This window comes from Paramisgurnus dabryanus, chromosome 13 (assembly GCF_030506205.2).
Source record: "Paramisgurnus dabryanus chromosome 13, PD_genome_1.1, whole genome shotgun sequence".
Lineage (NCBI taxonomy): Eukaryota > Metazoa > Chordata > Actinopteri > Cypriniformes > Cobitidae > Paramisgurnus > Paramisgurnus dabryanus.
Genome location: NC_133349.1, coordinates 33595539 through 33739717, shown reverse-complemented (window position 1 = coordinate 33739717; position 144179 = coordinate 33595539). Strand labels below are relative to the sequence as shown.

The 144179-nt window shown below is 38.9% G+C and overlaps 2 protein-coding genes and 1 long non-coding RNA gene across 4 annotated transcripts; 2 read left to right on the top strand and 1 right to left on the bottom strand.

The window, feature by feature from the left end:
* Positions 1 to 22554: 22554 nt before the first annotated feature.
* Positions 22555 to 23451, top strand: LOC135728352 (uncharacterized). 2 transcript variants are annotated; one of them, XR_012334752.1, is made up of 4 exons: positions 22555 to 22785; positions 22884 to 23017; positions 23100 to 23200; positions 23311 to 23451. It is a non-coding gene; the product is annotated as an uncharacterized lncRNA (long non-coding RNA). The 2 variants fall into 2 exon arrangements; XR_012334751.1 differs by having other exon boundaries at positions 22555 to 23017.
* Positions 23452 to 80114: 56663 nt separating this feature from the next.
* Positions 80115 to 104345, bottom strand: cyb5r4 (cytochrome b5 reductase 4). The gene is made up of 16 exons (XM_065246365.2): positions 103938 to 104345; positions 99607 to 99760; positions 98811 to 98911; positions 98637 to 98721; positions 98380 to 98415; positions 98228 to 98300; positions 97963 to 98020; positions 94427 to 94520; positions 93681 to 93713; positions 90172 to 90294; positions 88538 to 88678; positions 88298 to 88447; positions 82962 to 83112; positions 82616 to 82702; positions 80836 to 80997; positions 80115 to 80715 (listed from the first exon to the last, which is right to left on the bottom strand). The coding sequence occupies exons 1-16, from the start codon at positions 104013 to 104015 to the stop codon at positions 80661 to 80663; spliced, it is 1581 nt and encodes a 526-aa protein (XP_065102437.2). The 5' UTR covers positions 104016 to 104345; the 3' UTR covers positions 80115 to 80660.
* Positions 104346 to 105242: 897 nt separating this feature from the next.
* On the top strand, positions 105243 to 133411 carry hace1 (HECT domain and ankyrin repeat containing E3 ubiquitin protein ligase 1). The gene is made up of 24 exons (XM_065246364.2): positions 105243 to 105496; positions 106258 to 106312; positions 106780 to 106869; positions 107857 to 107961; positions 108077 to 108152; positions 109641 to 109772; positions 112516 to 112598; positions 115918 to 116014; positions 116095 to 116196; positions 116286 to 116392; positions 116488 to 116638; positions 117667 to 117965; positions 118478 to 118546; positions 119149 to 119236; positions 123472 to 123583; positions 123670 to 123767; positions 124374 to 124461; positions 124687 to 124836; positions 125014 to 125210; positions 125839 to 125970; positions 130087 to 130185; positions 130467 to 130537; positions 131791 to 131904; positions 132120 to 133411. The coding sequence occupies exons 1-24, from the start codon at positions 105409 to 105411 to the stop codon at positions 132220 to 132222; spliced, it is 2706 nt and encodes a 901-aa protein (XP_065102436.1). The 5' UTR covers positions 105243 to 105408; the 3' UTR covers positions 132223 to 133411.
* The last annotated feature ends 10768 nt before the right edge of the window (positions 133412 to 144179 follow it).

The following is a 144179-nucleotide window of genomic DNA, read 5'->3' as shown; positions in this document are numbered from 1 at the left end:
ATCAGTAAGTTCGTCAAGGGAGTCACAAGCTGCACTGAATATGTCCCAATTTGTGCAATCGAAACACCCTTGAAGCGTTTCAATGGCATCTAGGAACCAGGATCTGACAGATTTGGATATTTTCTTAACGGATTTAAGCTTTTGTCTATACTTCGGAATCAGGAGCAACACAGCATTGTCAGACCTCCCCAGTGGAGCCTTTGGGAATGCCCGGTAAGCATCTGAATCAGAGATATAGCAGTGATCCAGTGTTTTGTTATCTCTGCTATGGCAAGTGACTTGTTGCTTGTAGTTTGGCAGTTCAGTTGACAGATTTGTGTGGTTAAAATCACCTAACACAATGACAGACGTATCAGGGTTGGAGTTTTCAACAGATGAGATGTGATGGGAGAGATCGCTAATGGCTGTGTTAGCGTTAGCTTGTGGTGGAATGTACACACCTATTAGTATAATTGAGGCAAATTCTCTCGAGAGGTAAAATGGTCTGCATTTCAAACTGATGAATTCAAGATCGGGAGAGCAGTGCCAATGAAGGATTGTTGAATTGTTACACAAGCGCTGATTTACCATGAGAGAAATACCCCCTCCTTTAGATTTGAGGGATAGTTTGACTGACCTGTCGGCTCTGAAGATAGTGAAGCCAGGTGGGGTTACCGCCTCATAAGGAACTGATTGATCCAGCCATGTCTCTGTAAAGCAGAAGGCCGAGCAGTCACTGTAATTCCTGTCCGTTTGTGTTAAAAGCAGAAGTTCATCCATTTTATTTTTAAGGGATTGCACATTTGATAAGATCAGTGCCGGTAGAGGAGGCCGAAAGGGCCAGCTCCTGAACCTGGAGACCACTCCAGTTCTCCGTCTTTTTGTGCTAGATGTATTTCCCCATGGTGGCGATCCAGTATTGTTTACATCCAGTATATCCTCTGGAATGTTGGCAAATATTTTCAAATTGTCAGATGTAATGCTCCTGATATGTATGAATGAATGTTTGTTTATTCGGTTACTAAACAAAATATATATACAGAAAATTCATTACATACAAACAAAAATAGTAACTGAACAGGTGTAGGCTGAAGCCGCGGCTTATTGCGCCTACCCTATTTACAAAACAACATCTACCCATCAAGATTAAACATAAACAATACCTGCATAAACATATACGTACATACACACATACATACATACACATACATATACACATACATACATATACATATACATACATATACATATATATATACATATATATATATATATATACATATACATATATATACATACATACATACATACAGATATTCATATACATACACATACATTACTTGCATTGTTTTATTTTATGCACAGCAATTAAACAATTTTCTTAAGTATTCATATATTTATCAAAAATTAAAATTTTAAATTGTTTTTTTAAATAATGAATGGAATTGCTCCTCTTAAGTTTATCGGTGAGACCATTCCACAAATTGACCCCTTTTACCGAAATAGTATTTCTTTTAAGATTTGTTCTGACCATTTGTTTTTTAAACATGTTCTCTCCTCTTAGGTTATATTTCAGGTCCCTATTTTCAAACAAACATAGTATATTTTCAGGCACTACTTTCCTATTAACTTTGAACATAAAGACAACAGTATTCAGACTAACTAGATCGGGAAATTTCATTGCTTTAAATTTGCAGAATATTGAGTTTGTCGGTTCATTATACGGTGAGTGATTGACTATCCTTATGGCTTTTTTTGTAAAGTAAAAATTGGATCTGTGTTTGTGATGTAAGCATGCCCCCATATTTCAACACAGTAAGACAAATATGGAACAAAAAGAGAACAATACAGCATATACAAAGAAGACGTATTTAGAAGATACTTGGTTTTATGTAATATAGCAATTGTTTTGGACAATTTTGATTGAACATGAGCGATGTGTGGTTTCCAGGATAATTTATAATCTAATATTATTCCAAGAAATTTGTTTTCATTCACCCTTTCTAGTGCCACATCATCGATCTTTAAGCTCATGCTAGTTTCAATTTGTCGATTACCAAATATAATATACTTAGTTTTACTTGGATTAAAAAATAATTTATTTCGGTCAAACCATTCCTTGATTCTGGATAGTTCACTAGTCACATCACTAATTATTTGGTGAAGATTATCCCCAGATACATACAGTGTTGTGTCATCTGCGAATAGAACACATTTTAGCAAGTCGGATACCTTACAGATGTCATTAATATAAAGAATAAACAACTTAGGACCAAGTAAAGAACCCTGGGGCACACCACAAGTTACTTTACGCATTTCTGATTGATGCTCATTAAAATATACATACTGGTGTCTGTTGTCAAGATAGCTTTTTAACCATGAATAGGCACGGCCTCTAAAACCATATTGTTCTAATTTATTCATTAATAGTTTGTGATCTATGGCAGGGGATTTCAAACTTTTTGTGTGTGTGGACCACTATTTGTAATTAAGAATTTTCGCGGACCACCTCATAATACTTATTATAAAATATGTCTACACAAAGTCCTGAATTAATCTGCACATCTAAATAGTCTTACTAGCACTAAAACTATAACTGCTCATCACATCAGTACAACAGATTTCTTAACCTTATATCATAATTATTTATATACATATTCTTAGTGTTGGGAAAGTTCACTTTCTACATGAACTAGTTTAGTTCACAGTTCACAAATTTTAAAATGAACTAGTTCAGTTCATAGTTCATATTTGAAAATGTTAAACTAGGTCACAGTTCCAAAAAAGAACTATCTTATAGTTATTTTTTCCCATATTATTTTTTTAAATGATTGCCATTATAGCCCATATAGAACCACCACAGACAGCAATTATTTGATCAGTTTTAACACTGAAGCTAAATGCGTCAGATTTCATCTTCATGTCCAACTTTAAATCCTTATCCAACCAGGGTTTACATTAGCATTGACTGTCTTTTAATTTTTGTATTTGCTTACACATACCTTGAAAGGCTAGCTGGGTGGGGCTCGCACCCCGGGCAAGAAGCGCTGCGAGGCATTGCGTGTATGACAACTCAGGTATTGCACATCACACGTGCACATTAAATAGCGTGAGCTTAGTCAAAGTCTATTTTAAGATCCGGAATATGGGGTTAGCAGCCTATGTTAATCGTTAACGATTTAGGACAAATATGATGTTATTTAATGTTAAACTATTTGAGTTGCGCGGCAGGAATTTCAGCAGCGTCTGTGTTGTTGTGATGACACATGCAGGGTGTGACTGGTGAACAACGAGTGATGGCGGTGTTGCCAGATTGCGTGTTTTTTCCGCTACACATTAATGCCTGTCTACAGTGTGGTTTTAGTCGGGTTTTCGCCTGGAAGAATATACAAATCTGGCACCCTATTGAACGACGTTAAACTGAGAGAGCGTGCCGTTCACAGGCACCAGAATGAATGAGTTCACAGTAACGTTTATTAGGCAGCAGTACACGTTCGCCCAAAATATGAACGAGTTTGTATAATATACATATTCTTATTTTGCCTTTTCACGGACCACCTGCAGTACCCTCACGGACCACTAGTGGTCCGCGGACCACAGTTTGGGAATCGCCGATCTATGGTATCGAAAGCTTTTTTGAGGTCGACAAAAACACCCAAAGTAAAATACTTTTTATCTAATGCAGATGCTATATGATCAACTAATTTAATTACTGCCATTGAAGTCGATCGACCGCTCCTGAATCCATATTGATCATCACTTAATATCTTGCATTTTTCTATGAAACTATCAAGCCTCTTCAAAAAAAAATTTTCCAGTATTTTTGAAAATTGAGATAATAATGAAATTGGTCTATAATTTGAATATAAATGACTATCACCACTCTTATAAATTGGAATAATTTTTGCCGTTTTCATCTGATCTGGAAACACACCAGAATAAAAGGACAAATTGAAAGTATAAGTCAAGGGTTCTAATATTGAATGTATTATATTTTTAACTAGTTTCATATCAATATCTGTCCAATCAGTTGACCTTTTATTTTTGAAACCATTCACAATCTCCAGTATTTCATTTTTGGTAATGTCAGACACATACATAGAGGAAGAGTTCCTGATATTATATTCAAAACTCTTTATGTTTTTACTTTTTGTATCAGTAATTCCTTTTGCCAGATTGAAACCAACATTAACAAAATAATCGTTAAATTCATTTGCTATCTCCTTTGGATTTCTTATAGGTACTTCATTATCATTTATAAAATAACTTGGACACTCTCGTTTGTTATTTGTTTTTTTAATAATTTTGTTTAGTACTTTCCAAGTTCCTTGCATACTTTGCTTTTGCTGTTCTAAGAGTGTGTCAAAATATTGCTTTTTACTATTTCGGATAATGCTTACCAATTTATTTTTATATTTTTTATATTTTTTTTCTGACTCAATAGTCCTATTTTTCACAAATTTTGCATATAGCATGTTCTTCTTTTTGGATGCTTTTTCAATGCCTTTGGTTATCCATGGCTTTTTTGCTGAATTATTTTCTTGGTTTTGGGTCATCTTCATGGGGCAGTTGATATTATACAGTTCAATAAATCTATTCAGGAAAGTATCATATGCCACATTTACGTCACTTTCTACATAAACATCACGCCAATCTTGATTACTAAGTTCCTTTTGGAATTCATCAATATTTTTTGGTGTACAACTTCTTACAAATTTATTAATGGTCTGGGATTCGTTTTTTCGTATGAAATAATTTGGAAATATTGCAAACACTGGCAAATGATCACTAACATCCCACATAAACAAGCCCCCAACAACTTTTCCCTCAAATCTGTTGGTAAAAATATGGTCTATTAGTGTTGCTGTTTCTGTTGTAATTCTACTTGGCTTATCAATGAGTGGACATAAATGATTACTGTACATTATATTTATAAACTCAGAAGTACCTTTAAAGACACGTTGATTAAGTGTGTCAATGTTGAAGTCTCCACACAAAATTTGTACTTTATCAGTAGTCATGTTGTTAAGCAAATCTGCTATTTTTTCATTAAATATTGACAAACTTGTTCCTGGCGGTCTATACACACAGCTAATAATTATATTTCTAAGGTGTTCAACTTCAATTTCCACTGTTACACAATCCAGAACATTGTCTATGCTATATGAAACATTTTTTACAATTTTACTTCTTAATGATTGATCTGTATACAAAGCAACTCCTCCGCCCTTTTTGTTATTCCTTTTGGTGGTATACAGCTCATATCCCTCAAGACCCACATCCTCCACTTTGCCATCATCAAGCCAAGTCTCTGATATAGCTATTATAGTAAATTTTTTAAGGGACTTTAGAAATTCTTTGATAGCCGAGTAATTTTTGCATATACTTCTGCTATTGAAATGTATAACGGACAGAGCATTATGCATTTCCACACTCTTATTAAATTCTTGTTCTGTGTAATAATTACAATTTATATCAAGATTGCTATAGTAATGCATATCCGGATCAATTTCATTGTCAAATCATACCTCTTAAATTCATCCCAGTCAGATATATCGTCAATGGTTATATTCCCCAATTTCTTAACATGTTCATCCATAACAATAAAAAGTCCTGCTTACGTGATCCATCACTTATAGCTGTCCATTTCTTGCAGTTTTCTTATTATAATTGGCCTGTTTTGATCCTCTCCATTTGGTCTGATGTACACCTTCCCATTCCTTGTCCATGTTGCTTGAATTTTGTCTTGCTTCCTAAGTATACGGCTAGCTTTTGCTATTTCTGCATTTTTCTTTGTTAAATGCTCGTTTATGTAGACTCCGGTACCTTTTAACTTTCTGGTCTGTCGCAATAGCGCTATCTTGTGCTTTTGTGACACAAACTGTACAACTATAGATGGCTTCTCTTTACGATTCTTGTTTGGGATTGCATACAGATGTGGCCTTTAAAAACGCGCGTTTTCTCCCGCGGCATTCGCCAAATCGTCTCGCGGAGTCACGCAGAATTCTGCAAGTCTTTTCGGGGGGGCTACTTTCCCTTTTCCCTTAATGTGTTTCGCTTCACAGAAAATCCACCAGGTGGCGCATAAAAAACTACATTTTTATATGCGTTGTCATTGCGGTTGTTTCCAGAAGTTAATAAGGGCATTGCTGAATATTTAATATTTCTATTAAAACAGCAAAGTGACGTCAACCCCTTCTTGCCAGCATAACAGCGCATACATATATTAAGATGACTGTACGTGCAATGGGCATTTATACTAAGTGCAACAAAGAATTTAGTGTGAGCCTAATACACTTAACTCTATTTACAATGAATATCTTAATTATTTGTTTTGTCGAATTTTGACACCGTTTCATTGTTTGTTCATAATATTAATAATTATGTCCGTTTTTCTAAAAGTATTAATATTTTAAAGAGATTCATGTGGTATAAAAATACATGTTTTAAAGTTAAAAATGTTGTAAAAATATATTAGTATTATTGTTCTTAATATATTAAGAACAATAATATGACACATGTATATTGCGCTAAAATGCTATATGGAAAGAGGAATTATTCTCAACCACCACCAATAAAGTTTAAAAAATATTCTTTAAAAACGGCGTTTAAACCCATGCAGAGCGAACAAGAAAACATGGGCCTATGCTTACATACTGTACAGTGGGCATATGATATCTTTATTTAGTTTTACATATTTAAAACTTTAATAATACCTTTCTTGCGCATATAGGCAGTCAGTGTTATGATTTTTTTTAATCCTTTCAGCCGTTATTCATAACAAAAAAAATATTTTTCAGTGGCTTTGTAAATATATTACTAAAATAATGGATTAAAGTAACTTTATAAAATCTCTTAATGTCACTTATGTATTTTTTAGTTGGTCAAAACAAAATAAATGGCTAGAAATAGAACAGACATTTTAATTAAAAATGTACATATATTATAGGCGTATATTATAGGTCCTTCCAGATATCTTATCTCAGACGTTCGCAGTCAACACTTTTAAAACTTTTTTATATAAAATCTAATTTATAAATTAAAAAACAAAGTTTTAAGTTAAGACAATAATAAATATGTTTATTTTTATTGAAAGAAAAACGTAGAAAATGTTATTATGGGTATAGTTGATGCAAATAAAGTGTGCAGTATACAAAAAATGCAAACAAATTATTTCTAAAAGTGGCAAGATTTTAAAAAGATAAAGGTGGTATAAAGAAAGACATGAGAAAAGTAGAGGTATGCAAAAGAGCACAGTTATTGTTAATTAAAGCGCTTTTATTCACCTTTGTTTGAATTGACAAGCATTTTATTCGCCACTTTCAACACATTTTGTGATTCATTTACTGATTTATTACAGAAAATTGTTGTCAGAAGCAAAGCTATTGTACAAAGCATCTTTATATGTATGTTTTAAAGTTAAAAATGTTGTAAAAAATATATTAGTATTCTTTTATTTAAGAATAACAATATGATACATTTATATTGCGCTAAAATGCAATATACATTATTCTGCAATATAAATTATTCTCAACCACCACCAATAAAGTTTAAACATTATTCTTTAGAAAAAAAACGGCGTTTAAACCCGTGTTGCGTGGAGCGAACAAGAAAACATATGCTTACATGCTTATTCGGCATATGATATCTTTTTTATTTAGTTTTACAGTTTTAAAAGTGGCAAAAAAGTTCTTAAAATCTAATGAATACTGGTTTTGTAAAATGTATATAACTGCAGATACGTGCGTGGGATCCGGGCAGGTATCATTTTCCTCCAGACCTTGACGCATGGTCGCGGGAAGGCGAGAAATATATTTTTTTTAAGTTAAAATATTTTGCACAATTGATATATTACTTATGAATATTTTAGGAAATTATTTTTGACACACGTAGGTTATTACGTGTATTTTGGATTTTAATTTCATTACTGTGCCTATCCGTGGCCTCATCCGAGCGCACTTTCTCCGCCTTGCATCTTTTGAAGACATTGGTATGCAGCACCATGACCCAGAAAAGACTCACACACCTTTCCCTGATGCATGCCCACACAGAAATACTGAACTCCCTGGACATTCGTCCTCTAGCTCATGAGAGTCTTTGGAATCTCTATTATACAACCGGCGCAATTCGCGAGGCAAGTTCTTTTCTGCTCGAGTAAAGAGCGCGTTGATAATATGCGTATTAACGGAATGACATCGCGGGTTTGTTTATTACATGGATGCGCAGCAGCACAAAAACGCTTTTTAATATGAAAAATTAAAGGATTAAAATGTAACAGATTATTATTGAGTCTCTTGGACATAAATGATGACCAATTATGAGACGTTAGAAGGCGCAAAGAGCTGCTTCATCTGTAGCTAAGTAAATAAATGCTTTGCTTTAAACAAATGCATCTACTTTTAAATGTTTTTTTTTTTAAATGCTACCCAACGGATTTATTGTATATAATGACTCTGCACCTGTAGATATGGTGAGATGAGAAAACATTTTAAGTAATGCTTTTAAAAAAAACATTTCGCTGTCCAAGTGCTGAAATGGCTCTCCACACGTTTGTAAATTCTTTATCTTTTGTTTGTAACAAATAAAGTATTTTTACAGTACAAACCTTATAAAGCCTATTCTAAAAATGTAATTATACACCATGTTTTTCTTTATAAAAGTATACAATATCAGAACTAAACCCATTATTATTTTTGTTCAAATTATGAATTATTTATATGTTTAAAAAAGACAGTAATAGTACTATTTAGTAAAAAAAGATCTATATAAAAATATACTAGGTATGTTAATGTGAGAATATTTTACATCTGTTAATCGACGTGTGATCTTAACTTAAAAACGAAAGTAAAATATGTTCGTCCGCATGGACATTGAAAACTGTGAAGTTTAATTAATATTATATGTTGTTATAATATTATATGTTGTATGTAAATTGTAACGAAAGTAATTCCCCCTGGGATAAGTATTTTTGCTTCTGGTTAATAGCGCATATTCATCTGAGAACTGATGATGTCTGTGTGTTTCAGACCCTGGCTGTGTGCCCTGAAGTGTATATGACAATAAAGTAGTAAATCTCAATGTATTTATTTTTAAAATGTATTTTAAATAGGCCTATAGGCTCATAGGTTTTTTGGTTAAAAAAATTCACAGCACCCCCTGTTCAAAATGACTTCCAGCGGCCCTGCCTTGACGCTTTGTGTGTTCGACTTTAAATGGTGCGGCGCTGACTGGTCGGCGTATGACATCAGAGTACCGCGAGAGCAAAGGTAAAGTCGGACCATTTGTAACATTTCGACTTGCTCTCGCGGTACTTTGATGTCTTCGTTGCCGAACTGTCTGCGCAGCGCCACATAGAAACGCCCTTTGACTCTTTAAGGCAAAGTACCAGCAACATGAGAAGTGGTGGCACGCAAAAGAAAGTGAAGGTACGCAGTACGCTAAAATATAAAGCGTCTGTACTGCGAGCACTGGTATAATTATTTACATCGTGTGTTGCTCTTTCACCATTGTGCACCCGCGCACTCGCTCTGTAGTTTGTAGCTCGCGCTCCGGCTTCGATAAACAATGCCCGTTTCTCAATACCAAGTAGGGGAGAGTGGGGCAAAGTGAGCCAGTGGGTAAGTTGACCCACCCCCTTTATCTAGGCAACCATACAGATTTGTAGCCGTGTGACCACAAATACAGGTAGCAACCATAATTTATATTTGGCTATGTTAAAGAGAAGGACAAATTAAAGAGTTATGATTAAAGTATGATTTTTTTTAACAAAAATATTTTTATCCTATCAAAGTAAAATTTATACATACCAGGTATAAAGGCTGTTATGTTAAAGTAGATTTATCCAGGTCTAAATATTCATACCATAAATATTGGTGATAGGCTAATGTATAAAACCATGTGAATGATTTAGCTAAAGATTAGCCTGAATTACTAAGCTAGGCAGTTTCCCAAAACGGTGGCTGTGGGGCAAAGTGAACCAGATGGGGTAAACTGAACCAGGGGTTCAACCCCACCATGAGGCACTGTAACCATTGAACATGTTTCATAACAAAAAAAAATTCTGTGTAGTTTCGCACAACTGATTTGTTCATTTTTAAACATTTTAGAAAACATATCATGCTAAGACATTACAATATTAATTAATTTTTATGCATTTGGCGTTTTGCAGGTCCACACTGAAAAAACAAACATAACACTCAGAAACGTCCATTGACAATCTCCAAACAATAAGTTGTTCCTCAAAATCTGTATTTTCATCTGATACAGACTCAAACATGAGTGGATGACATCAGAGTACCGCGAGGGCGATTTAAAACCAACCTCCTCCGCTTTATTTCTCGCGGTACTCTGATGTCATCTGCTTGTTGGTTCTTGTGGCGCTGCGTAAAGTTGACCACACCTAAAAAATGTACTGCTAAACTCGACAGAAATGCTCTGTATACCAGCACCTCCTTTATTAATTGTATAGCAGGAAAAGTTCTATTTTACTTCTCAGCTTGATAAATAGCTTACAAGGTTTGGTGTGTGAGCGTGTGAACTGACAGAAATGCGTCTGTCTCATGGTGAATGCGTGGGACTTGATCGAGAGCCTAGGTTATATCAACATATGTCAAATTAAGTTACCTGATATCCACTTAATTTTATAAGTTATAAACATTCATTTAAAATAACATACAGCGTATGTATTAGGCCTATTTGCTTAAATTGCATTTTAACAAAGAAACTGCAAGGGTTGAAATTAAAACCCAACACGCTGGTGAAAACTGGATAAACCGGTTTTCTTTTGATTCCCTGATGATGAGGTGATTGATTAGCATTGGGGGTTGGCAAAGAATTGGCAGACCTAGGGGTGGGTGGTTTTTAATTTCTTGACTCTGTGTCACTGGTAGCTGCTAAAACAAGCAGCTAAACCATGTACAATTAATTACATTTTGGAATTAACTTCCTTCATGTCTTTTTATTTATACACTGTAAAAAATATTTTCTGAATTTTTAAGTAGTTAGCATTAAATATGTTTACAAACAATTGGTTTACAAACTCTGGGATGTTTGTGATTATCATCATTCAGAAAAGTGGTGCTTGTGTTTAGACTTGTGTTTTACGTGATTAAATCATGAAGATTACATTAGTTTCTTTTCAGTGTAGAACAGTTTGTAATCAAAATGCAAAAATATAGTATATTTATAAACATCGCTGAAACAAAGAGTGAATTAAAATTAAAAAAGTAATAAAGTTAAAGCTGCTGATAATTTTGTTTATATTTACTAGCCTATTCTGAGTGAAAAATGTTTAGATTTTGTTAAGTAGCCTAAATCCTACTCCAATTTATTTCAGTGTAGGTTTCTCATTTTTATCAGCTTTCTTTTGCTTTTCAAAGGGCCGTCTACCTTTGCTACAGCCAGTGCTTTAATGTGGGCCGGTAGGCGCCAGTACTCAGTACCGCCACTTCCAAATATAGCTCTTGCGTACCACCACCTCTCCCTGCGCCCAGAACGTACTTCTAGCGTACCAGAACGCTCATTTGCACATCTGTTTAAATCAGAGGCTTAATTTAATCCTTTGGCTGCGCTGCCGCTTTTCAAAGCGCCCTTCACAATGCAAGCTACCTAAAGCCGAAAGTATACTAGGGACGTCCGCGTAATTCCTCCCACCGAGAGCAGAGACTACATTACCCATACACCTTTGAGTTTTACAAGTTAAAAGCGCATGCGTAGCTTTTGCTGCTGTCAATAGGCTTGTTCGACTTCATGCGGCGCCCCGAAAATCGACAGCCGGAAGACGTCACAGTATCGCGAGAGCGAGGCGAAATATGATTTCTTGAATCATTCTCGCGGTACTCTGACGTCATCCGGCTGTCGGTTCTTGCGGCGCCGCATGAAGTCGAACAAGCATAGTGTTAACAACTTGGTTTGGAGAGGTGTGTGAAACGCGCAACCAGTGGCGGCGTTTCAAGAAAACCTAGGGTATGGCAAAAATTCTTCGTACAAGAAGGCCATTTAAATAACGAATCTATGAAACCATGTTATCCATACGTGTACATACTCCACCAACCTGTATAAAATCATATTATAATTGGACGGATGTACACTTACTGACAACAATACGGAAGTATTTGCAATACAAATGAAAAACAAAAATAGAAATCATGGTTGTTTAAAATGCTTTTCAAATGTTGTCATTCTTAACTAAGTGCAACTCCAGCAACAGATAAACTTAAACAAGATAATATCAAAACATACTGTATCCCTTCACAAATCTTGTCATGACAGCCGCCAATAAACACTTATAAAAACACAATAAAGACTTTTAATGATGTGATAGAGCACACGTAGTTAACCCAGCCAGCTAACCAAAGACTAAAACACTAAATAAAACTCTTAGTAAAACAGGGCTAAATGCAAAAACAAGTCTTACCTTTTGTCGTCGTGCAGTTTTTATTCCACAAGTCGCCATATTCAAAAACGCGCGCAAATAATTAATACACTTCGACTGGGCTACAATTTCCCAGTGTAAGAGAACATGTTTATTTATCCACAGAGAACAAAACATATTACGTTTGGAATAATGTATGCAATATGCATTGCGCGAGTGTGGGGGAGAACCATGAGTCTGTTTGAATGTTAAAACAAAAAAAAGGAGTTTACTTGCGAAAATAAAGATTATAACAACAGCGGTCATCATGAAACCTCCTGCACAATTCAAGCTGCGCTGCAAGAATGACAGGCTGATGACATCAAAGTACCGCGAGGGTGAGGTGAGAAATCATGGGAAGAGTTTGCTTTCAAACCGCTCTCGCGGCACGTTGATGTCATCCACATGTCGGTTCCTGTATTATAGCATGAAGTCGAGCACACGCGTAAATTATCCATATTAGTGATTTACCAATGTTCAGATATGTTCTACTGAAAATATTTAATATTATTTTTAATGAGCTTCATTATAGCCTGTTGATTTCTGGTGTTTTGTCTGACTGCTAGGGTATGGCAACTGCCATACCCTGCCATACGCAAACGCCGCCCCTGCGCGCAACCATAGCTGCTCTGTTAAAATGAAAATACAATGAATACTTAATATGCCCTCCTGGTTTTAGACTCTGAGGAGTAAAAGACCAAGGTCAGAATCAAAGGACTCTCGCTGGCTGACATCCCACCAAGCCAGAATGATATCGCTGCAGGTACCCTTTTGTAGGTACGTGACAATCTCTGCTGTCGCGGCTGTCAGCTTGGTTCCCCTCGACGCAACTTCGGATTTCCTCAGACGATGTGCAGTGTAAAAACATTATTGAAATTGTATTAGACATACTTGCTAAACTACAAGTGAACGAAATTTCAATGAATTTGAACGACGCGCACAGGAGTTTTATCACCCGCAAAATGGAAAACAATGGGACAATATAAAGTGATGATTTTCGAGTTTCAAATGGCCAATATTTTGTTATTCTTGAACCCATAGACATGGTCTTGGTGTCCAGAGAGTATCTTTGCCCGACAGCGACAATATGTTATTAAAAAATAAATTACATCATTATGGATAAATGAGTGCTTGCAGAATATATGTATTTGAGAATGCTTATCAGTACTTTTTTGTTTCTTTAACTTTAAAGATGAATATTCTCCTTTAGAGATGGGCAATTTTCAGCAATAGCACATTATATTCAACATTTTGAGCTCATAAAAAAGATTTTTCGCTTATTTAAATGATTTTATGTTTTTATGCACGTTTAGTTTTGGTGCAATTTCATCAAAAGCTTATAATTAGGAAATACACACAACACGCTTAACGTATATTTTCTATATGTTAAAAATGTTGTAAAAATTGCGTATTCTTATATAATAAGAATAACAATATGATACATTTATATTGCGCTCAAAATGATTTAGAAATGGAAAAAGGAATTCTTCTCAACTGAGTGCTTGCAGAATATATTTGAGAATGCTTATCAGTACTTTTTTGTTTCTTCAACTTTAAAGATGAATATTCTCCTTTAGAGATGGGCAATTTTCAGCAATAGCACATTATATTCAACATTTTGAGCTCATAAAAAAGATTTTTCGCTTATTTAAATTACTTTTTTATGTTTTTATGCACGTTTAGTTTTGGTGCAATTTCCTCAAAAGCTTGTAATTAGGAAATACACACAACATGCTTAACGTATATTTTCCATATGTTAAAAATGTTGTAAAAATTGCGTATTCTTATATAATAAGAATAACAATATGATATATTTATATTGCGCTCAAAATTATTTAGAAATGGAAAAAGGAATTCTTCTCAACTACCACCAATAAAGTTTTAAAATTCTTCTTTAGAAAAACGGCATTTAAACCCACGTGCACCGAACAAGAAAACGTATGCTTACATACAGTCCGTGTATGATATATTTTTTATTTAGTTTTACATATTTTTATTTATATGCATTTACTAATAGTCTACCGTAAGGTCATAATGTACACACTGTTAAAAATGATTCAGTGGCTTTGTAAATATCTCTAAAATAAATGATTAAAGTAACTTAATAAAATCTCTTAATGCAGTTATGCGATTTTTTTAGTTGGAAAATAAATTACTTAAAATAGAACAGATATTTTGTTTAAAATGTACATATATTATTTGATGTATACGCCTTAATAATATAAGTATTACATTTACAGATTATTTTAGTCAATATATTTAAAAAGGTCAGAGTAATATATTTAAGTTTTTTAAACTGTAATAATTGCATATTTCAAATTATTATTATTTCTATTTGACATCAAAAATGTGTAAGTTTTACGCCTAACTTGAAGTATGATTTACTTATATTTTTACATTGATATTATTTGAGTAAATGTAGGCAAAAAATAAATTAATAATAAGTAGAAAAAATGTCAATTTTAAACAATCACATAGCCAACGGTTTTTAATCAGCAACAAAGAAACTGCACATTTTGCCGATGACAAACACCTCAGAAACTCCTCCAATTTATGAATATTTACACTCACAATATGATTTTATTTCCTTAGTACAAAAGTATAACATATTATACAAATTCTCAGTGAAATGTATTAAACACCATTGCTACTTTTTATCGTGTTTCATACCATGTAAAGGGAAACATGATAATATAAAAAGTAGCCTACTGTTCAGTAATGCAGAAAAGCGCAACAGAACCATGTTAAAGCTATTAAAACGTTCAGATGCAAAAATGAACTAAATGTAAAATTAGATAAACTAGTTAATGATATTGCGTAAATGCGCTCGGTCTCTTCAAAGGTCTTCGCGAATTATTTTGTTATAAGACTCGATTATCATACATCACGTCGCTTCTACTGTAAGTACACGGAAAAAATAAGACAAATGATGCGCGTTTGAGTCGGATTTTTATGAAGAATATGTGACTGTTTATGTAACTGGCAAAAGAAAACTTCGCCAACAAAATGTTTGCCAAAAAGCATGCATTTGTATGACATCAAAGTCTATCGCCTAAACATTGATAATCCGTGTCATGTTACTTCAATATCATACAGTATACGCTAAGCATGAAGTCGAGCACACACATTGTCGTCAGTATGGCCTACATGAAACACGCCTGCCCTCTACAGGTTTTTATATTTCCTGCGTCCCCCACCGAACTCCCCTTCTGCGGGATCTCGCAGAATTTCGGAAGTCTCCGCGGCATTCTGCTCTCAGAAACGCGCATTTTTAAAGGCCACATCTGTAGCAGCTAGAGATAATACTATCATCTAGATCGATATGTTTGGTGCTTAAGTACAACAAAACCTGTTGTTCCAATGACTGCAATTCTGCTGGGGGAGCATCCTCACTTTCATTTACTCCAGCTGCCGCTCTAGCATAGCTGCGGTGCTTTGTCTCTAGTCCGGTGATGATGACATCTTTTCTCCAAGTTTGTTGTTCCAATACGTCAATCCTCTGTTCAAGTTCGTCAATCTTTTTGTCTCTCAGATTTACTATTTCTCTTAGATTACGTATCTCCTCCATAAGGGCCAGGATGCTTTGTTGTTGAGTAGCAACTTTGCTGATCTCATCTGCCATAAACTTTAAGGATGCTTTTATTTCTTCCATCTCGGCTGCTTTTCTTGTTGCCATTGACTTTTTGTGCACAGATATGTTCTCAAAGATCCAAATATCTGGGTAGATTTGTTAAATTGCTGAGATCACAGTCACAATGTGCATAGTAGGCCCGTAGGCCTATGGGCCTTTACTTAACTTACAATTAAAGTCCCAATATCCAACTGTTCTTCAAAAATAGTCCACAATATCAAACACCGTGCGTCACTTTGTTAACTCTGGTGCATTATTTCCAGTGGACTATGCAAAATCCTGGTGATTCAAGTTGGATTGATGCTGTTCCCACTCACCCACACAGTGTGACTCTCAGTATGATTATTTTATTTCAATACTGTATATGAATTAGATTTTTTTCTGGTCCTTTTGTGTCTTGTTTGTGCCTCTGTTAACATAGATCAGGGATGGGCAACTTTCATAATCCAACTAATAATGTAACAACTCCTCACGACTATATGATATGATACATAATGTTTTCCTTACATATAACACAGACAAAAGTGCAAAACATAATATCAGAGCAGGTACCGGGGCGAGCCTCCCGGCAGCCACCTTGGATCCCACAATTACATTGTGCTGTTAACTGTATTACATTACTGTTACCTGAACTACTTTACATTGTGCTGTTAACTGAAATATATTACTTGTGTTAACTGAATTACATTAGTGTTACCTGGATTTCTTTAAATTGTGCCATTAACTGAATAACATTAGTGTTACCTGGCTTTCTTTACGTTGTGCCGCAAGATGAATCGCATTAATGTAACCTGGATTTCTTTACGTTGTGTCGTTAACTAAATTACGATAGTGTTACCTGGATTACTTTACATTGTGCTGTTAACTGAATTACATAACTGTTACCTTAACTACTTTACATTGTGTTGTTAACTGAATTACATTTGTGTTACCTTGATTACTTTACATTGTGCTGTTAACTGAATTACATTAGTGTTATTCGGTTTACAACAATTTACACTGTGTTGTAAACCGAATAACATTATTGTTAACTGAATTTCTTTACATTGTGCAGTTAACTGAATTACATTTGTGTTACCTTGGTTACTTTACATTGTGTTGTTAAATGAATTACATTTGTGTTACCTCAATTTCTTTACATTGTGCTGTTAACTGAATGTGGCGGAAAACAAAACTTGAAGTACATTAGCATCTATAAGGACAGTCTTCGTGCTTTCAATGTAGAACTAGGCACAGCTAGACAGACCTTTTTTTCAAACATTATAAACAACAACATCAACAACACTCGCACTCTCTTTGAAACTGTAGAGAGACTAACAAACCCCCCAAATCAAGTTCCTAGTGAAATGCTCTCTGACAACAAATGCAATGAGTTTGCTAAGTTTTTCTCTGAGAAGATCAGTAATATCAGAATGGCGATCAATACGGCCTCAAATTGTACTGTGGTCAGTCAGATATCATTGCAACAACCTCAGAAATTAGTCATTCTCTCAAAATTGGACATAATTGATATAAAAACCTTGGAAGAAACAGTACAACTTCTTAAAGCGTCAACTTGCAGCCTTGACACGCTCCCCACATCTTTTCTCAAAAAGGTACTTAACTGTTTAGAAACTGACCTCTTAAAAATAGTAAATACCTCTTTGATCACAGGCACTTTTCCAGAGTCATTAAAAACAGCAGTTGTTAACCCTCTCCTAAAAAAGAGTAACCTAGACAAAACCATACTTAGCAACTACAGACCAATCTCAAATCTTCCGTTTATAAGCAAGATCATTGAAAAGGTTGTTTTCAATCAGCTGAACAAATTCTTAAACTCAATTGGCTATTTGGACAATTTTCAATCTGGTTTCCGTCAGCATCACAGCACAGAGACAGTGCTCATAAAGATAATAAATGATATTCGCTTAAACTCTGATTAAGGTAAAATATCAGTGCTGGTGCTACTAGATCTTAGTGCTGCCTTTGACACAGTAGATCACACCATACTCATACATAGACTGGAAAACTGGGTAGGGCTCTCTGGGATGGTCCTCAAATGGTTTAAATCATACCTAAAAGGGAGAGGTTACTATGTGAACATGGGTAACCATAAATCTGAGTGGACATCCATGACATGTGGAGTCCCACAGGGTTCAATTCTTGCAACGCTTCTGTTTAATTTGTATATGCTCCCACTTGGTCATATAATGAAAAAGAACCAAATTGCTTACCACAGCTATGCAGATGACACCCAGATATACTTAGCCCTGTCACCCAATGACTACAGCCCCATTGACTCTCTATGTAAATGCATTGATGAAATTAACTGTTGGATGCGTCAAAACTTCCTCCAGTTAAACAAAGACAAAACTGAAGTCATTGTATTTGGAAATAAAGATGAAACTCTCAAGGTTAATACTAACCTTGACTCTAGGGGCCTAAAGACACAAAATAAAGTCAGAAATCTTGGTGTAATTTTAGAGTCTGACCTCAATTTCAGTAGTCACGTGAAAGCGATAAGCAAATCAGCTTACTATCATCTCAGAAATATTGCCAGAATTAGTTGTTTTGTCTCAAGACAGGACTTAGAGAAACTTGTTCATGCTTTCATCACAAGCAGGGTGGATTACTGCAATGGACTCCTTACTGGGATCCCCAAAAAGACCATTAGACAGCTGCAGCTCATACAGAACGCTGCTGCCAGAATTCTGACCAGAACCAAAAAATCTGAGCACATCACTCCAGTCCTCAGGTCCTTACACTGGCTTCCTGTCACATTTAGAATAGATTTTAAAGTATTGTGTCTCGTTTATAAATCATTTCATGGCTTAGGACCCAAATACATGACAGATGTGCTAACTGAATATAAACCTAAAAGATTACTCAGATCATTAGGATCCGGTCAGTTAGAAATACCAAGGGTTCACTCAAAACAAGGTGCGTCAGCATTTAGTTATTATGCCACCTCTAGCTGGAATCAGCTTCCAGAAGAGATCAGATGTGCTTCAACAGTAAACACTTTTAAATCTAGATTAAAAACACATCTGTTTAACTCTGCATTTACTGAATGAGCACTGTGCTGCTTCACACTGACTGCACTTTGGAATGGGGGCTCTGTCATTGTTTTCTCATCCTCGTGTTGTTCTGGACCTGTGTGGGTTTCTTTTTTTTTCTGGTGGGCATGGGGGAGGATATTTTGGGAGGTGGTGGTGGGCGCGCAGCGGTGGGTGGCCGTGGGCTTCCATGGTAGGAATAAAAAAATATGGTTTTCTTACCATCATTTAAAGTGCCCATCTTATGACTGCTTTTCCACAAGTTATATAGGTGTATGAGTTCCATAAAGCATGTTTCAAAAGTTGTTTGCTCGAAATAGCTTGTAGGAAAAGATTGTTACCCATCTCTAGTAGCCTCTGTTTCAGGGCAGTTCAGATTGTGCCGTTTTGAGCTAGTCTTACATATTTATGAGCTGCTGCTCCTTTGATCACGCCCCACTACTAACGTCATGTGCCCGTGCGCATGCTCAGTGGTATCGTGAGCAGTACAGACCATACTGTGTTATTATTTTATATATTATTATTATTAACGGTTTATGTTGCCAACAGACAAATCATGCAGAAAAGTATCACTAATACTGTAAGTACACTACAGGAGAAGAAACTCATGACACACAATGATTCCAGAGTAAATTGTGATGTTACGTTAGCAGTCACAACAATAAACTAGTTTTCCCTGGACAATGCTAACATATTCCCATTATAAAACATTTTCAAGTGCATTATTTTCGCAAATTACAGAAATTAAGACCCGGCGGGGGATGTATACTGCTTGTGGACCGCGTGCTAATTGCTAGAAGCTAGCGGGAGGTCCGGACCGTAAAGTTATAAGAGGCTCGGGGGTTAGCCTCGTCAGAAAAGCCGGGGCGGTAAGGCCCGGTCTCGGTGTGTCAAACTCATCATGACACACAAAATTCCAGCGTAAATTGTGATGTAGCAGTCTGAACAATACACTCGTTTTCCCTGGACCATACTAACATATTCCCGTTATAAACATTTTCAAACGTATTATTTTCGCAAATTACAGAAATTAAGACCTGGCGGGGGATGTATACTGCTTGTGGACCGCGTGCTAACTGCTAGAAGCTAGCGGGAGGTCCGGACCGACCGTGTATATATCTATGCGGACCGTAAAGTTATTAAGAGGCTCGCCTCGTCAGAAAAGCCAGGGCGTACGGTCTCGGTTGGTTTGGCAAAAAGCTTTTAGCTCTAGCATCATAAATGTAGTATTTTGTGACAGAAGATGACAACATGCAAAATATAACGTGACTTCTTACCTTTTGTGATGAAACAACGCGATCGCGAATCGAATCCAAACTGAATGTGACGAAACTTTTTGTTACGTCACAACGGAGCTGAGTTGGAACTCCCGCAATCTGAGACTCAAGGCAGAGGACATTCAGAAACCTGTATCTCACTCAAAACAGCATGGATGGATTTTTTTCCAAGTTTGTATGCGTGTGGGAGCATCAGAGACACAAATGAACACCCCAAAACCCAGAAAAAGTGAGTTTTTCATAATACGGGCACTTTAACACTTATCATTTATCCAAATACTTACAAAATATTTTTTTTCCTACTATGGAGGTCTATGATTGCTTGCTGCTGTGTGTTTGCCATCATTTCTCGGGGTATCTTCTTTGTCTTCGTCGGAGGGGGGGGGTGTGTGCGGGTTTGGAGCAGCGTGGGGATGGGTGGATGGTGGCAGGGTTTTTCATTCTGAAGTGAATTATCTTAACTCAAGTCACTTTTACTCCTGTTTTATTCTTTTTAACATTTTAAACTGTTTTTATTAAAATCACATTTATCTTCTTTAATTGTTATTTTAAATTCTCATATATCTTTGTTTTTATTGTGATTTTATCGTGTATTTCTTATTTTTACATTTTCTTTTTTATATATTGTTTCTCATTTCTGTGTAAAGCACTTTGAATTACCTCTGTGCAGGGGCGGCGTTTGCGTATGGCAGGGTATGGCAGTTGCCATACCCTAGCATTCAGACAAAACACCAGAAATCAACAGTCTATAATGATGCTCATTAAAGATAATTTGAAATATTTTCAGTAGAACATATCTGAACATTGGTACATCACTAATATGGATAATTTACTATAAATTTGCTATAATACAGGGACCAACATGCGGATGACATCAACGTGCCGCGAGAGCGGTTTGAAAGAAAACTCTTCCGATGATTTCTCGCCTCACCCTCGCGGTACTTTGATGTCATCAGCCTGTCGTTCTTGCAGCGCAGCTCAAAGACCTTGCAGGAGGTTTCATGACCGCTGTTGTTATAATCTTTATTTTCGCAAGTAAACTCCTTTTTTGTTTTAAGATTCAAACAGACTCACGGTTCTCCCCCACACTCGCGCTATGCATATTGCATACATTATTCCAGAAGTAATATGATTTGTTCTCTGTGGATAAATAAACATGTTCTCTTACACTGGGAAATTGTAGCGCAGTCGAAGTGAATTGTATTAATTATTTGCGCGCGTTTTTGAATATGGCGACTTGTGGAATAAAAACTGCACGACGACAAAAGGTAAGACTTGTTTTTGCATTTAGCCCTGTTTTACTAAGAGTTTTATTTAGTGTTTTAATTAGTTGGTTGGCTGGCTGGGTTAACTACATGCTCTATCACATCATTAAAAGTCTTTATTGTGTATTTATAAGTGTTTATTGGCGGCTGTCATGACAAGATTTGTGAAGGGATGCTACAGTATGTTTTGATATTATCTTGTTTTAGTTTATCTGTTGCTGGAGTTGCACTTAGTTAAAGAGCACCTATTATGGGATACACGTTTTTAAACATCCTTTTGTGTGTAAGTGTGCATTAGTACATGCTAACGATATTCAAAAAGTACATACCTCAAAGAAAACGATGACGCGAGTTATCGTCTCTAACATTCGAGGACTACAAAAAACACTCGGATTGTAGGCAACAGTTTACTTCCTGGGATTAGTGACGTAGATAAGACCAACATTATCATAGTTCAGCCCTCTCTGCTTTGCTTGGGTACGCCCTCAAAGACGGGGGTGGGGAGCGCTGAGTCAGGAGAGAGCTAAAATGGCGGAGGTTGTGAGTCCCTGCTTTGACTCTGTTTGCAAACTCTTGTACTTTTACTGTACTTTACGTAACCGGTAACCGGAGATTAACATAATGTGCGTAGAGCTAAGCTTGCAAGCTAATTGTTTTGTGTTGTAATACTGTATTTCATAAACAACGTACCATATTTACACACGTGTATGTTGAATTATGCAGACTATCGTTTTTTTTATCGATGTTGGTTTAGACATGTTTACAAACTTGCTAAGTTGCTAAGCTAAATACAAATACAAATGCCAGCTAAACTGTTACCAGTAAAATTTGTTCTCATGATCAAACTCAAGAAACTCTAAGTACAGATGATTTGTTTAAAGTTATATGTATTTTACTGTTGTATTTACTTGAAGCTTTCTTAGATTTTGAAACGAAGTTAACACGTAATGTGTGTTGCTAATGTTGGGCCATGTAATATGTAATACATTAACGTTTTAATGAATAGTCTAACGAGTTATAGTCGTTGTACTCTATTGTTATAATATGTATTTTTGACTGAATACATGTTTGTTTTATTTGTCTATATCCTAGATTCGCAGCTGGACACATCCTTCTACACTGTATGCAAACATGCAACATCATAACACACAGTACAAGGAGTCAGACTGGCATATGAGGAGCAAAGGTGTGTAACACATATGATGTATTTAGCTAGTGAAACCACTACCAGTCTTAGATGTATAACTGATGATGACAAAGTTTTTTTTCTCTGCATAATAATAGGAACCCAGGCAGTAGCATCGTTTCACAATGTTTCCATCACCATCATCAGTGGATGCCTTTGCCGTCCGTAGCCTGAGATTTCAGATTTGCAGCAAAATTTTTTTGATTTTCTCATTTATTGGAATGCTGTGCAGGTATTTAAGTATTTTAGTAACTGTGTTAAATAAAGTAGTATTTACTTTTACAATAAATTTATGCTTGCTTATATTTTTACAGGTTGTACCTTGCAGCCATCCATTACAATGTCACCAAGCCGTAACAAAAGCAGGAGAGGGAAAGTACAAGGCTATGTTCCCAAAACACACAAGTGACATACCGTAAGCAGTAATGTTTTATTTCAAATACATTCATAATTAAAAACGTAATGTATGAAGCAGGGAAATAAATGATCAAAACAAAAGATTTGTTGACTGCAATATTTCTACAGTTATGTGGATGATGTGATCAGGCTTGTGTTTGATGAGGTATTTGAAGATAAGCTGAAGGAAACCCCGATTCCAATGGACCTGGCATCACAGTTTGAGAGACCTTCAAAGGAGGACGTGATTGCATGCCATCTTCAGTGCAGGGGTCGTCGAAAGCCAAAATTGTGACCGATCTGATCAGGAAGCTCCAAGCGTATCTGGAGAACAACACACGACAGGATGATAACCTTATAGTGTCGTCTTAAATAGCACCAGCTGACAAAGCTTTGATATGCCATTTATCTGAATAGATAGCTGTAAGAAATGAATTGAACAATTTTTGAAACAAGAGCACAATATGGTTACTAAAGTATGTTTATTTATATATTGTTTAACATTTAAATATATATTTGTAATAAATAAAAAAAACTTTTGACTGACTTTTATATTTTCTTTAAAGTAACATCTTTTGTTCTTTTGGGTACTTTGTTACTATAATGATACTTTAGTGTTATTGGTTTAAAAATGTAATAAAACTTACTCTAGTCCTGCACCTCAAAGGCTTATAGTCGGTACAATAAATGTTCTGTGTGTAGGGATTTAGACAATTTGTGCAAAACCTGGATGATGAATCACGCAGGTAAGAGGCCCTGGAACCTGTTACATTCTCCTTAAAACCTAATAAGTAAACATAGCACTTTCAAGTAAGCAGTCTTTCATAAAAAAGTTTACCATAGTGAAATAATGTAGAACATTCATTTCAATTAATACTTTCTTTGTGCTACATTTGGTGTTTCCATATAGTTTGCACAGTAATATAGTATGTAACAGTCTTTTATAATAAAGTTTACTATAGTAAAATAATGTTAATAAGTGAAATAGTTTTATAATCATTTCAAAAAATACTTTCTATGTGCTACATTTGGTGTTTCCATATAGTTTGCACAGCAATATAGTATGTAAGCAGGCTTTTATAATAAAGTTTACTATAGTAAAATAATGTTAACAAATGAAATAGTTTTATAATCATTTCAAAAAATACTTTCTATGTGCTACATTTGGTGTTTCCATATAGTTTGCACAGCAATATAGTATGTAAGCAGGCTTTTATAATAAAGTTTACTATAGTAAAATAATGTTAATAAGTGAAATAGTTTTATAATCATTTCAACAAATACTTTCTTTGTGCTACATTTGGTGTTTCCATATAGTTTGCAAAGTAATGTAGTACATTATAATTACCTTTTGGATGTCTTTGCAAGACATTTTCGTCTTCGTTTAGCATTCTGGCAGAGCTAAGGACACCTAAAAAAGTTAAATCCAATCGCGTTCATTGACGGAGATCGTTTATATCGTAACGGCCGTCTGAACTCTCTGGATCGAGCTTGAAGTGGTAAGGCAGTACAGACACCATCGTTTATAGAGAAATATAACGCTTGTTTACGTTGCCTGTGACTCTCAGTCAGAACCGGAAAACCCACGCGTAGTCAGGGGCGTAACCTTTCAAACACACGCCGAACCCAGTTGACCAATAACAGTTGAGTAGTCATCTGACCAATCCGAATACACTAGACATTTTGGGAGGCGGAGACAGGAACTAAATCCGAGCGTTTTCCAGACATGCAGAAATCGGTGAGGTATGTAAGCAATTTATAAGACTCACAGTGCATTAGTTCAAGTTTTAATAACATGTATGTACTATGGGATATTACAATAACGTGCTAACGTGCTAATTTATTAGCATAATTGGTGCTCTTTAAGAATGTTAACATTTGAAAAGCATTTTAAACAACCATGATTTCTATTTTTGTTTTTCATTTGCATTGCTTCCGTATTGTTGTCAGCAAGTGTACATCCGTGCAATCATAGTATGATTTTGTACAGGTTGGTGGAGTATGAACACATATAGATGTGGTTTCATAGATTCGTTATTTGAATGGCCTTCTTGTACGAAGAATTTTTGCCATACCCTAGGGGTGTTTTCACATATACACTGTTTAGGTCGACCCAAATGACGTGTCGCTCCGAGTACGGTGCGTTTGGGTCAGTGTGAACACAACAGCCGCACTCGGGTGCGCACCGCTCCGAGACCGCTCTAAACAGGTGGTCTCGGAGCGGCTGTTGCCGAACTCTGGGGCGACCCACCTGTGGTGTGAACACTGCTGGACCTCGGGCCGAACCAAATACAGGAAGTTCTCCACATGTTTGAGCCACTGGGCTTTCGTTGTGACGTGAGCCGGGTGTTATATTGTGGGTTAACAACAAACAAGCCAATCCTGGTCCGTTGCATAGAGATTCCCTGTCTCCTTTACGTTTGAGCTGATGATTTTATAAATGCATAGCTGTCCTCCACACACAAATAGTGACATTACGGGCTTTTAGCAAACGGCTCCGTGAGAAAGGCTTTAATAGAACAGCTACGCAATTTCGCGTTAAAGCAAAGAAACTTCGCAAAGACGTGCATCGTTTATCTCCACATCTTGATAGCTGCGCTCTCCCTGTCAAGCTGGTTGTCGTGGAAACGTGGGGGTGGTCATGAGACGGTAAGAGCTGTCAGAGACCAATGACAGCGCTGACCGTTGTCACATGGTGTACGGTGCGGCATTTCGAATAAAGTAAAAAATATATATATGTGAACACGGACCGCACTAACTGAAAAATGATACAATGTATTTTGGTGCGCTCCGAGGCCGCACCACGGTGCGCACCAACATATGTGAAAACAACCTAGGTTTTCGTGAAACGCTGCCACTGCGTCTGTGTATGAAATGTGCTATACAAATAAACTTGCCTTGCCTTGCCTTGCCTACCTGAATTACTTTATGTGGTGCTGTTAACTGAATCACATTTGTGTTACCTCGATTACTTTACATTGTGCTGTTAAGTGAATAACATTACTGTTACCTGAATTTCTTTACATTGTGGTGTTAACTGAATGACATTATTGTTAACTGAATTACTTTACATTGAGCCGTTAACTGAATTACATTACTGTTACCTGAATTTCTTTACATTGTGCCGTTAACTGAATGACATTAGTGTTAACTGAATTACTTTACATTGAGCCGTTAACTGAATTACATTACTGTTACCTGAATTTCTTTACATTGTGCCGTTAACTGAATTACTAGCCTGGTTAGCCAGACCTACATCAAGATGTAAGGTCTGGCAACTCTTCACACAAACGGCTCAATGCAAGGGGCGGGATATAAGGTTGTCCCTCAAAATGCCTCTGCACGCAATAGGATAGCGCTATCACCAGTGAAGCTAATTGGTATATCAAACTTTTACCGTAACTAGTCGGCAAAACTCCAAACACATCTTTCTTGCTTAAAAAGGACTTCAGTAGGGTTATTTGCTCTTCTCTCAAAGAAAAACATAAGTCTAAGTCCTCCAGAGTCGCGGCCAAAGCCGCTTCAAAAGAAAGCTGTTCGCCAGCAGCAGCAGCAGCAATTCTTTGTTTTCAAGTAGGAACCGTTGCAGCTCTGTCGTCATCATGTTAAGCCCGCCCCACAGACGCTACACACGATGTGATTGGCCTGACCAAATTTTGGTTTTTGGAGCTGTTAAGTGTATTGTGAGTGCCTAGACTAAACCCTGGCAGCAAATATATTTTGCGGCCGCTAGGGTGCGTCTAGATTTCTAGGCTACTGAATTACATTACTGGTACCTGAATCACTTTACATTGTGCTGTGAACTGAATTACTTTACATTGTGCCGTTAACTGAATTACATTACTGTTACCTGAATTTCTTTACATTGTGCCGTTAACTGAATTACATTTGTTTTACCTCAATTACTTTACATTGTGCTGTTAACTGAATTACATTTGTGTTACCTTGATTACTTTAGATTGTGCTGTTACCTGAATTACTTTATGTGGTGCTGTTAACTGAATCACATTTGTGTTACCTCGATTACTTTACATTGTGCTGTTAACTGAATTACATTTGTGTTACCTCGATTACTTTACATTGTGCTGTTAACTGAATAACATTACTGTTACCTGAATTTCTTTACATTGTGGTGTTAACTGAATGACATTAGTGTTAACTGAATTACTTTACATTGAGCCGTTAACTGAATTACATTACTGTTACCTGAATTTCTTTACATTGTGCCGTTAACTGAATTACTGTTACCTGAATTACTTTACATTTTGCTGTTAACTGAATTACTTTACGTTGTGCTGTTAACTGAATTACATTACTGTTACCTGAATTTCTTTACATTGTGCCGTTACATTACATTACATTACTGGTACCTGAATCACTTTACATTGTGCTGTGAACTGTATTACATTACTGGTACCTGAATCACTTTACATTGTGCTGTGAACTGAATTACTTTACATTGTGCCGTTAACTGAATTACATTACTGTTACCTGAATTTCTTTACATTGTGCCGTTAACTGAATTACATTTGTTTTACCTCAATTACTTTACATTGTGCTGTTAACTGAATTACATTTGTGTTACCTCTATTAAGCCCTCTTCGGACAGGATTAGTTTTACAGGGGTAAATGGCGTAATGTAATTTTACCACAGGACGTCTGTAATATTAATGGACAATTCGCACGGTATTAGAAATCTCAGTAAAACATTCAAAAGTGGGAGGAGTAACCTCTCGTTGTCACGTGCACATTACCTTGCTTCCTGATATCAGATGTGCAAACAACATGACACAGACAGGGAAAACGTGAAACACTGTGTTTAATTTCAGTTTGGGGAGAACGTCAGTTTCAGAAACAGTTCAGTGCCTCAGTAAATGTGACTTTTTTTTAAAGTTTGTGTTGTGTCATTCAGGAACTGACTTGCCACTGACTTATTTTTCCGCCTAAAACGCATGTAAATGCTTCTTTAAGCTTTAAAAGAAACCCGCAAATGAAAAGGAAATGACGCAATTTACGTGTATATTTACAGCTGGTCTATTCGCACTGGATTAGTATTACCTGAGGTAATTTCTCCGGGCCTTTTTACAGAAGGTAAAAGTCGCCGTTATCTTTACTGACATGGTCCATACTGATAACTGATGTGGCAGTACGAGTTAAACCTGTAATTACTTTGCATTCTTTTGGCCAATCGCTGTTCCTGGCTTCCTCCATAAATACACGTCGTAGTCCTTCGGACTGCTCTCTTGCTCACTGGTTAAGGAAGTGTGTCATACTTCCGGGTCACTCGCTTCGTGTTGTTTTGCTGCTGCACAACAGGTAGGGTAGCGGCTCTGCTGTCTCTGTGTATCTCGCTGTTACCAGCTATCATTATATTTAACGGATGTTACTGAAGGCTACCTGTACTGTTTGTACCCTTTGAGCTGCCTTCTCCTGGGTGATGCAAAACGATGCCTGGTCGGTATGTAGGCACTTGGTGCCAGCTTTATTTATGGATGAATTGGGGTTAATAATTTTTTTTGTTATAAATAACAGAGACCGGGCTGGTTCAACTGGAGACTGACTTCAGCTGCAGAGCATTCATTCACTAGCTGCTGTTTTGCCTGGATTATTGTTTGTTTAACGTGCATTCATGAATGTTATAATAACGCTAGCTGTTCTATTCAATGGTTGTACGTCTGTCCTGAATGACTGGTTGTGTAAACGTGCATCCTTTGACCATTTTACTAGCCACTTTATCCGATTGCTGTACATTTATTTTGGATTATCGTGCGTGCTGTGAACATTTTATTAACCACTTTATGTGACTGCCGCAAGCTCGCCCTGGATTGCTGCTTGTGCACACGTGTGCTTTGAACATTATACTAGCCCCTTAATTTAGTTGGATGCTCGCCCTGTGTTGCTGTGTGTGTGTGCACGTGCGTGCTGAGAACACTATACTAGTCACTTTATTCATTCACTGCAAGCCTGCCGTGGACTGTTGCTTATGTACATGCATGCTTTGAACATTATACTAATTATCTCATTTAATTGCTAAATGCCCGCTTTGGATTGCTGGGTGTGACGTGCATGTTTTTGCTGTCATCTCAGCTATTCTATTTGAGTACTGCACGCCATTTTGATTGCTGCTGTTTAGCGATGAACGTATTTTGAACATTGTGATGAACGTATTTTGAACACTGTGTCAGCAACCTTACGGCTTTCCAGCCTCTACGGCCATTGGTCCATTTGTGGCCATACGTCTGCATAGCAAGCTCCCTGTTTTATGTGGGCTAGTATTTTAACTGTCTGTATGCAGCTGAAGGGGTTTGCTTCCTGTTATAATTTGGTTGGTTAAGTGTTTTGTTTGTTTTGTTTCCCGTTTGTTAAAAGCTGTCTTTATTGTTCGTATTTTGTTTCTTTTCTTTTGTGACAGTACAAATTAATTTAGTAAGTAAAGTGTATTTGTATTTTTGTTTTTTTCTTTATTACTTTTTTTTTTTTTTTTGATTTATTATATTTAAATTATTATTTTTTTTGTTTAGTGATACATTTATGTGTGTTATTCTGTTTTTATGTGCACTGCCTTTGTGGAGCCATTGTTGGCCCTGGCAGTTTACCGCATATTTTGTAGGCAAACTCGATTCCTTTTAAGGATCCGGGTTATTGCGAGTCACTCACTAAAGTGATCCGGGTTGTGTGAGTCACTTGAGTCAGTATTGCTAAATTGCCAAGGAAACTCAGTACAGACCCGCTTGTAACCGGCTGATCCACGCGACTCGAGATTCTCAGAGCCGGAAACATTGCAGACAAAAGCCTTTCACTTCTGAAATAACATGCTTATAGGTTTTAAGTTTGGTGTGTATGGTCGACCATTTAAAAAAGAAGCCTAATAACAATAGCATGATAATATAGAGAAAATATAGAAAAAAAGCTGTCTGAGCCGGAGACTGAGAGACAGTTCGCGCAGATCAGCCGGTTACGGATCAGCCAGTTACGAGTTGAGAGACTCTCGAGTCAGAGCAGATTCGCATGTCTCTCGAGTCCGCATTGTTTCTGGCTCTGAGCGAGAATTTCGGGTCAGTTAGCGGCTCGCGCGGATCCGCAGGTCTCTCGAGTTTGCAATGTTTCCAGCTCTGAGTGAGAATCTCGGGTCAGTTCTCGTGCAGATCAGCCGGTTACGAGTGGATCTTGAAATCACGTGACCAATGACAAACGAAGCTTCACTTTCTGCTTAGTCACGTGCGCGCTTCGCTTTGCGTGTCAGAAGGTTTGAACCCTAGAGGTTTTTTAAGAGTTAATTGCCTTATTCACATTTTTGTCCCACATAATACTGTATATATAGTATCGTATTGACTTATACTTGTGTGCGCGTCTGTTATTACGCCTGCGAACATTATTCTGTACAATACAGTATTGAATCATATGTATATTAACTCCTACTAGAATTTATTGCCACACTTCAATCAGCAAATACATTTATTATATTGACCATTCACAGACATGTTGTCTAAGCTTTATTTGTACACATTATATTAATATTCATCTGAATTTCATCAGCTTGTTGCTTCATTGACGGAGCTTTTTCCAGAAGCAACTGCTGTATGTTTTATTAACCAAAAGATGGCGCTGTTTTCGACACCCTCGTTGAGGCTTCGAATCATGGTTCGAAACAGTAAGAGAAGTATCGGTGCTTCATTCGAAGCTTCATTTCCCCATCACTACGTGGCGCTGTTTATGGTTTTACATTGAATTGTAGTAGGACTCAACTGATCCGGGTTAATGACACTAGAGACTCGCGACTCATGAGTTAATTTAAAGATCCGGGTTAAAGATCCGAGTGAGTCACGACTCGAACAGGTCTAATATTTTGTGATTAACTGAACTTTAGTTAGCTTTCTGTAAATTATATTGAGTTTTTGCCTATTGATTCAACCCCTTGTGTGTTTGTTTTTGTTTCAGTTGCTGATAGCTAAAGGTGGTGGTATTGGTGTCCCAGGTGGTGGTGGCCCTTGCCTGCCTGCCGTGGCAATTACCCCGTTTTCTCCATATTCACTGTTCTGTTTTGCTGTGTGTGTGTGTGTGTTCACGTGGGTGATTTTCTTTTTTTTTGGATTTCCCTAAGCCTTCGTGTCTCCTTTTTCCTCCACCCGGTAAGCCTCAGCACCCATTATAATTTGTCCCCTTCCCAAGTATGAATGTGTTTTAAATTGTGTTTCGTAATTGAAATAAAGTGTTGTCTTTTTCTTAAATTGAACTTTGTCTCTGGCCGAATTGTACATGTACCTGGGTGTCCTTATGTGTATCTAGAATATCAAAATTAGAAACTAACTCCAAGTATTCCCTGGGTGTAAGTCCCAGGGTGGCGTAGTCAGTGTTTTGGGGGTAGCTTCTCTTTAAAACTACCCCCCCACCTCTTTGTAACGCCACACTGACATGGAGCATTCGGACAGGACTAAAATCACTGAGAAGCTTTGATAAAAATTGCTTTACCCCACCTCCCTATGTAAAACTAATCCCGTCCGAATAATACTTTACATTGAGTTGTTAACACTCTGGGGTCGACGGCGGCGCAAACTCTTTATTTTTCAATCACTCCGCAAAGAGACTTAGATAACTCTGCTGATTTTGGACATACAGATATGATTTATACATCATTTAAAACGTTAAAGTGTCTAGTTTTTTTTCTGTCCACCCTCAATAAAAACAAATGTTGTGCTTTTCGCAAAATTAAGAAAATAAACATGATGCGCGTTTTGTTCTCTCTCCCTCAGTGAAGTCCTTTCAGAAACACGTCAGAAAAATTAACTGTAACTTAACGAATACTTGTCATAGAAACAAAAGATACATGTCTACACAATGCTTGGAATGTCTGTTTTTGAAAGATGTAAGTGAAATCGAAAACAAATATTGTAATTCGTTGTTAACTGTATTAGAAGAGGGAGATGTACTGTCTTTCTCCTGTTACTTCATTATCTATAATGAGCCACGCCCCGCTCCATTGAAGAGAAGAGCAGAGATCATCCATATTCATTAGTCAACCCCACAGTCAATGGACACTCCGTCTCTGCAGCCATTCAGTGATGTGTTGAGTTTTAATCTGAGTGCTGGAAACATGACATCTACTTGTTTGACGCGCTTTGTGGTATTCTTATAAAAGAAACGATTGTAAACATTACATCTACTTGTTTACTCTCGCCTGTAAATAAAAGTTATCTCCAGATGCTAATGTTTTCTTTGTGCTTCCGTCAGACGCGATCAACGGCCAAACGCACATACAAACACACAATAAGTAAGTTTATTTAACGCAGGATCATTCATGGAAAGGCATTTCTTTTGTGTTGCTTTCACAAACAAACACATAACAATAATGGCGTCATCTTACTGCCTAAAGGCTCATTATGCAGCTCATTATGCAAGTGTATTGTTCTTCAGCTGTCAATCACAAATTATTCAAGAGCTTCCAGCCTCCTTGCATATTGCCTTCCTAACCAAAAAGTGACTTTGAAATTGTAAATCAATATATTTTTTTATGTGAATGTGTAAGCAGAATGATTTTCACATCATTTTAAAGAAAAAACTCCAGACTACTAGATCCTTTTTTGAAAAGTCTTGGGAAAACATGTTTAGTATGGGTTTTGTGGACTTATATCAGTCACTTAAAAAAAAATATTTTTCAAAAACCACACATAAACATTTTTCTCTCAAAAATACAAACATGTACATACATGTTAATCATATAAAATAGTAGCCCAGTTTGTGCTGAATGCAGTGTTATAAGACATTTGCCATTATTGTGTTTTTAAGCAACTGAAAAAAGCAAAAATGTCAGTGCATGTCAAAACTTCTCCAGGGCCCTATAAACCCTTTAGACCCCAGAGGGTTAACTGAATTGCATTACTGTTACCTGAATTACTTTACATTGTGTTGTTAACTGAATTACATTTGTGTTACCTTGATTAATTGTGCTGTTAACTAAATTACATCAAACAGGAAGTAGGGGGCTGTAGTCTAAGCCTGCCGTTCGCTGTAGGCTTTGAAATGGGACTTCTGTTAAAGAAAATATATCACCTGACAGTGAACTTTGAGCTTTATAATTTTTCAGATATTATTTATGTTATTATAGCAACATTACACACTAACTAGGGTTTAAAAAATGGGATCAGAAAGAACGTTAGTTATAGGTCGTTCATGAACGATTTGTTCATTTTGTGTTGACCGCTATGTCTGTGTGACTGTTACTCGTGCGCAATTGAGCAGGGATTTGCATTTCAAGTTCGCACAGGGCGAATGTTTCTTCAGGTGCACATGTGTGTGTTTTAATTATTTTAAATACTTTTTGCTGGCATGATATACACAGTATAAACAATAATTATGTGTACAGTGTTAATGTGTACATCAATGTTATAAAGTTAGGTAACACAGGCATCTCTTATTAATTAATTGAATGTCACAGGTGGGAGTGGACCGCCCCTGTGGCGGGTCACGTTCCTCCTTCTGTTCCCACCCTGAGGAGGTCCCAAAACTCCCCAATGACCAGATAGACGAAGGAATAAAATATAATTTTTTTTATTAAATATTAAAAGCAGAGATAGGGGGATTTAAATACTTAAAAGAAAGGTTTTCAGTCCTCTGGCCTTCATCTCTGGGGCACCCACATGGGCATTTAAGGTAGGTACGCGGGGCCTTTAACTCCAGACAGCCAGTGGGCATACAGGGCCTTTAACTCTGGGCAGCAGGTATGGGCCTTTAACTCTGGGCAGCAGGTATGGGCCTTTAACTCTGGGCACTAGGTATGTATACAGGGCCTTTAACTTTGGGCAGCAGGTATGTATACAAGGCCTTTAACTTCGACAACACACAGCGCATACACTGGACTTTGGCTTTAACAGGCAAGGGGGCTTCACAGATAAATATTCAGGTAAGCTTTACTTACAACAGACTGGTGACACACTGGGCTTTAGTTTTGGTGGACAGGAAGGCTTTAAAGGTGAGTATTCAGGTAAGCTTTACTTACAACAGGCTAGGGGCACACTGGGCTTTAGCTTTGGCGGGCAGGTAGGCTTTACAGGTGGAGGAAACGAGTGTGGATATAATCCAATCGTAGCATTCCTCTTGCTAGCAGACTCACAGGAAACTTCCAGACACTTTCACTTTCCCACAGTCAGTGGAAACAGTCCCACGTCGATACCAGCCCTTAGCTCGGGAACTGTAGGCTGGTACCAGAGAACACACACTTCACTCACGTTTGTCAACTCCACTAGATATACCGCAGAACATATTTACACAGGCGTAGGAGGGTGGAACCGGTCCTTTGGTCGTGTACAGGTATAAAACGGCCGTCCAACGCCACCACTCGGCTCCTCATACACAGGGCTCTTTCCTCAGCCTAAGAAATGATCACTGACAGACATGGAGGACAGCACAGCACAACAATTATCCACGTGTACTCACTTCAATCCAAGCACCCACCGCAATCTTCACACTCACAGTGAACTAGGGTCAGTATCACAGCTTCAGCTCTGGTTCGGAGACCTGGACGAACAGGGGGCAGGGGAACAGCATGTGAAGACGTAGATGCCACGATCTTGAGACTCCTCCAGACGTGCATGGTCTTTGCGAAAATTGGTCCGGGCGGAACTAGTTCCGCCAACTTTCGTTCCGCCTGCATTGGTCACTCCGTGACATGTACATTGAATTTATATTAATAATGTAATTGTTTAGGTTTGCAGTTATTAACTAATTTCTGTATCCGGTGACATTACGTGACAAAAGACCGAACGACTTGGACCCGAAGACTCAAGAAATGAACTAATCAAATCTATATCCGCTCTGGACTGCATAGCCTTATATCGAAAGGATCGAATGACTCAAATCAAACAAGAAAACTCGAGACATGAACTAATCAATTCTGTTTCCGGACGGCATACACAGCCTGTAGGGGCCGTCATGCGACAGAAGCACAATATTACTCGTATTTAAATTTTACTCAATTAAAAGTGTCTGCATGTCTGGCCTGAATTATACTTGAGTAAAAGTAAAAAAGTTAGTTAGTTAGTTAGTTAGTTAAACCTTTATTTGTCCCCTAAGGGCAATGTGTTCTGCAGCAAGACATATAATAAAAATAATAATAATCTTTTATTAATAACACTTTCTCTTGGTCCATAAAACAACAACAACAACAACAACAACAAATATACAAACATAGACACATACAGTTACACTTCTTCATGTACATATAAACTAAAACGCCAATGATTCCACATCCTTGTAAAAAACCTGACTGAACTCTGTGCCAGGTTCGTCAATAATAAAATGATACTGCTAGAAGAGTCCAATAATCTACATATACATTTATGCATAAGATTTCGTATTACAGCAGCACAGGTTGGCACACCAGCACTGACAAACATTTGACTTGCACTGTTCCATCGTGGAACCTTCATCAGTAAACGCATTCCATTATTATATGCAACATTTAGCCTCCGCATGCTTCTTTTCGTGTAATGTCGCCACAAATGGGCAGTATACATAGGGGTACAATACACTCTAAAAAGTGTGGTCTTCACAGATTCTGAGCACATAGCAAACTTACGGATCAAAGTATTCGCCTGAGCATAAAGTGCACAACACTGTCTGTAGATATCACTATCATCAGATAGGTCATCAGTTATATAGTGCCCTAAATATTTAACCTCATTACATACTTTTAGGGCATTTCCAGATAGAAAGAAGTCAGGAAATGTCAGTTTCCTGTCCTCCCTACTCCTGACAATCATAATATTACTCTTTTTGGCATTATATATAATATCAAAATCAGAACCATACTGAGAACAAGTACCCAGTAACTGTTGAAGACCAGCACTATATGGACAAAAAAATCACCAGATCATCTGCGTTCATTAAATGGTTGATAATAGTATTACCAACAACGCAGCCTGTTGTACAATCATTTAGCCGTTTTGACAATTCATCCATATAAACATTAAAAAGAAAAGGGGACAGAATACTTACCTGTCTGACCCCATTACATACACTGAATGGGGCAGACACACAATTACCCCATTTTACATACATTAATTGATGAGCATACCAGAATGCCAAAATTCTTACTGTAAGTTTAGGGAATCCTCTATTTTGTAACTTTAAAAATAGTTTTTCACGATTTACACGGTCAAAAGCTTTAGAAGCATCAATAAAACACATAAACATTGTGGAATTATGGCTATTATAAAAATCTAAAATCTCTTTTAGAGCAAAAATACACACATCAGTACCATATTTTGTTTTAAAACCAAATTGGTTGTTAGAAATCAGGATAAATTGTCCCATTCTATTCAGTAAAATTCTCTCAATAACTTTCGACAAGGTACTGGCCAAAGCTATAGGTCGGTAGTTATCCATACTATTTATTTTGGTATGCTGGTATACACTAGACAAACACAAGTACAAAAATCGAGACGCATAAAATACTTACATTACAATACAATCACCATCATACAACATTATCAACATCATCAAACCTCAAAGAGTACTATTCATGCTATTTAACAGACCCATCACTAATTAATTGTCAAGTCCTCTGGGCTGCGTTTAAGAGAGAAATGGCTGTCGGAACCAGTGCCGGGTTAAGCCTTTGTGAGGCCCTGCGCTAACGCTGGTTTGAGCCCCCCCCCCCCAATATACACTGAAAAAAATAAAGGCTGGATTTACTAAGTGCCCCATTGCGAAATTTTTTTTAGTAGGCCTAAAACTTGCTAAAAAAGGGGATGCAAAAACGATGCACTGTCTGTCAGAATCCTGCCAGATCCTTGTTTGTATTTAGATCTAGTTTAGCATGGCAGGGTTCTGACAGTACATATGTTCTATGTGGGAAATGCGTGGTTTTAGTATTGGTTTATTCTGACCACGCATTTCCCGGGTCTCGTCACTTTTTCCCCGATCCCTTACTTGTGATTATTTTCCAGGTGTATGTGATTTGATTTGTCCCTATTTATTGTCCTTGTGTTTGCTGTTCTGTGCACGTTCGTCTTGTCACATTTCCTGTTGATTCCTTGTGAGTATTCGGTAAAGTCTAGTCTCAGTCTGTTTTATGTTTTGGAAAGTGTATTGTTAGTTTTGTTAAGTTTAGTGTTAGCTTAGTGTTGTTTTCCCTTGTCTTGTTTTGCCCCCTCGTGGGTTTTGTTTTTCTGTTTTACCCGGTTTGTAATTAAACTCCTTTGTTGTTTATGTCTGCATCTGGGTTCGTGTTTTGAGTGTTCCAAATCCTGACAGAACGAACGTGCCAAAACAGAACCCAGCAGACTATGGCCGAGGATCATATTTGGTGGAATGCCCTAACCGCCGAGTCACGTTCCGGATTAGGGTTCTTTCCACCGCAAAAGGGACTTGATCTGCGGATCTATGCCCGGAAGGTCCTGGACAGAAGGGCATGCTTCTCGGATCGGATGGTTAACCGATACCTCCTGGCTGGTCTCGATAATCCTCCTCCCATCTCAGTACGAGCAGCTCTTATCTCTCTGCCGTTTTGGGAGATGGTGGACCATCTCGACCCACAGCAACGACCCGGGGATAATGATTCAGCAGTCGGTCCGCAGCTATCGGTCCCTAGGGGTTTCATCATGGGGTCAGTAAGGCTGGTGAGTTCGGTTTCCGCCCCTCCGACCCCGGGGGCCTCTCCCACATCTACCTCACCCACGCCTACTCCTGTTAACTCCTCTGCACCTTCCACAACCCGAAGCAGAAAGAAGAAGAAGAGGAGGAAAGAAGTGGTGGGGTCTCCACCACACTCTTCATTCGTCCAGCCACAGCTTCCTGCTCTGCCATCCCAGCCACAGCCAGCGCGACCACAGCCGCAGCCGCCGCAGCGTCCAGAGCCGCCGACGCAGCCGCCAGCGCGTCCAGAGCCGCCGACGCAGCCGCCAGCGCGTCCAGAGCCGCCGACGCAGCCGCCAGCGCGTCCAGAGCCGCCGACGCAGCCGCCAGCGCGTCCAGAGCCGCCGACGCAGCCGCCAGCGCGTCCAGAGCCGCCGACGCAGCCGCCAGCGCGTCCAGAGCCGCCGACGCAGCCGCCAGCGCGTCCAGAGCCGCCGACGCAGCCGCCAGCGCGTCCAGAGCCGCCGACGCAGCCGCCAGCGCGTCCAGAGCCGCCGACGCAGCCGCCAGCGCGTCCAGAGCCGCCGACGCAGCCGCCAGCGCGTCCAGAGCCGCCCGCGCGCCCCCAGCCGTGTGCGCACACAGCGCAACCCCAGTCTGAGTTTGCATCGTCCTGCCATGCCTTTCCCAGGACTCACCCGAAGTTCACCCAGACTCCTTCCCCACCCTCCCACCCTGGACCAACCCTTATGAACTTTTGTGTTCCCCCACCCCCCCTCCCTTGTTTGTTATTTTTATTATCCCATCCCAACCCATTTTATATTATTGCTTGTCTACCTTTGTTGTTAATTGTAGTGTTTTCTTGGGTCTTGTCGGTTTGTCAATCTGTTATGTACCATGTTTAGTGTTCCCCCTTGAGGGCGTCTAGTAGCCGCCTTTTGAGGGGGGCGTACTGTCAGAATCCTGCCAGATCCTTGTTTGTATTTAGATCTAGTTTAGCATGGCAGGGTTCTGACAGTACATATGTTCTATGTGGGAAATGCGTGGTTTTAGTATTGGTTTATTCTGACCACGCATTTCCCGGGTCTCGTCACTTTTTCCCCGATCCCTTACTTGTGATTATTTTCCAGGTGTATGTGATTTGATTTGTCCCTATTTATTGTCCTTGTGTTTGCTGTTCTGTGCACGTTCGTCTTGTCACATTTCCTGTTGATTCCTTGTGAGTATTCGGTAAAGTCTAGTCTCAGTCTGTTTTATGTTTTGGAAAGTGTATTGTTAGTTTTGTTAAGTTTAGTGTTAGCTTAGTGTTGTTTTCCCTTGTCTTGTTTTGCCCCCTCGTGGGTTTTGTTTTTCTGTTTTACCCGGTTTGTAATTAAACTCCTTTGTTGTTTATGTCTGCATCTGGGTTCGTGTTTTGAGTGTTCCAAATCCTGACACTGTCTATATTTTTTGTAAATCCAGTGTTTTTTTCAGCGTATGTGCAACATTAAATGGCTAAAATTATTTAAATAAATTAAACAATATTATCAAATAATTTTACAATCAGAAATAAGCAGGCTGAAATTATTTCAATAAATTAAACAATATTATCAAGTAATAATTTTACAATCAGAAACAGCCCAGAAAATAACATTTATTAAATGCAACTCACAACTAAAAGTGCTTCTGTCTGTTCTTCTTTAAATATAATTCCTCGTTTAAATTATTAAAATCAAGTTGACGCAAAAGTAGTAGAGCCCAGAATTCTCAAGCCGCCATTCCACTGCACACGACATACGGAAACGATAGTCGGAGTTCTCCCCCTAGTGGCAGTCGTAATAAAGTTTCAGTTTAATCGTATATGGGAGGGAAGCTCATTCCAGCGCAAGAGGCTTCATTCTAATAAATTTACTATGGTGGAATAAATAAATGAATGCAAATGAATAAAACAATAAACAGCTATGTGTCAGGAACTGGGGACAAGGAACAGAGAATCCAAGTGCAGACGATATCGGGGAGTGAACATATAACATTTATTAACATGAAAACTGAAAACAAAAACCCACGAGGGGGCAACACAACATTAAACAAGAAATACGACCACTGACTAAACATGATAAACTAGACAAAGATGAAACATTTGCAAAACATAAATGACTGCTTGACATGACATGAATTAACACAATGATCCAGCACAAGACAAGAGACAAGAGGAGATTAAATAGGGAAACTTAACGAGGGTAACACAGGTGCACGGGATGAACCAACAATGAATAATTAACAGGGAGAACAAGGGGGCGGGGACTAAAGACAAGACACCAGAGGCACATGCCACAATAAACAAGGCATGGCCTCCACATTAAACAAGAGACTGTCAGAACTCTGCCATCACAATAAAACATAAATATAAAACCAAACTCTCGTGGCAGAGCCCTGACACTATGCATATGACAAAGATTGCCAATATTTTTTTTGAGAGAACATATAAAGACAAGATTAAAATAATTACATACACAAATTAAATTAATAATGTATTTATTATCAGTAATCAATAGTGTTTTTTTAAGGATTCAAGTGTAACTAATAAAGTTAAACCAAAAGGATTAATCATTTTCACCTTTCAAAACATAACTTCCGGTCGGCATATCGCATGCGGTTTAGTCGCACAAGTTCAAATTTTTTAACGCATCCAACCGTCAAAACGGATCCGATATTTACGCATCCGCAGATGGTCGGCACATCACGCATCCGCTTTGCGACTCTCCATAGGAAATGAATGACTTCCGGCTTATCGGCCGTCGTTTGTCGTGTGCAGTGGAAAGGCGGCTTTACCCTGAGTCCGACCCGAGTCCGAACTTTTTAATTCTCCCCATTAGGAATCAGTTACTGCATCGCGTATGTTTGTGAGTAGAAGTTCGTGCTGTCTGCAGTGAGGTTTTTATGAGAGCAGCACAAACTTTTTAATACTCTATTTAATATGTAAAACTTGAATTTGAAATAAAACTTACTGCGGAGAAGTTAATGAGATCTCTATCCTCTCTCTTGCTACGTGACGCGACAATAATTTATTATTTCAAATCCGTTTACAAGATAAATATATATACATTGTGTTGTTACACTGATGAAATTATCTTGCTATATACGCTACATTTATTATGAGAAGCCTTTTCTTTTTACTGTTACACTGTAGACAGTAATATATGTATATTATATAAAACTCTATGGTCGTGAAAGCACATTATCCATTATCTGTTGGTTCATGTTGGTCTAGTTTAATTCAAGGTAATCCTTTAATAAAATGTATAATATGTTATAAAATATTTTATTTTTTTGTAATATTCACAGCACACATTCTCTCGGATCGTTTTAAAACATTTTAAATCATTCTGCAAAATTCTGCATAGATTTTGCAAAAGAAATCTGCAGAAATAGCAAAAAATAACTGCTTACACAGCTTGTACAGCTGTACTCTTGCAGCAATTAAATCAGTTCAGTTTTGTTCTAAATTGCAAAATAGTTATATTTCTTTTTTATTTACATTTTAGAGCAGTTTTTAGAGCAGACGACTACTTATGTTGTCAGGCCCAAGACTTTTTCCAATTCTAGAGTGTTTAAACATGTTCACCACAGCTAGTTCATCAAAAAAGGGGACAAAACCATTTCCAGATAAATAAGATTTCTGTTCTAAAATGACATTTGAAAAATTAGAGATGTCAAACCTCAAATAAAACGTGTTTAGTTCAGATGCAAGACTGTCACAACTAAAACCTTCCAACATGACCTTAACATTCTTTTCTGACCTGGTGCCAATAACGGTCTTCATAACATCCCAGGCTGAACGTAGATTTCTTCCACTAAAATCTCTCTCAATTTTTTCCTTATAATCCTGCTTTGCTCTCTTTATTTCACTTCTTATTTCCCTTTTCAACTTGTTCAATTCTAATAAGTTGCCTTCCCTAAATGCCTGCCTCTTTTTATTTAATAGCAGCTTAAGTGATTTTCTTACCTATGGATTATTGTTAGGATATACCTTAACAATTTTATCAGGAATTACATTATCAGCACAATAGGAAGCATAACAACTGACAACATCTGTAAGATCCTCTATGTCGGAACAGGAATCCTTAAACATGCCCCAGTCAGTACAGTCAAAACAGCCTTGAAGGCTCAAGATAGCTTCCTCAGTTCAGATCTTAACACGTTTAGTGAGAGTTTTACCCCTCCTCAGAGCCGTGCGATACGACGGGATGAGATGGACACAGTTGTGGTCAGCCCCGCCGAGCGGGGGAAGAGGAAGAGCTTTATATGCGCCTGTAATAGAACCATAACACGGGTCCAAAGACTTATTTTTTCTGGTCGGACACGTAACATATTGATAAAAGTCTCTCAGACACGTCTTCAATGAACAATGATTGAAATCACCAAGGACGAAGACAGGTGCTTCGGGCGATTTTGCTTGCAATTTTTGTGTAACTTTCAATATCGACTCTGCGGCTTTATCCGCATTTGCTCTTGGATGAATATATACCACTATAACAAATATTTGGGGAAACTCCCAAGGCAAGTATGGGGGGCGCAAAGACACTGACAGTAGTTCAACATCTGTTGTGCACAAACTTTCTCTAATGAGAACATTTTTACAGTATCTTTGGTTCACATATAAGCAAACCCCCCCACCTCGTGACATACCGGTAACATTCGCATCTCTGTCCAGGCGCATAGGCGCTCCGAAGCCATCAATGACCAGATCCAAGTCCAAATCACTTTCCGAAAGCCATGTCTCTGTAATCGCCAGTAAACACATCTCTGAATTCATGCTGGAAGCGTACATGGGCTTGCAGCTCATCAGTTTTATTACGAAGTGACTGGGCATTTGATAGAATCATAGAAGATCCAGGATCCAGGAGAAAGTTTGTTTTCTCAGTCTTTGATGTACCCCTGTTGAAAAAAACAGCAACAAACCAGCATGGACCAGCATGGGAATTATGCTGGTCTATTCTGGTTTAGTTGGTGGTCACCAGCATACCAGCACCAAAACACAACATATGCTGGTATGACCAGCATGGGATGCTGGTGCTAATGCTGGTTTAGCTGATGCTAATGCTGGTTTGGTGCTGGTTTAGCTGGTGCTGATGCTGGTTTAGCTGGTGTTCACTAGCCACCCAGCACCAAAACACAACATATGCTGGCCTTGCTGGTATGCTTTTTTTTCAGCAGGGACGCCACCTCGCTTTCCTCGCTTTCTGTTTTTGCATGGAAGCTCACCAGTCCCCTTTCCTTTTTCCTCTCGAATGATCGGTGAAACAGTTTAGATCAGGGAAGATCAAATCGATAGGAGGATTATTAACTTGAAAGTTGCTCCATTTTAATAGAAAGTCTCTGCTGTATCGAATATGCGTTGGATTAGGCGGCTCATTCAGAGTTTCCCCAAAGTGGAGCACCGTCCACCATACAATCAAAATGATCCACTCCATCGCTATTTGTTTCCCAACAAAACAGCGTAGGATAAAAGTCAAATGAATTTCTTTTCACTCACTCAGACCGTTTCTATATGTAAATTACTCTAGTAAATACTATAGTGTTTTTGAACCATACTACAGTAAATGTACTACAGTAAACTGTATTAAAAGTGCAATAGCAATTTATGGTTAACTTACTATAGGAAATGTAAAATTTAAGAAAAACATTAGTATAAAAAATGACAGAAAAGGGTAAAATTACTACAGTTTATTGAACAATCATTTATTTTACAAACATCGTTTTAGACATAAAACAAAAGTGTGCTGTTCAGTCCAAATTCACATTAAAACTAATATTGGATTTACACATTCCTTATGAAATATATCAAGTATTCCTTTATGACTTAAATAGACTCAGTGTATTGTATAAGTAGGGTTGGTGTTGAAGGTTTGCCCTATAGCGGGAGCTGTATCTTGTGAGTTGTATATCTGGGTTCAGAGCACTACCTTTGTGGGGGTGGAGCTATGACCTAGTCACGTTTTCTCTTTCCTGTTGGAAAGGTAAGATATGGGCTGAATCCGAAACCGCATACTGCCATACTATATAGTAGGCAAAAAGCAGTAGGCAAACGAATAGTATGTCCGAAACCTCAGTATACGTAAAAGGGTAGGCGAGAATTAGCGGGATTTTGGACGATTTCTCGCGAGATTCAGAGGCACGTGTACTTAAGTATTGTCCGAAACCGCCTACTTACTGAAAATGTAGTAGGGGAAACAGCACGTGAACAGAGTAGTACGTCCGAATCCTCAGTATCCATAAAATCAGTAGGCGAGAAATCCCCGGATGCCCTACTGAGTCCGCCCAGATTTTGAAGCGTGCATCGGATGGATACTTCTATCCCAGCTTTCCCATGATGCTACGGGAAAGCAAAGCAATCGACCGATGACCAACCAATCGGGTGATTTTGATACGTTACACAGGACTGTTCCTCAGCACCCAGACTTCACGCACAGACCCTGGATATTCCATAATTAAAAAAACTGCTCAGCTGATTCATGAAAATAAAGCTGTAGAATTGTCACAGCTGTGTTGAGCTGACAGTAAATATGTGATGGTTTGTTAGAAAAATACATTTGAATAAAGTTTTGTTTCATATGGGATTCACTTCAATACGTTTTCATTTATTGTGATGGTTTTATTAATTCATTTTTTATTCATGTTTCCTGTCGTTTTAAGTAAATACAAGAGATTGCTTCACTAAAATGTATATAATCACATTGCCTGCATTGTCTAGTTTGTATTCAAGCACAGCTGTCATCTCTGACAATAGATATTAAATTACAATCTGCTTGTTTTACTTATTTTGTCCCCTACACAATAATGTGTAATATATCTGTAACACTGTTACAGATCAAGTTACTGATGCAATCAGGTGTTAGTGCACCTGTCCCTCATACACACGCATACGTTTTCATGTCTGTTATTAGGTTTGTTCGAGTTTATGCACCGCTGTAAGAACCAACAGCTGGATGACCACAAAGTACCGTGAGAGCGATTCCAGAAATCATATGGAGAAGTCTGATTTCGAGTTGCTCTCGCGGTATTGTGATGTCAATCTCCTGTCGGTTCTTGTGGTTCCGCATGAACTCGAACAAGTCTACTACGGCATATGTCACATGATAACGTCAACATGGCGAATGCTGTACATACTTAACGCGAACGTACATACTGCCTTAGCGCACGTTAAGTAGGTACCCAATGAAATTCAGTACCTACACAGTAAGTATGCGATTTCGGATTCAGCCATGGTCTGCTTCCCTCTTTTGCAATCCTTATAAATAATTATTTCAAAATGCCCATCCATGTTATTTGGGATCATTTTCTAACTTTATAGCTGTAAGCTAAAATATATATGGAGTTATTGAAGGCAGATGAACATTTAAAGGCAGTATTTTGTGCACTTCTGTGTTGCACCATGATGTCTGGCCTATCCCATGTTATTGTTTCATAACTTAATTTAACTTGATTTAACCCTGTAAGACCCAAATATAGAAAAAAATGAGCAAAATTTTTTTTGACCTCCCAGATATTATTTTAGGAGGCCTCTGATGTAGAAATGAAAGAGTTTTCTGATTTTTTACGTTTTAGTAAGTTTTTAGGAAAATGTTGTAGATTTGCAACATTGGGCATTGCTGGGAGCAGAACTTCTGTGTTTGTACTCACTTTGTCTGAACAGATATACAGAACATTTAAGCATTCATTTGCAGGGTTGATTGCTTACTTAGCCCCATAACAGTATATATCATGAGTAATAACCACACAACAATCATAGTTTTATGAATAAGCATTTATTAATAAAAAATATTGGAAAAAAATATTTACAAAACTTTTCGTAAAAAAAAAAAAACTGTGGTTTGAAGACAGTCTGTGTTCACTTACAGTGATAGTCCCTAAAACAGTTCTTTTAATCTGTTAAGCACAGGCGAACATTGCACTTGATACACAGTGTGTTTGTGTATCCATTATTGCAGTGTCTGCAACGTCCTCTCTTTGACTTTTCTGGGAAATGTGCAATCATGTCTTTGCGTACATCCAGTGGGGGGTGGTCCGATGACCTCTTGGCTGGGGGACTCACATCTGTTGAGGATGGTCTCTTCTGAGGAACCAAAGGGCTCCCTGATGTCACCGTCTTTGTGAATGTGTTTGTCTTACTTGAAGATGGTCGCCCTCTCTTGGGTGTTGTGTTGTGTGTGTTCACCAGAATGAGAGAGGAAGCAAGTTGTGCCTGAAACTGTCTCCTGTTCAGTATCTCTTTCTTGTTCATCTTCAGAGCTTTACAGTCCCGCTTGTAGAGGAGGCAGGCGTTAATCACAGCAAGGATGATGGTGTGCCAGAAGATGTACAAGTACCAGCGACGGGATTTCATGGGGAACTTGTACTTGGCAGCAAATGAGTCCAACAAATCCACACCTCCCATGTGTTTGTTGTAGATACCAACAATGTAAGGCCTATCAACATCAATGATGGTTTTGGTGGCTTTGTCCCAGCGCTGAATCTTCTGCACAGGTTCTGGTCCAGCAAAGGATGACACAAGTGTGACAATCAACATTTCACTACATTCAAACAATACTGTCTATTGCAGCCTATTATGCTCTCTACTTATCATACTAAAGGAACACATGCATCCCCCCAGAGCACTTACAGGTTCACATTCAAGACCATTTGCACCTGTCCCTGGACAATGCAACAGGCATCCCAAAAATTCCAGAACATTCAGAATCTGTTTTTCTATCTCCTAATGCTACTAACAGCTGCTTGGGCAACATTGAGAAAAAATGGCTCAGGATCATTTAGAAGTTAAAAAACAAACAAAAAAACTACAAAGATACAGGGAGTTTCAAATACTGCTATAGATGCTGAAGTTTCAAATATCCCATAACATTTTTTCATGTGTTTAATAATGGTCTAAGCTAAACTAAGTAAAACAGTTAACAGAAAAACACATTTAGAGCTTAGTTACAATTAATCATGTAACACTACATTTCTACTACATTTATTTTTCAATTTGTGATCATTTGAAAAGTGCAGTGTCCTTATGTAATGTGTAAGGTGCACAGGGTATTTTGACTACCACTCTGACCCAATGTTGTAGAATTACAACATAGACATAACAAGCTCTAAATCAAATTTGATGAAAGTTTTCCAAAATAACTAAATATGTACATGTTCTAGACATTGTAATAAACACCTAAAAAAATATTTAAGCAATGTTACTTACTTTAATCCTGACAAATCCAGTCATGCAAAAAAAGGAGATGAGCTCAGCGGGAAGTTTGCAGGTAGAGTGAGTTCATAGCCAGATGACCGGACCTATAAACATTTCTTCTATCCAATAGGATTGTGAGGACAAACAATAGGACCCATTAACTATGTAAATGTGGTTTTGAGAGGAAAAAAACATTTGCAGGCATTTTTTTTTAATTGTTAAAAGTGATGTTGTAAATTTGCAACCGTGGGTCTTACAGGGTTAAAGACATTTCATTTTATATATATTTCAATGTTTTGCTTTTTTTATTGGATTTGAATTTAGTTTTGATCCTTTATTTGAGTTAACTTGCTCTTACATGCAGTTTTCTTCATAATTTGTGATTGTAACACATTTTCTTTTTCCTGTTGGAAAGCTGGGTGGTGATAAAGAGTCGGCATCAGAGAAAATAAAGAGAGCTGCCCTGTTCAACCATCAGTCAAGCCTTGTGTCCTCTCCTTTCCCATAAAATTTTAACACAACGCAGAGACTTCTCACTACAGGCAAATAGGCGAGGGGACAAAGCACAAATAAGGTTTACATATACTTTTAATAAATCAGTGTACTGTTCCTTAATTCAAACGTCATTTAAACATTTAGACCTACACTTTTCCCATGAAATTTCCAAATTACACAGGGTCACATTTGTCTATGCCAAGCAGTGAGAAAACACAAACATTATTGTTTCACTGATAAAACTGTGGTGTGCTCACAGCATACTGAGTAAATTAATAGGTCCACTTGTAGTAACATTTCTTTAGTTTTTGTTGTGTTAATGACGGTTGGTAGATGATAGTCAGTCAGCCTCCTCAATGGTAAACATCGAAACTGCTCTAGATGCGTTCATACTTACCTGTGAGAAAACACAAAAATATGAATAAATGTTCCACTAACAGAACTGTGGTATACTAACAACATAATAAATAAATGTGGTACCTTTAAAGTTTTTGCGTGTGAATGATGGTTGGTTGAGAAAATCAGCCAGTCTCCTCAATGGTAAAGATCCAAATTTATGCTGGACGCATTCGTGCTAACCTGGGAGTAAACACACAAATATGTAACATCTGGTAACATTACCTATAAAAGGTTTTATGAGTGAATGACCATTTAATTGAGAACAGACAGCTAGTCAGTTAGTCCTTACTGAGAAAGGTGCAAACTTGCGCAGAAACATTTGTGCTAAACAGTGAGAAAACACACAAATATGAATTAATTTTCCACTTACAGCACTGTGGTCTACTCAACATAATAAATGGACAAATAAATGTGGTAAAGTTTTATGAGTGAAGAGATGTATGTAAGTACTCACTGAGAGAGATTCAAACTTGCGCGGGAAACGTTTGTGCTAAACAGTAAGAAAACAAACACAAATATGAATTAATTTTCCATTGAAAGAACTGTGGTGTACTCACAACATAATAAATTAATAAATAAATATGGTAACATTCCTTTAAAAGGTTTTTACAAGTAGGAATGACCGTTTGGTCGAGAACAGAAAGCCAGTCAGTTAGTCCTTACTGAGAGAGATTCAAACTTGCACGGGAAACGTTTGTGCTAAACAGTGAGAAAACACACAAATATGAATTAATTTTCCACAACTGTGGTAGGCTATACTCAAAACATAATAAATGAATGAATAAATAAATGTGGTAACATTACATTTAAATGGTCTTAATTAACCATTTGGTTGAGAACAGACTTTCAGACAGGTAGTCAGTTAACGTTAGTCCTTACGGAGAAAGAAACACACATAAATATGAATAAATTTTCCATACAGAACTATGGTGTACGTTAATCCGCTGATAAAAATGAGTCTCAGGCAATATTGCTGTGTCAATGTCGCGTTGTTTCGTCGTATGTCCAACATTACACAAATTACTGTAACTGAGTCAGTATTAAAATGAAGACAAACAGCATGTTTTTAAAGTTTAAAGATGCTTTAAAGAGGATGAAGGAGTCTATGGCAATATTGCGGTGGCAATTTCGCGTTGTTTCGTCGTATGTCCAACATTACACAAATTACTGTAACCAAGTCAGTATTAAAGTCAGGATAGGCAGGAATTGTCTAAAAACTTTTTTCCGAATTTGTTTAAACTGTCTGTATATACCAATACATAAGTAAAATGTAAGGACTCTGAAAAAGAGAGTATAAAATTTGAGTGTCTGTAGACCTCTTATGACTGTTTTAAACACAGCTAATTATTTCCATTCGGGACAAAACAAATGATTGGCTTGCGCGACTGTCACTCTCTCTCGCGACCAAGGCACCACCCCTGTTGCTAAAGGATCTGCCCACACATGCGCACACCCGATTGATTTGAGAGTGCACGAGGCACTCTAGGAAGAGCAAAAGTACGACAGAGAAAGAACATTCAGAACTCACAGTACCCGCATATGCAGTCAGCAAGGGCAAACAGGGCAAAAAAAGGAATAAATGAAGAAATCAAACAAGAGTAAGTATCGCGTGGCTTTTCCTCGAGTCGACGATGCGGTAACGATATTGTCTCCGGTGTGTAGTCCTCATCAGAGTCAACAATGCTTTTGTCACAAGGTGACAATCTTTTTGGGCGGAACCAAAAGTTGGGAAAGTTTGGCTCCGCCCGGATGTTTCCGCCCAGACCGGGAAGAGGAAACACCGGACATCCGGTAGCATCGCGAGGGCTGTAATCAGCCAAACGAAGCACAGCTGTGCGTTGTTAAAAGGAGCGCCGGGTGATTGGAAGACGGCAGCACCCAGAGGAATACTTAAGAGCAGTTTAAATCACAGTTTGGTGTGGTGTTGGTGTGTATTGAAGTGCTGAGTTGTGCTCGCCTGATACGCTGATCGATCGCTATATTTGCTCTCTCTCTCTTTTTGTGCTATTGATGTATGTTGATGGAGATACCGAAAACCTTATAGGTTGAAGAACGAACGAATGCCGACATCTAGAGAGAGAAACAAAGGAGAAAGAAACGTATTGCTGTGAGTATACACCTGTGGAAAAGTGTGTTTTACCGGAAGTGTGGCATACCGGTTGGCGACTGAAAACCGCCCTGCCAGTGCATCTGGAGTGTTTGCAGCGTGGATTAACGTAGAGAAACGTGGGACGAAGGAAGTGCAGCAGCCGTGAGTAACAAAAACCTATTCCATTGAAACGAATTGTGTATCTTTGACTTGTGCATTTTCTGAGTACCTCCAGGAGAAGGAGGGCGGCCCTTCCCCTGAGACAGCGTGGTGGGTGAGCCGAAGGATTCTTTTTATGAAGCAGCTACAGCGACGAAACAAACACTAGGCCGTGTTATCCATCGCCGTATTCGCCCAGAGCGAAGTAGAGGAAGACGGGCGTCCTTTGTGTGCACCGAGTGTGGTGGGTGAGTCTTTTGATGTAGAAACTTGCACGTTGAAGTGGTGCTGTGTATTGCCGTGTACTGCAGTGAAATTGCTGTGTGTCTTGTCAGACGTACCCCCACCTTCTCTCACTTCGTCGAGGAAAGACGAAGAGGCAAGCGGCCCTAGAGAAACCTGTAGATATTAATGCTGTGAGTGTGTTTCAGTTTCAAACAACGGTGTGGTATCCTGGTGTGACTTTCCATCTGGACATTTGGTGGACTTTATAGAGTGGTGGTGAAGAACTGCAGAGTTAGTAGTGTGTGAGTATGACTTCAGGCCAATAACATTGCTACCTTACCTGTGTGATTTCCATTGTCGCAGAGCTAGAGGCGAAAGAGGTCCACCGCCCCGAGGTCTCTACAAAGGGGTGCCCCTGTCCAGTGTTCGATCGCCCGACGGGTAGCGAGGAAAGGGCAGCGCTCGACCCGGTAGACGGTGTGACGTTCCCGCCCCTCTGCAGACCAACGAGCGCGCCGACAGGGTCTGTCCCCGGCGCCCAACGGGAACTATTGCTTATTTGACACATTGTGGAAACCAGCTGTCGTAAGTCCGCCACCCTGTAAAAGTATACTAACCTGTTAAGCCTGTTTGGTCAACAGAGACGAAGAGTGTGCTGTGTACATTGACCTGAGAGGAGCCACTGTTGAAACCACGTACTTACAGTACGTTACGCCCGGAAAGAGGTGAGAGCTATCCAAGTCAGATTAATTGTGTCCTTGTGTCCCAGTCGCCGCCTGTGGAGAGAGAGAACAAGAGGAGCATTAAGAGCACGAGCTGTGAGAGAACCTGCACTTACCAAGAGCTGTAGCCAACGAAGAGGTGAGAGCTATCCAAGTCAGATTAATTGTGTCCTTGTGTCCCAGTCGCCGCCTGTGGAGAGAGAGAACAAGAGGAGCATTAAGAGCATGAGCTGTGAGAGAACCTGTACTTACCAAGAGCTGTAGCCAGCGAAGAGGTGAGAGTCATTCAAGTCAGATTAATTGTGTCCTTGTGTCCCAGCCGCTGCCTGTGGAGAGAGAGAACAAGAGTGAGCATTAAGAGCACGAGCTGTGAGAGAACCGCACTTACCAAGAGCTGTAGCCAGCGAAGAGGTGAGAGCTATCCAAGTCAGATTAATTGTGTCCTTGTGTCCCAGTCGCCGCCTGTGGAGAGTGAGAACAAGAGGAGCATTAAGAGCACGAGCTGTGAGAGAACCTGTACTTACCAAGAGCTGTAGCCAGCGAAGAGGTGAGAGTCATCCAAGTCAGATTAATTGTGTCCTTGTGTCCCAGCCGCTGCCTGTGGAGAGAGAGAACAAGAGTGAGCATTAAGAGCACGAGCTGTGAGAGAACCTGCACTTACCAAGAGCTGTAGCCAGCGAAGAGGTGAGAGCTATCCAAGTCAGATTAATTGTGTCCTTGTGTCCCAGTCGCCGCCTGTGGAGAGAGAGAACAAGAGGAGCATTAAGAGAACGAGCTGTGAGAGAAACTACACTTACCAAGGGCTGTAGCCAGCGAAGAGGTGAGAGCCATCCAGTCAGATTAATCGTGTCCTTTGTGTCCCAGTCACTGCCTGTGGAGAGAGAGGAAAGGAGAGTGAGCCGACAACAAAGAGTTGTGCGAGTCCAAGCGGTGAAGTGCCGCGAAGCGCCATACAGGTACGCAGACAGAAGAAATCAATACCAACACTCATTGTACTTTATTCTGCCTCCAGGAGTGAAGAGGCGGGCGCCACGGGTAGAAGGAACCAGGCAGGAGCCTGTTCTTCGACGCCCCCCCCGGTCGCTTACTGGGCCGTGGCCCCCCTGGAGGGCGGAGCCAGACTTTAGTTTTAATTCCCCTTTCCCCAATCCCCAGCACATTTTAAATATTTAATAAATAAAGAATTATTTTATACTTACCTGTCCTCGTTGTTGTCTGGTCATTGGGCTGGCTTTGGGGACCTCCTCGAGGTGGAGTTTGAGAAGGGGCATGGCTTTAGCCATTAGCAGCCAGCCCCTGGGCGTGACAGATTTGGCGTAGTCGGCAGGGGCCCACCTCGAGTTGAGTAACCAAGCTCGCCCAATGGCCGACAACGCGGGGCCCGCAGCCCAACCCCGTGCCGTGCCCGTCTTCATGGGTAGCCCATGGGTCCAAAAGTATGGAGGGACAGAGTCGGAAGTACGACTAACTGAATGGAAGGCCCAGTTGGAGTATCTGGCCGACTTACAAGGCCTTAGTGCAGCCCAGCGGCTCCAGTTCGTATTGAACTCCCTAGAGGGAGAAGCGCGGCGAGAGGTACAAGCCGCCCCTGAAGCTGTCCGAGCCACCGCCCAAACCATATTCCAGTTTCTCACCGAGCAATATGGTGACCACACCCCCGTAGCCGTCCTCCGCTCCCAATTCTTTAATTGTAAACAAGGCCCCCGACAACCCATTAGAGCTTTTGCCCTGAGACTGCAAGAGCAGTTTACCCGGCTGCAGACCCGCCGTGATCATGGGCTAGGAGACGGGGAGACCTTGCTGCGTGACCAGTTCCTTCTGGGGATGAAAGAGGGCCCCGTGAGACAGAGTCTGAGGGTCCAGTTTCGGAGGGACCCCGGCCTCACATTCGAAGACCTAAGGAAGGAGGCGCTGGCCTTGGAGGGCGATGAGGTCGAAGTGAGTGAGACCCCAGTATGCGCGGCCGTGAGTGAAAATGCACCAACACAACCTGAGCGCGCGGATTGGAAGCAGGCTCTGAAAGCAGAACTTTTGAAGGACGTCCAAGAGCAGATGTCGGAACTGTCCAAAACCCTTCTGGGAGAGCTGCGGCGAGGAAGGGCGCGGGAGGAACAAAGGCCGGCACCCCGAGAGCGAGTATACTCGGAGAGGGTCCGAGAGCCACCCGGACGCCCGAACCGCTTTAATCGGCCCCGTTTCGAATGGGATGACCAGGGGCGGCCAATCTGCAACCGTTGTGGTGAACCAGGGCATTATAGTCGTCAGTGTGAGCCCCGCCGGGCATCCGAAGGGTTTTTTTAGGTCGACCGGCCACAGTGGGTCGTGTGGCCGGGACCCCTCGAGAAGACCCGGGAAGAAGAGGTAGCTCTAGACACCAGATGGTCGGACATAGCCCGATGGCGGAAGTAAAATTGTGTGGCAAGATGATTCAGTGCCTGGTGGATACGGGCTCCCAGGTGACATTGTTTGCAGAAAGTCTCTCCAAAGAAATATTCAGAAGGCAAGGAACACAAGGAGCGGAGGCCCCCTGGCTGACGCTGAAGGGCGCCAACGGCCTTGAGATCCCTTACATTGGTTATCGATTGACAGACCTAGAAGTTCATGGGGTGGTGGTCCCCCAAAAAGGTGTGATCATCGTAGAAGACAGGTGTTTGGGTGCCCACCGAGCCCTACTGGGCATGAACGTCCTCTCCGAATGCTGGGAGGAGTTATTCCAGGCTAGGCCTGGCCCAAGGATCTCGCCTACTGAGAGGCCCAAGTGGGAGCGCGTAGTGGCTGACTGCCGCCGGGTCCAGATGAACCAGGTTCGTAGAAATCGTGAGGAAGTAGGAAGAGTAATGTGTCACTTTGCTTTGTCTATTCCCCCTAGAAGTGAGGCCATCGTGTGGGCAAGAGTGCCCCTTCGAGAAGCTAACCCAGAGGAGTGGGTGTTGGTTGAGCCACACACAGACTGCCCACAAGTAGAGGTAGCACGGGGCCTAGCGGCGATCCGCCGGGGGAGAATTCCTGTGAGAATACGAAATGAGCACCCATACGCAGTACACTTACACAGACACCTACGACTGGCCCGGCTGACGACGGTCGCACCCCACCAGGTGAGGGAAGAAAGAGATGTCAGTTTTCGTCAGGTGTGCCCTACTGTCATTGAGGTGGCCCTGACACAAATGGATGCCCCGTCGAGTAACAAGGAGAGAGAGGTGCCGAAACACCTTGGGGGCGAGTCGTTGCAAGGGGAGGATCTAGAGCGGGCACAGACACAGAAACTACAGGCACTCCTTCGGAGGTGGCAGCATGTGTTTGCAAAACACGATGAGGACTACGGGTGCACCAAGGTGGTAGAACACCACATCCCCACTGGGGACGCAGGGCCAAGTAGGGAGAGATACCGACCGGTTCCACCTACCTTGTATGCGGAGGTACGCACACTTTTGCAGGGCATGCTGGGCAGGGGCATCGTCAGGGAGAGCAGTAGCCCCTGGACAGCCCCCATCGTACTCGTACAGAAGAAGACGGGAGCCTGGAGGTTCTGTGTGGATTATCGCAAGCTGAATCTGGTAACAAAGAAAGATGCTTTCCCCTTGCCACGGATCGAAGACTCTCTCGCCAGCCTCACACAGTCATCATGGTATTCCACCCTAGATCTGGCCAGTGGATATTGGCAGGTGCAAGTAGCCGAGGCAGACCGGGAAAAGACCGCCTTCACGACCCCTTTCGGACTATTTGAATGGGACCGGATGCCTTTCGGGCTCTGCAACGCTCCGGCCACTTTCCAATGCCTGATGCAACGCTGCCTTGGAGGTCAGTTGATGGAGTCAGTGTTGGTATATTTGGATGATGTGATTGTCTATTCCCCAGATTTCGATTCGCACCTCCGGCACCTTGAAGAAGTCTTCCAAGCCATGGAAAAGTATGGGCTGAAGCTGCAGCCTGACAAATGCCACTTGTTGCGGCGAGAAGTCAAATTTCTGGGCCATGTGGTCAGCGCAGCAGGTCTGGTAATCTTTTAGATCTTATCTACACACGCTGTTGTTCCACCTACCACACCCAGGTCACCCCACTTCACACATCTGATCACTTCCTAATTACTCTCGACCTCGACCTGACTCCCCCTGTCGCTACATACGATCCCCCATTGGTCACGTTCAGGCGCAACCTGCGCACGCTCTCTCCCTCCCGCTTATCCTCTGCGATTGTTTCCACGCTGCCCGCTCCCAGCCAACTCTCTCTGTTAGATGCTGACAATGCCACTGACACACTTTGTTCCACTCTTACATCCTGCTTAGACACATTATGCCCTCTGACATCTGGACCGGCCCGGGTCACACCTTCTGCTCCTTGGCTAACTGAGGTTCTCCGTGAGCATCGCTCCACACTCAGGGCTACAGAGAGGAAGTGGCGCAGATCGAATGATCCTTCTGATCTCTGCCTCTATCAGTCTCTTCTTGCCTCCTTCTCCAAGGATGTCTCCTCTGCAAAGACCCTATACTACCATTCAAAGATTAACAACTCACCTGACTCTCACACTCTCTTCAAGACCTTCTCTACCCTTCTTTGTCCCCCTGCCCCTCCACCTTCATCCGACCTAACGGCTGATGATTTTGCTTCCTTCTTTGTGAAGAAAACGGAAACTATTAGCAGTCAGTTCTCCGAGCCGCCGCTTCTTGCGCATTCTCAAATCCCTGAGACATGCTCCCTTCCCTCCTTCTCTCTCCTATCCGAAGCAGATGTTTCCAAGGTCTTGGCTTCTAATCATCCGACTACCTGCCCGCTAGATCCCATACCCACCCATCTCCTCCAGGCCATCTCTCCGTCTGTTATCCCTGCTCTCACTCACATTATCAATTCATCCCTTTCCACTGGCACCTTCCCTGTAGCATTTAAAGAGGCCCGGATAACCCCGTTGCTGAAGAAACCCACTCTCAATCCTGCTATGCTAGAGAACTACAGACCCGTTTCTCTTCTTCCCTTCATTTCCAAGACTCTTGAACGCATTGTGTTCAACCAGCTCTCCACTTTCTTCACACAAAATAACCTCCTGGATAGCAATCAGTCTGGATTCAAAAGTGGTCACTCCACTGAGACTGCGCTGCTATCAGTCATTGAGGCCCTAAGGCAGGCAAGGGCAGCCTCCAAATCATCTGTGCTGATCTTACTGGATCTATCTGCAGCTTTTGACACCGTCAATCACCGCATCCTCCTGTCGACTCTCATGTCTATGGGTGTCACTGACACAGCGCTTTTATGGTTCAAGTCGTACCTCTCAGATAGGTCATTTCGGGTATCCTGGAGAGGTGACGTCTCCGAACCCCAACGTCTAGATACCGGGGTCCCTCAAGGCTCTGTGCTTGGACCGCTGCTCTTTTCGATATACATGACATCCCTGGGCTCTGTCATTCGGAAACATGGCTTTTCCTACCACTGCTATGCAGACGACACTCAACTCCACTTGTCACTCCACCCTGATGATCCTACGGTTTCTTCCCGCATCTCGGCATGCCTGAGGGACATCTCACTCTGGATGAAGGATCACCATCTCCAGCTTAACCTTGCGAAGACAGAACTGCTTGTCATATCATCCGAACCAAAGATTCAGCACAACTTTTCCATCCAGCTAGGTTCCTCGACCATCACGCCTTCCAAGACGGCCAAAAACCTGGGAGTGGTCATTGATGATCGGCTTAGCTTCACGGAGCATGTTGCCAGCACCGCTCGCTCTTGTAGATTCATCCTCTACAATATTAGGAAAATTAGACCTTTCCTAGATGAGCATGCTACGCAGGTCCTGGTCCAAGCTCTTGTCCTGTCCAGGCTGGACTACTGCAATGCGCTACTGGCAGGACTTCCAGCCTGCACGACCAAACCCTTACAGATGATTCAGAACGCAGCGGCAAGAGTGGTCTTCAATGAGCCAAAGAGGGCGCACGTCACTCCTCTCTTTGTCAAGTTACACTGGCTTCCTATAGCAGCCCGCATCAAATTTAAGGCTCTGCTCCTGGCCTTTAAAACCACCACTGGGTCAGCACCCCCTTACCTTCGCTTGCTTATAGAGCCTTATGTACCCTCTCGATCACTGCGCTCTGCCACCGAGCGACGACTTGTGGTACCATCTCAAAAAGGGAAGAAAACACTAACGCGTACCTTCTCAGGAACTGTCCCACAACTGTGGAATGATCTGCCGGTCGTGACACGATCAGCTGACACTGTAGCTGTCTTTAAGACTCGGCTAAAAACCCATCTATTCCACCTTTACCTAACTTCCTAATTACAGATTTACTATCTTTATTTAGTTACCCTTCTCTTTATCTCTTTCTCTATCTACCTTCCTCTTTATCTAAAAAAAAAAAAAAAAAACTACTAACATACCCTTGGCTATGTATACTTATGTATTGCTGTCTTATGTTGCCATAATTGCTTCTATTGTTTACCTCACTTGTAAGTCGCTTTGGACAAAAGCGTCTGCTAAATGACTAAATGTAAATGTGTAAATGTGGCCGTAGACCCCGGGAAGGTCTCTGCAGTGAAGGATTGGAACGCACCCAAGACTGTGAGGCAAGTACGATCCTTTTTGGGGTTCGTGGGGTATTACAGACGATTTATAAAAGATTTTTCGAAGATTGCTAAACCTCTTAACCAGTTACTGGTTGGCACAGGACGAAGCCGGGGCGTGGGTCACCCTCCATCAACTGGGATGATAATTGCGAGACGGCTTTTCAGAAGCTGAAGCAGGAACTGTTACAGGCCCCCATTTTGGCGTACGCTGACTTTGCTAAACCTTTTGTCTTATATACAGACGCAAGCAACCTGGGGCTGGGGGCGGTATTGGCCCAGCGGCAGGAAGGAACCGAGCGGGTGATTGCCTACGCGAGCCGAAGCCTCCACCCGGCCGAGAGGAACGATGCTAATTACAGCTCGTTCAAGCTGGAACTGCTGGCCCTGAAGTGGGCCTTGAGCGAGAAGTTCAAGGACTACCTTTGGGGTGCCAAGGTAACAGTAATTACAGACAACAACCCTCTGGTGCATTTACAGACGGCGAAGTTGGGGGCCGTTGAGCAGCGCGTGGGTGGCCCAGCTGGCCAACTTTGACTACCAACTACAGTATCGGCCTGGGCGAGAGCATACGAACGCAGATGTCCTTTCGAGACTGCCAGAGGTGGAGAGCCCTTGGGCGATCCCTACCCTTGACCAGACAGCAAATACCACCGCCACAGTACTATGGCGGAACGTCTTCCAGACATTCGGATGCCCTGAGTTTCTGCACTCCGACCAAGGGGCCAACTTCGAATCCAAGGTGATCCGAGAGCTATGCCAGCTGTATGGGTGCACTAAAACCCACACAACGTCGTACCATCCCCAAGGAAATGGCAGCTGCGAGAGGTTTAATCAGACCCTATTGGGGTTACTAGAGACCCTGGATCAACGGCAACAGAGCGATTGGGTGAGTGCCTTACCAAACCTCCTTCAAGCTTATAATAACAGCGTACATAGCACGACAGGATATGCTCCGACTTACCTGATGTTCGGCAGGCACGTACGGATGCCCACTGACCTGGTCCTGGGAGTAGCAGCAGACCGGGAAGAAGTGAGCGTGACAGAGTGGGTGGGGCGCCACCATCAGCGCTTACACTTTGCCTATGAACAAGTGTCAAGGAAGATACAGACGACAGGGGAAAGGAACAAGCGGTTGTACGATCGGACTGCCCGAGATGCCCCCCTGTTACCAGGTGAGAGGGTCTTAGTGAGGGATAATCGGCGGCAAGGAAAGGGAAAGCTAAGCGACCGCTGGGAGGCCATCCCGTATGTGGTCTGCAAGCAGCAGAGGCCGGGACAACCGGTGTACACCATCCGGCCCGAGGGGAAGCCCGGCCCCGAACGTGTGGTAAATCGGAACATGCTTCGCCCCTGTCCAAACTATCCCGAGGCCACGAGGGAGATGCAGACGGAGCCAGTGCCGGCGGCCGCCTGGATGGAAGGATGGGCTGTGGTACCGGGCCGACCCGTGGTGGCGCTACCCCCGGCCGCCCAGAGGCAACCAGAGTTAGCACCCGAGCCAGCTGAAACCCCGGCCGCCCAGAGGCAACCAGAATTAGCACCCGAGCTGGCTGAACCCCCGGCCGCCCAGAGGCAACCAGAGTTGGCACCCGAGTCAGCCGAATCCGACTCACCCGTGAGACGCTCCCAACGGGAGAACCGAGGCCGTCCCCCTGCCCGTTACAGTGAGTGGACGACTCCGAGGCATTCCAGGGACTAGAATGCATTGGCGGGGGAGGATGTCACAAGGTGACGATCTTTTTGGGCGGAACCAAAAGTTGGGAAAGTTTGGCTCCGCCCGGATGTTTCCGCCCAGACCGGGAAGAGGAAACACCGGACATCCGGTAGCATCGCGAGGGCTGTAATCAGCCAAACGAAGCACAGCTGTGCGTTGTTAAAAGGAGCGCCGGGTGATTGAAAGACGGCAGCACCCAGAGGAATACTTAAAAGCAGTTTAAATCACAGTTTGGTGTGGTGTTGGTGTGTATTGAAGTGCTGAGTTGTGCTCGCCTGATACGCTGATCGATCGCTATATTTGCTCTCTCTCTATTTTTGTGCTATTGATGTATGTTGATGGAGATACCGAAAACCTTATAGGTTGAAGAACGAACGAATGCCGACATCTAGAGAGAGAAACAAAGGAGAAAGAAACGTATTGCTGTGAGTATACACCTGTGGAAAAGTGTGTTTTACCGGAAGTGTGGCATACCGGTTGGCGACTGAAAACCGCCCTGCCAGTGCATCTGGAGTGTTTGCAGCGTGGATTAACGTAGAGAAACGTTGGACGAAGGAAGTGCAGCAGCCGTGGGTAACAAAAACCTATTCCATTGGAACGAATTGTGTATCTTTGACTTGTGCATTTTCTGAGTACCTCCAGGAGAAGGAGGGCGGCCCTACCCCTGAGACAGCGTGGTGGGTGAGCCGAAGGATTCTTTTTATGAAGCAGCTACAGCGACGAAACAAACACTAGGCCGTGTTATCCATCGCCGTATTCGCCCAGAGCGAAGTAGAGGAAGACGGGCGTCCTTTGTGTGCACCGAGTGTGGTGGGTGAGTCTTGTGATGTAGAAACTTGCACGTTGAGGTGGTGCTGTGTATTGCCGTGTACTGCAGTGAAATTGCTGTGTGTCTTGTCAGACGTACCCCGCCTTCTCTCACTTCGTCGAGGAAAGAAGAAGAGGCAAGCGGCCCTAGAGAAACCTGTAGATATTAATGCTGTGAGTGTGTTTCAGTTTCAAACAACGGTGTGGTATCCTGGTGTGACTTTCTATCTGGACATTTGGTGGACTTTATAGAGTGGTGGTGAAGAACTGTAGAGTTAGTAGTGTGTGAGTATGACTTCGGGCCAATAACATTGCTACCTTACCTGTGTGATTTCCATTGTCGCAGAGCTAGAGGCGAAAGAGGTCCACCGCCCCGAGGTCTCTACAAAGGGGCGCCCCTGTCCAGTGTTCAATCGCCCGACGGGTAGCAAGGAAAGGGCAGCGCTCGACCCGGTAGGTGGTGTGACGTTCCCGCCCCTCTGCAGACCAACGAGCGCGCCGACAGGGTCTGTCCCCGGCGCCCAACGGGAACTATTGCTTATTTGACACACTGTGGAAACCAGCTGTCGTAAGTCCGCCACCCTGTAAAAGTATACTAACCTGTTAAGCCTGTTTGGTCAACAGAGACGAAGAGTGCGCTGTGTACATTGACCTGAGAGGAGCCACTGTTGAAACCACGTACTTACAGTACGTTACGCCCGGAAAGAGGTGAGAGCTATCCAAGTCAGATTAATTGTGTCCTTGTGTCCCAGTCGCCGCCTGTGGAGAGAGAGAACAAGAGGAGCATTAAGAGCACGAGCTGTGAGAGAACCTGCACTTACCAAGAGCTGTAGCCAGCGAAGAGGTGAGAGCTATCCAAGTCAGATTAATTGTGTCCTTGTGTCCCAGTCGCTGCCTGTGGAGAGAGAGAACAAGAGGAGCATTAAGAGCACGAGCTGTGAGAGAACCTATACTTACCAAGAGCTGTAGCCAGCGAAGAGGTGAGAGTCATTCAAGTCAGATTAATTGTGTCCTTGTGTCCCAGCCGCTGCCTGTGGAGAGAGAGAACAAGAGGAGCATTAAGAGCACGAGCTGTGAGAGAACCTATACTTACCAAGAGCTGTAGCCAGCGAAGAGGTGAGAGTCATTCAAGTCAGATTAATTGTGTCCTTGTGTCCCAGCCGCTGCCTGTGGAGAGAGAGAACAAGAGTGAGCATTAAGAGCACGAGCTGTGAGAGAACCGCACTTACCAAGAGCTGTAGCCAGCGAAGAGGTGAGAGCTATCAAAGTCAGATTAATTGTGTCCTTGTGTCCCAGTCGCCGCCTGTGGAGAGAGAGAACAAGAGGAGCATTAAGAGCACGAGCTGTGAGAGAACCTGTACTTACCAAGAGCTGTAGCCAGCGAAGAGGTGAGAGTCATCCAAGTCATATTAATTGTGTCCTTGTGTCCCAGCCGCTGCCTGTGGAGAGAGAGAACAAGAGTGAGCATTAAGAGCACGAGCTGTGAGAGAACCTGCACTTACCAAGAGCTGTAGCCAGCGAAGAGGTGAGAGCTATCCAAGTCAGATTAATTGTGTCCTTGTGTCCCAGTCGCCGCCTGTGGAGAGAGAGAACAAGAGGAGCATTAAGAGAACGAGCTGTGAGAGAAACTACACTTACCAAGGGCTGTAGCCAGAGAAAAGGTGAGAGCCATCCAGTCAGATTAATCGTGTCCTTTGTGTCCCAGTCACTGCCTGTGGAGAGAGAGGAAAGGAGAGTGAGCCGACGACAAAGAGTTGTGCGAGTCCAAGCGGTGAAGTGCCGCGAAGCGCCATACAGGTATGCAGACAGGAGAAATCAATACCAACACTCATTAGCCTCTTTCACACAGTAGTTCTGGTAAAATACCATAAATTTACCAGAATGAATTTACAAGTAAATACAAAAATGTGCTGTGCACACATGCAGTGACGTTCCGTCTTTTTACCAGTAAGACATCATTCACACATTAGTATCAAAATACCGGTAAACTCGGAGAGAAAGCGGAAGTACCTGTGGCGCGCGGCCGCCGAGCTCCGTCCGTGTCGTATTTGTAAACAATGGCGAGTTATGACTTAATATCCACGGTCCGTATTTTGTTGTTTTCACATCTGTGGCAAACGGTCGCGAAGTTGCTCGTGACAAAACAAATTGCGTTAGGCGGCGTCAAACGGAACCTGCGTTTGGACATTAGGCTTCACAGATGGTGTGCTAAGGACGTCGGCAATATAGCAAACAGATGGTAAGCTGTTTTAAACAACTTTGGTGAAGAAATGGATGTTAACTTCAGGTGTGCTCGAATTTTAAGCAGCATGTCTGTGGAAACGAACGTAAACAGTGCGGGGTTAAACGCGTCATCTGTATAAAAAACATTCTGATTGGCCCGAGCTGTCAGCGCGGTCTGACGTCATCCATTCTAAATGCCGGTAATCCTATATTTTTCGTTCACACATAGCGCTTACCGGTAAATTACTGGTAATCTTACAACCTGTCTTACTGGTAAATTGGGAGCACTGATTTACCGGAAAGGTTCTGTTCACACATGACATGTTAACTGCAATTTACCAGTAAATTACCAGTAAAGACTGTATGTGTGAAAGGGACTATTGTACTTTATTCTGCCTCCAAGAGTGAAGAGGAGGGCGCCACGGGTAGAAGGAACCAGGCAGGAGCCTGTTCTTCGACGCACCACCCCCCCCCCAGCCGGACGCTAACTGGGCCGTGGCCCCCCTGGAGGGCGGAGCCAGACTTTAGTTTTAATTCCCCTTTCCCCAATCCCCAGCACATTTTAAATATTTAATAAATAAAGAATTATTTTATACTTACCTGTCCTCGTTGTTGTCTGGTCATTGGGCTGGCTTTGGGGACCTCCTCGAGGTGGAGTTTGAGAAGGGAGAAGGGGCGTGGCTTTAGCCATTAGCAGCCAGCCCCTGGGCGTGACACTTTCATCACAGAAACTCTTACATGCAAACACCGTATATGTTATAAATCATCACAGTGTAACTGATGGTAATGAAAAAACTTGTATCAATGCAATCTGTTTTTAGCTTTGTCTTATAAATATAACTAGCTTATTCCAGAATCAAACTAAATATATTTTAAACTTAACCAGTATCGATATGCTAGCTTGATAGTGGGCAGCACAGTGGCTCAGTGGGTAGCACTGTTGCCACAAAGCAAGAAGGTAGGGTAGGTGGCCTTTCTGTGTAGAGTTTCTGCATGCTCTCTGTGTGTTAGCGTGGGTTTACTCCGGGTACTCCGTTTTCCTCCCACAGGCCAAAAACATGGAAGTTAGGCAAATTGGAGATACCAAATTGTCCCTCCCCCAACTTGTGTATGAATCAACTTATCTGAATAAAACTTGAATCCGTCGAATCCGGGGCGAGCTCCTTTACGCCTAGGGCGAACCAAACCACACACTCCGAGGTAAAAGCCTGACGGCTCCGTTGATCCGGGGACCTCAGCTTTAAGCACACTCTCAATGGCCAGGATTGGTGTAACGTAAGAAACTGTGACCCGTTGCTCACCGGTCAGAGTATCGGTGAACTCCAACAAGGGACCAAGAAGAGCTTTGTTGATTGATTCCAAAACTTCAACATCTTGCCATGTAGGAATCAGGTGGCTGTGTTTTTTGTCTTCAGACAGTACTTGTTGTATGGCCTTGTGCTGCTCCAAAATCCTTTTGACCATCCGCTGCCTTGAGCCCCACCTTGTGGGGCACTCTGTTATAAGTGCATGTTGGGGAAGAATCATCTGTTCTTTTACTTTTGCCAGAGCTTTTTTTCCAGCTGTTGGAAAAAGCTGCAACAACTTTTTTGCAGACTCCTAACGCTCTGTCAATGCGGGGATCTCGCATGCTCCGCTCTGCAAGGGAAAAAACAAAAACACGTAACTTTTTTAAAAATAATACAATATTAATCAATAAAGTCTTTATTGCTCTTTTATATTTTTAACCTGTTAAGCTTCAAACACACTTTTGAAAATTCCCTAGAAATGGCATACCCAAACTAAAACAGATACAGTTCATGAACCCTTGGTACTAAAAGCACAAGTATGTCATTTGAAAGCTGAGACTTTGCAGTTTGTTGTAAATTTAGAATAAATTATTGTCATAGTGATAAACATTGTTATAAATATCTTCAAATGTTTGTAAAGTTATTAGAAATTTATTATCTAGAAATGCACTGCAGCTAAAGCCACATGCCTAAGTCTGACCATGTTATATTTAAAATCTGAATATGATAAGTCTTAAAACTTTTTATGTATTCATTAAATATTTTTCAAAATCATGTTTATGATGACTATATTGATTAGACTCTAAAATGCCAACTTATATTTATTGTCATCATCTAAGTATCTATTAAGTCTAGAAGTGTCTCTATTGTTTTGTGGTGCAATATATTAAAATATATAAATATAATAATAATTATATAAATATATTATATAAATATAATATAATTATACATATCAACAACAATAAAATTGAACTCAAATATCAATAATTGGTTATAGTCCAGTTCAAATTTAAATACATACCCATATGTGAACATGGAAGCCGCTGCCAGTTGTTGATCTGACCACATTGCACCCCCTGTCAGTGGTCATGCAAACCATACGTTTATCGTCTAAAGACCATGAGGACAGGGCATCTTTTAGACCTTGAGCAATAAGTTCCCCGGTGTGGTCCTCTGGGAAGTAAGATGTCTGAAGGCAAAAGCTCTGTAGTTGCTATTCTTCATCAACAAAATGTATTGTCAGAGATAGGTACGGCTCTGAGGTTCTGCTGGACCACAGATCGGAGGTTGTGGCAAAATAGGTGACCTTCTGCAATTTATGGGACAGCATTTGTCGACAAGACTCGTACAGTTTTGGTAGAGCTGTTTCACTGAAATATCTCCTTGAAGGCAGATTATATCTGGGATCTAAAGTCTGTACATTTCTTGAAACCCATCCTTCTCGACTGATTGAATTGGCAACATAGACCTTGCAATAAAACTTGTTACAGAGTTTGTAATCGTTTTCCACTTTTTCGCTTTTTTTGTCATATGGTGTTTTCTTTGTGAATGTTTCTGCCAAGGTCTGTTGTGTGTGTGTGTGTTTTTTGTACTGTGTTTGTAGCAGCAGTGCTGTTGTGTTCAGCACGAAGCCTTTCATACTCTTCAAACTGTGGTTTGTGCGTGCTACAGAGATGATGGAAGAGGTTTGTTGTGGCGCTCTGCTTTACGGCGATCTGCTTGCGACAAATTCTACAGATTAGTGACGTTTGCTGCTCGTCTTTTTTGTCAAAACCAAACCATCTCCAGGCTAAAGAAGTTGACCCACATCTTGCTATTAGCTCTTCTGGCACTGGTTTTAAACTTTATCCGCTCATTTTTTTGTTGTTACGCTCGGAGCTAGATAACAAATGACTGAGTAACATTCGCGCGCACACTATAATGACGTAAGACGTCAGAGGCATTATGGGCAGTTCTCCGTATTAATAAAAATGTTTTAGTTTGTACTCAAAAAGTTTTTTCTAGAAGTTAAAAGAAGCCCTTTTCGTGTTCGGAGGCTATTCCGGTGGATCTCTTGGGAAAATGTATTCCATCTTTTGGACTCATCTTTATACAACGCAATTTTCTAATGATGCAATTACGAAGCTCGCCACTTGCGGACGCCACAGACATTTAAGAAAAACGTTTGAACTTCAGACTTCAGTTTTCCGCAAACAACGCATATTTTGCCCAGCAGCTATTTTATTAATCATACATCAGCTTTATTCTTTATGTTTTTGGTTTGTTGCTTCACCATAAGAAACGTCATAACAGGTAAGAACTCCATAGTTGTATTGCAAATTAGTAACAGCTTACTCTCATGCAACTGAGGAAAGATAGTGAATTTGTCCAAAGAAACCCAACATAAAATACACTCAAACAAACCCCTACATTATTAAAATTTGCTATATAAATTATAATTGTTTAGAAGGTTATAGTGTGTGTTATTTGATCGGGACTTTACTTAGTCCAAGATAGCGTCCAAGATGGCGTAACAGTGCTGACGTGTTTGTGTGTTGTGTTTTGTTTTTATGAGAAAAAGTTCGATAACCAATTTTAACCAGTTTGCCTCCCATATTTACATTCTTACCTGCAAATCAGCAGTTATCAGACTGTGCTTTCATTTGCACCTTCGGATTTAGCGATATTATCGCAGTTTTGCCCTGCCGGCTTACCTGGACTTTGGGATTTTCTGGTTGTCGGCGCGGAGTTTCGCTGGACTGCTGCGGTTTACCTGCTGGCGTGTTTATCGGAGTTTCGTTTGTTCTTCGGCCTGCGGCTCTGGCCATCGCAGTTTTACTCTCATCGGCCTGTCTGGATTGGACCTTGTTTGCTACTGTCGCGGAGTGGTGCCAGTTGGTCTGTTGGCGTGGTTGTCGGAGTCCTGTGGCTCTGCATTTCGTCTGCCTGCCCAGATTGCGTTACTGTCGTCGCGGAGTAACGGAGTGCTGACATGGTCGCTGAAGTTTAGTGCTTGGTCTGCTGGCCTGACTTTTTGCAATTTTTTGCCTGTCATCCTGCTTGGATTATCCGGTTGTCGGCGCGGAGCTCAGGAAGCTGTGGTGACTGATTCGCTGGAGTGCGTGCAAAGCTGTCGTTTATCAGCCTCAGCTTGTTAGCCGCACTGCCTTACGATTTTCTATTGCATTGTTCATTGAATTGTTGTCGTTAATACACTCTATTTTTTTATTTATTAGGCCTTGTAAGGCCTGATTTTTTGTTTCAATATGTCTGGTGTGCTGTTGTTTAGGCTAGCTATTATTGTTTATATTCAATGTAGAATACATAGTTCTCCTCAACATATTTTTAACGATCAATTTTTTATACTACCTACTTATGCGGAGACCTCATCTGATTTAACCTGTGATTCCAGAGATATTATCTCTCTTTTTATTACTCACCATCTAGGTTCATCATCATTAATTCCACAACTCACTTTACCGATTGTGTCTTATTATGCTTTTAATTTATCCCATCATGTTCAGAACTCTGTCCATGTCATTATATGTACCCAAAACAACAGAAGGCCAGTTTTGACAGTTTTTACTCGGTTAGTTATTTTACTTCTTTTAAATTCCTCGGGTGATGTTGAGTCAAATCCAGGTCCGGTTGCCCCAAATACATGGGTCCCCCAGGCGTTTTCCTTTGCCGAAATTTGTAATCGTAAAAGTCTAGGTTTCTTGCATGTTAACATCAGAAGCCTTATGCCTAAATTAGATTTATTCACTGCTTTAGTACATTCAACCAATCCTGATGTTGTAGCCATGTCTGAATCTTGGCTCAGGAAAGTCATTCAAAATTCTGAAATTTCTATTTCTAACTATAACGTTTTTCGTCAGGGTAGAACTACTAAGGGAGGTGGTGTAGTAATCTATGGCAGAGATAATTTGCAGATCTCTGTTATACTGTCAAGGTCTGTGCCAAAACAGTTTGAGCTTCTACTTTTAAAAATCCACCTTTCAAGAAACAAGTCGCTCACCGTTGCTACCTGTTACAGACCCCCCTCTGCCCCTAGTTGTGCCCTGGATGTTATTTGTGAGCTGATTGCTCCACACCTGTCCTCAGAGTTTGTGTTGCTGGGTGACTTGAACCTGGACATGCTTAACGCTCCGGCAACTTTTCATTGTAGGATAGATGCTCTTAATCTTACACAAATCATTAATGAACCTACTAGATACAATCCCAAATCTGTAAATGCGGGCACTATTATAGATATTATCCTGACTAACATGCCATTCAATAACACTTCTTCTGTTTTTAACCAGGATCTAAGCGATCATTGCTTAATTGCTTGTGTTCGAAAAGGGTCTGTGGCCAAAGGATCACATCTTATCACTGTTAAACGTTCTTTAAAACATTTCTGTGAACAGGCTTTTTTATTTGATTTGTATCAGGCATCTTGGAATGAAATTGAACTGATCCCATCAGTAGATGATGCTTGGTTTCTTTTTAAAAATACATTTTTTAAATATATTAAGTAAGCATGCTCCTTTAAAAAAAATGAGAATTAAGAATAGGTATAGCCCTTGGGTTACCCCAGAGTTGTCCGCTCTAAATCAACAGAAAAATCTTCTGTGGCGCTCTGCATTAGTATCAAAAAGCCCCCGGGATATGCAACTTTTTCGGGAAACTAGAAATAAATATATACAGTCAATTAGAAAAGCAAAGACTAGTTTCTTTAAGCAGAAGTTTGCATCCTGTAGCACTAATTCCAACACTGGGACACTGTGAAGTCTATGGAGAATAAAAATATACCAGCCCAGTTGCCCGCTGCAATGAAGTTTGGAAATACTGTTACGACAGACAAACAGTTGATAATCGAAAATTTTAATGAACACTTTGCTAAAGCTGGTCATGTTTTTCATTCACTTACATCCGACTCGGCAGAGAGTTCTGCACAATTTACAGTAACTTGCTCAAGTCGTCCTCACTTTTCCTTCACGCAAATACAAACAGCCGATGTTTTAAAATAATTATCTAGTTTGGATCCTTACAAATCTGCTGGGATGGATAATCTGGAACCTTTCTTTTTAAAATTATCGGCTGAAATTATTGCACCTTTTATTACTAGTATATTTAATCTCTCTTTGGTATCTTGTGAGATTCCAAAAGATTGGAAAGCTGCCGCGGTCATCCCCCTCTTCAAAGGGGGAGACACTCTAGATCCAAATTGTTATAGACCAATTTCTATTCTGCCATGTGTTGTTAAAATTTTTTAAAGTTTACTTAATAAACAGATTATTGAATATCTTAATTCACACCATCTATTTTCAGCCACACAATCTGGTTTTCGAGCCGGTCATGGATGCACTTCTGCTACGCTAAAGGTACTTAACGATATTATAACCTCAATTGATAGCAAACGTTATTGTGCAGCTGTCTTTATTGATCTTGCCAAGGCTTTTGATTCCGTAAATCATTGTGTTCTTATGGACAGACTCAATAGCATTGGTTTTTCAAGAGAATGCATCGCTTGGTTCACAAATTAATTTTTAGATAGAGTCCAGTGTGTAAAATCTAAGGACATGTTGTCCAGACCCCTGGCAGTCTCAATGGGAGTGCCTCAGGGTTCAATTCTTGGGCCAACCCTTTTTTCTATTTATATTTATGAGATTGCTAGTGCTGCTGGTGATTTGTTAATTCATTTCAATGCAGGTGACACCATCTTATATACATCTGGACCATCTTTAGATTCTGTGTTAAGTAACCTTCAATCTAGTTTTACAGTTTTTTACGATTGTTTACACACTAAAATGTAAATTTCCACACAGTTTGCAAAATTCTACTCCAATGAGCAAAACACCTCCACAGATTTGCACAACATTACACACAATGTTTGCTTCACCCTTTTTGCAAAACATTACACACAGTGATTTGTAAAACTCCACACACATTTTCACACCTTATACAAAGATAAGGATTGTAAAGTTACTTCCTTGTCATTACAAAGCCCTGGATTGCCAATTACAACACCAATGAATGAATTGGATAGTCACATCCACCAAGTGTGGAAGCACATATGTGCAAATTTGAAAACGCAGCACTCAGTTGTGCTATAAAAGGAAACTTTAATAAAAATGGAAAGACTAGAAGAAGAAGAAAAAGAAGAAAAGAAAGAAATGTAATTGGACACAGGGCAATCACCAATGTCCCAGGGCAGCGAGGGGGTAACATCACCCTTTGCGCTGCTACCACACAAAATGGGGTCCTCCACCACCATGCAAATATGGGATCCTATTATGCAATCTAGTACTTGCATTTCTTGACAGATTGCACATGATTGTCACAGCATTAAACCAAGTGGACCAGATGCGGTACATTGTCATTTGGAACATTGGGCTGCTCTGGTCCATAATTGGTTCCATGAGCACCCTGAATTTGAAGTCTTATACCTTCCCCCATACTCCCCCTGCCTGAATCCAATAAAAGAGGTATTTTTCAGCATGGGGTGGAAGGTATATGACCTGTGGCCCTATTACCGTGTGCCCTTCATTCAGGCCATGGAGGAGGCCTGTGATCATATAGAACCAGCTTCTCTGCAGGGGTGGATTGGTCACATGAGGCGATTCTTCCAAAGGTGCGTTCCCAATAAAGACATAGCCTGTAATGTGGATGAAATCTTATGGCCTGATGCAGCCAGACTGAAAGATGATGAGTAGTTACAGTATACTTGTTGCTTTTACAGTAGTTTTTCTTCATAGTCAAAGTGTATGTACTTCATGCATTATTTTTTATTTCTCTATAGATGTTATCTGTTTCAATGATTACTGTTGGTTGATTACTGATTATGGTAAGAAATACTCTAAGTATTAAAATAATTACTTGAAATAATCAGTCTGCAGCATCAGTGTTGTGCAGTGCTTGGTAAGTTTATAGTAGGCATATTTGGTACTTTCTCCCCATATCTCAAACTAATCATGAAGATTGTTTTTGGTTTGTCACAATTTTTTAAAATCTAAATGATCCCTTACATAACAATGTCTGGACAAAAATCTAGCACATGCTATTTCCTAAAATTATTTGTTTACAAATGTGTTTTTTATTTATCACAGCAGTGTGAACCTGGCTGCAATAGTGTCTGATCATTGAGGACTGTGTTGGTTAAATGAAAACTAATAGCATTTTCACAAATATGTGTATATGTTTTGACCGAAGTGTGTATATTTTGACTGAAATGTGTCATTTTGCAAACAATCTAGGAATTATGCAAATTGAGTGTGGTGTTTGGATAACTGTGATTATATTTTGAAAAAAAGAACCTGGTTTTCAAAATTGCGTGTAAACAATTGAAAAAAACTGTTATGCCTTACAACACGCTTTTCTTGACCTCCAATTGCTTTTAAATCCGAAAAAGACTAAATGCATGCTTTTTAATCTTTCACTGCCCACAGCTTATCCGATTACTGTTACTACTCTTGACGGGACCAAATTAGAATTAGTGGACTCTTATAAATATTTAGGTGTTTGGTTAGATTGTAAACTTAATTTTCAGATTCATATTAACTATCTACAATCAAAAATTAAATCCAGAATTGTTTTTTTATATCGTAATAAAGCCTCTTTTACTTATGTGGCCAAATATGCTCTTGTAAAGCTTACCATTTTACCGATTTTCGATTTTGGCGATGTTGTATATAGAATAGCCCCTAAAACTTGACTAAATAAACTAGATGTAATTTATCATAGTGCTATTCGTTTTGTCACCAAAACCCCGTATACTACTCATCACTGCGATCTTTATTCTTTAATTGGTTGGCCTTCATTACATACTCGCCGTCGAATTCATTGGTTACTAGTTATTTATAAGTCTTTACTAGGCTTATCCCCCTCATATCTTAACTCATTGGTCACGGTAGCAACTCCAATTCATAACACGCGTACTTGTAGGTATATTTATCTGATCGTTCCCAAAGCCAAGTTCGCTTTCGGACGCCTTTCTTTCCACTTCTCTGCAGCTAATGACTGGAATGAATTGCAAAAATCTTTAAAATTAGACGAACTGATTTCCCTCTGTAGTTTTAAGCATCAGCTTTTAAAACTGCTTACTGATTCTTGCTCATGTTAACAGTCCAGTTATGATCTTTTATAGTATTTTAAATAGTGTTTAAATATAAGTTTTATACATATATATACTTCTTAAGGTCTATTTCAGAGTAAACGTAATGTTTTTTTTATTAATTATATTGTATGTAGCACTACACCTGTTGTACATTTGTTTTTGTTTTTATTTGATTGGATATTAATTTTTCTCATGTGTAACTCTGTTGTGTCGCACTGTTTCTGCCTTATCTTGGCCAGGTCGCAGTTGTAAATGAGAACTTGTTCTCAACTGATTTTACCTGGTTAAATAAAGGTTAAATAAATAAAAAATTAAAATAAAATTAGTTTTCTCTTTAACTCCCTTCAGCTCTTTTCATGTTTGGGTGGTCGGATTGTACAAATTATGAAATATTCGATATCCAGATTTTGCATATCGCCCAGACAACAATTCGGATAGTACCGTCCAAACGATATATAGCCCACCTCTAAGTCAGAGGCAATATTGCTGTGTCAATGTCGGGTTCTCTCGTGGTAACATTACACAAATTTCCTTAACCGAGACAGTATTAAAATGAAGAGTCACGACAAACAACATGTTTTTGAAGTTAAAAGATGCTTTAAAAGGTTAAAAGAGATTGTAGTGCTTACCTGTTAGCTCTTCATGTCGTCCTTTCTGTTGCTTGCTGCTCTGTGAAACTACGTGAGAGATGTGGGGGAGGGGTGCATGTCAAAATTGAAGCGCATTATTTACTTCAGGTGCGTGTGAGGGAGAATGTGTGATTCAGTACTTATTCAGTTTAAGTTAATTTTTAATGTATTATTTATTTGGTTTAAGTTAATAATAAGTTAATAAGTGGTTAATAATTTGCAGTTTTTGAGTTCATATCACAGTTTTTATGAAGTGAAATTAACATAAAAAAATAAGTTAAATATATATATATATATATATATATATATATATATATATATATATATATATTAATGAACAAAAAAAACATACAAAATTCTTGTTGGGGAACAGAATATATGTTAATCAATGTACAGAAAGAATTTCCAGATAAAGAACAACCAGGAATAAAAAATATAAACAAAAAACAAAAAGGGGAGATGCTTAAATACAAGTCAAAGGCAAAAGGCTAGAGAAAGTACAAATAATATTTAGAGCAGTATATAAGGAGAGATTCATTAAAATAGTTATTTCCTAGATATGTCACCTCACATTTTCCTTGCATTTTAGTAGATCTGATCTTTTTTTAGTGAAGAAAAAATAATTTAAAGTACTTTATAAACCAGACAAAGGAAGGCTTAGAAGACCTCCACTTACAGCAATGAATATGGTATTTACCCATCAGAATAATCACATTGACCAAATCTGATATTGATGAATCTATATTGTCAACCCAGTTCCTGTTGCTGTGAAGGTCATCGCACCACTGATCTACTGGCTGTCCTTCAAAGTGATGCCCAGCCCATGCGCGACCAACGACCACCGGCTGAACCAGTTTAATCCGCTTACCCGCTTCTTATCCCTACCATGTCTATATATATATATATAAATATTAATCTCTCCCTAGGGTTTTTTGTCCTTCTAGGATTTTTTCCCATTGGGTTTTCTCCTAGGGGTTTTTTTAGTTCCAGGGAGAGTCAGCCAACTTTGGCTTAACTTAGCACTTTACTGTATACGTTACATTATCAATACGCTCGCTTACACGGTTTATCCTTAGCCGCTATATTCTACTTATACTATGTATTGATTCTCAGTGTTCTACTCTACATCTACTCATGTAAAGCTGCTTTGCAACAATTAACAATTGTGAAAAGCGCTATATAAATAAAATTGAATTGAATTGAATAAAAGAGTATGTGTGACAGGTTAATAGTAGGGATATTATCCAACTTACATGACAGCCAATTATGTATCTGAGACCAGAAGCTGTTAGATGGGATAAGTTAAATAAATTTATTTCATTTAGTGACTTACACTGTCAGGTTTTACAGTGTATAGTATACTACAATACACTATAGTTTACTGTAGTAAGAACTTAATTATATGGTACTTACTACAGTTTATCAGTTTAGCTATGGTATGTGTAGTAAATAATATATTATACTATAATTTACTACAATAAACCATAGTTTACTGTAGTAAGAACTAAAGTATGGTACTTACTACCAGTGTTGGGGAAAGTTACTTTTAAAAGTAATGCATTACAATATTAAGTAACCTCCAAAAAAAGTAACTAATTGCGTTACTTAGTTACTTTTCATTGAAAGTAATGCTTTCTTTACTTTTTAGTTACTTTTGCTTTACTTTTTCCTTTTTTAACTGAAAAGTTCTGCCTGCAATCTCAGTTTCTGACTCAAACTTTTACCACACAGGCGTGTACGCATAGAGTGCATAATGTGATTACATTTAGTTTAATTCAGTACATAATCTTTTTTTATCTAACTAATTAAACAAAAAAAGTAACTTGCATTACTTCCCTGCTGAAAAAAACAATAAAACCATTACAGAAAATTCTAATGGTTTTATTGGGAGTTTTATTGGTTCTAATGGAACATGTATTGGTTGGTTTTTGTTGGACTCTAATGGTATGTATTGGTTCTACTGGTTCTAATGGAATATGTATTGGTTCTAATGCAATATGGCCCAAAACACACTACAGTGTAGTGGTTTTAATGGTAAAAGCTAATGGTTCCTTTTGGCATTTTAATGGAAAACATTAGAATTTTCTGTAATGGTTGTATTGTTTTTTCAGCAGGTTAAAAAAAAAGTAACTCAAATATTAATGTGTACATTTAAAAAGTAATGCGTTACTTTACTCGTTACTTCAGAAAAGTAATATTATTACGTAATGCACATTACTTGTAATGCGTTACCCCCAACACTGCTTACTACAGTTTATCAGTTTACTATAGTTAATACTATGGTATGTGTAGTAAATACTATAATATACTATATCAATACACTATAGTTTACTGTAGTAAGAACTAAAGTATACTATGGTCTTTACTACAGTTTATCAGTTTACTATAGTTAACTTAATACTATGGTATGTGTAGTAAATACTATAATATACTATAATTTACTACAGTTTACTATAGTAAATACTAAAGTATACTGCAGTATTTTTCATGTGGGTAAGCTCACAGGCAGCCGATGCAGGAAAAGGTGTATTAGACCTTGTGCACACTGTCAGTCCAAATCCATTTTTTTTGGAATCCAAACACATTTAGAACGTGTGAACAGGCAAAATCCACATGAAATCTGTTTTTGCTAATCCGTTTAAGGCTACATCCAGTGGTTTGAAATCCTTTTCAAATCGCATTTCTGGAAATCCATTTCAGTCTGATCGTTCTGATCACATTTTTTTTTAGCTTTTCGTTTATGTCATGCTGCCGCGTCACGTAAAACGTAAACATGTCAGATGTCAAGGCAGATTGTTGTTCCAGCGCGATGTCATTGCCCAAACGCCCAAATGCATTCACACATGCAAGTGCTGGGATGAGCACTCGTTCAACTCTCTATGCTCTCGCAACTGCACAACATTCAATCGATTGTCAAGTTGACTTTTGATTGGTGTTTTGGTTTGATCAGTGACATGCATAATCACAATGTTTCATTGTAAAATACAGGTAGAAACATGACAGGCTATAAAAGACACATCACACAGGTTTAAATAATGCAGAAAATACATAAATCATATTCTATCTCATCAATGTCATCAAAATCTCATATTTAGTGTATGTATATGCTTGCTGTATTTCATAGCAAGTTTGTTTCTGCAATATGAACATGAGAGTTATGTACTTCCCATTATTAATCTAGGCAATAAACCACTTACAACATTGTTTGCTGGTGTGTTTGTTCAGTTTGTTAAATCAGTAATCTAATGCTTCCTTTTTTTTCTTATTTAGATTTTTATAAGATCACACACTGAAGTTGCAGTACTGTATTAATGACATTGTTTTAAATACATCCAATAAGGAAAGGATATATTTGAGAGGGCTTGAAATATTTTTCTGTAAGAAAGGGGAAAATGGGCACTATTTGTATTTATTAAACCAATAATTTTTGTCTTATACCAAACTGTAACTATTTTGTGTTATGTTAAGCAGTTCAAATGTGAGTGTATGCTGGATAAATAACTTCTACTACTACAAAATAAATCCAGGTAAATATATGTCTAACCTAATTCTATATACTTAATATTACTGTTGTGCAATTCTTGGGGTATGGGGGGAGCAGGTCCTTGGACCCAAAATAGTGAACACGCCACTGAAAGCATTCCAGTATTCCAGCCTGGAGATTACAAGGCCCTGAAAGTTGTGCAGCATGCACTGTAAGATATGGCTGTATCTTCTTGATATTGTAACCCTACAGTCACATTAGCTACAAAAGTAAACGACACCGAGCGACACGCACTCGCTTGATGGGCGTTCCTTGGCTAGTTTCCAAAAGCGGTATCAAAAGTCACTTTAGAGGTATTGTTAAGTTACAAGAACGGTGTTTTTGGATTTAAAAGTATTTATTTCTAAATAAAAGTAACAAAATATATGAGATAAAATGCCAAACTTATCAGATATATAAATAAATACGCATTTTCCGCCATCTTGAATTATTTTCTCAGACTCGACCACAGACCTACGTCACGCTGCTCCTTCACTCCGATTGGCAGTCGCTTTGTCGCATCGCTCAGAATTTGCATAAAATAGCCTGCTTGTCTATTTTGGCCCCGCTGGCAAACGGCCACTTCCATTGAAAATGAATGGTAGCCTGTCGCTCTGTCTAATGTGACTGGGGGGTAAGCCTATATCACCATGGGCTAAATCCATGGCTTGCAGCAGATTTACTCTGGTGTAAGATTGTCTATCATATACTTTCCATCTCCAAAAGGAGAAAAACTCCTCGATCGGATTCAGGAAAGGCGATTATGGAGGGAGGTACAAGTTTATAAACTGCCCATTGATGTTAAACCATTCCCTTAGCTCTGTGGAAACTGTCTTGCTACACTATCATATAGGTGAAAATGGGATTCTCATTTAGTACTTGACCCTGCTGCTCTTGAACCTGCTGCTCAAATAAAATATCTCTTAGATTAGCTATAAATCTTAGAAGGTGCTGGGTGTTATATGGCCTGAGTGTAACATGGTGATGTAAAACACCATGGCTGATAGCAGCACAGTTTGTGAAATTGCCATCTCGTTGATCAGGGACTTAGCAAATGTTTTTGAATGTACACTTACTTGCACATACTGAGCTCGCAGCTCTTTCATCCATGGTGAGTTGTGCTCAAAGGGTCCTCTGTGTACTTGTTTCATTCGCATCCTGTTACGATGGAAGGAACGGTCAATTGTGGAAAAAAGCTTACACTGTCGATTCCCTGGAAATGTGTGTTGTCTTGTATCACTCGTTCCTGGATTTCTCTGAGTCTTATTACATTATCTTGAAGGACCATGCCCACTATAACAGCCTAGGTCAATAATCAGTTGATAAAGGCCAAAGGGTGCATTCTCTTAATTCATAAAACCCATACTTTTCAAACTGCTTTAATAATTGTTGGAACATAACTTGGGTAATAATATAATTTCACGTAACTTGGGTAATAATATCATTTCACGTACATAAAGCTTTTATTTTGCTCCATCTTGTGGTCGTTTAAGCGCAAGCAGCAGTAAAGTGTGACATCGCTTCCAAATATGAACACACCCTATGGTAAAATCTCACCCCCCCAACAGTAATTGACAGGTTTATGTGCAGCCATAGGAAATGGAAATGCAAAGGGAAATGCAATTTCATTTGAGTTTTGGATCAAATACATAAGATGACAATTTGCAATTCCTTTTAAACATTGTAAAATCATTCCATACATAAAGACATCAATGGATTCAGGAGGTTAGCGATTTGGACTTGTAACCTGAATGTTTTTGACTGCTTTATAGGGATGTAACGGTATCAAAAATTCACGGTACGGTTGTATTTCGGCATGATGCCCATGGTCTGGTAATTATTGAAACATTTACAGGAAGGAAAAAACAAATGAAATTGTCAAATTTAAACAACTCCCAATCAGTCAAGTTTTAACTCTTATATGGGTAGGTTTCTGCAAAAACACCACATTTTGAGCAAAAAGCAGAGATAATAAAATTTTTGTGACGGACTTTTCATCGAGATCCTATTCAGAGCAATCTTTAAAACAGACGTGGGCTGAATCCGAAACCGCATACTGCCATACTATATAGTAGGCAAAAAGCAGTAGGCGAACGAAAAGTATGTCCGAAACCTCAGTATACGTAAAAGGGTAGGCGAGAATTAGCGGGATTTTGGACGATTTCTCGCGAGATTTTGTAGGATGCCCTACTGAGTCCGCCCAGATTCTGAAGCGTGCATCGGATGGACACTTCTATCCCAGCATTCCCATGATGCCACGGGAAAGCAAAGCAATCGACCGGAGACAGCCAATCGGGTGATTTCGATACGTTACTGACTTCAAAGTGCTCAGCTGATTCATGAAAATAAAGCTGTAGAATTGTCACTTCTATACGTTTTCATTTATTGTGATGGTTTTATTCATTCATTTTTTATTCATGTTTCCTGTTGTTTTATGTAAATACAAGAGATTGCTTCACTAAAATGTACATAATCACATTGCCTGCATTGTCTAGTTTGTATTCAAGCACAGCTGTCATCTCTGACAATAGATATTAAATTACAATCTGCTCGTTTTACTTATTTTGGTCCACTACAAAATTATGTAATATATCTGTAACACTGACAGAGACCGTATTAGAGTTGTCAAGTTACTGATGCAATCAGGTGTTAGTGCACCTGTCCCTCATACACACGCATATGGTTTCATGTCTGTTATTAGGTTTGTTCGAGTTTATGCACCGCTGTAAGAACCAACAGGTGGATGACATCAAAGTACAGTGAGAGCGATTCCAGAAATCATAAGTCTGATTTCGAGTTGCTCTCGCGGTATTGTGATGTCAATTCTCCTGTCGATTCTTGTGGTTCTGCATGAACTCGAACAAGTCTACTACGTCATATGTCGCATGATAACGTCAACATGGCGAATGCTGTCCATACTTAAAGCGAATGTAGGTACTGTCTTAGTGAAGTAGGTACCCAGTGAAATTCAGTACCTACACAGTAAGTATGCGATTTCGGATTCAGCCGTGGACATGCAGCCACTTGCCAGAGGGCAATACTTCCTGGTTTAAAAAGTTGCCACCTGCTGGATAATAGCGGTATTGCGGAAAGCCGGAAATACTCGTCATTGGCGGGGAAGCGTTTTCTCTTGATTGACGAGATATCTCATCAATGGCGGCGAAAGAGTTAAGAATTGAGTCATTTCCTGACCTAGTTTTTTTATTATTATTATAAATGCTAATGCTTGGTACTGCTATGAATGCAACAGTTGTAATTGTAGCATCAAGAAAAGATGATGGGTTTTAAGATAGGTCCATTCCTGAAAACAAAAACAACCCAGTAAAAATGAAAATAGCAGCCTACTTATTGTAGCTGGACCTAGAGCTGAGGTCAGCTCACTCAATTTAGGGGTGCGTTGTCTGCAGCCTCCATAGGTCACATTTGTAGGCTGCATACGTCAGGAAGACCGTCTTATTTCAAAATATTAAAATTTTTCAAGTTGACTATTATTCTTATTTAATCGTATATTGTTGTAACACGGTTATGACTTGCGAATGTAATACTCAGTTAACTTAAATACACCAGGCGTTTAATGAAGGATGTAGCCTGCTTGCGACCTAAGCAGGTTGCAGCCTTCTAATTGAGAAACGGCATACACACTCTCCTCATTCACGGATTTACTCACACTCGTTTTTTGTATGTCCATCACATTTGGTCCTTTCTCCTTTCTTGTCACAGCGAACGCAAATATTTTCCACACATCAGATTTAAAATTCGTGTTTCTTTTGCTTCCGCCATTGTCGCTCCACTTGTAGAGAGGCATCAGAGTGGCACGCATGGGATTATGGGAATTGGAGTCCCTTCACTCGCTCCACTTGGCCAGAAAAAAACCACACGTTGCCCGGAAGAACTAACGTTTTACCGAATCATGTGACCACGGTGGTACCGGGAAAATTTTAAAACCGTAATACCACGAAATGTATAATACCGTTACATCTCTACTGTTTAACTGAAGAAACCATGTCACCTACACCTTGTTTAAGTAAATACACAGCACATTTTATTTTTTCAGTGAACTATCCCTTCAATAGGACATACACTAAATTACATTTAAGCATTTGGCAGACGCTTTTAACCAAAGCGACTTACGGTGCATTACAACATATACATTGTTTTTTAGATCAACATGTGTTCCATGGGTTTGAACCCATAACCTTTTGTGTTGCAAACGCAATGGTCTACCACTGAGTGTGATACAGGAGCACTATAATGAGATAAGTGATCAAGTTTTTTATTTGACAATCAGATCAACATTTTAAAACAGATTCAATTATAATGCTTACAGAAAAGTCAGGTATGTATTGCATCTTGGTGAACTACCTATCCAAATATCAGATGTAAGTGTGCACATAAATAACCGTAAGTGTATTTTTGCATTACACTAACCTTAGCTAAGGTACAAAACATTGCATTACGTTCTTGACAGTGACATAGGACATTACAGGCAGCTGACCTTGTGAATCAATCCTCTGTGATAGAATGACAGAATAATTTTCGTTTTGCATTTCATTTTGCTCATTCTTAAATAATACATTGCCAGTGGGAAAAAACGTGAAAAAACAAAAACATGTTTCTGTTGGTCCAAGGAGCTGCATCTTTTCAGAAGCTATGAGTGCACACTCTTTATTGTTTTCACTCATTAAAAAAGGATGTATTATTATGTTGCCATTTCATGATAACTTTTGTTTTGGCTGATAAGTGCATTTTATGCATAGAGATTGTCTGTCCATGAGTGCAAGAAATTCATGTAACATGTTCCAGTTAGCCCAGAAAAGCATGAATCTCCTCTTCACTGAAACCTAACTTTCTGATCAGCCTAAAATAGGATGTACAGGGAGAAAAAACAATAAATGAAAAAAGCATATTAACATTATAAAATGAACAATATGTGAATTTAAGTAACTATTGGTTTGTGAAAGACTTCTAAAACACTCACTGCACTGCAAGCTCTGTGAATCCATTGGGGCCGCAGACACACACTAAACACTTGGAGTTTTCTGGTCTTTCTAGGAAGTCATGCAGCTTTTGATCATCTAACCGCCCCTTTCTGCCCTCCCATGAGTCTATGTGCTCTGAGAGAACATACTCGACCTGAAACCTAACACACACACACACACACACACATGCACACACAAACACGCACACGCTTACTGCTTAATCAAGTTCTGTACACCACACTTCAGTAATTTACAGGAGTGATAGCAGCATTCTTGTACTGAATTAACCCCTGCAAAATGCAGGTAAGTGTGAACGGCACTTACAAAAATTTTGTGCAGTGTGTACAGAACCAAACTGTAATTGTAAACTAAATTGTACACGTATTTAAATGTGGATCATGGACATGACAGGTCTTTCATCTGTATATGCGATGCAGAAAATCACAGGGAAGTGGTACAAGCGTTTACTTACTTGTGTTGCCAGATCTTACAAGAAAAAACAGTAAGTAAGAACAAGCCAATAATAAATAAGTCCAAATGATTCACATTAAAGAGTAACTAAACCCCTGGTCAGAGCCTGACTCCACCCACTGGCAATATTTGAAAAATGCAAGAAAAGTGGGCAGATCCCAACGAAGATAGAGGGGACGAACTAAGCTCATATCAAGTGTGTGGTGAGATCGAAACAAGGGCGTGGTGAGCTTGAACCTGCTTACATCACGAGTCATTTTTTGGACCCAACATCCAATGGGAAAATTCAACTGCAGTAGCCACTGTTTAACCTGAAGAGGGCAGCAATCAGACGTTTTTACACCATATATTGTAGTTTAAAAACACTTTATATCCAAATGTCAAAAAAATTACTAAAATCAATGAACAGCACTAATAAAGCATCATTCTTACAGATCATTAACTAAAAAAAGTTGGTTTAGGGTTTAGTTACTCTTTAAACATAAGACCTAAATATTGCAATCCACACCTACACAGTTTAATAATAATAATAAAAAACTTGATTGAGTTATAAACCAAGTCCAGTAAATAGAATACAACAGTGTGAGCTGCAAAACACACAAGCCTCTGTAGACAGCGCGGTAGTTTAGTTAAAATTTTAAAACATAATGCTGTAATATTACTTTTGTCAGAGTTTTGGAGAACGTTACCATGTTTTTCTCTTGTCAATCTTTGAAGTTCTGGTAGAGAGTCTTGTTTCATACACAGATGGAGTGATCGTTTAAATCAGATGTTGAAAACAGGAGGCCCACCAGCAATAATATCTGGCCAGTGCACACAGCCTGATTATTTTTATAGCAGCTGGTTCAGAAATAGATCTTTCTTGACATCAGCAGTTTCTCACAAAGGCTGTGTTTGACTTTATGTGGCTCTGCAGGAACCAACAGGTGGATGACATCAGAGCACCGCGAGAGCAATTTGACATCAGACTCCTCCATATGATTTCTCAAATCAATCTCGCGGTACTGCCCTCTGCCTGGAGGTTCTTTCAGTGCGCATGAAGTCGAACACACCTAATCACCTTGTCTTTAGTGATTTTGCCTTCAAAATAAAAGTGTGAAAAGTGTTTTTGCAGCATTGTTTAATTTTGAGATGAATTGAGAGCTTTTTAATTAAAAAAGTTCTGATTAGGTTTGTATGAGATGCGCCTCGTCTGAAATTTAGTCAGACCCTTCACCAATCTCGCAGTCCATAAACGTCAGCAGAGGCAGAGATCGCATTTGCCTTTTTGAATAAGGAAAACAGTGTACTTAGTAATTAGCTCTTTACCTTTTCTCTTTTGTACAAAGTTCATCCAGCTGAGAACGCCAAAGTATGTCTCTCTCCTGACGGTTGAAGAACATAAGCTTGGTTTTTCTAAAGAAACAACATACAAAATGTAATGGACTGACAATAACTCATTTGTTACCCATTATACAACATGTGGAAAATAAGGTAACAATCATATGGAAGGGCGATTAGGTTATAGGGTGATTACTTTGAAGATACTTAAAGAAAATGTAGATATTCGTATATAATGAAGGAGTTCCCGTTTATGCAGGGCACTTGTGTTTCATTATACTTATACTGTTGTTATTGTTTATTTTGTTGTATGTAGATTTGATGTGGTACACACTTGATTAAGTTGAAGTCCTGAAGGGCCAGGCGTATAAGACGAGCCATGGGTGTGAATCCTGTGCCAGCAGCTAACAGGTACAAGTGAGTGACCTCACGCAGGATACGCAGTGTAAAGGAGCCCTCAGGACCACCTATTGATAATGAGGCTCCTGGAACACACCAGCAAAGATTAAAAGAGACTGAATGCAACAAATTAAACCACTTCCAAGACACTATGAAATATACTGCACAAGATGCAATATACTATTTGGAACCCTGTCTTTGCCACCTGTACACAGCAATTGTAATTTAAAGAGTAACTAAACCCTAAACCAACTTTTTTTAGTTAATGATCTGTAAGAATGATGCTTTATTAGTGCTGTTCATTGATTTTAGTAAGTTTTTTGACATTTGGATATAAAGTGTTTCAATACTACAATATATGGGGTAAAAACGTCTAAGTGCTGCCCTCTTCAGGTTGAACGGTGGCTACTGCAGTTGAATTTTCCTATTGGATGTTGGGTCCAAAAAATAACTCGTGACGTAAGCAGGTTCAAGCTCACCATGCACTTGTTACGATCTCACCACACACTTGGTACGAGCTAAGTTCGTCCCCTCTATCTCCGTTGGGATCTGCCCACTTTTCTCGCATTTTTCAAATATTGCCAGTGGGTGGAGTCAGGCTCTGACCAGGGGTTTAGTTATGCTTTAACTATATACAGTACATGTAGGTAAATGCTACCACACATATTTATTATATATGATGACATTGTACCTCTGTTTTTGGTTAGATGAGAAAAAATTTAAGTAATAGGCTGCCTTAAAACATTCTCATCGCTCTTCCAGACACTGAAACGTTGCACTTCTCACAACGTTGGTAAATTCTTTATCTCCAGTTTGTTAAAAAAGAAAGTATTTTAGAGCGCAAACCTTTTTTTTTGCATATTTGTAAATTCAACTGGTAAAATAACTTTATGACACTACAGTACAGTGATCATGTATCCATACTTTATCAGCAATTAAAACCTTGCTGATTTTACTTATTACGTCATGACCGAAAAACGATTTTTTTTTTATTGTATGAAAACAACAATTATTTTAACATCAATCTTAAACTGGTGGTCTTCTTCCTCTGCTTACAGTTTTTCTGCTTAAAAACTCAGCAATAGAAATCCGCCATGACGTTAGCACAACTTGCTTTCAAGGGGATGAGAGATGAGACTGGCATTGGTTTATTGCACGTTACGCCCAAAACACACCCATTACTCATTAAGAGATTACGAACAACCCTTTTAGGCTCACAGACCATTTTTCCTTTAGTTAAACTAGCAAAAGTGGATTCGGACATGCCTTAAGTGCACTTGGGTCCTTAACCTTTATTACAACGCGGCTGGTTTCAGCTTTAAAAAAATTCACGGATCAGGGGGAGGTTGGGGGGGGCTGAATCCTTGAACCTCAGATCGGGCTAGAGAAGTTCAAGAACAGAAGAAAAAAAATGCAGTGAAGGAGGAGATAAGGAAGAGAGAGGCCAGAAGAATTGCGGCTGGGCGCAGAGACTCCCGTTTACCATATGCTTTTAATGATGATTGACACAGGACTGTTTAGTTTTCCTTTCAAACTTATGTTGAAAGTGTACCCGTTAAAATATTATTACTGCAGTTAAAGAGTTTATTTTGATCATAGTGCCACAATCGCTGGATAATTTTGATCTTGAAACTTGACAATGTGGAGACCCATATATGGGAAAGACAATTTCAGTGGAAACAGCTAGATGGACAGTCACGTGGGATTAATGTTCTCTACGTCAGAATGAATTCGGCAAATTCGTTTCCAACTCCGATTATTCCCATTATCTCCCATTATTCCTGTTATAAGGCATGAAAACGGGTCAGGGGTGAAAAAGGTGAGAAGGGTGCTCGAGGGGCAATGTGGCCTCTGACGGGGCCGCGAGGTGGGGGACTCCACCAGAAAAAATATTACGGGCGGTACCTACCGGACCGAATCAGAACACAGATTTCGGTGCCTCATTTCGGTGCCTCTTTAATGCATGAACAGTTGACTGAAGTATTTTGCTCTCTGTAGCGCAAAAAGCATAATCACACAAGCACAGCACAATCGCTAGTTAAATTATAGTACACTCATATGGTGTAAATAATTTCCTGACTTACTAAATTCACGTGAATGTGAAAGTCGGAAAGCTTTGATATAATACATAGGATTCAAGTTTGATTTCTTTGCTTAACTTAGGTGAGTTTGTTCATATTTTACATTATTGTAGCTTTATATTGATAAAAAAATGTAAACCAATCATGTGTTTTGAAAAATCTAAGGATCTTAGATTTATTTATGTTATAGGGCCGGTAAAATGTTTTCCGTCTATTCGTTTTTGTTAAATGTTTTGTTTAATATAAGCAAGTCATTTTACTAATTTATTGTTGTTCTGTTTTAATTAAAAAAAAATGAACAAATAAGCATTCGTTGTAATGAAAAATTATGTCAATTAAATTTTACATTTATTTGTGTTTTAACGCAGATACCATCCGTTGAATTCGTTTTATTAATAAACAAGCAATATAAGCAAGTTTGTAATTGGAGCTACTATTTTATTGGAGTTGAGTTTTTCGTCAAGAGTAATAATGAACAAACATTAAAAAAAATAGTTTATTAATAAATTTAAATATTAAATAATCTAATGTTAAAGATTAAATGTAGCCAACTTTTGAACTTTGCCAAATAAATTTTCATTTAAAATATGCGCTGTGTTAAATAAGTTTAAAATGTGAAAAAATCCTCATCTGCACATCCCTAATAATACAAAACGAACAAATTTTGTAAAAACATAACGTTATGTCCAGGTTATTTTTATATTCTGACTTTAAAGAACAATTTGGAAAATGAGATCCTCTGAGGAGCGCGTGAATGCCGCAATTGATCTGACGGCAGCTTATTTTGCTAATATGGTAATATTTCTTCATTTGCTAAAAAGTATTACCTCACTAATGTTTTATTAGTACTTCGGCTTATATCGGCCTGAGATGGACCGCGGCAGTCACGGGTGTCAAGTTCATCGGAGACAAGCAGAAAGCGTCAAAACGTGAATGGTTTCACAAGCCGTGAAAATATTTGGGGTGAATGCCAAATGCCGTTTTGCGTCAAGGCACTTCACGAAGAGGATGTCACATGAACAGTCAATCCAAATAAAAAGAAAAAGACGCTGTATTTTATTGCTCTATTTGCCAAGTGTGTTTAATTAGCCACACTATGAGACACAATTGCGCAACTTTCTCTAGAGTTCAAGAGATCTGATCTTCGAAGGGAATAATATTAATAAGTTTAATTTATATAGCGCCTTTCCATAGCTCAAGTACGCTTCACAATAACAGTTAGGAGTAAACAGTAAATACATACAGTAGCAGACAATGGACAATAGGGAGGATCACTTTCGATTAGAACTCGCCCTTTATCTTTTTGTGAGCGGCAGCCGCTTTAACCAATCATTGAACAGATTATTAACAACCAATCATAGAACATTTTTCTGAGCTCAAAGTGGAGTGTTGAGAAGATTTATTTAATTCACAAATCAAAAATCTTATAAAGAAGAAATCAAGAATGCAGGTCTTAAAAGATGATGGTGCTTTAGGCAAATCATTTATAAACAAATTATGACAAACAGATAAGAATTTTCATTGTGTTTTATGCTGTACTTTCATCTACCATCTTTTTGTGACTCTTTTTTTCAAAGTATCGCTTTAGGCACCGTTTAGGCACCGGAACCGTTTTAAAAGTATCGATTTGGCACCGGTATCGAAAAAAACCCAAACAATACCCATCCCTACTCATTAGGGGACAGGCTGTAACTTAACTTGTTTAGTCTTCAGGCATGTGATTGGCCAAGGACAAAAAAAGAAGCAAGGAAACCAACATCCCAGCAGAAATAAAATGCACACCATAACATAAGCAAAAAATACATTATGACCATTATTTCAATTATTTATTTCTGACGGACAATTTAGATTGTAAATTTCAAATGTAAACATTTGACTAGTAACAGAAACCATGTTTAATTAAATGGGTTGATAAATGTGGAAAGCTGTAACAAGTAGCATTCCCTTACTATTTTACATCTGCAATAATTTTATTTTGCCATAATCTGACCATCAGTCGCTGTTCTCGGTAGATTGCATTGGTCATTATTAGGGGTGTAACGGTATCAAAACTTCACGGTACGGTAATATTTCGGTATGATGCCCGCGGTATGGTACTTATTGAAGCATTTACAGGAGGGAAAAACAAATAAAGACTTGGAAAAACTACTATAAGTGTTTATTAAACAAGACTGAAAATTACAATGTACAAAGTGTAGTGTAGTGTTTACAATTTTCATAAAAAATTATTAGACCTAGGGATGTGCATGATTAATCGACGATCGATAATTGATCGTTAAGAATTTAGTCGATGACGTTAATTTGTTATTGATTAATCGAATACTTTTTTTAACTAATGCAGGTTGAGTTGCCTAGCGTAGCGTGTGTCTTGAAGCAATTAAATGATTTCACTGTGTGGCAGCAATTCAACATTTTACCACCAGGGTGCAATATTTGACACCATACTCCGTTATCTGTGACCTTCTGTTTTGATTTCAAAAAAAAATAATCATGAAGAGGTCACGATTTTTTTGAACAAATGAGGTCTCCGTTTAAGAATGCGGCTGCAGGTTCCGCTGCTTTAGAGCGCCGCATATTCAAGCGCATATATGGTCCGTTTGTCTAACTAAATGTAGTTTAACTGTTTGCCACAAGTTGATCTTGTAATAAAGGTCTCATGGAGGAAAACACGCTGTATTTTTGTATTCAACATTTTTGAATAATAAGTTAAATAATTATTTTTTATTATAAAAATATTAATGATTAATCCCAACAATCGACTAAAAAAATTTAATCGAATGCCCATCCCTAATTAGACCATGTAATAAAATAAAAAAAAGTTTCATTTTAGTTTGTTTGTATGTATGTATGTTTATTAGCTGTTCATTTCTGATAATAGATAACAGGGACCAAACTCTTCATTTTTCAAGGCATAAAAATCATATAGAAGATGCAACAAATGTAATAAAATATTATAAATCATAAAAGCCATGTAACTAACTGATACATGCAATATCTCTGTGACAACTAAACTCTTTTCCGTGTTAATTTTAAAGTCCAGCTCCTTATTAATACATTATCCCATGTTTTTTTGTTACTCTATTAAGATTAACAACACAAAGCAGGATGCTCAGGGACAGCCACACAAATACATCTAGTGCCGCACAACATTCACCATCAAGCGCCAGTCCTATTGTGAAGTGTTACTTACCAGTAGGAAGATTGGCGATGTGTGGTGATAACACCCCATCAGGATAGACCTTTATCATGAGATGTATATATGAGCCCTTTTCTGCACTGGACTGTATAGGTGACATAAGAGTCTGGTCCACTGGTGTGTAGGGTTTCACAACATCTGTACCTGCTCAACAAACACACAAAAATCAGCCTGCTGAAAACTCAAAATCGGTTTTGTTCCTTTTAGATCTGTTTGTGAGCTGTTAGATGTTACCTTGAACAGAGGTTTTGAGGTAGATATGTCTTCCCACAGGAACCTGTACGCATGACACAGTGGGAAGCTGGAAACAAAAGACCTGGGTATTGTGCGTCACTTCAGTTTTTGAAACCAACACACATTTCCTGTAGAACAGCCCTGCATCAAATAAATGTTATTAAGTACTTTCATAAAAATTTTTTGTATATTTTTGAGAGACCTTTTTCAAATGGTACCGCATTATAACATCATTACAACTCTTATTTCATAACTGAATAGTCGCATCTGACATTTTATCTGAAACAGGATTACAGAATATCCTGTGCAAATTGTGTAACCCTGATCCTACTGTAACCTAAAGCTAGCAGCACTCAAACTGATGAATGGTCCAGTATGGGGAGTCTGGTGCTATAACATGCAGTAAGCACACAGTACATCTTTAATACATACTTGCTGTCCTCCATTTTGTATGCTAATCTCAATGAGACTGGAGGAGACTGGACTCTTACCAGGAAATCCAAGTGAATATCACTTATTGTGTTGGATGCGCATTACAGACACACGCTCTAAGTGAATGACTGTTCACAACATACTAGGCCATCTTAACCAATCACAGCATTACGAAGGAGTGGTTTTATGGAGTGCAGATGTAACAGAGCGTTTAAGAAAGACTGGGAGGGTAGATGCAACAATAATGTAAAATATGAGAGAAATAGCATGAGTTTGAACAATCCATTATGAAAACATATTCTAGTACACCACAAAAACAACACATAAGGGCATAATAAGTGTTCTTCAAATTTTTTGTTTATAAGTCCAAAAGCTACTTGCAAAGTTTCAGATTTTCCAATCTTCAATGTAAAAGTACAGAGGTAAACATCAGCATAAAAACAATTAGGAACAAGAAGGGCCATTGTGTCTCATATTTGGTGCAATGCTTTTGGTACAATCCACTCATTAGCCTTTTTATTATCCTTGTTATAGAAAAGACTGTAATATCTGAACCTCTTTTTTGGCACCTTCTGATAATGTAAATGAAAACAAATAATCTAAAACATAGATATTTTGTCCAGTTTAACACAGGATTACAGGTATGAGCATGGACGACTTCAGAAAGCACTGATAGCTTCTGGCCAATCACAACATTATGAAAAATATGACGGGTTTGCCTCCTACACCATTTACAAAAGTTTCTTTCCACACGCTGCTTAAAGTCCAGCACATGTAAACTGCTAAAATGGCCAAATCTCCCCAGAGATGTTTAAAACAGTTTACTATCTATTTGCTGAACAGCTCAAGTCATTTGCACTTTCTCTATGAAGCTTTATGTTTGGACCTTGCTGATTTAGATGCAGATTAGCAACTTTTTCCCCTACAGTTCAGTTTGAAGTAATTCAACACAAGAAGTAGAAACAACAAAAATACAGACCATGGATATAAAGTCATAACTCACCAACACAACTTTTGCTCTCTGACAAAGTTTACCCGTATTTTGATACTGATGTGTGAATGATATCTTACTGGTAAAAAGACGTAACGTTGTGTGTGAACAGCACATTTGTATTTACTAGTCAAGTCATTCTGGTAAATTTATGGTAATTACCGAAATGTGTGTGTGAAAGAGGCTATTGGTTCACTGGTGTGTAACTTACCACGATCTTTGCATTGAATAAATGAATCATGATGTTCTAGTGGCTGCCCGACTTGTGGCCACTTGACTTTAACCGATTTGCGCAGAGACACTTGAACTTTACCAACAGAGTGGGCTGTCTGGACTGAGACCACAGGAGAATGTTGAAGAAATAAACAAAATGAAGAAAATGAAAAAGAATTAATATGAAGCATTTCGAATCATAATGTTATCATTCCATATATGAGTGCACCCTCCCAGAAAATTTATTTCTGTTTTTAATCCATTACACCATTACACAATTCATGGAAAATTACTAACTGAAATTTAATTAACAAACTTTATACTCCTTGGAATTATATGTTATCAATATCTGCACAATAAGTAAATGAAACACCATTCATTACAAAAATTAAGTATTATGCACCTTCTTCCCTTTATGAGACAATGGGCCCTATTTTAACGATCTGAAACGCAAGTGCGAAGCGCAATGCACAAGTGACTTTGTGGGCGGATCTTGGGCGCTGTTGCTATTTTCCCGGCGTGAGAAATAACTCTTGCGCCGGGCGCAAATCAATAAGGGGTTGGTCTGAAGTAGGTTCATTATTCATAGGTGTGGTTTGGGCGTAACGTAAAATAAACGAATCAGAACGCTATCCAACATTCCCTTTAAACGCAAGGGCGCAAGTTCCATGGCGGGTTGCTATTATTATGACGGATTTACCAGGCGCACGCCAGGAGTGGTTCACAGCCTAGGAGACCGACGTTCTTGTAAGAGCAGTCTAAGACAGAGAAGTTGTTTTGTATGGGGATAGGAGAAACCCACCCAAATCAGCGTAGGTTAAACTGGCGTGAGAGGAAATAGCCAGAGTCTCATCAGCTGGCATCACCATCGTTGCGCCAAGCGATACAATGATGTCAGGAGACGGGGGAATCCCAAGCTTGCCAGCATAAATCGGGCACGCTGTGTAACGGGAGGTGGATCTGCCTACACATTACCTGACGCCAGCAGAGGACATCACTGCGTCCACCCTCACCGCTGAAAGGGTTTGGGGTCTTTGAAATCTGACCCAAGAAACGCAAGCAAGGTCCAACCCCAAAGTACTCTTACAAATCAAGTTCATATACATTAAGGTTTCTTATGAAAACATTTTAATTATTATTTACATAAAATAAACGTAATACAGCCACACAACAAACTTATGAAAATATTTTAATCGTTATTTGCATGAGAATTTTTTAACGCAGCCACACAATAAATAAAAACTATCACCACAATGCTCACCACTATGATTTCCCTTATCTCGTGTATTATATTTTTAAGTGTAACAATTTATGATTTGCAAAAATAACTGTTGCATCTGTGTAGATTAGATAAGCAAATTGTGTTAAGTTAAGGACACCACACTAGATGTGTTGTCCTTAACTAGACACAAGATGTGTTATTTAAACACATTTATTTTAAAGCAACACTATGTAGTTTTTTTACCTTTAAAAAATGTCTCTAAAATTATTTCAGTGATAGAACAACTTTTAACTGGACATATTCCTAGCTGCTAAAAGCACACTCTGAAAGTGGCGGTGGAGGGTAGGAAACACAGCCCCGCCCCTCCCCCTGCCTGCAGAAGAGTGTCTGATACCAGGCACTGTTGCGCTTTTCAACCACATGGGGGAGCTGTAAGTCATTTTTACATGGAAACTACATAGTGTTGCTTTAAGAGTGTCAGATTTTCTTAGGGAAGTCGTGCCAGTATGCAGCAATGTTTGCAAAACCTTTGTGCAGTTATTTCAGGCATGCAAGACTAAAGTCATATCTACTTGAAGGAGGAAAACAACTTATTTCTGAGCAGCGATTAAATCTGACATCAACTGCATCATAGCTAGGTTTTGTTTCTTAAGCTCAAATTGCACTGTTGAGCGTCACTTTGTACCCTATTCATAGTAATAGCAGTGCTCAAACTTGTATCTATTATCTTTGATGCGACTGGACCATTGCTACTGTCCAGCAGTGTTTAAATGATTCCTTATCCCTTCCTGATTTTTTGGAATGTTTGTCACACTTTAAGGCTTCAGATCATGAAACAAATGTAAAAATTAATCAAAGATAACACAAGTAAACACAACATGCAATTTTTTAATGGTTTTTATTATGAAGGGAAAACAAACGTCTAAACCCACATGGCCCTGTGTGAAAAAGTGCTTTCGCCCCCTGTTAAAACATAACTTAATTGTGAGTTATCACAACTGAGTTCTGTTTCTCTAGCCACACCCAAGCCTGATTACTACCACACAACAAGAAATCACTTAAATAAGACCTGCTTGACAAAGTGAAGTAAACCAAAAGATCCTCAAAAGCTACATATCATGTTGAGATCCAAAGATATTCAGAAACAAATGAGAAAGAAAGTAATTGAGATCTATCAGTCTGGTAAATATTATAAAGCCATTTCTAAAGCTTTGGGACTCAACATGGAACAGTGGTGAACCTTCCCAGGAGTGTCCAGCTGACCAGAATTACCCCAAGAGTGGAGCGATGACTTATCTAAGAGGTCACAAAAGACCCCACAACTACATCCAAAGAACTGCAGGCCTCACTTGCCTCAGTTAAGGCCGGTGTTCATGACTCCACCAAGAAGGAGAGTGGGCTAAAATGGCATTGCATGGCAGAATTCCGAGACGCTGCTGTGCAAAAAGAACATAAAGGCCCGTCTCAGTTTTGCCAGAAAGTCCAATTTTCCATACCAACAGTAAATATGGTGGTGGTGGTGTGTTGGTCTGGGGCTGTTTTGTTGCTTTTGGGCCTGGAAGACTTGCTGTGATAAATGGAACAATGGATTTTTTTTGGCTACCAAATAATCTTGAAGGATTATGTCTGGCCATATGTTCGTGACCTCAAGCTGAAGCAAATTTTCTGCAGCAGGAAAATGAAAACACACCAGCAAGTCCACCTCTGAATGACTGAAGAAAAACAAAATTAAGACTTTAAAGTGGCCTAGTCCTGACCTCAACCCTATTAAGATGCTGTGGCATGACCTTAAAAAGGCAGTTTATGCTTGAAAACGCTTAGGTTACTCACGTAACCCCGGTTCCCTGAAATAACGGGAACGAAGCATTGCGTCTAGTGTTGCTGAATTACAACAATTCTGCAGTTTTAGATGAGTGGACCAAAACTCCTCTACAGCGCTGTAACAGACTCATTGCAAGTTATCAAAAACGCTTGATTGCAGTTGTTGCTGCTAAGGGTGATCTAACCAATTATTAGGTTTAGGTGGCAAACACTTTTTCACACAGGGCCATGTGGGTTTGGATTTTGTTTCCCTTTATTTAAAAACAACATGTTCTGTTTACTTGTGTCATCTTTGATTAATATTATTTTTTTTCATGATCTGAAACATTAAAGTGTGACAAATATGCAAAAATAAAATCAGGAAGGGGCCAACACTTTTTAGGATCATTTTAGACACTTTTTCACACCACTGTAGTTCCCAATCAAGCAAGTAGAAAGAATGAGAAATATAGTAGCTTACTAACCGTCAACATATTCTTGAACTTCACTGAACAAGCCTAAAGTAAAACAAAATCCACTTTGTTTATATTGAACACAAAACAATAGGCAATGTTCATCTATATGTGATTGACCACGGATCTATATAAATGGCTGGATTGCACATGAATCACAATATTGAAGCCACCGCTCTGCCATATTGTTATGCCTGAAAAATCAATTAAATTAATAGGATGTTACCAGTACTTTACCTTTACCAGTCTCTGTTTTATATCCTTTACTTCCTGTACATTATTAAAAAGCAAACATCCTCAGCATGTACATAGTTATTTATTTAAAGGTGTTATTTTTCCCTGCTTATTAAATTACAGTAGTAAACATATCAGATCAGTGGACAGATAAGGCACCTCATATAAAGTCATTACGTTTATTTCCATGCATTTACTCCCGTGTCATTACAACAGAATGCAGCGGAAAAAATAACCTTAATGATTTCTATAAATCTCTTAACCTCCCTGAGTGAAACATCACAAATAACATCAGAAGTAACAATTAGTTAATTAACAAACAGATGTCCTGAAAACTTATCTTGTGTGACTGATACGCTGTAAACCGGGTGAATTTAGATCATAATTTTGAATGCAAGTCAATGACCCCCTTTGCTAGTTGGGCATACCAATATGGCCGTAGATCAGTGGCTTCACCTCCCGCTGTTACTTTAGCACTCTATGCATAATCCAGTAATTTATATAGATCAGAGATTTGGACTTACGCCAGTGAAGCAGGTATGACATTTTCCCTAAGAGCATCTCCACTCGAAGAGTATCATCCTGAAGATCCACAACTGCACAGCCACAACTGGGAATCTGATGGAGCATAAAACAAAATACTTTTTGTATCAGTTTACTTTCACAAACTACTGTAGTTTATAAAAACGAGTACAATGTAAAAAGTCTGAGGTTGAGAAAACGTAAGTTTAATACAAACAAACTTAACTTAACCAAGTACGCAATTTACTAAGTAATGTCCAGTGTCTATCAACTTAATAATTAGCAACTTTCTGAGTTTGCTAATCTAAGGAAGGGGTGCAGTATCCATGACAGGGTTTAGATTAATCCAGGACTAGGCCTTAGTTATATTGGGAAATTTAATTAGTTTTTACAAACATACCTTACAAAAACATTACTTTTGTTCATTTTCAGACAAAACAATGGCACTGATGTATGTTGTATTCTGTTGTGTCACTGCAAGCTGTTTTCATTAAAGACAGCTCAAACATGCATTTTATTCTGAGACTAAGCATAAGCCCTGTCTTGGAAACCAAACCATAAAGTACACCCAACTCACTAGGATCAACACAAATATGGTGACAATCAACAGATACAGTAACTAACACGGACAACAACAACAACAGCAAACAGTAAATTAAGGCCTGGTTTCACAGGCAATGCTTAGCTAAGGCCAGGACTTGGCCTTAGTTAAATTAAGTTGTTTAAGCATATTTTATAAACATCAGAAGTTACTATTGTGTATCATGAGACAAATCAATGGTACTGGCATATTTTAAGATGCAAGGTATTTTTAGTTGAGACAGCTCAAACATGTGTTTTAATGTAGAACTAGCCTTAAGCCTTGTCTATGAAACCAGAGGAAATTAACCAAAAACACTAAAACAGTAATCTTTTTCACTAATATTAACCCCATTATTTTCATGCTGCAATGCATGCAGGGAACTTTCAACCCGTGTGAAATGTAAGATTGTTTCTATAACAAGTCCAGTCAATAAAATATTCTTTGTTAGCATGTTGAATATTATATATATTCTGAATATACAAAATAATAAATGTATTCTTTCTACTTTGTGAATTAAAAAAAAAATCAATTTTAACTTGATTTTTGTTATACAAGAAGTCATTGTACTTAAACGAACATCCTGCAAGTTCAGAACTGAAAACGTTACTGAAAACGGCTGGTGCTTTTAAATAAGATTCAGCTTGCATGAAATTTCTTCATTGTACCGCAGATTTATTTGTAAAGAAGCAGAGATGGGACCAAGTCACACATGTGCAAGTCTCAAGTAAGTCTCAAGTCTGATCCTTCAAGTCTCAAGTAAGTCCCAAGTATTTTTTTTCTTGGGCAAGTCAAGTCAAGTCGAGTCACAGGCTATGTATGTCAAGTCAAGTCAAGTAATGTAGTAGGTCAAGTCAAGTCCAAGTCAAGTCACCTTATTATTGTAATTTTACCTGCAGAATCTGATCTTAATAAAGTGACAAGATATACAGTAAGTAACTATCAGTAAATTACAATAATTTGGATTTGCATTGTAAATACTCATGTTCAATAAAATACATCATGGAATCAAACAAAATTGTAACTTCATAAATTATTTATTTTTCACTTCTGCCAACCGTGTTTGAAATTTTCCACATTGAGTCCATACTGTAAAACAAATAACAGCTTAACATCCAACAGACCCCTCTCTGAACACCTCCCTTTCTCTCAAAAACACAGTTTACGTACAACATTGTTACATTTCTCCTCTCTCTCTCTCTCTCTCTCTCTCTCAAACATGCGGCCAGAAAAAACGAGCGCGTCGCACCTCTTCCGTTCGCGTGCCTTAATTTGAAATAACGAACTTGAGCGTGCAAAAGACGCGACATGTGAACCGCCCCTAACATTGTAGAATCAAGTAATTTTTCTCTGTATGTGTGTTCAGGTGGCAAACTTGAAAAAGAAGTATTAAAAAAATAAAAATAAGTATTTTAAAAAATAAATCAAAATTATTTTGCCCACATTTGTCCCCAACACGGTATGATGAAGGCTACATTAGCTATTATTACATTAGCTAACAACCAACTAACCAGATATTAACAAATTGACAAGCACTTACTGGGCATAATGGCTCTTTAAATGACGAACGAAATTGGAGGTTGTCGTCTGGCTGCCCGTAATTTTAATGTTGCATGTCTTGCAACGCACTGTTCGTCTTTTGCCATCTTGTTGAAGCCGAAAGCGATGACCCTCGGTACCCCTCCGGCTGACATGTTGATATCTGATCTAAGTGGGCGTGGTGTGCGTAAGGTACGAGAGGGCATGACTGATAATAGTGTCGTGATTCAGTCATGATAACACCATTCTCAGCCTGCGCTCCAGCTCGGTCGACTTTATTTGTTTTAATAATTTATATATTTTATATTTAAACTGAAAACATGATGTGATTAACACTCAAGTCATTCAAGTCTTCATGTCTCAAGTCAAGTCAAGTCCCGAGTCTTTAACTTCCAAGTCCGAGTCAAGTCTCAAGTATTTTATTTTTTGTCAAGTCAAGTCACAAGTCACAAAAATAGCGACTCGAGTCGACTCGAGTCCAAGTCACCAAGTCACAAGTCCCCATGTCTGTAAAGAATTTGATGCTGGATTTGCAAAGAGCCTATGATTAAAAAACAATGTTGTACCATCAATATTGGATTTGATAGGAATGGCACAGCAGTCTTATGTGAGTAAAACATTTTATTATTACGTGTCACTATTGCTTTATTATAGAGATCGCTTGATATGTCCTGATTGTGTGTGTAAGATCCATGCCTAAACATTTATTTAATTTATTAAAAACATTGAACGATTAATAAAGGTCCCACACTTAATATAATATAACTGTAATATAACATCAGAAATATACAAAGTTGGTGATAAGGACCTTACCAGCCACGATTTAGATTCTGATTACTGTGTTGTTTAAGGTAATTTAGGCAAGTTGCATTTGAAAGGTCCAACACTCCACAAACAAAGCTTTTTTATCATATAACTGTGGTATGAAACATTACATGTTCAAAAGAGCAACCTCACAAGCACAGTAGAAATATACAAAGTTAGTGATAAGGACTTCAGGATTCAGATTCTGATGCACACCTACCGTAATTTAGTCACGTCGGGTTTAAAGTTTTGTTTCTACTTCAGCATACGTATTGTCATTTATGTGCATCATCTCCAGCACCCAGAACCTTTTGTGGCTCTAACATATATGTGTTCGGCTGCTATTTTTTGGTTTTCAAAACAATCTCCCACATGTAATAACGGGGAATGAAACTATCCAATCATAGCAGTGGGCATTTACATCCAGGTATTCTCCTGCCCATCAAAATGAAGCATTTCTTGAGCTAGCCTCAAATCCAGGGTACAAAATAGCCTTTTACTTGTTGCTTTTATGTTTTTGAATGTAAAAACCACACAAACATCATATGTAGACCTCAGACAACAGTATAAAACAATAAAAACAGCCGTTTCATTTTTTACAGAGTAGACACAAACCTTTCGCTTGGTGTAAACAATAATGTTTAGAGCGTCATCTGTTTGGAACCAATCATACCTAATTATGACAAACAAACAAATATAAGTTACTACTGCAATTCTTATTACTGTAAAGCTCACAGGCCACATATTAGAGATCAAACCCATAATATTATCAGGCTAGATTTTTTCCTATTAGACTACACACCGACCTGTAATAATCAATAGTGTAGTCAACACAATTATTTATACTTTTTATAATAAATTATTTAAACTCAAAACATACCGAGGGCGATGATCTTTGGTTGGTAGAGGAGCAGCTAAGGGCTCGTGTGTCGTGGGTTGAGGAATAGACAGACCTGATAATAATTAAATAACAAATTACATCAAAAATCACATCATGGTTTATAATTAATGCTTTTTTATTTGATTTTGTACCGTTCAAATGAGTGCTCTCCATCTTTTCTGCCTTCTCTATAAAAACAAAGAAATAACATAATGACAAAAAACTGTTTTATAAAATGTTGTTTATTCATGAATTTGATGGTCGCAAATGAAAAGATAATTTTAAACAAAGGAATAATGAGCTCAGGATTAAAGCAAAAAAGCCCAGCCCTAGTCGTGCAACAATCAAAGTCCAATGCCTGAAGTGTACTTTTTGTATTATTTTCTATTGTGTATAAAGTTGACAGGACCTTGAATAACAGGATTGGGATTTGATGCCATCCTTCCCACCAGACATTCCTTCAGCATGGACTCATAATTCACCCACCTGTGCACCTGACAAATCACATTCAACATCAATCCTTACATGAACTACTTGTGATGAAAATATGTTTTGCACTAATGCCCTTCTAATGGGCATGTACCTGGTCAAAGAGGTCAGTGCTATCAATCCCAGCAGCCCTCATTAACTCCGCCTCTCCACCAGGGTGAAAATCCATGTAGGCACTGATGTTATACACCATACCTGCAGAAAACATACATACAGTAACAGTATCAATATATGAAGAGTTTGGTTCCAAAACGAGAAAAATTTAAAAAAAAAAAAGTATTATTATGTTATCATGTTTTTTATTTAAATATCAAGCAAGTCCTGCGCTTTATTTTCTAATTCCTACATGTTTTATAACTGAAACAAAAATGTCCAAAGCGGAAGTGGATGAATGCGCAAAGATGAACTTTGTTCATCTAAATACATAATCGACTGTGTTTATATGAATACTTGCTGAGACTGTGTAAGTGTCCCGTCAAGTGCAGGTAGGTTCTGGAGTGGCATTTACTACACAAAGCCATTTTTCACGGTCAAGCCGGGCAATATCGCACGAATTATCGCACATTATCGACACATCTGCGATAATGAATGTGAAATTGCCCTGATGGTCAGTGAACTACGGCTTTGTGATGGCGATTTACTACTAATCAAGTAACTGGATTTACTGACGAGATGCACATGACAATTGCATGCTATTTATCGTGCAGCCATATTCTATGGCCTTTAATGTTAACAAAGTAAATTACAGAAATATTACATTTATTACACAACATTATTTTCACGCAATACAGTATATTAAAATGCCATGAATAAAATAAGTAATAAAATAAACAGTAGTAGACAAAGCAAAGAGTGAAGACTAGCAGTGTATTGGTAATTGACTACAGCACCTCTAATGCATGTCCAACAGTCATTCCTGCTGTTGTGTTTCTTCAACTCATCGTCTGTGACTTCAACCAGTCGACCCTTCAGTCCAGTCAAATCACGTCCACTCTTGGTCAGTCGGATCCAGTCCAAGAGACTGTGGCCTGGCTTTAGTGCCACCTAAATATATTACAAACATTCATAGCATTAATTTATGCTACAGAGCAAATATTTACAGACACATTTACATGTACTGTAGCTTTCTAAAGTAACATAGACCCATCAAATATAGAAAAAGTAAGGAAAGATTGTGTTATTAAATTCATATGTTCACTAGAAATATTATCTGTCTGATTCGGTGTCAAATCAACCAATCAAATATTTTAAACTTTCCTGGCTCAAAGTTTTGATTCAGATTATTATTTTTCTGTAACTATAAATACTAAAATGATGAAGAAATATTAAATGTCATACATGAATACTTCCTGAATAATCCACTAATCAAAATGGTCTATTAGTAGCCTAGAATCTACTTATTGTGACTTGTTTTCAGGGTTTGCATGCCTGAAACTCAAGAAGTATTAAAAATACATCAATATCTTTTTTTATGTTTAAGCAGAAATTTGAGTATTGAAAAGTTAATGGGTGGGAAGTTGGGTGGAGCTAATGACTGTAATATTTTGTGTAATATATGTCATATATTTGATAGTGTTTGATAGTTTACTGTTATTAAAAAATATATAAATAATAAACAAGTAATCTTAAACTTTAAACTTTAGTTTATATATAAGGAATAATTGATGACGAGCCGTTGAGTTATATCATATATGTTACCACAGACAATGCTAAGACATTTCTCTTGTGTTTATTTTAAGACATTTGACAGGTCAAATGTGTGTTTATCAAAAAAATAATGCATACCCATGATACATTTCTCAACCAATCAGAATAAAGCAAAAGCTCCGTGGTATAAACTTATTTAATGTACAGTTTCTTATTGGGACTATACAACAGTAATAATATATTTCAGGAGTACTTGTTTTGGATGTTTATGAGAGGACGAACACGTGTGTATTTTGTTTATATATTTCGCTTTTTTTTTTTAAATGGTGGATCTTCCAGTCTGGATTAAAAGGTTTGGGGAGCCTTGTTCTACATTATTCTGACCAAGTTTGAAGGGACTTAGAAAAATATAAGTGGACTATTTTAAGAAGCACCAACTATCCAATTCACAATTTTACATTTACATCTTAATGATATGCAAAATGTACAAATCCCAAAGTAAACAATGATGCGAGTTATCGTTTCCAACCTAAATCTCTTCTTGGACTACAACAAACAGATGGATTGATGGATTTACTTCCTCTGCCTGTTGACTGGGACACAACGGTCATTATCATAATTCTGCCCACTTCTGACTTACAGCCTGTAAGTAGTCTATGGCATAGGTGAATGATCAGCTTGGTAATTTCAATTTTCTGGATCAGATTCGGCTCGTATCGATAAGGTAGTAAAGACAATATTAACTCCTGTCAGTATTACATTGAGAGCTAATCTTCCAAACATGATAAAAAGCATAACATTTGTGGCTGATCCCTAGTTCTGGTTAGCTGGCCATTTGGATGACACTGCGCTTTTCAGAATGAAGAGCTTTGTACAAAATCAACTTGTTTCAATGTAATAGGGGCTCTTTAAAGGTGCCGTAGAATGGAAAACTGTATTTACCTAGGCATAAATGAATAATAAGAGTTCTGTACATGTAAACCTTGTGCATGCAAAGGTCCACTATAAAGACGCTAATCTCAACCTACCACTAACTGTGATTACAGTCGTGATGTACGCCCCAAGATTAAATTACACATTAAATTAATTACAATGTTGTTACAATTTTAAAAACAAAGTCATGGCTGCTGAGTTAGCGCTATATGCTAGTTAATGCTATATGCTAACATTTAGGCTGAAGTTCTACTATTTTGTTCCAAGTCGAAGGCTTGGTTCTGTGGAGGTCGCAGCCTCTAAAGTCTGCAAAGAGAACTGTAATAGAACGCTCTTAGCCTTCGAAGAATTCATAATTTGTGCACCTGCTGTACGTGCCCAACGCAGGACACACGCAGGACACAGCGGAAATGTTTCTGACTTATTAGAATAAATATTTTATTTTAAAAAACATTTATGGTTGTGGTGTAAATTCTGCTATTCTCTTTAATATAATGATGCTTTTATTGCATTTTGCATTTGCCTCGAATTTGCATCTGACGCCCGAGTTGAAAAATGTGTACTTTGGCGGATTCTCGCGCCGCGTTTAACCAATCAGGAGCCTGCTTGCTGCTGTGGCGGCAGTCCCACCCGGAGTCACTAATTTAACATGGAGGAACGCTTGATATTGTCCGTGAGCAGTCACCCGGAGCTATACGACACAAGTTCTTATTTCTGTAGAAACAGGAATAAAAAGGACCTCGCTTGGAAGAGTGTTAGTAAGGACATTGGGCAACCTGGTAAGTTGTAAATACACATTTCACTTTTGGGTCATGTGATGTTTATCGACCCGCAGCATTCCCGCCGTTTTTTAAACTATTTTCCCCCTATATCAGAAATGTCAGAATTTTAATTTGAAAATTGATAATACCCCCTCTGTTCCATCCTCGCAAGTACGTAACCTTGGTGTGATATTTGACGCTAACCTGACCTTAGAGGCACACATAAAGAGTGTTGTTAAAACGGCATTTTATCATCTTAAGAACATCAGTAGAATTAGGTCTTTCCTTTCTGATGCTGATGCTGAAAGGGTTATTCATTCATTTATCACCTCTAGAATCGACTACTGTAATTCCCTTTATTCTGGACTACCTGCAAAATCTGTCAAACGTCTTCAGTATGTTCAGAACTCAGCAGCACGAGTTTTAACACGTACAGCATCATACCAGCACATTCAAGGTGTTCTATACAATTTGCATTGGCTTCCGGTGCAGTATCGCATTGATTACAAAACATTAGTTTTGACTTATAAAGCGGTTCAAGGGTTGGCCCCTTCTTACATTGCTGACTTAGTCAGCATTTACACACCTTCTCGTTCTCTCCGTTCTGCTGACTCTCTCCAACTTAACCAACCTTCTTGCAGATTAAAAACTATGGGTCAGAGATCATTTTCATGTGCCGCGCCAAGGCTGTGGAATGCACTTCCTCTCTTTGTTCGTAAGGCTCCCACTTTAAGTTCTTTTAAGAAATCGCTTAAAACACATCTTTTTAAGACTGCTTATAATGTCTAACTTTTTAAGCCAATTGTTGTTTTATTTGATTTCTGTAATTGCTTTGTACTTGTTTTTATTCTGATGTATTTGCTATGTTGTTGTAGCGCTTTGGGTATATGAAAAGCGCATTATAAATAAAATGCATTATTATTATTATTATTATTATAGTAAGGTTAACAAATACAAACCGGTAACTCTCTCAATGAATTCACAATCAACATCAGCCATCTTGCAAACAGTCAACCGCATAGCACTTGCCCCTCCCACAAGAAGCGGATTTCGCCTCTGACGCGCGTCAAATGCTTGCTTTTTCTGCTCATCTACTTCACTCTAGACGCACGAATGCATTCAAAATGTTAAAACGACAAACTAGACGCAGTACACACGATTTTGACGCCTCAAATGTGTCTGGTGTAAACCCAGCATAGGACTACGTTATTTGAATGTCGCAGCCTTCGAATTGGGACACAGCTACAGTTACGTTTTGTAAGTTAATACTAAAAAACACAAATAAACGTATACTTCAGAAACATCCATTTCCAATTTAAAACAAATTGTTTATTCCTCGAAATCTGTATCTTTGTCTGATACAGAATCAAACATAAGGTCTGTTTGCTTTGAGAGCTACCAGCTACTGACTGACATGAGCTGGTCTGTGAAACAGCCAATCAGAGCAGAGCTCAATATTATTATTCATGACCCTTCCAAATACCAAATAACAGCCTTTTTTTTTTAGAAAGAAGTCCTAGGGTTGTAATTGGACATGTTAAACTGTTTCTGGATAATTTAATTGCACTTAATAAAGCCACATACCTTCTATGTAGATTAAAAAAAACAATTTAACATAATGTATCAATGCATTCTTTGTCACCTTTAAAGTCTATTGTAAGTAACACACTCTACGCCCAGTTGGTGGCGCGGTGGCCGTGACTAACAATAAAACATCAATGTTATCAGACTCCATGGACAAACATTCAGCTTAAGTCGATAATGATCAAACAACTCAGTAGATATAAAACATTTCCCTTTTCCTAATTTCGCATAAAATCACCTGAACATGTCAACATGGCCAATGACAAATGACTTATGTTGAGTGTATTTAATCAAACCTTGCTCCTGGACTGTCCGCTGGCTGTGACTCTCTGCTGGGACTCAGTTGAAGGGAAAGACTGCGGCAAATTCAACATCTCTGATCCTTTAAAACAACTTTGCCCAAATACACTAAATAATTTAACTTGTCAACAAACTGAAAATCAGTCAAGTTAGATAAAGCCAAAGATCTTCACTTATCAGGAAGTGTCATGATTGTGACGCGTTTAATAAGATGTGACGTGCTCATTTTGACAGGTGTCAGGCATCAGGACAACAACATGCAGGTCAGCTACACATGTGAAACCCTAAATATAGTATATAGTATACACATAGATCGAAAAATATAAACACTAAAAATGATGCCGCTGCTCAAATATCAGAATATCAGCGCGAAACGATGACGTCAGCATCGATGGACAGCTTTCTCACCACGGATTTCAAGATAAAAGCCCAACTCAACCAGAACCTTCATACCAGATCCTGACATAATACAGACATAATAAATGGAACTCAGTGAGAAAGTGAATACATTTTAAGTTCTGGAATTCATTTATCAAAATATTTTTTTGAAATAAGTAAATGTAAATATATGTTTTTTTTTTTTTTTGAGAAAAGTTCTAACAGACAGAAAAAAAACATTATTTTCTTGACTTTATAAAACATAACATACATGTCCTGTTTTTTTAATTTACTAAAACAACTTACTTTAAATATGCAGTGTATGAATAATTTATTTGTTTATGGGTAAGTCAGGGACAAATAAAATGTTATGATAAGTTACAGTTATGTTTTTTTTTAAATCTGTATTAATGCTGCTTGATCGCATAAGTCTGCCCAGAATAACCAACTGCTTTCATTAACTTTTAATTTAATTAATATTTTCTATATGATCAACTACGTCTGCTTTCTCTCTCTCTCTCTCTCTCTCTCTCTCTCTCTCTCTCTCTCTCTCTCTCTCTCTCTCTCTGTTTTTTTCGCTCTTGTTTTTATTAATGTAAAGATGTTTTGGAAAAATTAAACAATTGTAAAAATATAAAAATTAAATTGAATTAAATATAGAGGCACACCTTTTTCTATAATTACATAATTCTGCATTACACAAACACCACTTATCTTTTAAGAATTTACATTTATAAGATATTTTAGAAATACTTTTATGTATGTCTTTAAATGTATTACTTTCACCTTTTAAATTACATTATATATTATATAATATTAAATACAGTATTAGTTTAAATTACAATATTTTATTAGATTAAGTCACCAAAAGCTTTTAATTTAAAAAAGCAACACATTTCCCATACTGCATTGTAATGAAAACAGGAAGGAAGGCAGCATGAGGAAATCTTCTCGTGTCACTGATGGAGGGATATTGTGTGTTGAAATAAGTGATGAATATAGCGAGTTAAACCTACAGCAGATGGAGAAGATCGAGGTTTTAGCTGTTACGGACAGTAAAACTTTAATCATCTGATTCGATCTCATATAATGGAGCGCGCGATGGAGCAATTAAACGTGCAGCTCAATCGATTGACGCGCTCGCTACGGCGCGCGAGGACAGTGGAACTCCCTGAAGGTAAGACGTCACACAACAACACTTCTTCATGACTTCATTTGGCGCCGCAAGAACCGACAGGCTGATGACATCACAGTTCCGCGAGAGCGATTCCACAGCCGTCTCCTCCGTATGATTCCTCGAACTGCTCTCGTGGTATTTTGATGTCATTCACTTGTCGGTTCTAGCGGCGCCGCATGAAGTTGAACAAGCCTATTCTTTCTGCACAAGCACTGACGTTGTCATGGCAACACTTTTACATCATAACCCTGTCAACTTCCAGGAAGTGTTTGCGTCCATCCGCCTTATCCATATAGGGCGAATTACTACCAAATATGTCACATGTAAATATTAAAAATAATGAAAAAAGCATAATATGAAATTTTTGTTACTTTCCGTGTAACTTTTAAGTTTAGCATTAAAGTCCAATTTAAACAATTATGATTTACAAATACTTTATAACAATATATTATTTGTTTCGCATTATGGAAAATGACATTTTGTGGAAATGTGTTTAATAATTTTGTCAAGTCACAATGGTCCTTTGATGCTTTATGATATTTTATTTGTGCAAAAATGTAGCATAATGCATAAGTATGATTTGGTACTGTTCAGATGCTGTTTTCTATTAAAGTTAGTGTCAGATAATTGTATGTAAGGGACCATGTGTCAGGAGATCACTTCTTATCAGATATAATTTGCAGTACTTGTCAGACCTCTTCTCTTTGTTTTAACAGAAATATGTTTTTAGTAACAGAAAGCTTTTTCGTGTTTTTTTGTAGATAGTGAAACAGCTGTGTACACTCTCATGCCCATGGTCATGGCCGACCAGCACAGGTAAGTGACACAGGTTTCGTATAAGAAATTTGCTTTTAGTCTAAATGTATTGTTTACGTCCCAGTCTACTGTGATGAATTCTTCTTTTTCTATTGTTTGAGTAGAAGTGAAAATACCAGTTTCAAGGCTGAACGAATGCCACAATGACCACATGCCCCAAAAAACCTGAATGGCCTTACAAAAGATAAATGAACTAAACCAGAAAAACATCTTTCTGATTTAGATTCACTTCTCTTTCTAACTAAACCCAATAAAATAGCACTCCTTGTAGGCAAATGGTATTATGAGCTATCTAAAAAGTTTACAGTGTGCTCAAGAGCTATGAATGCTGTGACAGTCATTGAATGTTTGAAGTGCTTTTACTCCTTTTATACCCATTTTTCTTGAGTCACACTAAACACTAATACCTGTAAATATTTATTGTCTTTTTTAAACCTAATATTTGAATCACACCTCTTTTGTCATAGGTCTGTTTCTGAATTGCTTTTAAATTCAAAGTTTGATGTCAACTATGCCTTTGGGCGAGTCAAAAGAAGCCTTCTACATATTGCTGCAAAGTAAGTCATTGACATTTGTCTACTGGCAAAATTAGAGAAACAACAAAATCACATGCATGTTTTATTTGGATTTTTTTACAACCTCTTGTAAATTATATATAAATTATTTATTATATATAACTCCCTGTTGTGATGACGCAAGAGTTACAACTATGGTAGATGAGAAGCTATGCTTTGTGTTCTTTTTTAAATGTTTCTGGAGCCTGATGAAATTGTTATAAATACGTGTTTAATACTGAAAAATACGCTCAATGTCACAGTCACTGCCCTTGCCGTCCAAAAGAAAAAAAAACATTTCAAGTTGAACCTATTGTGCGAGCTGTCTCTTTAGTACCACATGGTTTATTTACATGTTGCTGCTGATTGGACTGCAGTTCTAACACACATCAAACAAGAAAAAAAACATATCTCAGACTCAAACCCTGTTGCACACCGGTGAACACCGTTTCCAGGAAACATGTCATCCAACCCGGAAACCGTAGCAAAACGTTGCGCACAGTTTTGAACTTGAACATGCCCCTAATGCACTTGAGTTCAGCACCCCAGAAATCACAGCTGAAAATTTTAGGTGTGAAACTCCAGGTAATGAAGCCATAGAACACTGAATGACGTCCGGCTTCTCTGCTCTCAGTGCTCCTTCAAAAGCGCGTGCTGCGGCTGGCAGCAAAAACCGCAAGGCGCAAACGTTCCCTGCCCATAGAATATCATTCAAAAAAGGCGCCTGCAACTGCCAGAAATGCTTTTGGTGTGATCAGCCCCTTAGAAATCCATATGCAATATAGTCTGTCACAAAAATAACTAGACCACAAGTTTTCACCGTTAATTATAATTGCGGGTCTTTAGTAAATCCCAACAGTCGTTATTTTATACCAAAATGATATTTGCACTTGCGCAAGCTGTTAGTAAATCTGGCCCTTATTGTCTAGTGAGTAACATGTGTTTACAGCAAAACCTGGTTATTGTTTCTGTTTTTCTTAATTGTTTTAGTTGTGGGTCAGTAGAGTGTCTCATTCTGCTGTTAAAGCGTGGTGCAAATCCGAACTATCAAGACATCTCTGGCTGCACACCTCTGCATCTTGCTGCAAGAAACGGGTAAAAACTGACTGTACTGAAAAGCCAGTGAAACACTGCCACCTGCTGGATTAAGTGACATGAATAAGTCATGTTTTAAATGGTGTTTTCTGCTTTTGTCTTATTATTTTGACAGCCAAAAGAAGTGTATGGGCAGACTATTAGAGTACAATGCCGATGTCAATATCTGCAATAATGAAGGTCTAACCGCTGTGAGTATGAGAATAAAATTGCACATCTGATATTATTTTATTATTAGTTGTTGTTATTTGTGTTATTATTAGTATTGTTTTTTGTGTTTATGATTTATGGCTTATTGAAATAAAGATTTAAAAGAAGAGAATGCAAATTTGACAGATATTTTCACTAGTACAAAACTACATGGCAAAATGTATAATCGTTAAACAATTTCGTGTAATGTAATAGGAGTACGTTTTGTTTACATTTGACCTACGTTTATTGTAGGCGCATTGATAATGTTTTACTAATAGTGAATTGCGAAGATGGTAGCCTACTGTACTGGATTACAGATGTGAGAGGGGAACTTCTCCACAAAATGAAAACATAAAGTTATTAAAGACTAAACTTATCACTTGCTTGTGAAATATGAATCAGTTGGCATGGGCTTATTTTATGCATAAGATTCCGATCATATTTTTTGTTAGAAAACAACTGTCCTATTTAAAATCTAATGTAAACAATTAAGTAAATATTTAACCTTCTCATGTTTATTACTCTACTTTGAAGTTTACAGTGCTTTATATCACATGTGAAGAATATCACTTTTCTTTGTCAATAGAAACACATATAAAACTTGTCAGGTCCACCCTTTTGGGTCAGATGGCTTCTGTTTAAGAAAGAAATTGAAGATTTTTCAAAAGTAGGAAAAAATAAGAAAGTAGGGAATCTATAACAAAAAAGTAACTACTCTGATTTCTATGGAGAGGCAAAAAATACTCAAAATTAAATAAATAAATGTTGAAATATAATTGAAATTAAAATGTAAAGTTCAGTTTTAATTTTACGTTCTCTTTTATTTCATTGTTTTCGTTTTGATTTTCAACTTGTATGCAAATTCTTTGTTAATCAGTGGGTCGGGTTTACTTGCTTACATCACAGAGACTGTCTGAGTCAGTGCTGTTGACTTTATTGCTCCATTTAGCAACTTTTAGATTAGGGATGCATAACGATTAAACGCGATTAATTTATAGCAGAAAAAAAGATTTTGTTTTGTTTACATCATATATGTGTTTGAACTGTGTATAATTATTATGTATATATAAATATGCACACATGCATGTATAATTTTAAGAAAAAAAATATTTTTATATTAAGTATTTATATATAATATAAATTACACATAAATATATACAAATGTATATACACAAGCATTTCTTAAATATATTCATGCATGTGTGTGCATTTATCTATACAAAATTGTTATACACAGTTCACACACATTTGTGATGTAAACAAAATTTTTATTTTGCTATTGATTAATCGCGAATAATCGTTATGCATCCCTAGTTTAGATCCATTTTGTGATGTTTTTGGGATGTGTGTTCCTTGGAGTCAAAGTGACCATTTTGTATCTTTTACAACACTACACTGTCTAAAATGTTTCTTTTACCAAAGTAAAGTTTACTGTATTGATATCAGTTATTTTTGTCTTATGTCAATTGTTTGTTTTATGTCATCAGATTCACTGGCTGGCAGTGAACGGTAGGACAGAACTGCTTTATGATCTGTTGCAGCATGTGTGTAATGTGGACGTGGAGGACGCCATGGGCCAGACAGCCTTACATGTGGCCTGCCAGAATGGACACAAAACTGTAAGAATACATTAGATAGGTACATTTTCAAAAAATGCAAACTTGGGAACCACAATGTTACAATAATGCTAACATGAGTCAAAAGACCCCATGCCTCTACGATGTTCTGATGCAGAGATATAGGTGTTTCTAAACGGTTGCTAGATTTGGTTGCTAGGGAGTAAATTGGCATCCACCAATGATTATACTCACACTGGGCCCGCTTGACCAATCAGAGCATTTCAGAAGGAGAGGTTTCATAGAGTCTTGAAGTAACAGAGCATTTGAATGGATAAAAGGTGCTGTAATAATGTGAAATATGTGCCCTATCTACATGCGCCGTGACACGCGATAAAGGTATGTTTTCTAGTGCTGTGTTAAAAATATCGATATGACGATACACCGTCGTGAACGCCTGAAGATGCATGCATCGATACAGCACCTTCCGAATCGATTCGGATGCACTTTTGAAAGTAGCGTGATGAATCGCTGTTGATCCGTGATCCATATGGAAAGGACTCACGGAGGTTGTAGAGTGAAAGGTAGCGGGGTATATATAGCGGGGTGTCCGTCTCACGGATGCACGCGTCTGCACAACTTTTGCACCGCGTACTCGGTTCAACAGCAGATATCTTAGCCTATACTACTGCAAAGGGCTTTATTAGCCACTCTCTTATAAAACAGTACTAACGCATTTAAGAAGAAACACGACAAAAAGCTGCATGTGAAAAGTGTACGTCTAGAGAAGAGATACAGAGCTACTTTACACTATAGCTGTCACATTAAAAGTATTAAGTCTGACTGTATGTTTATACATATATTCATAGATATAAAATAATTAAATGTGAGACAAATATTGCACTATAGCACTAAGGAACTATCTTTGTAAAACTGCTTTGAAAAAACATAAGTTAAGTACTTACTTAATTTTAAGTATTTCTACGAGTTACCCCAAAAGTTAATAAATGAGTGGCAAAAACACAACAGTTACAACACTGCTTATTCAATGTACAATAAACAAATAAAAATAATATGAATAATGTTACTAAATTCTGTAAATTCTGTTACTTAATGTTCTTAAGTCTTGTATCGCGATGCTCATCGTAACGTGACCTTGTATCGGGACACGTATCGTATCGGGAAATTGTTGGCGGTACACAGCCCTAATGTTTTCCATGATAATCAGAGCTTTTGTCCTAACCAGCCGCAACCTGATGCCGCGATGAGCGAGAGTGGATTGTATTTTAGAAATGGTTTCTATTTTTGCGATGTCATGGCTGACATCTCCACCTACACAAAGATCATATTCAATAAAAGCAGATATATACTGTATTACAAATCTCTCAAGTGTAACAAGGAAAGACAAAAAAGCAGAGGGATGCGTCTCTGTATATCTGTTCTGGCTTTGTTTTGAGATTGATTGTTTTGCGCCATGCGTTCTTTTCATGTTCAGTATGGGCATAGGCTCAAATTGTGCTAAAAAGCTTTTTTCCAGGTTGTTTCAGCTACTACTCATGTGCGCTAAAGCTGACGAGTACTTCACAGCACTCTGTACAGAGAATCATTAGTCTTTAATGATTCATAAATGACTCGTGTTACTGGACAGCAAGACTTTTATCTTTGGTTTATTCTAAGAAGCAAAAAATGGAAAGAAAGCAAAAAATGGAAAGAAAAATCTCACAGGAAGTTAAAGATACATTAACTACAATGTGATAATTTGCTAACAATTTGTTGTTTTAAATTAAAATGGCATGACTTAATAAGCTTTGCACATGTGTTATGTAATTTTTTGCCAAGGCTCCTTAAAGTTTTCCTAAAGCTGAGCTTCAGTTTTCACAAATTCAACCACGCAACATGCATGAAAGATCTTGAATATGTTTGAATAAAAAGCAAAGTCAGTATTTTATATGTAGAAGTCGGACATCACTTTTAGCCACTACTGAATATATTTCTGAATGGTGGGATTTGACGTGAAAGTATTTGATGAACATATAGTATTTGTCAAGAGCATTCGGTTACAATCGTTATCTTATTTTTGATGGAGGTAAAAAAGCAGCTTTTGCATCTGAATGCTTCATATGTATTAGGGTTGTGCCGATAGAAGATAGTAGCATGTATCGACGATTGTCAGACATACCGCTAATACCGGGCTTTCATGACAGTAGATGGCGATAGTTATTATTATTATCATCATAGTTTTACATTAACATGCGCATTGCATGCTTTTCCTTGCATGAGAGGGTTTTTGGGCTTTACTTTGGCAAGCAGATTCCATTTCACATGCACGTGGACTCATGTGGACACAATGCACGCGTCTTGGACTCTTGCTCGGACGTGAACGCTTGCGGCATGCACTCCTAGCACCTAAACTTGTAGTACGAGCGGCTCTGACATTTCCTTGCACTAGAGAGGTTGTTAGACACACAGAAGGTTAAAACCAGCATGTTTGCTGTTCCCACTCCCTGGCACACATAAAATTTTAGAGCACCTGGACTAAATGACGTTGATCGACTAATGCCATCAGTTTTAAGAAGCTTGCAGTTATGATAGTGTTGCCCTTGCTTCTCTTTTGTAGTGACTTGTTATAAATAAGTAAAAATGATCAAATAAATAAATGAGTAAACTACTGCCCCGCCACCCGATACTATTGTCTATCGGCAAACTCGCAGGCTGACGATAGGACGATCTCAAAATGGGGCATATCGCCGACACTAATATGTGTACAGTTTCTTTTTTTGTGATTTGTACTGTTGTGTGATTACAGACAGTGCAGTGTCTTTTGGACAGTGGAGCAGACATCAACCGACCCAATGTCTCTGGAGCGACTCCGCTCTATTTTGCCTGCAGGTGAGTAGCCCATCACAATCAACACCAGCGATACTTACAAAAACGCAACCGGCTGTTATTGTGGATGAAGCCAGTTTTTTATGATTAATGTTCATTTAATTTCAGCCTGAGCTGTGGAAATGGCACATCAGGTTGATAATTCAGGGTGTTTCACACTCAGCTTTCCTTAAGAGGACCTTACTCGGACCCCTTTAAAAGGATATTTCACTTCAGAATGAAAATTTTGCCATGAATTCCCACACCGGTAAGGTCTTGGTTTTAAAGTGGACCAAGCGGTGAACCAAGTCAAAAACTACAGAGTTTTTTTTACGTTCACACTGTCTCTTTCCCTGTAAGAGGACTCAGATATATTTTGGTTCCCTTAAACATTTTTGGGTGATTATTTTATCTTGTAACCCATAAAGGTAGGTTGGGAGAACATTAGTCCCAGGTTTCACAGACAAGGATTAAAGCTAGTATTAGATTAAAACATCTTTGAGCTTTCTCAACTGAAAATAACTTGCACTGACAGATCTTAAAATATGCCAGTGCCAATGGTTTGACTCAAGATACACACCAGTAATGTCTTTTTCTTAGGTATGTTTATATAAGATGCTTAAACATTTATATTTAACTAAGGCCTAAACCTGGTTTTAGCTAAGCCTTGTCTGTAAAACCAGGCCTAGGAGACAGGGATGTAAAGATCTCGCCCCAACTCTAAGAAAGAGTAGTGGTGTTCACAGCAGATCAATCTCATGCATACAATCCCATGTGCCTGTTGTACAATCCCCTATCAAACCTTTCAACGAGAGGGCTGATGGGGGTAAAGTGTAATGTACTGGAAACAGTATGCAGAGTATCTTAAGTTAGACTGTCACCTTCAAATCAGATGGATTGTATAAAGCTACCTAAAGGGGGAATGGGAGGAGACTTAAAGAAATATTCTTATGGTTGGAAATGTAAGAGAGATATTGAAATATGAGGGAATTTTCTACAAATCCTTTGTTATTTAATAGGTTGAATTAATTGATTATGGGTTGTATCCAATGTGAAATAGGAAATAAACATCAATATGTATTGCATATTTAATTGAAATAAGTTAATCTGCCTTGCTGGGTTCCTACATTTATATATGGTGGGACCTTGTGAGAGAGTGAGGTCAAGTCCGGCACCGGAGGGGGTTTGATGAAGTCCCGCCATTCACCCCTCATCATACCTCACTGGATTCCTTTGAATGAGGAGATGATATATAATTAGTATAAAAACATTTTTTAGTGATGGAGAAGTATGATTTTGGCAAAGCGGTGAGACTTGCATAAATATAAGACCTTGAGGGCTTAAAAAGGTGGCTACATGGCTTAAGGATGTGATCCTGCATGTTTATGCCAGGTAAAAATAAAGCCTTTAAATTATAATATTCTATCAAAAATATGTAATTGAAATGTAAATATGAGTTCAATTACATGATTTAATTCATTTTGTGTAGACACAGTTCATAGCTTGAAAGCGGTATCACAGAAAATGTTAGTGGTTTTGAAACTTTGACTCTTTAAAACCACTGGATACCTTGAAATCGGTAACTGGCCCATGCCTAATTAATAGTCTCAATTGTAATATTTATATATTTCATATTTTTATCTAAGCTTGGCTTCTTTTTTGTATGTTAACATTTTAAACAATGATAAAAACCTATCAACAAGTAAAATAGAATAGAATCAACAAGTAAAACAAAAACAGTTTAAGTAGATAAATATCAAAAACTAGTCCTCCAGTTTGTTTTATCCATTGTGGTAGCCCTTGCTCACAAAAAGGTTGGAGACCCCTCCTGTCTAAAGTATTAGATTCTTTTGTTCACCAGTTTTTTTATATTTGTAAATAAAATAATATTTTTTGTCTATTTAATGTCTATTTATAAACTCATAACACACAGTAATGATCAATTATTGTAATATATTGAAAGTCATTTGTTTTCTAAAAAAAAAAAAAAAACATGGCACTTGATGATGGAACAAGTGTCATATAATTTGACAGTCAAATGTGTGAAAACTACAGATTTTAGTTTAAGGTTTGAAAGGGTTAAAATGGTAATCAACCTACGGTCGATGTTGATTAGTTACTTTGATACGTGGTGACAGTTACATATTATGCCTTTTAAAGAGTAAAAAACATCCAGGGTAGCTTTTTTAAAGGTCCCGTTCTTTCTGTGTTTTTGAAGCTTTGATTGTGTTTAAGGTGCACAATATAACATGTGTTCATGCTTCACGTGTTCTCAAAACAGGCTGATGTCTTCTTTGTTCTATGAAGTCGCTCCTTCAGAAATACGTATCGAGTTCTGATATGCTATTAAAGAAAATATATCGCCTGGCAGTGAACTTTGAGCTTTATAATTTTACAGGTATTATTTATGCTCTACCAGCAACATTACACACTAACTAAAGTTTGAAAAATGGGATCAGGAAGAACAGGACCTTTAAACAATTAACTCTTTCGCCGCCAGCGGTTTTTAAAAAAGTTGCCAGCCAGCGCCAGCGTTTTTCATGATTTTCACAAAAGTTTAATGCCTTTCAGAAAATGTTCTTCTTTAAATATATAAACAAACAATATATCAAATGAAAGAACAGACCCTCTGCTTTCAAACAAAAACCCCGTTTCGTCCTACCTTCAGGAGTTCTTTTGTAATCAGCTTTTGAATATGGGTAGGTTTCTGTAAAAACACCACATTTTGAGCAAAAAGCTGAGATAATTCCATTTTTGTGACGGACTTTTCATAGAGATCCCAATCAGAGCGATCTTTATAACAGACACGGACATGCAGCTGCTTGCCATAGAAAAGCCGGAAATACTCGTCATTGGTAGGGAAGCGTTTTCTTTAGATTGACGAGATATCTCGTCAGTGGGGGCGAAAGAGTTAAAATAGGATGTGACCAGTACCTATTTAAGTGTTAGTTCACCCCAGAATTAACATTTTGTCATCAATTACAAACCCTCATGTTGTTCCAGACCAGTAAGACCTTTGTTCATCTTCAGAACACAAATTAATATATTTTTGATGAAATCCGAGAACTTTTTGACCCCCATAGACACAACTTTTATAACAACTTTTCATGACGTGACAAGAATACTGGCGCTCAAAAAGTCTCCGAAGTGTATTCACAAAAGCAGCACAGGCAGATGTTTTAAATGTCAGCCATATATACTATATATGTATATACAGTATATATAAACACATAAATGTCAGTTTTACCTAAATATTCTATTTAATTACATTTTTACCCACATGCCATTCCAAATTTCTTTGGACTTGAAATTGAATTCATGACCTCTTGTTGTTGTATTACAGTCATGGTCAGAGAGACACTGCTCAGATACTGCTCTTCAGAGGAGCCAAATATCTGCCAGACAAGAATGGTGTTACACCTCTTGACTTGTGCGTGCAGGTAAATGTAGCTACAGTAATGCACACAGAAATAAACTCGAAAACATGTTTTCAAATGTCTATAAATGCAACTCATTTTAGGGTGGTTATGGCGAAACGTGTGAAATTCTCATCCAGCACCATAGCAGACTGTTTCAGACGCTGATACAGATGACCCAGAATGATGATATTAAAGAAAACATGGTATCACACACAATCACTTTGTTTGTTACGTGCTTTAATGTTTGCGATCTAATGAATTGCAGTCTTATGACATATATTTATCATTTCAGTTAAGGCAAGTTCTAGAATATGTTTCACAGCAAAGTGACTCCAGCTACCACAGGATCCTGACCAGCCTCGCTGAGGTGGCCACCACAAATGGACATAAACTGCTCAGGTCTCAGTCTGAGCTAACCCATGGTCTTGAAAAATTCTGGCATTTCTTTAAAACCTTTTTTTCACAAGTCCCTTTCTCTTTCTGATTCAATTCAGTTTATCCAGCAACTTTGAAGTCCAGACAAAGAGTTTCCTTCGGATTATCCGAATATTCTGTCACGTGTTCTGCCTTGGACCGTCCTCCCCCAACAACGGAATTGATATGGGCTACAACGGCAACAAGACACCCCGTAACCAGGTGTTCAAGGTTAGAGAGCAGCATAATGCAAACAGATCATAGAATTACTTTAAATGAATGTATTTAAATGCCTAAAGTGTTGCACTGTTTATAGCGTATGAGAAGCTCAGATGCAAAAGCTGCTAAATGCCAACTCTGTCAAAAATGAGATAATGATATTAACATCAAATACTTCCACTTCAAATCTGCTTTATCCCAGCCTCAGGCCATTCATAAATACTGCTTTGATGACTGAATTCATTTAAGGAAAACAGAACTTGTTTTTAAAAATTTTACCATGTTCTTACATCAACTTAGATGAATTAAAGGGGACATATCATGAAAATTTGACTTTTTCCATGTTTAAGTGCTAAAATTGGGTTCCCAGTGGTTCTATCAATCTGAAAAACATGAAAAAGATCAACCCAGTAACTTAGTTTTGGTAAACCATTATCTGCAAAACAGTGAAAAAATAGCTCATTGAGATCTGAGAAATGGATAATTCTCCCTTAATCTGCATTTTTCAACCACTGCACTGCCATTTAGTGCAGAGATCAGCTCATTTGCATTTTAAAGGGCATGCCCAAAAACGGCAAATTTTTCTCACACCTACAAAGTGGCAATTTAATGTTATAAAAAATTATCTATATGGTATTTCGAGCTAAAACTTCACATACATAGATAGTCCATTCATTCCTTAGGATCCAAACAGGGATAAATTTAGAAGCCACTAAACATGTCCATGTTTTCCCTATTTAAAGACTGTTACATGAGTAGTTACACAAGTAAGTATGGTATCGCACACAATCACTTTGTTTGTTACATGCTTAAATGTTTGCAATCTAATGAATTGCAGTCTTATGACATATATTTATCATTTCAGTTAAGGCAAGTGGTGAAAAGAGACCACGCACTGGATAGCTGGCCAATCAGAGCGTAGTGTGCTCCGATTAACCAGCTATCCAGTGCGTGGTCTCTTGTAGTCTCTGCTTATGTTGAATGACCTGGGCTTAGTCACAGTCACAGTGGTTCTGAAATGATGCTGTTTTGTTGTTTAGCCTCTGGAGCTGTTATGGCACTCGCTTGATGAGTGGCTGGTTCTCATCTCCACTGAGCTGGACAGGCAGTGCAGTGATGCCAGCACCTCGTCCTCAGGAAATGACATCGCCTCACTTTTCCTGAAAAAGCAGGAAGTTGAAACCACCGAAACCCCTCCACTGTTACTGGATGCCAAAGCTGTGATGAATACGCCAGAGGGCTATGTTGATGGTCAGGATGTCGTCTCTATGATAGCCAATCGTTTAAGTGCTGTGATTCAGGCCTTCTACATGTGCTGTTCCTCTCAGATGCCGCATGGGTACGACTGACCTCTTTGTCACTTTCTGTTACCTCAAATCACCTTAATTTTGCTTACTAATCCATAAAGAATATAAATTAAAACTAAGCCTCAATAAAGCCACAATCAGAAATCTTCATGGTTATGATGTCAAAACCGTTGGCTCATTAACACTGGCTCATAACTCCTCACATTTACATAGCAACATATCTATTCAGTATTCAGCAACTCCCTGATGAAGAACAGTGTGTAGAGGTCAGACAAAAAGAACAAAGATTATTGCGTATAGATGTCTCGAAGGTGCAGTACCAAAAGCACTCTTTTCAATTCAAAATATCAGAAAGAGAATAAAAAATGACGAAATGCAAAATGACCACATCTACTTTAGACTTTTCTTAAAAAAGGTAATATATTGTTACCTGAAATCCTAAAGCTTTCAGTGATGTTCTCCAATGATAATATATTTAAATTTTATTATAAAGAATTTGTCTATGTTGTCTATATACTCATCTTTTCTTTTTTTCTTTAATTAGCATGACCTCCCCTCGATTCATTGAGTTTGTCTGTAAACATGATGAAGTCCTAAAGTGTTTCGTCACAAGGTAATGCATATGCTGGACACTTCTTGGTGCTTTCCATTAATTTCATAGTACAATTAACTCTTTCCCCACCATTGATGAGTTATCTCGTCAATTAAGAGAAAACGCTTCCCTGCCAAAGAAGAGTTTTTCCGGCAATCCATATTTCCACTATTATCCTATAGGTGGTGCTCTTACCCAACTTGTAAAACACTAAAGCATCCATGGATCCAAATGCAAGAAATACTCTCTTTATGTTTCGGTCATTATTCTGAGTCTGATTTCTAACAAAAATGCAGTTATCTCATTTTGAAGAAACTTTCCCATATTTGAGAGGTGATAAAAAGAGAACAAATAAAGATAGGTTGAAACAGGTTCTTTCATTTGATATATTGCTTGTTTTTATATTTAAAGAAGAACATTTTCTGGAAGGCATTTAACTTTTGTCTAAATCATAAAAATGCTGGTTGGCGGGGAAAGAGTTAAGCAAATATTTGTATCAAAATTTTAGAATGTGTGAATTAGCAAAAGTAATAATCCAAAATAATTTTATTGTCTTATTTATTGTCTCATTGGATGTCCTGAATCTCACAACCATCTCTAAATCACTTATTCATTGTTTATAGGAATCCCAAAATAATTTTCAACCACTTCCACTTTCTGCTGGAGTGCCCTGAACTCATGTCACGCTTCATGCATATAATCAAAGGACAGGTAAGAGTGATCTGGGGTGCTTTTACCAAAAGCATTGTTGGCTAACTAACATCACACGTTTTGTCGTTATTAACAACGTTCAACGACTTTGTGTTTCCCGAAACCATAGTTCAAACAAACATTCGCAATAGTCTGTAAACAAAATTAAAGCGCTGGTTTTGAAAACTGCGCATATGCGTACAGATACAGTCTTTAAGACCCTGAGGAATCCAGGGGATGAGTGACGTAAAGGAAACTTGCGAATGAATGAAATAACTTGATATAAAACAACAGAGAAATAAAACACAATAGCAAAAACGTTAGATGCAATGTACATTATTTACTGCAATAATCTGGCATTAAACCGATCTGAACAGATTAATTAGTACTTCACATCCTACGTGACATGATAACCAATATTGTTGAACCAACATGGTTCAAACGACGAATGTGTGATTAAGTTAACTTAATGTTTTCATAAAAGAGTAGTAATTAGTTTCTCCAACTATGCATCGTACTATGGTGGTTCAGCAGTGGGTTACGTCGTTATTCGTGAAACGTACCCCTGATTAGTTCTCTGATGTGGACTTTTATACAAACCAGGGTCTCTTAATGAGTGACACTGAGTAATTAATTAACTCTGTGCAGCTTTCGCATACACTTTGTTAGCTCGTACATCCTCACCACCCTCAATGAGGGATGTGTCCTGGGGTAATTAGCTCAGATTTTCATCCAGTGTGTATGGGTTCTTCGCTAAGGCAAAGTCCTACTGCTGGACAGGCTGTCTCCTCCTTTAACGCTATGGCTTCTTCCAGGTCCTTCAGGCCATTGTGTTTAAAGACCTGGACGAGGGTGTGCACTCACGGCCCAGCACAGATGCAGGAATGCACAGTGTTTGACAATTTCTGTCCATTGTGGTAGTTTGGCAAGGTCATTTCTGTTTTTTTTTTCCCATTATGGTGGCCCAGTGAGGCTATTTTTTGGTTTTCTGCCATTATGGTGATCTGACAAAGCCATTTTGGCTTTTCTGCCTATTATGGTGGTCCAGTAAAGGCATTTTGGTCTTTCTTTGCAGTAGGAGGCAGTTAGACATGTCCTGCAGCAGCCGTGGATGTTAAACATGCCTCCGCCTGCCTTTTGCCTTTGGTGAAGGTCCCAGAGGAGATGAGGCTGCTGTTACTGTCCTCCTCTACCTTGAATGGTGGGGGCATATCTAGGCTGTTCCGCCACAATCAGCACCAAGTTGACAGTGAGAGCAGTTCCCCCCCTTTTCCTTCTGGGTAAATTTTTCGTGCACGGACACGGACATGTTCTGTCCTGCACCACTCTACCATCATTCCAATCGAGTCCCTGCTGTGGTTTTTAGGGGCGTGGCTTGCACTGCCCAACCCATCACGGTGGCTCGTCAGAATTATTGGCTTGGCTATCCCATCCAGTTCGGCAGGCGCCTGCCCAGGTTCAGGGGCATTCTTTTCTGCTCCATAAGTGAGGAGATGGCCACACTTCCTTGGGCGGAGATCAATGTCCTTCTTTCAAAGGGCACGAATAGAGTGCCTAGGAACAATATGAAGAACGTTTTTTCAACCTGTGCTTCATAGTGCCTAAAAAGGGCAAGGGTTTACAGACGATCCTGGATATGCGTGTTCTCAATCAAGCACTTCACAAGCTGTCATTTAGAATGCTTACGCAGAAGTAAATCCTCACATTTATTCTGCACCAGAATTGGTTTGTGGCCATAGACCTAAAGGACACGTACTTTCATGTCTCAATTCTTCCTTAACACAGACCTTTCCTGCGGTTTGCTTTTGAAGGAGGGGCATTTCAGTACAAGGTCCTGCCTTTGGTCTGTCCCTGTCTCCTCGTGTGTTCATGAAGGTTGCGGATGCCTTCGCATACTTCACTATCCCGACCACTGGCTGATTTTAGCTCACTCTCGGGAACAGTTATGTGCCCACAGGGACCTAGTGCTCAAGCACATTCACTGATTGGAGCTTCGGGTCAACTGGGGAAAGAGCATACTTGTTTAGACAACATTTTTCAGATTAATGACATTCAGGATGTGCTTCTGTCATGTTCACAACATACAGAACATTTCTCAATAACTGCAATGTTGTGTTTCAAACTGGGATGGTGATAGAGGATATGGATTGCAGTTTAATGTAATTTAACAATTGTCTCATTTGTTTTAATTTTCTAATCAGTGGCGGTTCTACACGGAGGCCAAGGGTGGCCCGTGCCTCTGTAGACATGTCCCTGGCCACCCCTGTGGCCACCCCGTGCTGATCAAATAAAAAATTATAAATTCATTTAGATTTTACACGCGAGCGCCAAAAGCGGAACTAATGCGACGCAACGTTCTACACGGGCAAATTAGAGCGGCGCACCCAACCACTGTAGATGCCTGCAGGTGCTGCTCCGCGAGTGTCTCAATTCGTTACCAATCTCCCGATGTTGAGAATGTGTATGCAGGTTTGGGCACTGGTAAGGACTCTAGCTCACTTGACATTGGGACACTGTTCACTTGATCATTCACAGCTGTTACTCATCAACAACCGGCAAAACCAACATCTCGCTAACTTTTTAAAGTTTACACATTATAAAAAGCGCTGTTATTATGCTCTTACATATACGTGCATAAATTGGAGGAATATAATTAAATGTTACATATACAAATGTTTATATTTTTAAATAAATATTATTTTAAATACTGATTACTATTAGATTGTGGTCCCTAACTGTCTAGCAATGTGTTTTTAAATGTAAACTAAAACAAACGTTTGTCTTTATAAAAGTTTACATTTCATAAAGTTTATTGAGTAGGCTCGCATGATTTTCGGGGGGGTCTTTAGAAAAGAGGCAAGCTCCCCTTTTGCACCTGCACTCACTCTTGTATTAAATAAATATTTATATGATTGTAAAGTAAAATAAAGTTTACGGGGCAGTTTCCCGGAAAGGGATTAGACTAGTCCTAGACTAAAATAAATGTAAGAGCTGTCCAACTGAAAACAACTTGCAATGCCAAATCTTAAAATACACCGGTGGCCTTTGTTTTGGTTCAAAATGCACACAAGTAATGTATTTAGTAAGGCATGTTTGTTAAAACTAGTTATATTTCCTAATTAAACTAAGGCCTAGTCCTGTATTAAACCAATTCTTGTAACCAACCCTATAATCTTTAAATATAATTTCTTGCCATTTTTTTATGTGCCCCTCTGGTAAAACACTGGCCCCTCCTTGGCCCCCCTAGTGAAATTTGTCTAGAACCGCCACTGTTTCTAATCAATTTTGGAAGAAACATAAGAAACAAACTGAAAACTTTATAAAATCACTCAAATCACTTTAAAACTCAATAGTAAAAAATAAATGGCAGTCAATATTCATACACAACATGAATGTATAATACATATTTAAATGTATTTACATTAAAAACCTACACAAAAGGGACAATAATGTAAACTGTCAAATACGTATTTAAGTATTTAATATTATAGAAAGACCTTATTATTTAGGTGTTTGGCTACTACTGTAGGTAATGCAGGTTGTCTTAAAAGACAAAAAAATTGATATGAGCAAATGTAATAAAAATTACAACAATAACATAAACTGGTACTAGATTTAAGAAAGAACTGTTTTTTAGGATACTTGCAGATTGTGAAGATGTCCTAGTTTAGGACACAATTCATTGCAAACCCACATTTGGCTAAGAAACAATCAATCAAGTATTAATGGTTTTGAATTCAACCAACTCTTCACTCTTTATATCCTGGAAGTCAATTTGGTTGTGAATTTGCTTTCATTTTGACTTTAACTGATCCAAGTGATTTTATCTTATGAGTTTTCAGCATCTCAGTTTGAGCCCCAGCACTTTGAGCCTCATTACCCCCAAATAACAGTTGTGATTGGAGAATTCAGCGTTTTGTTAATTACAGAAATGAAGCTGTTGAATGTGATTTTATCCTGTGACTTATTTCTCTGTTTGCTCTCTTGAGTTCTGCTTAGATTCAATTACGCTCTAAGGCTTCTACATTACGAAACAAAGCCATGCAGATATTATGTAAATGGATGGCAGTTACTTCTGTCTGCGTGTGAACATTGTTTTTGATTATTAGATTTAGTTTGATTATAGTTCAAGCTTAAATGAAGATTGAGTGTGTAAGACTATTGTTATTTATTAGGATTATACTGTATATACAATTTTTCTTCTTTTCGCATTGGTCACTATAGCACTAAAACGGTTTTTGTTTGCCCCTTTTCAGCCATTCAAAGACAGATGCGAGTGGTTTTATGAACATCTTCTGGCCGGACAGCCAGACTCAGATATGGTGCACCGGCCGGTTAATGAGAATGACATTCTTTTGGTTCACAGAGGTAGAGGAATTTTTTAATTATGAAAGTCAAAAGGTTTCTGCGCATTTCCATAGTTTCCTATTTTACTCATCTATTGTCTCCTCTAGATTCACTGTTTCGCAGCAGCTGTGAGGTTGTGTCCAAGTCGTCCAATGAGAAACTAAAGCAAGGAATTGCTGTGCGGTTCCATGGTGAAGAGGGAATGGTTGGTATTGAACATTTGTCATTCATTAAAATCTCAAATAAAAATTTTCTAGACAACAGCCAGGAAAAACATACAAACTGATGTTTCACTATGGGTCAATTCAATTCACTTTTATTTATATAGCGCTTTTCACAATAGTTAATTGTTTCAAAGCAGCTTTACATTAATAGATGTATGAAAAGCATAGAAAAACGAGCATAGTAATAATGTAACGTATACAGTAAAGTAGTAAGTTAAGCCAAAGGTGGCGGACTCTCCAGGGGATGAAAAAAACCCCTAGGAGAAAAACCCTCCTGGCTAGTCCAGGGGGAAAATTCCTAGGAGGGAAAAATCCTTGAGAGAGATACATATATATTTATATATATATAAATACTATCGGGGTATGTGAACGGGTAAGTGAATTAAACTGTTTCTGCCGGTGGTCGCTGGTCAGGCAAGAGATTCAGATCACAGAAGTGTTGTTAAGCACAATGTGGAGTCATTAAACCTTTGTATTGCACAGCGGAGAGAAATAAAATGGCAATAAATTTATTGATAAAGCACCTACATTTAATACAGATATAGCAATATAGTTGGTAATAACATTGATTTCTGTCCTGTTTCCAGGGCCAGGGTGTCGTCAGAGAGTGGTTTGACATTCTATCGAATGAGATCATCAACCCAGACTATGCACTATTTACACAATCTGCAGACGGTAAATGATATCTTCTGTTATATCCAGTTTAGTAAAAATGGCTAATGTTTGTCATACAGGGGCAGGCAGGTAATGCATCTCACAGGTTCAGAGTATAGAAAAAATCCATCTGTATGTAGACATTTTGCAATTAAAAAGACAATGTTTCCTTCTTTTACACATTTAGAGTATTTGTGTGTTTACATATGCATTTTTTTTTGTGTGTTTGATTCATGTATTTTACAGGTACCACGTTTCAACCCAACAGTAATTCTTCAGTCAACCCAGATCATCTGAACTATTTCCGATTTGCTGGTCAAATCCTTGGTCTTGCCCTCTACCATCGCCAGCTTGTGAACATCTACTTCACACGTTCCTTTTACAAGCACATACTGGGTAAAACACTTCACTCGCAAGCTGAAATCCAACCTCCAAATTCTGGATTGTGCAGGGAATTGCGAAATAAAGACTTAACCAGAATCTTTAATCGGAAAATGACATGCATGCCAACATGGTCATTGACAGAAGGGTCTGGATTGTGCATCATGTTTTAAAGCCATTACATTTTTACAGGCATTCCAGTTAGTTACAAGGACGTCTCATCCATTGATCCAGAGTATGCTAAAAACCTGCAGTGGATTCTGGACAATGACATCAGTGACCTTGGACTTGAGCTCAGCTTTTCTGTAGAGACAGACGTCTTCGGTAACATGGAAGAAGTTCCTCTCAAACCTGGAGGAACCGCTATTCAGGTCACTCAAGACAACAAGGTGAATATATACAAGTCTCAGTTCTCTGTAACATAAAATGTACATATTTTGGAAATTAATATTAGGCTTGTAGGCATGCTCCTGATAGAAATATGTACTACTGTATAAATCTAAGGGCCAAATTTACGAACAGCTTATGGTATGCAAAATTTGTGCTTGTCATTTTACTGGTATTTAAGGCATTATTTAACTCAGAAATCTTTTTTAATGGTGCATTGGTCATAATGAAAATGAGACGTTGTGCCTGCCTCTGTTATTTAATGTGCGCCTTCCTGAAATTTTCACTGCCATTTGCCCTGTTTAGTAAATTTGGCCCTTAGTCTGGTAGACTCTCATATGTAAGGGATAATGTACAACCTGCATGTTGTGACTGCAGAATAAATCCTGTCAGGGTGATCAGGACTCTAATGTGAAGCTAAAGTATCTTGTATCATCCTAAAGGGATTTAAAATAAAAATGTATATGTTACAAAACCATGTTGGACAATAACATCGGGTTCATTTAGCACAGTATTCAACTAACACCATAGTAACACAGATACATGTAATAAATACAGTAATAGCACAGTAACTGTGCATTGATGTTAGTCATTGACACTAGTGAAGTTTCTTGTGTGTGTGTTTGTCAGGAGGAGTATGTGCAGCTGGTGACCGAGCTGAGGATGACCCGAGCCATTCAGCCGCAGATCAATGCTTTCCTGCAGGGCTTTCACACTTTTATCCTCGCCTCACTCATCCAGCTCTTTGATGAATATGAGCTGGTCAGTAGATCTCAGCAAGAAGCTCCTGCTTCTGACTTTTTTAGATTCTCCTGTTGAATTTTTCATCTGGTCTTTTATTCAGTCTGTTGTCTTCCGCTTGTGTGCTTACTTATGGCCCGTCGGCAGCATAGACGATGTGGCTGTTGTACTCCAGCAACATTTAAATAATGATTTGTGTTGACAGCTCAACTATTTATATAGTACTGATAAGACCAAAGTCTAATAATAATCGAGTGCTCGTATAGCGTTAAGATTAAATGGGAAAGCAATAGTAACATTATATAAGTATAGTTTTATTAACTTTTACCTCGCGCCAAAACAATAACAACAAAAAAGACACTAAATATGAATAAGAAAACAAGTAATAGTTTGATCATGACACCAAATACTGCTGATTTGATCTCATTTTTGACCATCAAACACAAACAAGGCCAACATCAGAGCCAGGGAATCCCTGTCAGAGATGTAGCCCAGATAGGTTGGTGGTCAGCGGGGCGAGTGAACATTGATGTCCGCTCATGCTCTGGTTCTCATACCGAATCTTACTAAGCAAATGTTTAAACAGGCGCTATCTTTACTTATCACAGCCGTGATGATATTGAGCTATATCACACTCCTACTCGAGCGATATTGCTTATATATATATATACAGTAGGGATGTGCATCGATGCATCGCGTTCCCATTGAAAAGACCTGTCTAAACTGCTGACGTCCGTTGGCCAATCATTAAAGGCGGAATACGTAGAACCTGCCACTAGATGGGGCCAAAGCAATCAAAACAATAACGCTGTTGTAGATTAATGACGCTCTGAAGCAGTGTGGAATTATGGGATTTTTTGTCTTTAACTCAACCGCTGATGGCCATCAATCAGACGCGAATGAGAAATCATGTTGACGGATAAGGTAATCAAGTCTTATAAATGTTGCGTTTGATGACATCGTTTTATTTCATTATGTAAGGTTTCATGTACTGTTCAGAACTAAATTGTTAGTCATAGATGTTACAGTATTAGTCCAAATTCGATGGTGTGCTAACACAGCACATGATTAACTGTTCAAACTTACAATCTACAATGATTTTTCACATAATGTATTTACAGTACAACTCTTATTGTCAGGTTATGATGTAAAATTATGATAGACTGTACAGTACCAATGAACAGTTTTCTCATGATTTACATGTAGCTGAAAACATAGATATTGATAGCAATCAGCTGGACAAAATGTGTAACATTGGCCTAGTGGTTTTTGGATAATTTACTTTCTTACAAATTGCACCTTTAAACTGTTAACACAACAATAATAATGAAATTCAATTCAATTCAATTGTAGAGCATGAAAGTGTTTGTGGACCATTACAAATACTAAAATATTCTTCTTCAGTGGTTTCATTTGACATATTCTGCACAAATAGCATCACAAACAACCAAATATGACAAACATTATAACGCATCAAATAATTATTAACAGATTAACAAAACAAATCTAAAACAAGCGACAAAAAATATGTATATAAGTATATACATTGATTTTCAGAAACGTTCATAGAAAACAACTTAACAAAAAAGTCATCCTGTTTGTTTTCTTATTTTTGTTGTTATTGTGTATGTACACAAATAAAAGTAAACCCTTCAGTTAAAAAATACTTTCCAGTAATGCCATACTCTTATCTGACAGAGAGTTTTAAGTAGTTTCCAATGTTAGAAGGAAAAATAAAGTGACCGTGCAGGCACCTGAAAAACGCAGTGTCACACCACATATCAGTTTTGGACATCATGAGTTTAAATATAAAGGATTTGTCGTAACATGAGTGGAACTCTAAAATCGCCTTAATGTTTAATTAATTTTATGCAATGTTTTGTTTACTTTACCAGTACTTTACATTATTTCTAAATGTAATAATATAATGCGACTTGTCTGTGTTACAACAAATGCATATTTTCATTGATGATTGTAATTGATTATTTAATTTATGATTAATGAAAATATATAATTTTTTTATGTTTTGACTCCTATCCAGTTATATAAATAAAAATAGCCTTTTATTTGGGCTAGTTAAATTAATTTCGGATAGCTGGGGATTTTGCAACCCCTGTGATGTTATTAACATTTATGCATTTGGCAGACACTTTTATCCAAAGCGACTCAAATTCATGCTACGCATTTATGTTCATATGGCACAAGCTAATAGGTGCGTGATCTTGACAGCCAGTTCCATTCATGGTGTGTGAACGGATCTTGTAATGTATCTGTATTTATTCTACAACGTAATGGAAAGATGAGTGGATGATTTATTCTAGTTCTGCATTTTTTTATAGTGGTGTCTTACCTGCATTGCTTATGCTCGTATAATCAGGTGTTTTTTCCTAAAACAAACTTTTACTGCAGTACGTTTTTAAGACCATCTGCTTAGGTGGTTGTTAGGGTTGTTCTTCCTCTTCTTTCTGACAGCCTGTTATGTGGCATCCTGTCTTTTGCTATTGGCACACATCAGCATGTTTCTACTAGTTAAACCTCAGCCAAATTGACTTGGGCACACAAAGCTGTGTCAGGTCATTAGTGTAAATAAACGAAGGGTATGCCAGCCCCAGTTTCACATAGTCACTGGTTAAATAAGCTATGTGTTTTTTTGGTCCAGGCACACATTATGAGTCAGAACACCATCTGGTCATTAGCGTTCAACTGTTTGGCTCTGTTACACCTAGCATGTGGTTAGCGTGGCACCAGATGCGGTACATAGCTAAGTCTTTGTGATAGATCTGGATTGTTGAGGGGGTATTATATATCTGTTTGTGCATGTTTCACATGTTTGCACTAGAATGTGTCTTTTGCAAATGTACCCTGCTAAAAAACAACAATAGACACCATCACAGAAATTCTATTGGTTTTATTGGGATTTTTTTGTTCTAATGGAATATGGCCTAAAACACACTACAGTGTATTGGTCTTTGTTGGTCTTTAATGGTATGTATTGGTTTTATTGGTTATATGTATCGGTTCTAATGGAATATGGCCCAAAACACACTACAGTGTAGTGGTTTTAATAATAAAAGCTAATGGTTCCTATTGGTATTTTAATGGAAACCATTAGAATTTTCTGTAATGGTTTTTTTTCAGCAGGGTAGTCTTAGTACTTGATCCCTTACAAAAATTTGCCATGGTTTATTTGTGGTAAAAGTGTAGTAACCATGTGCTAACCATGGTTTTACTACAGTAACCATAGTTTTTTGGTTTTAACTTTAGTAAAACCTTGGTTAATTTTGTAAGAGATTAATAAACTCGTCATATTTATTGTGAAGATAATGGTTTATTTGACTGAAATGATTTAATCTGATCATTGACCACGTTTACATACACCCTCATAATGTGAGTAAAGGAAATTTTGGCAATTTGGTAATTAAACTTTACCTGATGAAAACACAATACTTAGATAACAAATAATGCGATTAAGTTCAAAATTGCAGCAAGTATAATCGTATTAAAACAGGTGGCGTACGCCGGTTTTCATCGAAAACACCTTAATCGCATCTATACCGCACTAACTGAAGTACGCATGTGTAGAAGTTTTACCTGAACTCTTGTCAACACAACTCGCTGTCAGCGGTGTGCCTTTATCCAGAAAAGCTCAAATAAAACAACAGCAGCGTATAAAACCATTACAGGCACTGTCATAATATTTCTGTCTTTATCACCACACTGAATAATATTACTGAATTAAAACAGTGGACAGTATATGTGAGTTCATCATTTATGCTCTGCATTGGGCTATGTGTGAATAATAAACACAATTATTAGCGAATAATAAAAAAATAAAAACTGCATGTAAACATGAGTGAAGAGGTTTTAGCTCCAGTCATGTTAACATCTTACTGCCATTAAGTCCTTACTCTGATAATTGGAAATAATCGCATTATTGGTGTAAACATAGTCATTGATTCTTACAGGTAAAACATTTTTTTGTGTCATACAGGTTGGGACAAACATGGGTGTGAGTTAATGATGAACAAAGAATTGTAATTCGGTCTGTTTGGATCATGATAGTGTGCTGTACCAGTGTACAGAGCAGTGAAAGTATTGCAGTAATGGGAATGTTATGTGTGATGTTTGTCTGGGTAGGAGCTGCTGTTGTCAGGTATGCCTGAAATTGACGTAATGGACTGGAAGAGGAACACTGAGTACACCAGCGGATATGACATTCAGGAGCCAGTCATACAGGTACCAGCTCATGCACACACTAATGATGCTACTACACACTGTAGGGGTAAAATATTTCATAATGGTATTCTCATGTTTATGGAAAAAGTGATTCTAAAAACTCACACAGAATCACAGAAAGCCACTGTGTCTGAATATAAAGCCATTAGAATGCTCATTATATATAGTATACTATAGGAATACCTTTGAAATGGTTTGGGTCAGTTGTTTTTATGCACACTTTTGCTTTGCTTCAGTTCAGTTGTGCTGTTGTTAGAGGCTCACATGTGTTTGTGTTGCAGTGGTTTTGGGAAGTGGTTGAAAATCTTACACAAGAGGAAAGAGTCCTTCTATTACAGTTTGTTACAGGAAGGTACGTATTGTAATTCATCATGCTGCATTCATGCATTTTATATAATTGAATATTGTAAAAGTAACCACTTGACCTACTGTATAACACAGCAAGCAATAGCCATCATTTCACTGTCTTGGTTAACTCTAGACCCCATATAGTCCGGTTATTAGTAGGGGTGTCCTCGACTAAGGATTTACATATTCGAATCAGAATTGTCGAATCTTTCCATAGTCGACCGATAGTCGAATCATCTATGTTTGTGTGCATGGGTTGGGAGGGGGCCAGACCAGGTACAAATTGGTAACTTATTTTATTTCACAAGCAGCACACATAAACAACTTTCTGTTAAAGTGACCAAAACTGTCTTTCAAGTGATGAACGAGGACAAAACTGACGATGCATTTATATATATATTTTTTTTTTAAGGTAAAATATATAAGGCAACATTTGTTTATTTATTCCTCATAACATTTTAAAGCCACGATCTACAGAACATCACACAAAAATACATTTTGATAACTAAACCTAAAAAAAAATAACAAAGGTGATTCTGCCTTGGAAACCTCGGCTAATTCAGTGTTTTTATTTAATTTGGAGATATAGCGCGTCAAAGCAGTCATGACCAAAAAAATCTCGAGCACGACCAAGATTCGAGCTGTCTTCGAGAACAGCAAGCCAAGTTCGTTTAGGTTCCATTAATTATTAAGACTAAATGGGCAGGCAAACTAGTAAAAACAATGAAAGTAAAAAACAATCCGCCAAAATATGGTTTTACACATCTATAGAAAATATACTATAGCCTAAATAAAGCAATTATTAATTTTCCTAATGCATGGTTGTTATCTTTACTTCAGTTTGAAACGTAAATTTCGAAAAGGAGGATTTTCAGCTCGTTTGAACAGCAATGTACTGAATGGCCTGAATGTTTAGGCTCCTCCCGAACCTAAGTTTAAAACTGCATTAATTTTATCATTTTCAGAAACACAACGTGTTATTAGAAAAAAATGAACGCTTTAGAAATTTACTTTTCATGGTCGAAAACAGCTTTCTGGACCTATATGTGGGAAACGATGACAAAATAATGCAATATTTGTCAGGTCTGTCAAGGGTTGTGTGCTAAAGATGCTGTCATAGTTTGAAATGTAAATTTAGTCCGAGATCTGAGAAAATCATGTTGTTACTTTCTTCCCACGTTACTTTAGGCCCGGTTCTCCCCTACTGCATTTATGTCTTCACTTTTTCTTTCCTGATGTTTTCCTTCATTCTGACAGCTCAAGAGTTCCTCACGGAGGATTTGCTTTTCTTATGGGTGGCAGTGGTTTGCAGAAGTTCACAATCGCTGCTGTGCCCTACACGTCCAACCTACTGCCTACCTGTAGTACATGGTGAGACCAGCACCCATCTAAAGTGTTATTCAGATCCGAACACTAGAGGGCAATGTGACTCTGCTCATGTTTCTCACCTGTGAGCTATAAAGACAGAGCTGCTTTGTAATGTGAAGAAGAAAAATAGAGAGACGAAAAATAGTGCTGGATAATAGTTTATCTGAGAAGGGAAGCATCACTAATCTGTTTGTTTGTCTGTCTGTCTGTTCTCCCAGCATCAATATGCTGAAACTTCCAGAATATCCCAGCAAGGACGTCCTGCGTGATCGCCTGCTGGTCGCACTGCATTGTGGGAGTTACGGCTACACCATGGCATGATGTTGATGTACGTGTTTACCTGGTGTCTGGTCTAAGGACACGTGACGCACATACAAGTCTGTTCAGGGATTCTTCAACACTAAAGTCTTTTTATTTTAAAGTTTTTTTTATTTTGATCAAGCAAATCTTTGGCAAAGACACATCAGTGAACGATTATCATCAGACGCTGGATCTATTGTGTGTGGGTTATCATGAATGTCATATAATATTGCAATGTACTACAGTAATTATAATTGGTAAATTAACTTCTTAATTTACTTTCCTTTGATATTGCAGTGAAATATGAACCAGATAGATTTTGCGATTCATCCTTAACCCAATCACTAAAACCAAACGGCTTGTGTGCTGTACTGCAAAAGTCAGTTTTAATTTATATTAATAGATGTACTCCAGGCTACATTATTTGTTATCTCATGCTGTTCAGCTTACATCATGCTTGAATTGCATGTGTATGTGTTTGTTTGTTTGCTTGTTTGTTTGTTTGTGTGTGTGTGTGAGTGTGTGTGTGGGATGCATGCAAGACATTGACACATTTATAGCCTAAAATCACAACTGATATTCGAAAGGCAACAAATTATTGAAAATTGTTGTGGTGTTGTGATCTTGTGTATATCAGTTTTCTTGTGTATTTCATCATTGTATTGGTCTCTTGTGTGACACTTTATTTGTAGTCTATAAGGTTTTATACTATTCCCATGATTGTTGTGCCATATTTTTTTAAGTACTCACAGTAAATGTGTTTAGTTATATACTGTACTGTATGGGGCTGTCTGCATTGTCTGTGAATGCTAAATTGTATATTTTATTTGTTTATGTGCAGATAAGTTATTCTTGAAATTGATCAAATAATTTTTTGGTTGTGCCAAATAATCTTAGAAATAAATCATATAGTTTCCTCTTTTAAAAAAGGGTGTTACTAAAGGATGCTGGCGGCCAATCATTTGAAAAAGGGAATGAATTCATGTCATTTAGGAATGTGGAATATCATCTTTAGCATTTGTGTAGTTTAAAGTGAACTCTGTAAAATTATAAACGTATATTTATATGTATATACATTTATTTATTCTGATCATGACTAGGGATTCTGATTTGTTTTTGTATTTGTAATAAGAGTGTACACTGCACAATCCTTTGGGTATTTTCCAGGATGCATCACAATTATTAAAGTATGCGTTTTACTATACAGAAAGCTGGACAGTCTTATGATCTGTTTGTGTCTTTTTAATCAATTCTGCCAGATTTGGTTGCTTGCACAACAATGCGCAAGGGTCAGAGGCTTAGGGTGTAATTTAAAATTTTACAAAAGCAACAACTCTAAATAATGATTCATGTAATGATATTTATCCTCTTCACTCACTTAGTTTTTTACAGACACAGTCTTGGCTTTCATTTTATTCTTCTAGGGCTTAGCATTTTAACAGGAGGTGATGCTTAAACTTCACCAAGCACTTTGCAATGTGCCATGCATCGATTTCCTCCCGCAATTACCATTGAGCGCACAAGGCTTTCGGCATTTGGCGAAAAGCACTGTTTTGATATCACCTGCTCGCAATGGCAATGCTATTGTAATTGCAAGCTGCTCTCCATGGCAACGCAGCATCCAGAGCTAGAGCGAGTCAGCATGGGGCTCGCCCGAAGCTGGGACAGATGCGAACTAAACATATGTCACCATGACAGCCAAGCAAATACAAAACTGAGTATTAGAGGGAGAAAGAGAGAGAAGCAGAGGAACCAGAATAAAACACAGAAAATAGAGTTTTATATACAGTTTTGTGAGTGGTCGTATAACCTAATGGAGAAACTGTGCAAATATAGATGGTACTTCTTATGTCATTGTGCTTTTGTAGAGTTTTGCTTTGTCCATACCCTATTGTATGACTTTAACTCTTGCATCTCATTCCACTGCAATCTGTTCCAGTTCAACTAAAGTTCCAGTCCATGAAATTGGATCGATGGAGGAGGGGTTTGCTCTAAACTGAAACGTTTTCAGGCATCCAGCTTTTTCTTTGTCAAACTTATAATACATTTGTATTTTTATCTTCATGCAGAATTAAATGTGGAGGGAGTGATCCATTAGCATCAAGAGTGCACATATTCTTTTCATGAGTTATGACGTCAAACAGCAGCGGACAGTTAAATAAGTGCCTATTTTAATGCTTTGTTATTGAAAAATTGTTGAATCAGCATACCTTTTATTTCATGGTAAAAGTTTATTGCATTTACCATCAGAACTAATCGAGGTAGGTTGATCAGTTAAACACGGACCCCTTAAATTAGTTAGGGATACTAATTACATAAATACTAATTAGTATTTAATCTAGATTAATCGCATGATTGTCATGAGTTAACTTGCGATTAAATTGTTAACACATTTTTATTTGTTCTAAATTTACCTTAATTTAACACTTTTCAATACTCTAATCGACATGGGTGTGGACAAATATAGATGCTTTATGCAAATGTATGTTTATTATTAGTGAAACCATACTCAACATAGAGCAAAAAGAACATAGACATGTTTCAAAGAGAGTAGATATGTTTTTAACTTGTTTATCTATAACACTCATGGAAAAATAAGATAAAAGTGAGAACCTGTGGTTTTTCTCTTTCTTTGCACAGAGCATTTAAGTTTTACATTTTCGACAGAACCATCAGCCATGGTTTTGTATATGAATTTTTCTTTCAGAAGACCCTTTTCTTTCCCCATTTCTTTTGCATCATTTGTGACCCGTGCTGGCAAATTGAGTCGGCATGAACTAATTTTTTTAAATTAGTTATTTAAATTTTGACATAAAAAAAACTTAAAAGAGTCAGAAAAGTTAATTTTAAGAAAAATCCAAATCCACATTTTTTTAAGGTTTAGAATTAAAATTACCACATGCATACCTTAAAATCACTGGTAAAACTAATAGATTTAGCACACACAAAGTCAAAAACAATATCAAAATATGTTTAACTTTTTTCTTTATATATATATATATATATATATATATATATATATATATATATATATATATATATATATATCGGGGTCAGAGACACTCACACATCTATGTGCACGCGCTTCAGATGTGTCAGTCAGCGCAAGGAAGATCGTTTTCGAGTCTTATCACTCTTAATAACTCTTTTAACATTAATCAGATCCCAAACTTTATGTCTCTTAATAATTATTTTAACATAAAGCAAGTCCTGCACTTTTTTTCTAAACTAATTCCAGTTTTAAAACTAATTCCAGTTTTAAAACCGAAACCAAAATCTCAGACGTGCAAGTGGATGGACATGCATCCACTGTGTATTAGTTAAGGTATGATGACAACATTTTCAAAAACCCCAAAGCTCAAAATTTATCACATGACTAGACAGAGCAGACATTCCCATTTACAAAGATACATGGATTGTAATTTCGTCAGTACCAGAATAAAGGATATATATTTTGGCACACCTACCTTTCATTCGTGCCCAGAGTTTAATGGAAGCACACCAACCAGTTAAAAGTGACACACATTTTCAAACAGTTGCTGTAAAATAAAAACACCTCAGGACTGAAAGCTCAAAATATCAAACCCTTCCGTTGGTTCTTCTTCACGTATTTATTGTAGTATTTAGTAAAAAAAAACTACAACCATGCAGCGAGAAGTGGATATTGCACGACATGCATTTTAAAGTAAAATGCAGGTTGAAACAGATTTTCCACCCACAAAATTCGATGAGCATGCCCGCGTTGTCACCCTTGCTACCAAGCATTGGGAACGCTAGACGAAAGCTTAATGTTCTCATTTTTATAAAAAAACCTCTGACGCATTTAGACAGCACGGGTCACATTTATTGTCCAAGGCTGCGTCTCAATTTATCCAACTATGTGCTAGACCAAGGGTCAAACAGAAATTATGCATTGCATTAATCGCACGTTAATAAAATTAGTGCCATTAAAATTTATTTGCATTAACGCGTTACTCAAAGCCATGCTAATTATTGTAATAAAATTTCTTTGACCATATAAAAGTAAGGTAAGGGATTACTCCATTACTGGTTACATTATGTGGTTTGAAATCCTGTTCAAATCGCATTCATTAACATCCGTTTCAGTCAGACAGTTCTGTTCAGATTTGCGTACTTTTTTGGCTTACGTCTTATTTTTCGCACCACGGTAAATGTAAACATGTCAGACGTAGAGACAGGTTGCAGCTATATTTACGTGTGCGAAATTACAATATGGACACATCTCAGTGGTCTAGTGATGAAGTGTCAAGTATGGGGACGCATCAGTGCAGGCACATATAAAACCATATACAAACAAATTGAGCAAAACATGGGAAGCCTTACAGCATAATCCCATTTATATGAATCTTCACCCATGGCCTTCATAAGGACCTCACATGTGCCCTCAGGAACAGCCTTGTTTCTTACGGGATATTGAAGAAGCCTCAATCCCTCAAAATCAGTTCCAGCCAGACAGTAACTAAAACCATTTTTCAAACAAATTTAAACATATGCAATGTTCACAATCTGTTTTTTTATCAGAGGTCAATATAATGAAAGTAGGATGTAAATGAAATTTGTGAAGGAATGTATTCTTTTTATGAAAAGTGCCTTTTTTGAATGTATGTTATAATAAAGCACCAGATCATTTGTATTTGATCATAACATTAAACAAACTGGATACATTTCTGAAGTGTTATGTACAGTACAGTAGCAATCATAAATCGAAAATAACACATCTTGGGAAAGATCCCTCCACATTGAGGAAAACCCCACTGTGATTTAAAGCCTAAGAAAGCCTAAGACCAGGCTTATCCAAGTCCCAGACTAAAATGCATGTTTGAACTGGCTCAATTTAAAAACATCTTGCACTGACGTATCTTAACATGCATCAATGCCATTGTTTTATCTCAAAATGCACATCAGTAAAGTTTTTTTTCTAAGATATATTTGTAAAAAACTACTTACATTTCCTACTCCTGGATTAATCTAAACAGATGTTTAACACATTCTTAGGCATTCATTGATAAAACTAAAGTGGCTGTTGTCTGCGTCTTCAATTTTTTTGTTTCATTTGCAAGCGTGTGAAAGCTCCTTGAGCTTATTTCATTGCTCTGAAACATCTAAGAAAGCTCTTACAAATACCTGTACAAAACTGTGTACAGCATGTTTACCAACAAAACAAGTAGCGGACTTCATAATATTATAAAGAGGTATGTGCTTCTCAAATCATCTCTTATCAATATAAATTACCGTAGGTGATTCATCACCTAAAGCGTGTGTGTACTGGATGTGTCAGATGACATCCCTCCAGGGGCGGAGCTAGAATTTTTTTTATGGGGTGGCAAGGGGGTGGCATGAGAACTACAAGGGGTGGCAATGAAGTAAGCGTCCTTGCATGGTTGTCGTGGATACAAGAAATTATATACTGTATATACTATATTCGGTGTATACACTGGACCTCAAATTTTTATAACATAAAAAACGCAACAACAAATGTTCCTATAAGTACCCAAGCGGCTACCTTTAGCATCTCTACTGTAGCACCCTTTGTCTTAATACTAAGTTAATACATACAGCTTACCATTATCTAAAAACACTGACTGTAACCATGATGGGCAAAGTTGAACAAATTAATGGTATAAAGACTGTTATATAAATAAAATAGGTTTGCCTAGTTTATATTAATGTTAAACATATTTGAAAGGCACACATCTCTTTCTCTCATAACCCTCTTCTCTAATCCTTCCACTCACTTGATGATGGATTTATGTCTTTTCACTTCTTTTTAGCTCTTTGCTATCCATATGTTTCTTTCTTTCATGACTACATCTATTCCTTTCCCTTCCACAACATATTTTTCTGTTTTATTTGTCCCTTCCACTCCCATAGTATTTTATTTTTCTATTCTTTTAGGTTAGAAAAATGGATATCAGCCTTTCTTTTCAAAGTATCCTGGAAAATGCAGCATTGAGTTTTGTCTTTCAAGCTTTCTAAACATACACAACACTGAATAGTTTTGTCTCCTTAATGAAGACAAACAAAAACATTAGGCAATATCATAACAAGCGATTTCATATGCACATATGGAATATTTTGATGGCTGCAGTAGCTAATAAGACATGACGGGCTAGAAAGAACTGCTTAAAAGATATTTAGGTAACACTTTACAATAACAGTACATGAATAATCATGTACTAATACATAAATTAATAATCAGTTTAAGATGAACTAATGATGAGTTAAGCTATTTACTAATCAATAACTAACTGTAACTATGTTATGAGTCATATGAATTCATGCATGAATTACACCCACCTTAACTACACATTAATACATGTTTGTTAGTTAATGCATTAACTAACACTTTGTGTACTCCATATCAAACAAGCTCTCTAGAAGAACGAAAATAACTTTTGTTAATGCAAAATGTTTAGGTTTGTAATGCAAAACTGTTTATATATTTGCTCCTGCAGCTGAGCTAAAAACATTGAATGGCACTGGATTTCTTGCAACATTTACAGTTAACCTTAATCATTAAATGTGCAATTATGGATTAATAATTAAAATTAGTTCCACTGCTGCCATTAAGAGTGAAAGACACTATTCTTTCTAAATTTAAATCAGTGTTAGTGTCACCACCGGGGGCTGGCTGTTTAAAACTAAAGCCACGCCCCTTTGCAACTCCCACCTCGAGGAGGTCCCCAAAGCCAACCCAATGACCAGACAAACACGGGAACAGGTAAGTAAAATTTAAAACAAGCTTTATTTAGTTTAAATATTTAAAAGAACTGGGAATTTGGGGAAAGGGGAAATTAAAACTAATAGGCCTCTTCTTCTCCCTCCAGGGAGACTGCAGCCACGGCAGACAGGCCAAGGGCAGCAAGGGTGCCAACCACCATAAGCTGGGGGAGAACGGGAAACGTCAGGCTCCAGCCTGGACCCTACTAACCGTGGCGCCCTCCTTCTTCCGTCCTGGAGGCAGAATAATTTTGGTGTGACTGGTAAGGAAGATCTCCACTGTCGGTGTACCTTTCCTCGGGCCGGCAGGGGGTCCTCGCCCCACGTGCCTTTACGTTCCCTGTCGTACGTCCGTCCACGTTCTCCTTATGCCCCACAGATAGTCACTGCTACACAAAAGCACTGTTAGCTTGCACTTGAGGTGTCTCTCACCGGCTCTGCTGCTTGCAGCTCTCTGGGTGGGTATCACGTTACACAGTCTGTTCTCCAATTGTTTCTCCTTGCTCTCCACAGGCGGCCACTAGGACACAAATGACACTGTTACTTGGACTTCGGGTATTGCTCACCGGTTCTGCTGCTTACAGCTCTCTGGGTAAGTATCACGTTCACAGTTTGCTCTTCAGTGATTCACTCTCGTTCTGTTCTCTCTCCACAGGTGGCCGCTAGAACACAAAGACACTGTTACTGGGACTTCGAGTAATTCTCACCGGCTCTGCTGTTTACAGCTTTCTGGGTAGGTATCACATTCACAGTTTGCTCTTCAATGATTCACTCTCGTTCTGCTCTCTCTCCACAGGTGGCCGCTAGAACACAAAGACACTGTTACTGAGACTTCGAGTAATTCTCACCGGCTCTGCTGTTTACAGCTTTCTGGGTAGGTATGGTTCTCAGTTTGCTCTTCAATGATTCACTCTCGTTCTGCTCTCTCTCCACAGGTGGCCGCTAGAACACAAAGACACTGTTACTGAGACTTCGAGTAATTCTCACCGGCTCTGCTGTTTACAGCTTTCTGGGTAGGTATGGTTCTCAGTTTGCTCTTCAATGATTCACTCTCGTTCTGCTCTCTCTCCACAGTAGTGATGGTCAACCCGGATCTTTTTAAGGATTCGGGTTATTCTGAGTCACTCACTAATATGATCCGGGTTGTGCGAGTCACTCGAGTCACTTGAGTCACTTGGTCAAAATCTCCCAATTCCAATCGCTAAGTCATACTAATGCCAACCAAGCAACTCGGATCACGCGTGCAGCTACGAGTTTAAGACTCCTCTGCTCACAAGAAAGGGCTTATGTGACCTGAGGAACTCGTAAAAAACATGCATGCCCGTGGTAACATTATCAATAACATAATTGTAAAAGTTTGGTGTGTTTAGTTTCATTTCATAACGACAAATATATCAACACCACATTTAGAAGATGTCAGGCTTGGTTGACTTGGACGTGAGAGGAACGTGTCCTGTTTCAGATTGACTTAAAAGATCCACGATAGGCTTCGGTTAATCTTGTGAGTGAGTCCCAGACAGAGCCGCTCGCCCGCTCCTGCACGGGTCCTGTGAGTGAACCACTCACGTCACTCTGAGTGACTCAGTCAACAAGAGGAGCCGTGTACGTCCGTCGGTGGCGGGTCTTTCCAGCAGCACTGCTGCAGCAGTCCTCGTATTTAAAAATGTTAAACATTTGCAGCTTCTACCCAAAACATTGTGCCAGTCAAATATTTCAACAGATTAGCCTACATGAGTCAGTGGGTTAACAACACGAGCAAGGTTTCTCCTAGCCCAGGATTCAAGCTCCATGAGTTGAGTCACTCTCTGTGTGAATCCCCGAGCCGCAGACCAACTCATTGTCGCGCGCACGCATCCCTTTGTACTCGGACTCGGAGCTGCAAGAAATAATGATCCGGAATAGCAGCTTTTGGTTCACTCGGTACCCCCAGTCGACATTTGGTGATGTAAATTAACTCGTTGTTGCAAGTTATAGAACCTATGGCAGCTTATGTAGAGTTATTTGTTGTAATTCTGTTGTAAACATTTGAAGAGCTTTGTGTTTGATACAATTTCTCATTTTTAATGCAAAATCTGAGAGGACTCAACTGACTCGGGTTAATGGTCACTAAGGACTCATGGTTCTCGAGTCATTTTAGGGATCGGGTTAAATGATCCGAGTTTCGGGTGACTCGCTCATCACTACTCCACAGGTGGCCGCTAGAACACAAGGACACTGTTGCTGAGACTTCGAGTAATTCTCACCGGCTCTGCTGTTTACAGCTTTCTGGGTAGGTATCACGTTCACAGTTTGCTCTTCAATGATTCACTCTCGTTCTGCTCTCTCTCCACAGGTGGCCGCTAGAACACAAAGACACTGTTGCTGAGACTTCGAGTAATTCTCACCGGCTCTGCTGTTTACAGCTTTCTGGGTAGGTATGGTTCTCCTCCGTAGGTCAACAGAGGGGCGAAGGTCACACACCACCTCACCGGGTCGAGCGCTGCCCTATCTCCAATGCCCATAGGCCGATCGATTCCTAGACGGGGGCGCCCTTTTCGTAGAGACCACGGGGCGGCGGACCCTTTCGCCTCTGACTCTGCGACGAAAACAGACACAGGTAAGTTCACACCACGAAATGTTTTCCAATGGTTTACTCACGGTCACGGACAGCTCTTAGTCTGCGTCCCTTCGCACTCCAAACAGCACACTCCTTATAGTAACAGTGATTTCTGTAGTCGTTGGCCTCTCCGTCCTCTGCCCAGTGGAAGAAAATGGATGATGCGGGGCTTCGTCTACAAGACACACAGCAACCCACAGCAATATACACAGCACCACTCCAAACGTGAAAAAGATTTAATACACAGTCTCACTCACCACACTATAAGTGCACCACAACAAGGGAAGCGCCCGGTGTCCTCCACTGCGCTTGGGCTACGATAAGGCGATGGGAAATACGACCACAATAAGTCTCGTTGCGGTGGCTGTTTGAAGTTATACTTCTAACGGCTCGCCCACCACACTCTTATAGGGGTAGGGCCGCCCTCCTTCTCCTGGAGGTTTCCAATAGTTACACAAGTTAACTTTTGCCAGTTACTCCACACAAAAAGGGTATACTCACGGCGAATAGCCTTTGTTTACGTTGTACCAGAAGGTCAATTTTCTTCCTGCTTTACTCCTTCAATATTGGTTAGAACAAGTTCCTTTTTTACCCATAGGATTTTCCTGTTTACTCCAGCAGATCCACAATCAAGACTGCAACGAGAGAGAGAGAGAACCACAGACAGCCACCACGTCCAACAATGAGCACAGCTCCGTTTCCCAGCACACACTAAGCACTCTAACTGTGTTCTAACTGTGCTTTATATACTCCTCTCTGTACTATAATCATCCAATTGCCAGGCGATCTCTTCAACTAGGCACAGCTGTGCCCAATCGGCTGATTACAGCCTCCGTGAATCTGCCGGATGTCCGGTGTTTCCGTTTTCCGGTCTGGACGGAAACATCCGGGCGGAACCAAAACTTCCTCAACTTTTGGTTCCGCCCTGAAAGATCGTCACCCCGTGACATCCTCCCCCGCCAATGCATTCCAGTCCCTGGAATGTCCTTGAGTAGTCCACTCACCGTAACGGGAAGGGGGTCGGCCTCGATTCTCCCGTTGGGAGCGCCTCACAGGGGAGTCAGGTCCGGCGGGCTCGGGCACAACCTCAGGTTGTCTTTGGGCGGCCGGGGGTTCAGCTGGCGCTGGTACTGGCTCTGGTTGTCTCTGGGCGGCCGGGGGTTCAACTGGCTCAGGTGCTAGCTCTGGCTCTCCTGGGGCGGCCGGGGGTGGTGCTGCCACGGGTAGGCCTGGTACCACAGCCCATCCTTCCATCCAGGGGGCCGTCGGTGCCGGTTCTGCCACTACCTCCTTCGCGACCTCGGGATAATTTGGGCAAGGGCGAATCATGTTTCGGTGCACCACACGTTCCGGGCCGGCCTTTCCTTCCGGCCGGATGGTATACACCGGCTGTCCCGGCCTCTGTTGCCTGCAGACTACGTACGGGGTGGGCTCCCAACGGTCACTCAGCTTTCCTTTGCCTTGCCGCCGATTGTCTCGTACCAAGACTCTCTCTCCTGGTAACAAGGGGGCGTCCCGGGCCGTCCGGTCGTACAGCCGCTTGTTCTTTTCCCCTGTAGCCCGTATCTTCTGGGATACCTGCTCGTAAGCAAAGTGTAGCCGTTGGTGGTGGCGCCCCGCCCATTCCGTCACGCTCCCTTCCTCTTGGCCAGCGGCCACTCCCAAGACCAGGTCCGTGGGCATCCGCACATGTCTGCCGAACATCAGATAAGTGGGGGCATACCCCGTCGTACTATGAACGCTGTTATTATAAGCTTGCAAAAGATTCGGTAGAGCACTCACCCAATCGCTCTGCTTCCGTTGGTCCAGGGTCCCTAGGAGCCCCAACAGGGTCTGATTAAACCTCTCACAACAGCCATTTCCTTGAGGGTGATACGACGTCGTATGGGTCTTCGTGCACCCATACAGCTGGCATAATTCTCGGATCACCTTTGATTCGAAATTTGCCCCTTGGTCTGAGTGCAGGAACTCTGGACATCCGAACGTTTGGAAGACGTGCCGCCATAGAGCCGTTGCGGTGGTGTTTGCCGTCTGATCAAGGGTGGGAACCGCCCATGCGTATTTTGTAAACAGGTCGGTGATTACTAAGATGTTCGGATAGCGGTCCTGTGGCCGGCCCAGTGTCAGGAAATCCATCGCCATGATGTGGAGGGGGGCTTTGGCATGTATGGGCACCATCGGCGCTCGAGCCTCTCGTCGAGATTTAAACAACATACACCTGGGGCAAGCTTGGACCAAGCTGCGTACTGACGCTTCCAGCCCCGGCCAGTAGAAAAACCTGCGCAGCAACGATACTGTCCGTTCCTGTCCCTGGTGCCCCAGCTGATCATGGTAGGCGGACACCAAGGCTGCTGCTTGATCGGCGGGCACCACGATCTGGCGCACCTCTTCGTCCAGCTTCGGGTCACTAACCTTCCGGCAAAGCACCCCTTCCTGTAGTTCCAGCTTGTCCCACTGTCCCAGCAGTCTTTTTCCCGTCTCTGTTTGAGTCAGCCTCTCAGACGCTGTTGGCCGTCGGCCCTGCTCCACCCACATCTTTACCTGACACACATCCTGATCCTGGGCCTGCCTCGTTTTCCACCGACAGGGGTCCCAGCCCCAATTCTCCGGTACCGCCTCCTGCCGGCCTCCGGGGGCCTCC

What these genes read in the sequence shown, in the direction of transcription:
- cyb5r4 (XM_065246365.2), bottom strand. Translation starts at nt 104,015, where the DNA reads ATGTTGAATTTGCCGCAGTCTTTCCCTTCAACTGAGTCCCAGCAGAGA. An exon ending in ACCAAAGATCATCGCCCTCG is followed by an intron (nt 98,021 to 98,227) that starts GTATGTTTTGAG and finishes TGTCATAATTAG; the next exon opens with GTATGATTGGTTCCAAACAG. An exon ending in AGTTCAAGAATATGTTGACG is followed by an intron (nt 90,295 to 93,680) that starts GTTAGTAAGCTA and finishes CTGTGGTCTCAG; the next exon opens with TCCAGACAGCCCACTCTGTT.
- hace1 (XM_065246364.2), top strand. Translation starts at nt 105,409, where the DNA reads ATGGAGCGCGCGATGGAGCAATTAAACGTGCAGCTCAATCGATTGACG. An exon ending in GTCATGGCCGACCAGCACAG is followed by an intron (nt 106,313 to 106,779) that starts GTAAGTGACACA and finishes CTTTTGTCATAG; the next exon opens with GTCTGTTTCTGAATTGCTTT. An exon ending in AGGTCACTCAAGACAACAAG is followed by an intron (nt 125,211 to 125,838) that starts GTGAATATATAC and finishes TGTGTTTGTCAG; the next exon opens with GAGGAGTATGTGCAGCTGGT.